This window comes from Peromyscus leucopus, chromosome 3, assembly GCF_004664715.2.
Source record: "Peromyscus leucopus breed LL Stock chromosome 3, UCI_PerLeu_2.1, whole genome shotgun sequence".
In the NCBI taxonomy this organism is placed as follows: Eukaryota; Metazoa; Chordata; class Mammalia; order Rodentia; family Cricetidae; genus Peromyscus; species Peromyscus leucopus.
Genome location: NC_051065.1, coordinates 69,846,586 through 69,990,764, shown reverse-complemented (window position 1 = coordinate 69,990,764; position 144,179 = coordinate 69,846,586). Strand labels below are relative to the sequence as shown.

At 45.5% G+C, this 144,179-nt stretch overlaps 1 protein-coding gene across 2 annotated transcripts; it reads right to left on the bottom strand.

Moving 5' to 3' along the window:
- Nucleotides 1–52,382: 52,382 nt before the first annotated feature.
- Snx10 (sorting nexin 10) lies at nucleotides 52,383–118,756 on the bottom strand. 2 transcript variants are annotated; one of them, XM_028864150.2, is made up of 7 exons: nucleotides 118,660–118,756; nucleotides 82,442–82,488; nucleotides 67,385–67,471; nucleotides 63,189–63,289; nucleotides 62,731–62,829; nucleotides 54,623–54,835; nucleotides 52,383–54,172 (listed from the first exon to the last, which is right to left on the bottom strand). In XM_028864150.2, the coding sequence occupies exons 2-7, from the start codon at nucleotides 82,463–82,465 to the stop codon at nucleotides 54,091–54,093; spliced, it is 606 nt and encodes a 201-aa protein (XP_028719983.1). In that variant the 5' UTR covers nucleotides 82,466–82,488; nucleotides 118,660–118,756; the 3' UTR covers nucleotides 52,383–54,090. The 2 variants fall into 2 exon arrangements, with proteins under 2 accessions (XP_028719983.1, XP_028719982.1); XM_028864149.2 differs by lacking the exon at nucleotides 118,660–118,756 and adding an exon at nucleotides 102,308–102,526.
- Between the last annotated feature and the right edge of the window lie 25,423 nt (nucleotides 118,757–144,179).

Sequence of the window (144,179 nt, the reverse complement as noted above, 5' to 3'; positions counted from 1 at the left end):
TTCTCCTTGTTTAATGAGTTGTGTGGGTGTCATTTTTCAGACGTAGGGTCTTGCTGTTGTTTTTTGGAGAGCAAACCATAGCCTGTGCCACAACCTGTGTTGTTTGGGGGTTCCCATGGGACCCCTTTGGCCAACAACTGGATTGGATATAACCCTTCCTGGCACTGAAGCTTCATTTGGTGGTAAGAGATGCCCAGTGGAGGCTCTGTCTCTCCTGTCGTTTGGCGATTTCATTTCGATTGCCTCCATAAATGTATATACTTTGGAAGCTTCTACTGTATTAGGTTTCCATACTACCCCTCAAAGGGCCCTTAATTTTAGCTGCCTCCCCCTGTATCCCCTCCCTCATCCCCCTCGGCCTCCCCCTCTCTGTTCGATTCTCCCATTCCAGTTGCCACACCCAGTCACCCATGACTATCTATTCCCTTCTACTCTACTCTATTCCCCTTTTGTCTCCCCACTCTGTGGCTGTACAGATTGCAGTTTTATCATCTTTGACTTAACAGCTAATATCCACATGTAAGTAAGAACATACCATATTCGTCTTTCTGGTTTTGAGTTAACTCACTCGGGATGATTTTTTCTGATTCCACCCATTTACCTTTGGATTTCATGATTTCATTGTTTTGCTGTCTTAACAGAGGAGCAGTCTTCCGTTGTGTTAATATACCACATTTTCTTTATACATCCACCCAGTGACACACGTCTAGGTTGTTTCCAATTCCTGGCTATTATGAATAGGGCAGCAATGAACGTTGCTGTGGGTAGGATGAAACATCCTTTGGGTATACACCCAGCAGCAGCAGAGCTGGATCTTGAGATAGATCGATTCTCATCTTCCTAAGGAACCACCACACTGATTTCCATTGTGAATGTTCAAGTTTGCACTCCCACCAGCAAAGGATGAGTGTTCCTTACTCCACATCCTCCCCAGCATGAGCTGTCATTTGTCTTATTGATCTTGGCCATTCTCACTGGTGTAAGATGAAATCTCCAAGTAGCTTTGATTTGCATTTCCCGATGGGTGAGGATGCTGAACATTTCTCTAAGTGCTTCTCCACCACTTGAGTTTCCCCTTTTGAGAATTCTCTATTTGGATCTGTACCCATTTTTAATTGGGTTTTTTTTTCTTGATATCCAATTTTTTGAGTTCTTTATGTATTTTGGATATTAGCCCTCTATCAATGGGCAGTTGATAAAAAAGAAAAAAAAAATAAACCACCTCCTTCTGTAGGCTGACTCTTTGTCCACATGATGGTGTCCTTTGCCATGCAGAAACTTCTCAGTTTCATGAGGTCCCATTTAATTAATTGTTCATCATAATGGCTGTGCTAATGGTGTTCTGTTCAGAAATTCTTTTCCTGCACCAGTGAGTTCAAGGCTGTTCTCCACTTTCTCTTCTGCCAGGTTCAGTGTATCTGGTTTTATGTTGAGGCCTTAGATCCATTTGGAATTGATTTTGTGCAGGGTGATAAATATGGATCTATTTGGATTCTTCTACATGAAGCCATCCAGTTTGACCAGCACCATTTGTTGAAGATGCTGTCTTTTCTTTCTTTCTTTCTTTCTTTCTTCCTTTCTTTCTTTCTTCTTTCCTTTCTTTCTTTTTTTCTTTTTTTTGTAAACAGTCTATATTTCTGGCTTTTTTATTTCTTTATCAAAACTCAGGTGTCTGTAGGCATGTGAATTTATGTTTGGGTCTTCAATTCACTTCTACTGACCAATGTGTCTGTTTTGGTATCAGTACCATGCTGGTTTCATTACTATACCTCTGTAGTACAGTTTGAGGCTAGGGATGGCGAGACCTCCAGCAGTGTTTCATTATTCATGATTGATTTAGATATCCTGGGTTTTCTATGCTTCCATCTGAAGCTAAAAATTGTCCTTTCAATATCTGTGGAGAATTGTGTTGGAATGTTGATGGGGACTACATTGAATCTGTAGGTTGTGTTTGGTACCATGGCCATTTTCACTATATTAATCCTACGGATCCATGAGCATGGGAGATCTTTTCATCTTCTGGTATCTTCTTTAGTTCTTAGAGTTTGTATCGCCTAACTGTTTTGCTTGCTTGGTTAGAGTTACTCCAACATATTTTACATTTCTTGAGACTATTGTGAAGGGTATTGTTTCCCTGATTTTTTTTCTCAGTCTGTTATAGGCCTATATAGGAATGCTACTGATTTTTGTGAGTTATTTTTGTACCCAGCTACTTTGCTGAATTTGTTTATCAGCTGTAGAAATATCCTGGTGAAAATGTTAGGGTCACTTGTGTATACTATCATATCATCTACAAATGAAGATACTTTGATTTCTTCCTTTCCAATTTGTATCCCCTTGGTCTCCTTCAGTTGTTTTATTGTTCTAACTAAGACATCAAGTACTGTATTGAATAGGTGTGGAGAGAATGAACAACCTTGTCTTGTTCCTGATTTTAGTGGAATTGCTTTGAATTTCTCTCCATTTAAGTTGATGTTGGCTATGGGCTTGCAGTAAACTATATTTATTATGTTGAGGTATGTCCCTTGTACCCCTAATCTCTCCAGGATTTTCATCATGAAAGGGTGTTAGATTTTGTCAAAGGCCTTTTCTGCATCTAATGAGATGATCATGTAGTTTTTGTCTTTTAATTTGTTTATATGGTGGATCACATTTATTGATTTATATATCTTGAATCATCCCTGCATCTCTTGGAAGAAGCCTGCTTGATCATGGTAGATCATCTTTTTGGTGTGTTCTTGGATTTGGTTTGCAAGTATTTTATTGAAAGTTTTTGCATCTATGCACATAAGGGAAACTGGTCTGTAATTCTTTTTTTGTTGGGTCTTTATATGGTTTAGATATCAGGGTAACTGTGGTCTCATAAAATGAATTGTGCAATGTTCCTTCTATTTCTATTTTGTGAAATAATTTAAGGAGTATTGGCATTAACTCTTCTTTGAAAATCTGATAGTAGTCTACACCCAAACTATCTGGCCCTGGGATTTTTGGGGAGAAGCAGGGGGTGCTGGGTAACTTTTAATGACTGCTTCTATTTTCTTGGGGGTTATAGGTCTTTTTAAATTAGTTATCTGATCTTGATTTAACTTTATTAAGTGGTATTTATTGAGAAAACCACTCATTTCTTTTAGGTTTTCCAATTTGGTTGAGTACAGGTTTTAAAGAATGCCCTTAGGGTTCTCTGGATTTCTTCAGTGTCTGGTATTATGCCTTCATCCCTAGGTTTGTTCATTTGGATCTTCTCTCTCTGCCTTCTAGTTAATTTGGAGAAGGGTTTGTCAATCTTACTGGTTTTCTCAAAAAAGCAATTCTTTGTTTCATTGGTTATTTGTATTATTTTTGTTTGTTTCTATTTTGTTGATTTCAGTCCTGAGTTTAATTATTTCTTGTGTTCTACTCCTTTGAGGTGTAGAATTATTTCTTCTTTTTGTTCTAGATCATTCATGAGTGCTGTTGTTAGTGCGGGATCTCTCCAGTTTCTTCATGTATAGGCACTTAGTGCTATCCGCTTGCCTCTTAGAATTGCCTTCATCATGTCCCATAAGTCTGGATATCCTGTTTTTATATTTATTCAATTCTAGGACATTTTTAATTTTTTCTTAACCTCTGTATTAGTCAATTTTTAAGTTTTTCCTTCAGTAGTGAATTGTTCAGTTTCCCTGAGTTTGCAAGCTTTCTGTTGTTTCTATTGTTGTTGATGTCTAGCTTTATTGTGTGGTGGTCAGATAGAAGGCAGGATGTTGCTTCAATTTTCTTGTGTTTGTTGAGACTTGCTTTGTGTCGGATCAGGTCATCAACTTGTAGAAACTCCCATGAGCAGCTAAGAAGGTACATTCTTTTGTGTTTCTGTGAAATGTTCTGTAAATATCTGTTAGGTCCCTTTGGTTTGAAATGTTAGTTAGCATCAGTATTTCTCTGCTTAGTTTTTGTCTGAATGACCTGTCTATTGGCAAGAGTGGGATATTGAAGTCTCCCACTATCAGTGTGTGAGGGCCAATATGTGGTTTAAGCTGTAGGAGTGCTTCTTTTGCAAACTTGGGTGCCCTTGTGTTTGGGGCATAGATGTTAAGAATTGAAAAATCTTCTTGGTGGATTTTTCCTTTGATAACTATGTAGTGTCCTTCTCTATCTCTTCTGATTAGTTTTGGTTTGAAGTCTTTTGTTAGATATTAAAATGGCTACACCACCTTGCTTCTTAGAACCATTTGCTTGGAATATCTTTTTCAACCCTTCACCCTGAGGTGATTGATGTCTATCCTTGATGTTGAGGTGTGTTTCTTGGATGCAGCAGAAGGATGGATCCTGTTTTCATGTCCACTCTGCTAATCTGTGCCTTTTTATTGGGGAACTGAGACCATTGATGTTGACAGACATCATTGAGCAGTATTTGCTGATTCCTGTTCTTTTGTTCTTGTGGTTTGTCCTGACTGCTCCCTTTTGATGCGCTGGTCTGGGATTATTTATTCCTTGTGTTTTCTTGGGTGTAATTAACCTCTTCTGATTGAGGTTTCCCTTCTCGTGCTTTCTATAGAGCTGGGTTTGTAGATACATACTACTTAAATTTGGTTTTGTATTGTAATGCCCTTCTTTCTCCATCTATTGTGATTGAAAGTTTTGTGGGTATTGTAGTCTGGACTGGGTCGGCATCTGTGGTCTCTCGGAGTTTGTAAAACATCTGTCCAGGCCATTCTGTCTTTTAGAGTCTCCACTGAGAAGTCGGGTGTAATTCTAGTAGATCTGCCTTTATATGTAACTCAGTCTTTTCCCCTTACAGCCTTTAATATTCTTTCTTTGTTCTGTACACTTAGTGTTTTGATTATTATATGCCAAGAAGACTTAACTTTCCCGGCCCAGTCTCTTTTGTGTTCTGTATGCTTCTTGTACCTGATAGGCACCTCTTTCTTTTGGGAAATTTACTTCTATTTTGTTGAAAGTATTTCTATACCTTTGGCTTGGTTTCTCCACCTTCCTCTATTCCTATTATTCTTAGATTTGGTCTTTTCGTAGTGTCCCAGATTTCCTGGATGCTTTGTGACTGAGGTCCCCATGTCTTCTACCTTGTTCTCAGTGTCTGAGAAGCTCTTTCCATCTCTTGTATTCTGTTGCTGAGGCTTGCCTCGGAGGTTCCTGATCCAGTTCAGTTCCTAATGTCCCTTAGTTTGGGTTTTCTTTATTGAACGGTCTCGAACTCTTCTGTTCGTTCCCTTCTACTGGCTGTGTTTTCACAGATTTCTTTAAGGAATTTGTTTGTTCCCCCTTTCAGGGCCTCTAGCATATTCATAAAGCTATGTTAAGGTCTTTGTCTTGCGCTTCAACTGTGCTGCCTTTCTCAAGGTTTACTGCAGTCGGGTTCCTGGACTCTAGTCAGAACACACTGTTCTGCTTGTTTTGATTGTGTTTTTATACTAGTGTCTAAGCATCTGGGGTTGGGATGATTGTAAGTGCTGATATCTGGTCTTGTCTTTATTGGGAGTGATGCTTGGGAATGGGAATGGGCTAGAAGAGGGTGGGCGAGCTGAGGGGAGGGAGGAGGGAGGAATTGTACCAGAATCTGCTTAGTCCACTGGGACTGGGGGCAGAGAGGGAGGGGAGGCCACAGCAGGTAGTCTGCTATAGAGCCAGGGTGGTGGTGGGGGGGGATTTGGAAGCAAGAAGGGAGAGGTGAAGCTCTGCAGTTAGGCTACCTGCCTCCCTGGCCTGTGTCGAGCAGAGCATTTTCAAATGCTTAGTACTGCAGCTGCCAGTGTGGTGAATCGGGCCTGAATAGTTGTGCTTAGGAACTGCTAACATAGCAAAGCTTTTGGAGAATGGAAAAGAGCATATTCTAAGGGTTTTTTTTTCATATTTTAAGAAAGAGACATGATTACAAAGATGAAAAATATTGCATGAAATTCTGCAGATTGGCTTATATGAAATAAATTCCAAAATATCAGTGCTTTGTGAAAAGGTTGTGCATATGGTTGCCGTGCCTCTGTTCCGATGTCCAGGGCAGCAGCCCAGCTCCACCTTTCCCTCTGATTCTAAGATGTCTTCATCAGGAGCCAGAGACAACGGCTGGCCCTGGGGGGTCCAAGCTAGATGGATGAAAAGCCGGCCTCACTATTAAGCTAGGAAGTGGAGAGCAGAAGTAGAGAGTGTGTGGAAACAGCTCTCAGCAGGAGGCAGCAGCTCACCCAAGGGCGGCAAGGGCTCCACCTCCTGCCGGGTGTGCTCCTTGCACACCCAGACTTCCAGCCCGCAAGGCCAGAGTGGGCTACAGAACAAGACCCTGCCTCGACAACCCAAGGATGTAGCTCAATGGTACACAGCTTGCCTGGCATACTGAATTCCATCTGCAGCATCACAATTAATTAATTGAAGTCTGTGCTTTTAAATGCCATACTTACAACAATATAGATACTAAGATCCTGAAAATTTTCAAAGTGGTATGACTCGTAAGATATTGACTTATTAAGTTTGGTATTGCCGTCAGTAGGGGAGAGGAATGTGTGTATTTCTTATTCTTACACCTAAGCCTTCTTTGGACAGGCAGGGTGCTGTACACTGGTTGCGGTGTGACATGACAATCCTTTTCAAGGGCCTGGAGTGACTTGTGATCACACTGATTTTCACCTCAGTATCCCACACATTTCTCTCCTCGGTTGTTTTTTTTTTTTTTTAATGCTTTCTTTAATCCCGGTGTATGTTCTTTCTTTTCAACTAACATACAGTCTTCTCACTCTACGTGAGGCGCTGAGTGAGGTCGTGGTGGATAAAATGGTGCATCCGAGCCTTCTGGCCAGCAGACTAGGTAAGATGTTCATCTTCCCAAATATTTCTAATACTATTATACTATACGATATACGTACTGGATACTATACTAGTATTCAGCTGAGGGGTGCTGAGGGCCAGGAAGCAGGCGAGGGGCCAATAAGCCTTCTTGGGAGGTTTCAGTCTCCAGGAGAAAACAGGCCTGGTTACCATGGGAAAGGAGGTGCGTGGCACAGCCAGTAGGGAAGGAACCAGAAGGCGGGGCATCTTTCCAAGCTATGGAGCCCGGGTTCAGGAGAAGAGAGGGACAGCTTCACAGAGGAGATGGGGGAAGCCCCAGACGTGTGTCAGGGACACCTGAAAAGCGGTGGGAGAAAAGGTAAATCAGACCTCAAAGGGAACCTCTTTTCTTTCACATATAATAAAGTCACTATCCCTTTGGAAATCCTCGCACACGCCTTTGTAACAAGCACCGAGAAACTGCTTTTCCTGACAAACACTGAGTCTTCACTTGGGACCACAAGGAAACCGGAAGCAGGACGAAAGCCAGGTGCCTCCGCCCCCTCTTTGTGTCTGTCTGCTTTACGCCAGGTCAGACACCTGCTTATCTCTGTGCAGGTTCAATAATCACCGGAGGAGAGTCTGTCTTCCTCGCCAGTCTCCTCTCCTTGCAGGGCTGAAGGCACAAAGATAAGTCACTGTCCTAAACTGCAGTCACTCTGCATCTAGAAACAAATCCGTACAGGACAGACCATCCCAAGATGGAAACAATTACCTCTGCTGAAGAGCCTTCCCCCTGGAGGACATCATCTTGTCAGAAGCAGATTGGTCCCCTCAGGTGATGACAGCAATTAACAGATTAATAATTTATCAGACCTCTTGCAGAACCAGAGCTGAGACAGTGATGGGCAGGACCATACCTTACTAGGACTCGTTAATTATGCATACTTTTTTTTTTTTTGCCTTGACACAGGGTCCCAGCATGTAGCCTGGCTGGCCTGGAATTCACCATGCAGACCAGGCTGGCCTTGAACTCACAAGAGCTCGACCTCCCTCTGCCTTAGTGCTGGGTTAAATGTGCGCACCACCCGCCTGACTAGGCAGAATGCTGGCCACCTGCCCCAGTTCAGCCTCGGTTGAAAACGAAAGCTCCTATTGATGCCTTTTAAGATGAACTCAGGGTCTCTAGTTTGCTCCTCTTCCCAGTGGCATTGATTAAAGTCCTTTTTCTGTTTTTCACCATTGTTCCTGTCTTTGATTGGCATATCGGGACAGGTGGCTAAACCTGTGCTTGTGCCCTGGAACTCTGATTACACTTTGGCAAGATTTCTTTTGCTCTGTTCTGATTTGGTTGTTTGTTTTGATTTGGTATTTTCTAAGGCAGGGCGAGAAGTCCAGACTGACCTCCAGTTCCCTAGGTGGCTGGGCATGACCTTGAACTCCTGATCCTCCTACATCTGCCTCCCAGATGCTGCAACGACAGACCTGTGTCGCCACACTTGGCTCTTGATTCTTTCTTTTGTTTCATTGTTACTGAAATGCTTTTTCGTTTTCTCTTTACTCTCAGGCATATGTTCTGATTCCCCACACTACTCCCCTCATAGAGTCACCAAAATCCTATGCAGTTTGCCCATGTGCCTTAAATACATGTCATTTTTACATGTGGAGGACCACGAGAAAGAGAGAGAAGCAGGTACCTAGGTGAACGTAGCCAATTAAGGAAGGCCCTGGTGCACAGGGCAGCCTGGGCTGGGAAAAGTATTCCTTTTTAATACTTGAACACAACATGGACTATGTTTCTTCATTGCAAATATCCACTTCTGACTTTACATGTGTGTTCATGTGTGCACATGCATGTGGGGGCAGGGGTCATTGGGGTGGAGGCTAGAGGCTGAGGCTGCTGTCTTTTCCAGTCACTGTCCCCCTTATTTTTTGAGACATGATCTCTCACTGTCTGGAGCTCACCAATTTGGCTGGACTAACTGTCCCACAAGCCCCAGGGACTCTCCTGTCTCCCTCTCCCCTCACTGGGATTACAGGCATGAGCCACCACGCAGGGCTTTTTACCTGTGTGCCAAGGATCTGAATTCGGGCCCTTGTGCCTGGGGCAACAGCACTGACTGTGTCTCTTGATTCTCCCCTAGCTTGTACTTCTTCACTAAAAAGGTTAGTTTACTCTGCAACTTATATTTTGAGGCATCATGGATTTCTTAAGTGTCTCCTATGTGCTTAAAATCATATTTCAAGCCCAAAATACCACCAAGTGTGGGACTACAAACCTGTAATCCCAGCATTTGGAAGGCAGAGGCAGTAAAATCCGAGACAGGATCTCCTAGGGTAGGGGCACTGTTTGTATCCCCTGATGGGGGGAGGCCGAGCTGAGGGATCATCTGGGCATCCAAATGAACAGGTGTATCAAGTTGAACTATCTTTTGTTTTTCGCTTTTTGTTGTTGTTGTTGTTTCTGTGGTGCTCAGGACTGAATCTAAGGCTTGCACAGCATGCTAGGCAAGTGCCCTGCCACTGAGCAATGGCCCAGCCTCCTTTCTGGTTTTGTTTTGAATTGGGATTCTCACCAAATTGCCCAAGCAGGCCTTGAACTCCTGCTCCCCTGTCTTGGCCTCCTGAAAAGTTAGAATTACAAGCCCGTGTGACCATGCCCAATTTGAAATGTTTTTCAATGTGATCAGACCACGTCATTATATCTGGAGAGAGGAAGCCTTGAAGCCAGGTGTGAGGAGATGAAGGGACGGTAACGCGGTGGTTTGAATAAGAACACACACACACACACACACACACACACACACACACCATAGCTCATAGATTTGAATGCTTACTCACCAGGGAGTGGGGCTATTTGAAAGGATTAGGAGGCGTGGCCTTGTTGGAGGAAGTGTGTGTGTGTGGGGGGGGGGGTGGTGTTGAGGATTTCAAAAGACCAAGCCAGGCTCTCCCTGCTGCTGCTTGCAGATCCAGCTGTGGATCTCGGCTACCTCTCCAGCACCGTGTCTGCCTGCGTGCCACCATCCTTTCTGACTTGATGATAACGGACCCAACCTCTGAAACTGTAAGCCAGCCCCAATTAAATGCTTTCCTTTACAAGAGTTGCTGTGGTCATGGTGTCTCTTCACAGCAATAGAAAACTCTCCGTGTAGATAAGGCCTGACAAGGCCAGCCAGTCTTTGGAAAGGCCCAAATACAAGTGGTAGCTTTGCAGATCTGCCTTCTCACTGGAGCCTCTGACCCAGAGAGCCTCAGACCCAGGCGGACTCCGAGGGAGGGCGTTGGATACGGCTTTAATAGTTCAGTGTTCCAAAGACTGTGCCGCAGAGTGGGTGAGCATCGTCTGTCTCACTGCTGGCTGCTGACTAAGCCCTTGCAGCATGGGAAGAATGGATTATATCCTAGCAGGCCAGTCCTTTATGTTTACAGAAGAAAGAGAGCCCAGGAGGCAGGCCAGCAAGAGACAACAAACTCCAGGTAAGCCAGTTGACCAGACATGGTAACTTTTTTCTTTTTTCTTTTTTTTTTTTTTTTTTTTTTTTTTGCACTTGTAATCCTAGCATTTGGGAGGCTGAGCCAAGAGGAATAGGAGTTCAAAGCTAGCCTGGGCTACATCAAAAGTCCCGAGGCCAGCCTAGATTATGTAAAACCCTGTCTCAATAAACAGCAAGGAGCTGGGGGATGGTGTGGTGGGTAAAAGCATTCATCCCACCAATCTGACCATCCAAGTTTGATCCCCAGAACCCACAAAAAAACTGGTACAATAACAGATACACCAGAAACCCGACTGCTGTGGGATGGTCTGTATGTCAAATTACTCTGATTGGTCAATAAATAAAACACTGATTGGCCAGTGGCTAGGCAGGAAGTATAGGCAGGACTAACAGAGAGGAGAAAAGAAAGAACAGGAAGGCGGAAGGAGTCACTGCCAGCCGCCGCCATGACAAGCTGCATGTGAAGATGCCAGTAAGCCATGAGCCATAAGGCAAGGTACAGATTTATGGAAATGGATTAATTTAAGCTATCAGAACAGTTAGCAAGAAGCCTGCCATGGCCATACAGTTTGTAAGCAATATAAGTCTCTGTGTTGACTTGGTTGGGTCTGAGCGGCTGTGGGACTGGCGGGTGATAAAGATTTGTCCTGACTGTGGGCAAGGCAGGAAAACTCTAGCTATACCCAACCTCAGCCAAGTGGGATGGCAGAACTAACTCCTGCCCTGGCCTCCACATAAGCATCACGGCACACATGCACATGCAAATGCACACACTAAATAAATAAATTACACATATACATAATCTATATAATGTGTGTGTGTGTGTGTGTGTGTGTGTGTGTGTGTGTGTGTGCATAGCGCTACAGCAGATTGGAAGAGGATCCTTCCCCACACTTGGACTTTGGGTTTGGCCACAAGAATAGTTTTCACTAACTGGAAATGGGACATAGCTAAGGCTTAAAATGTGCTTGTGTGTTAGGGCTTGCCCGCTCATATTTCTGTCTTGACCTTCAGTTATCCCTTGGTCCATCCAACACAGTGCAGACTCAGACCTGCAGAATGAGACAGAACCAAGTCAGCCAGCCTGTAGATCCATGACAACAAACAGCATAATATAACCCTTGCCTACAGAATCCAAGTCACTCGGAGCAGGAATCCAGTATCCCATAAACTGTGACTGTGCCTCAGTGAACAACTTACTACCCATCAAAGAAGTGTGGTCCCCGGAAAGGGGCTGAGAGGAAGGGGCACACACGAAGATGACTTTGTTCCCACTGGAAGCAGTGGTTGAACAACTAGCGTACAGTAATCCAAACACATTTAAAATACATATACTAGAACAAAGCAACTGTTCACTCTAGCTTTAGCAAAAGAGAGCAGAACAATAACTAAAAGTTCCAACTGGCCCAGATGTGAGCTGGGTCCCATCTCAGAGGCCTCTACAGTCGCTGCATCGTCTCAGTGTATCTTCCTTTTTTTTTTTTTTAACTTTTTTTTTAAATCATTTTGCACTTGCAGAAAAAAATAATTAAATAGACAGTTCCCATATTCTTCACTTAGCTTCCCCTAATACTATATAAGCCTACATAATCTTACCATCCAAACCAGGGCATACATTTGGAGAGACATGCTTGGGTGTGCTTTAGGCTTGGCTTGGTGCTTCACCATTTCTCATTCTGTGTCCCGCCTGATTTCTAGGATTTGACGCAGAAGTCTTATCTCTGCTCTTTTCTTCCCATCCCAGCAGTTCCTCAGTCTTCCTTGACATTTATGACTTGGGGCATTTTTAAAAACCACTGATCACTTCTTTTATAGAATTACTTTATCTGATGTGTTTTCATGATGTGTGTGTGTGTGTGTGTGTGTGTGTGTGTGTGTGTGTGTTAGTTTAAGAAACCGTAAGAATGTTGCAGTGTCCCTCTGGAGTGCTGGGACACACTGTCTTGTTGCGGTGACATCAGCCTTGACTATTTGGTGGAGGAGTCTCTGCAGGAACTCACCATCATTCAGTCAGCGGTTTCCTTTTGAAGTCAGTGACTGCCTTGGGGAAGAGACCACAAACAGCATGTTTCTCCTCGAGCCCTCCACGGCGGACTTTAACCTCTAGCAGCGGACATTAGCTGAGACACTACAACTGCTGCGCACAGCAGCTTGCACACCAAAAGCTAGAGGGAGCCACTAAGGAACCATCCCTTGGAATCCATCCCCAACCAAACCACTAAGAGACGCGAACTAAGTGTGCAAAGCGCTCAGAACGGTCCTTCCTCGGACTGGTTGACTCTCAGCCACCTCTCTGCACGGCTTTGCAGAGTCAAGCGAACAGCCTTTCCCGGGTCTTACAGGCGTCAATAAAGAGAACAGCTAGGAACATACCAGCGTCCATGTAACCAAAGCGAGTAAAGCCAAGGTGTAGAACAGAAAACCACAGGAGCCTGGTGAGCACAAACAGGCACTCAACTTAGCCTGCTGCCGGCTTCCTGCGAGAGTCGTTACATTAACAAAGAAACGGCCTCCTCTGAGCTATGGCCCAAGCAGAGCCCCAGACAACATCCTCATTTTCAATAACTCTTCCCCTTTATCTCACTCCGCCTGATGCCTAATAAGCTGATTGCTATTTACTTTGGGCCAACAGCTAATCTGTTAATGATTGATTTTAAATTTTTACAGTCATTTGTCTTTGGCAGGACCTGAGACTAAGGAAGGCAGTCCTTTCCTACCTGATGAATTGGCTTTTTCTTTAGGGGAGAGACCAACAAGAAAAAAAAAAGAAAGAAAGATTTAAGTCAAAAGTCGTCATGGTTACATTGTACTGAGGAGCAGTTGACACCCAATGAGAAATTTCAGTGCAGAAGCCGAAAAGGTAAACTCTTCCCCGAAAGTCAGCTGCCTCGGAATTGTCTGCAAACAACTCAAGTGGGCATCTTCCTAATGGTGCCCCCCGGGTAAAGACTGTCTTCAACGTGAGGTAAATTGTAATTGTTTCATAAATTTAAAGAGCCTGAAACTCTTAATTAACAAAATTGATACTCATTGCCTGGCTAGAATGGACTAGCTAAAACCAAAGCCATTACAGTCCTTTAAAACAATCTAAACTGCACACCACACGGTGTATGGGTTTTTGTAGAAAATATGCCGAAGAGTGGGTTTGGCTTTCCACTTAAAAATCAGATGACCGTCGACGAGACAGTTGTTGGTCTGACTGGTATCACCCAACGGCGCTCGGCAATTTAATCACTGCTTCTAAAAATGGAGCCGTGGACAACTACTGTGTTCTGAAAAGGGCAGGGAACACCATGAGTTAGTGCTGTGCGTCTTCAGGAGCACGGCTTCTTCCCAAAGTTAAGCTCTCCTCTGAGATGCCATCTCCAATTTTGTGAATAAGAATGACCCCCCAAGGCTAGCATCTCCATTAAATATTTATTAAAATGCACCCCAAGACCTCTAATCTCAAAATGAAATTGAATGCATCCAAGTGTCCCTGAAAGACGAGAGTGATTTTTCAGTGTGAACCAGCACACTGACGTGATGAAGAGGAGGGACATGGGGAAAAGTGGGGTTCGGGGGTGCGGAAGTGATGGCAGATCTTCCTGGAGAGCCAGTATCATACATTAACAGACAGGACACTTTACAGAGCCTCTAAAAGGAAAGGCTAAACGGTTTGAAGGATAAAAGCCTTATCTTATTAATATTTTAGATCCCACAAGACATTGAGGCTCCATCTGCCATCACCAATACCTGAGAAAGGATGGGGGCAGTGGTGGGAGCAGGAAGGGGGGCATTGCCTCCCCCTGGTCTGCTGACCTTCTAGAGAGGCAAGTACCCCGTGACAGCAAGTGCCTATCTCAGCAGACACACTGGGAATGGGAGAAAGTGTTAAATATAACCAGGTGGACAGTGATGAATTGACATACTGAAAAATCGAACGCTTCAGTAATCGGCCTAAGGATCTGATATCAACAACATTTTTCAGTTTTGTCCAAATTCATTGAAAGGCGTACTTTAGCAAGTTCACTTCCCATTGGTGAGACCTTTCATCTTTACACTGCTTTCCTGATTGGATTCGGTGTCGCTGTCGCTTTGGGCGGCAGGATACACCAGCCGCTGACAGTTCGCTCGTGAGCCGAGGCAAAAGAAGATGAGCACAAGTATAAATGGCTTTTACTCTACCATTAATTAAAAAACGATTAAATATCTATCAATGTGGTTATTTAAAAAGAATTATGAAAGCCCTGCTATATAAAAATGCATCAGGTACTGAGCCCGATGGCGCTGGGAACCCGAGATGCTGAAATATGGGCTTCTGTTTTGCAGGAAGGAGCTTCTATAACTATAATTCTAATTACAGAACTCTAATTAATGTCAACAAGGCTCCCGATAACTTCATTAAATCTTTGGAATATTTGTATTATCTTAAGACAATCTCTATCCATTAGAATGAAGAAATCCTTTAAAATAACTTTTTCTAAATGCTGCTGCTGCATTTTTTCTTCTTTGGGAACACAAGTCATAAAATTTACTCCATGGTTTCATTCATCTCCAGAGCGGTATTCCAAAAATTCTCAAACTCAAACACTCTTCTGTTTTTTTTCCCTGGAGCAGATGTAACATGGCTGTCAGCTACAATCACTCTCTCCCTTAGGCCTAAATAAAAACTGGCTCCAGCTTCCTTCCCACATCCTGTGCAAAGACCGGCATCTTCCCCCTAGATGTCTGAGAATGGCGGAGAGCTAACGTTCTCAGGGTCACTTGCCTCTCTCTCCAATGGCTCACTTGTCTCACATCTCCTGTGGCCGAGTTAGAGTCTAGACCTTGTACACAACCCTTTCCACTTTATTTCTGTCCACCAAAAGACTCAAAGTGTCTGTGGGAAGCCGACCTTCCCTTTTCAGAAGTTCCCATCCTTTGCTGTCCTGCTTGCTCCCACATTTCATCTCCTACCTCTTCTTCCATCTCCACATTCCTGTAAACTTCTTCCTCAGAGCAGTTTACTATCTCTTCAGCTAGCTCCAGCCTGTCCGGGCAATCTCCTCTGGGCCTTATCTTCATGGCCAAATGCCTCCATTAAGGTGGCAGACTGTCTCCTCCCTGAAAGGAATTCCTGGCCAGCTCTTAAAATAACAGCATTTTTCTCCCGGCTGCCCATATATTATGAGAACATCTGACTCATTCCTTCAACTGTTCAGGAAAAGGAACCACAAAGGACAGCTGATTTTATGATAAGCACCATAGGAAAGCATGGAAGGTATGCAACAGATAGGAACATAAGCTCAATATGGGGGTGGGGGAGTAACTTGTGGGTAGGGCCTCTAATTTCAAATTCATCCTGTGAAGGCTCATCAAAAGACTAGTCTGTAAAATAACCAGAGAGCTATGTTAAACTGATAACGAGCTTTCTAGGTCTCTAAGTTCCTAGCTTTTTCCAGAAGGTGCTGTGTGTGAGATTCTTATATAGTAGTGTGTGTGAGAGAGAGAGACTGACTGATTTCCCATTGCAGACTAAGCCAGAACCTAAGAGAAGACAATATCTTGATGCTTGGAAGGATGCAAAGAATTCGAGAAACAGGCAAGAGGTCAATTGCTTTCCTGTCCTCTCAGAATGTAGGAGACAGTGTCTCTCAGCTCCCACAGCTCAGACCACTAGTGACTATAAAGATAATAATTCAGGGTGCAACTTATATACCCATGAGAGGTCACAAGCCTTAGTAGAGTGAGTCCAGCCCCAGATCCATGGATGCAGAGTGTCTCTATTCATTCCCAAAGTCAGACACACCCTAACCTCCAGCAGGATAGTTCACGGAGAAGAAAGTTAAGATATCTAAAGGGGTCACTGAGCAATGCATTTTTTTTCTGTCTGTTGTGGCAAAGTACTAACAGTTTCTAAACAAATGATAGTTAAGTCAACTAAGTTCAAGCCCAAATAAAAAAGTTCATGTGAACACAATGCTGGAACCATATATTCAATCTACTATGCTTCACTCAGTGGGAAACAAAGGTAAAAAACTACCTACCAGAATACTCTAACCAAATCACTGCGAACTTCGTGAGAGGACTGAGCCATCTGTTGACAACAGACTTTATTAAAATATTGTGACTCATTAAGCATTTACCTCTGCTGTACCGTGGCTGCTTGGAGGCATGTGGGGCGAACTTGCCCGTGCACTAGGAAAGGGCCACATTTCAAGGGACATGGAAAGAATTTCTTCTATACTTAATATAACTGGTCAAAAATTCGTTCTTTGAATCAGACTACGTGTGATTCGATCAATTCAGGCTGAACTCATGTGTTCAAAATATGATATAAGTAGTAAACAGTTCAATAACACCACGAACCAGGTGCTGTTATTAAAAAAAAAAAACTTTCTATTTACTAATTTATATATCCTTTGCAACTCTAGAAGGCAGTGAGAAAGTGATCTACCAACGAGAAAAGATTCCATCTTACAGTAGATGAGGAAAAGAACATGAGGATGATGAATGTCTGTTAGAAAAGAGACATATCCTTGTGAAGACATATTGTTCGACCGAATAACACAGTAGAGGCGATGATACAAGCCCTCAAGAGAGATAGGGGTGGGACTCAACCAGGACGTTTCCAATCACATACTCAGGATCGTCACACTGCTCAATACCAGTGGATGGTCCGTTAAGAGTGACCACTATCATAATCGGCACACCTTATAGACATTAATATATATATGGCTCCAATACAGCAGGATAACCAAGACATGCATGCTCCCTTGAGGGCGCAAATGGGTGTTATGCCGAGACAGTTCGATTGCAGGAGCCCTCGAGGTCTTGATGCGGCCTCCAGAAAAACCTCACTCTCGTTGGCACAACTGTGCATGCTACGGTAATGTGCCTGGAGTCAGTGTGGTACACCTGATTAAAGGAAGTTTGATCTCCTTACGTACATTTATTTCAGGATGAGTGTCTTTCTTCATGTGCAAATCACATATAACCAGACTATCGGAATAATTAGCCTGCGTGGCGATGAATGGGTTACTCCATTATTAATACTCCACATCAGTCATAACAATGTGTAACACATTCAGGTGCACTCCTGAGATGTCATATGATCTCTCACAAAAGTAATTAAGTGAGCGAGTACATTTCCATTGTTTCATGTTTGCTTACTTTATTATTTTTCATCACTCTCACAAGGCAAGACGTTCTCTCACACATTGCTGTTCTCACAATTGCTATACTTCTCGCTAGCTTGAGAGTCAACTCTATTCTTTTGTGCGAATAATACCACTTTACCTCCAATTCTATAAGTCTGTTGCAGTCAACACTAGCTAGCTGACCCACATATTGAGCCCTAGTATGTGCTTCCAAATTTAAGGGAGGATGCATATCATGAGACTATACTGCTGGGTAACATCTCATACTGCTGGGGAGAAAATAATCACTGAGTAGTCCTCTACTTCTCTAGTTACATAGACCTCAGGAGATCATCGTTCTCTTGTAACAGTGCAGGGGTAACACATAACGCGAAACTTTACCTGAGTCGCTTTTTTCCTTCTGCCTGCACTGAGGCATCCTTCTACAATTTCGACAACGAGAGTTCGGATGGCTAGCACTCTGGCACTAGTTGAGTGATTGGGTAGGCTGGGTAGAAATTAGATTCTGGTCCAAATGGTATGCTTCCAAATGAATATTAACTCTCATTATCACCGGCCTAATATACACTGGGCAAATTAATGCACACAGATTGGACACATATATCCTGCGCTGGTCCATTCTCTCCCTCATAAAGTCTCTAACTCTAATAGAACAGAAGTCCCCAACCCCAGTTGCCACCGGGTTCACTTGAGAGCATCTCTTGCTCCGAGGAGAGAGAGAGAATATGGACAGCGTCTCATAAGTCAAATGTGCTCTCATCGCCTCAGTTTAAGCCCTGCCCGTTGGCACTTATCGTGTAACAGACAATGGTCGTGCTTTCGTGGGCATTAGATTAGCCCTCTTATGAAGCGCTTGTGTCAAATTTATGTATGCTCTCTACAAGGCTGCTAGTCCTATCTACCTTGCGGAAGGCCACCTCCTGTGAGAATGGTGTCCATGTTCAGTCGAGCTCTCCTTACCTGCGCTTTGGCCATACGAGTACCCTTGTGTGGGGAGAGGGCGGTCCACAGAGCGAGTCTCTACGTGCGTACGTTTGCTGCCGTACCCAATCGAATCGTCACGACCGTTTCACATCCTTTTGACTTACAAGGGATCTCCACTCAAGCATAGTTTGGGATGGCCTGATTTAGACACGGGCAGTGAGCAGGAAGTCAGCCTGCTCAGATCCTTTCGTTTCCTGAGTGCGTGTTTTGGTGCCACTCTGGGAAAGACTCGAGACAGGGAGGACGAGGGCTCTCTTGCTCAAACTGCTCTCACTGGCCTTTAAATGTGGCTCGCACCTTGGGTAGGATATAATGACAAGAGCGTCGATTCCATGGCATACTCGAGTGCTGACTAGTCGCTAAGTCCAGTTTCGAGAGGCAGAAGAATAGCCAGAGGTGAGTGGACGAGAAATTCGCGCCCCACTGGGACGGGAAGACCCTAATAGTGACGTATACAGATCAGAGTGCATCACACAAAACGATCACCTGTCCGATCACATTAATACTCTAGTTTACCTAGTTCCATTTGGTGCGACATAATATGTGTGTAGATAATACTCGTGAAGGTCTCTCTCATCTATGGGTAGGGGAGTGTGTCTGATGTCTCAGGATTCTTGCACAGTCTTTTGTGGGTTCAGGAGTCCTCAGCTGCACGCTCTCAATGGGACATATAGCCTCGAGCTTGTGAGTTGATGGTTTTATCTCTGCTCTCAGCATGAATTTCGCTTACATTAGAGTTATCTATAGTTGCTTTTGGCTATATTGTCATAATGGAGACCCTGCTGGACACCAGAACCATTATAACATAATTTTTAAGTAGGGCACCGGCCAATGCGGAGACTTTGTGAATTAGGTAGCCAAGTTCACACCTGTGTTCTGTTGATTAGTTTCTCTGTGTTTTCATCTTTTAGCATATATTCACGATGCGAGCCACCAATGGAGATAAGAAAGCTTAGCCCTAATTTAATGTCTGAGACAGGTGAGAGTGATATAACAGTCGCAATTTTACTGTGTGGGTGAGAACAAGTTAAGAGGAGTTTTCTCAAAAATGGGCCATGTTCCCAGGTTCTGTCACCACTCAGTCACGAGGGATGATCTATATAAAGAGTGTATCTTTGAAGGTTCTCCATTCAGTTACCCATAAGAACAGCTAGGAGACGCGGAGAGCTGGATTGGGCAAACCAACTAGTCAAGGACCAGACAACCCCAAGAGTCTGACTTGATTCGTTCTGTTCGGTCCTTCTGATGCGTGTCACCCAACGCTCAGCCAGCTATTGGGAAAGGCAGACTCAGGGTCTGAAGTGATAAGTCAGAAAGCTCTAACTCTCGTCGAGACACAAGACATACCTACAGCGGAAACGCCATAAGCATTATGTACGACATTGCTCTCTCGCTACAGACCACCCATCCCCGTTTATCCGTCAGTCTCGGGCCACTGTGTGCACATGATGATTGTAAACAGGACAAGACAGTAAAATTCAGGAAATCGAGAACCGGAGATGATATTGTCTCCTCTGGCTAAAGTTTGCTTCAGTGCATGAAATAAAACACCTCCGGATCATTGCTATTGTGTATTGCTGCTGGAGGCAGCAGAAGGAAAGAGCAGGGCTCTCAGTACTCTGCGATGTGAGAGGGTGTGTGATTTCCTGGACCTGTCAGGGCCATGGCACCTTGATGCTGTCTCCAAAGATGTGACTCAACTAGAAAAGTTATAATTGAAGGCGCCCTAGACTTACTTCGACTCACATTAGAGGACAGGACACAATTTAGTTTCCCCTAGGAACCACAGTCACGCAGAGGGCTGCCATGGAGAATTAGAAAAAAAACAAACACGTTCACTTCTGTGAAAAGCTGCGTTTGCCAGCTACAAAAAGACTCAAGTCCCTCACCGCCTCCCTCCCAGGCCCTCTCATCTCACAGGGTTGTACCTCACATACACAAGCCGCGAGGACTGTCGGCTCGTGCTCCTCACCTGTGAGCTTGCTAGCATCTAGTGTCACTGTCCGAATTCTTGTCAATTTGCTAGTAGCGGCCTCCGATATCACGGAGCAGATGTGTTGCGTCGCTTCAGGCGATGTTTATGGCTCTGCCACACGTTAGTGACAAGAGGTAGTGTTTAAAAAACTCTCAGCATAATGGGTCTCGTCAACGCACTGAGTCTCACGGACACTTTGCGAGAGAGTGTCGCGTATGTTATATTCAGCTTGTCTCCAATTCCTTCACTCTGCTTTTTACCATGCTCCCCCCTTCTTCCCACCACACCGCCGCAGACCAGCTGACAGGTGGGAATCTATAACCTCGTGGAGTTCCTTGGGATTCTTTTGCGCTCCCTTTTAGTGCTGTTGAGACATTTATCTCCTCTCTCTACTCCATGCCAGGGGGGTGTGCATTCTCAGGAGAACCTGGGTTTCTACAGGGAAAACAGGTAAGGAGCTCAGTGATACCTATATGTCATAATCATTTTGTGTTAGATTCCGGATTCTCGGTCAATGAACAAAATTCAATCAGAATCTCCCGCCAGCCCAATCTACCAACGTCTTACATAATGCCCTAACACGTTCTACTTAATAGTGTCACACAGACACAACCCACACATCGCTTGTTACTTAGTTCTTCTCGAACCGAGGTAACCAAAGGGTTCCAAGCGTCTCTCAGTTTCTGGTTTCTGTGGCCAATTGTGGGCAGCACACTGTGTAAGGAGGTAGCTATCAGGCAGTGAAAAGCTTCTATTGAAAACTAGAACCTGTACCTCTCCCAAGATGGCACAGAGTGGCATATAAGGAGGCGCTAAGATAAGACTAGCTAAGGCCCCTGGGGATCCCATGGATGTTGGCCTCGAGTGCACTGCTCCACTCGCTCATCATCGCATCACCGATCTCGAAGTTCTGCAAGGGTGGATTTTACATTCTCAAGTTCGTTCTTTCCAAGAGAGACAAGCTCCCAACACACTACAAGTGCGGCAAATCTAATAGCCTCTAGAGCCGAGACTGTAGGACGGTCTGACACCTGTCACAAAAGGGCAGTGGACTTGGGGTTACTAGAGTACCTGCAATACCGGTCAGGAGATATTTCAATTCCTATATAGCTCACTGCAGGAGAATAGAAAGTAAGGAGCAGGAAAATCTTGCTATCGTGAACTGGCTCTCGTGGAAGGGAGGAAGGACAGAAGGACGGAGGAAGGAGGAAGAGAGAAGAGCCATCAGAGGGTGTGTTGCTCTCTCACGTTCACCCACAACTTTACACTAGAGTATATTCATGACACAGAAAGACTTGTGAGAACGACTACGTGTGTTGGTGCCTATATACCAAGTCCCCAGGTGTTTTAGGTTCGACCTCTTTGCTGGAGTGTAGACCCCACTGATTTGGAGATTTCTAGGTGGTATAGAGCCTCACATCCTGGTTCTGCAGACAAGCGAGGTCATGAGCCTTTGCCGGCATATCTTGTTGATATTGCAAGGCAATCATACACTCTGTGTATCGGTAATCTGCCAACCCCCCTATCTTTTAATACCTAGATCCCTCTCCATGATGCCTAGCTTTCTGCTTACTAGTATTCTCTTTGGTTTGTTAATGACTCATGTCTCGGATCCACCAACCTCAGTTTCTTGTTGATGAAGATTGAAGTTAAGTGTTAAAATTGGCATTAGACATCTCAGGCACAGTCCATCCTTGCGGAAAAGTCCGGGCAGGAACTCAAGGCAGGAGCAGAGGCAGGAACTGAAGCGGAGGCCATGGAGGAGTGCTGCTTGCTGCTTGTCCTCCTTGACTAGGACTTCCACTTGAGTGCGTATTCAGTTTCAATGCCCTAAGGTAACACATACCTCCCTGTGCGTGACTCACCACTCTGCCACAATGGCTGGAGGTCCCTCCCCACATGAAGTTGCATTGAATCTCAAAGAAAAGAGTGGTTTCCCCACAGGCTTGTTTTCTGGGTTACAGGCTTTCAGAGTACAGTTCTCTGAATGGGAATGGCAGTGGCCAATTTTCTCAAATTAAATTTTCCTAGACATATTCCCCATAAATGATTGTACATGTTTAGCTGTTTTGGTCCAGTCAAAATGGTGATGAACAATTAACCAGCACACCTTTTATCCCCTTAATCCCAGTTTATCATAAATTTGCTTAAATACGCCATCATACCTTAATCGGATATTCATAAAGGTTCTGGCCTTCCACATACTGTGACATGGCGTGGGTAGGGGGTTCAGAGGGCTACCAGTTTCACCTGATGAATTTGGGAGGGGATATAATTCAGTCCAGAGAAGTGGTGATATCAAATATTTTATACAATTATTTATTAATTCTTTGAGAAATTTCATGCAGCATTACAATGTACTTTGATCATATTACACCCCACTCCCCCCCAGCTCCTCAAGATCCCAACCTTACTCAACTCCGCAGGCTGGTATGTCTAGCCCATTCTTTTTTAATGCTGTTTCCATTTATTAGAGCACCAAAGTCCATTTTATCTAGTCCAGCATACACCTACACTAGGTGTTTGGGACATCCACCAAGTGGAAGCGGTGTCAGACATCGACGAGCTTGAAGAGCAGTGGCTCAATTCTCTCACATTCGTGTACACACACAAGATTTCTAACCCTCCAATTCTCCCTCTCACATTCTCTCCCCTATCCCCCATTTAGTACCTCCGCACAGTAGTTCTACTCAGACCATGGTGTTGGAGCATTCTCCGTGGCGGGGGACACCCTCCCCCATTGGCAGCTGATTGAAGGACTGGCCTTGACTGCCTGTTTCAGGCGGTGTACAGCTGTCTCTCTGTGAAGACTCCATGTGTGAGTGCCGGTGGTCCTATCATGCCCATAAGACACTATATTCGTCCACAAGCGCATACTCGCCTGACTTCTAGTGCTGTCCTTGCCAAGCCCTCCTGTGCTCCTGCTGCGTTCTGCGACAGGAGTGATCCCTGAGTCCTTGGCACGAAGATGCTGCTGCAATATCTCAATTTCTCTCACTTCAAGTAATATAAAAGTTTTTGGGAAAAAACCACAAAAAATGTGTGGGCTGCAGCAGGCCACAGTGACATTTTTCTCTTCTCCTTAATACTTTGGCCCCCTGAGTTTGTGAGATTTTCTTAGAAATTAACCATGATATAATACTGCCACCTGAGATATAACTTTCTCTGTTATTGAGGTGCATGTCAATGAGGTATATCTTAAGTACTATCATCGCAAGATGGACATATTTGAGAGACTTGACTCTTCAGAATGCGCAGCTTCTGCTTATTCATGGTTAAGAATTTTTAAAGGGGAAAAAATACGCGCGTTATAATTGTTAATATAGAGATAAAGGCGAAAAGCATGATGTCCAATACAAAGCCTATCTTCTATCACTCTAAGCATAATATCATCTCACATGACTTCCATTAGTTGTTCCTCACCCACTTCGCACGTTATGTCCTGCTATACAGACTACGAAGCACCACTGTTCCTAAAACTACAAGAGTGCTAGATTGTTACTGGCGGAGTTGTGATCTCTGTAACCTCAATCTTTTCAAAAACATATACAATCATACTCTATATTATAAAGGGTTTTGAACTATTATTTGCATGGTCACCTTACCGTTTGTTAAACAATTCTACATTTCTCACTAAAGTACAAATGTGTTATGACTTTAACTCGTCTTCTCAACGTTCTCTTCATGTTGTGAGCAAAAGAAATAATATCCTCAACCTTCAATAGAGGAGACATGGAATCTCAAGATATCAAAAGCTCAGCAGTCAAAGACTTCAGTTGGTTGGGTCTGTAACTATAGTTTACTGTGTGGAAAGTCTCATGGCGATCACATGAGAGCGTATTGGATGTTAGCGTCCAGGACTCCAAGCACTTTTGGGGTCCCAGCTTTCCTCCTTTCCAAATGACAAAAGAGGTTAACTCTCGAGTCCTTGCCAAATCCACAATATGAGAACACAACACCAAATCCGTGAAAAACTAGCTCAAGTAAAATGGCTGGTCTCGTTTCGCCAAACTAGGAGGTTTACTTAGGAGGCTTTTAATTATTTTAAATGACTTTTAAAAATATCTACACTTAAAACAACCTTTCTCCTAATAGGGAATTGTAGACATTTAAAGAAAAAGCAGTATCTAGTTAAAGACAAGAGTGAAATAAGTTTATAATTATGTTTTCCAAGCCGCCAGAAGATAGCTCTAAAGATATGAGCAAATGAGTAACATTTTAGCGGTGATAGGTTCTTTAAGCGACACACATTGTGGGATTTAAATCGTTTGGCATTTCCCTATCCACTTTAGGAAACGCAGGTAAAATCTAAAAATTGAGATGCATTGGTTTACAGGAAAAAGTATTTTAGTTTGTGCAGTGGCAAATAAAAAACAGAATTTGTTGTATCGATTGTAACATGACACTTAACGTCCCAAGAACTTTCCACACTAGTAGGTGTTCTTAAATAAATTGAAGACGAGAGATGAAATTTAATCCAAAGTTGCAATATATAACTCGAGACCGAGACTTATGCATATTACTCTCTAAGGAAACTGGAAGAAGTCGATACTCAAATTACCAAGTATTTTGTAAATTCCAAAGCAATAACTTACTCTGATTATCATTTTCTTTTCCTGCCAAGCCTTTTAAAGCATCTCAGGCCTGAAGTACATGGTACGTTATCACTTTATAATGTATTTAGAGCTCAGCCGATTTCCCTTCCCCTCACCTCCCCATCAGATGATCTGCATAGGTCAAACTTGGTGTCAAGCAAATTAAAGTGTTATTTTATTATCTGAAGTAATTGTTTCTGTATTAAAAGGCCATTATTCTGAATGGATTATGTTGGTGATTATGCCATTAAGGATGCGGGGCTATCAGCAGAGCTGAATACCCGTGTTTGTGAAAGTCTTTGTGAAGCTCTCCTGTATGTGGCAAATCATTCTTAACTGGGTACTCCAAGTGGTCTATGTGCCTCGGATGCATTTTTCTAAGCCATTACCAGTTTGAAGCCCCACCCCCAAGGCCCCAGTGGATCATTAATTAACCAGAGAAGAAGGAGGCAGGCCTCCCATTGTGATATGGCTGCCACTAACTTTTCAGCAATGGAGCACAGAGCCAGCCCCTGGGTGGGCTCAGAGTCGCAGCAAGTGAGCTTTCACCGTGTAGGAGCTCCCTGTGAAGGCTTCTGGGGATCTCAGCATTGGGAGGATTTGGAAACAGATGCTTTAGCCTTCAAGCAGTTCCTGTGTCTGGTGACCCGCTCAGCCCCGAGCGGTGTCCCCAAGGCCCCTGTGTGTGGCTCTCACGCTGCCTTTGGTAGATCCCAAAGCCATTGCATTCCAGTTCCAAGCTTACACTTATGAGGGGGGGCGACTTGTCATGCACATGCCTAAGAACTCGTGGCCAGCCAACCAACTCCAAAAAGATTCCCAGAAATAAACTTCAGGAAACAAATCAAAGGATAATGAGTTGAGTGTGGCAGCACACACCTGTAGTCCAAGGGCTTACTTAGAGGTGGAGGCAGGAAGATCAGGGATTCAGGTCATTCTCAACTACATATCAAGTTTATGTTCAGACTGAGCTACATGAGACCTTGTCTCAATCCCATGCCCCAAAAGAATAGGTAAAATTCATTTCACAACACACACACACACACACACACACACACACACACACACACACACACACATTTGATTCTCATATAACACTCAGAACTATGAAAATTCTCCCCAAGTTAGTCCATAGATTTATTTAGCTATAAATGGCATAAATTATGCAGCTCTAATAAAAACCCCAACAGGATCTTTTTGGAAACTTTGAAAAATAATCCTTACATTCCTCTAAGGGAACAAACATTCAAGAATAGCCCAGAAATTTCTAAAAGTAAGAAACGAGATGCTGACATGTATGGTACTGCCTTAGAAACTGAGCAAATGACCATCGGGGACCCAGAAGGGCATGTGGACAAGGAGAATGGTGTATCAGTGGGCTAAGATAAATTATTCAAGGACGGTCTTGGGAAACCTAGCTAGCCATTTGGAAGAAATAAACTCATCCTAGAGTCCTTCCTCATGCCGTGTAAACTCCAGAGGGATCAAAAACTTAAATGTGAAGATTGGGATAGTAAAAGTATAGAGGAAAAACAGACAGAGACTTTCATTGCCCAGGAGAAATGGCCCTCTATCTGATTATGAGTCAAAGGCCGGAAACAGAAAGAGGGAAAACTCGATAAATTTTATTTCATAAATAATGTAAAACCCTGTAAGTTTAGTGAAAAGGCCAAATGATAACCATAAATAATGTAAAGCCCTGTAAGTTTGGTGAAAAGGGCAAAAGATTAACAATGACTATGGTGTTCAAAGAGTTAATGTCACAAATCTTCAACAGTAAATAAAGCATTCCCTGCTGTATTTCCCAATGCCATTTGTTTGTTCTTGGCTTTGGTTTTGAGACGGGGTCTCATAAAGCATAGGCTGGCCTTGAAGTAGACTACATGTAGGTAAGGGTGAACCTGGAGCTTCTGAGTCTCCTGCCTCCACCTCCCAAGTGCCAGGCAATTACAAGCATGCACTGTTGTGCCAAGTCCTGTTTGGCTTTAGTTGTTGTAAATAATGAACAAGGCTAGCAAAATAGTAAAGGTACTTGCCACCAAGCCTGATGGAAGCTCATTCTTCCGGCCCTACAGGTGGAAGGATAGAACCAACTCCACAGATTGTCCTTTAACTTCCCATGTGCTATGAGCATGTGCGCGCGCGCACACACACACACACACACACACACTAAACACATAAATGTAATTGGGGGGGGGCGCTCAAGACAGGGTTTCTCTGTGTTGTTTTGGTGCCTGTCCTGGATCTCAGTATGTAGACCAGGCTGGCCTTGAACTCACAGAGATCCGCCTGGCTCTGCCTCCCGAGTGCTGGGATCAAAGACGTGCGCCACCACCGCCCGGCTACTGGAAGCTTCTTTGACTTTGTTCTAACAGGTAAGAGTTCATCATGATGATGTAGCAAGGGCAATGGTGGCAGAAAGAGCTGAGAGCTCAAATCTTGACCTGTAAGTAGGACACACTGGCATGATATCAGTCTTTTGAAACCGCTAAGTCTGCCCTCAGTGACACACCTTCTCCAACAAGGCCACACCTTCTGATTCTCCCGAAAAAGTTCCACCAACGTGGACCAAGTATTCAAACATCTGAGTCTATGGGTGTCATTCTTATGCAAACCGCCACAGCTTCTGGGTCAGCGCGGCAGTAGGGTAGCAAGCAGCAGGCCTGAGGGCTGGAGATAGCAGGCTGAGAGCTCGCATTTCAAACCAGGAGCATGAAGCAGAAAGGGGGGCAACTGGAAATGGCTGGAGTCTCTAAGCTCTCAAGGCTCACCCCTAGTGACGCACTTCCTTCAGGGAGGCCACACCTCCTCAGCCTCCCCAAACTGCACCACCAGCTGGGGACCAAATGTTCAAATGCATGAGCCTACAGGGGACATCATTCAAACCACTATGAGACTCAAGATGTTTTCCATATATCTGAGTTTATCCAGACAGAAACAAAATAGACCTAAGTAGAACACCTATAAGACCAACTATGTGTCAAATTATCATCTCTTAGGATGCATGGCTTGCCTAATATGAAGGAGTTTGGTGGAATTCTGGAATAAGTGAAGAAGGCTCTATTGTTGGCCTCACCTGGCTTTTTGGAGACTTGAACTTTACAAAAGAAAACCAGAAGCCGGAGAGACTAGGTGAGAACCTGCAGAGCCTAGCCGTATGCCTCATACATTGATATTGGTGATTTCCAAATAGCTGCCAGTGAGATGGCCTCATACCTGGATCCACTATGAAGTCCTGTAGGGGTGACTCCTCATTGAACCAAGTCTGGTATTTCATTCATGTGGAACAAAGTCTGGCCATCGAGAATATCTTTTCATTTTCCCAGAAGTCAAGGGCAGCAGAACTCTGTTGAAAAGAGAACTCTCTTGCTGTTTATAACTTTTCAATAAATACTTGCTGAAAGACGAATTAGTGTGACCGTATTCTAGTTCTCCCACAGTGGGAAACTGTTGCCAAGATTCAGCTAATCTCACTGTGATTTGTGGCTCAATCTTTCTTTTTTATCTTGACTAACAGGACTTCCTACTCCGTAGTGTGACTTCTACACTGCACTGTATTTATCACAGTGCCCAGGGCTGGACTAGCACCAGAAAGCTGAGGAGAAAGTTTGGTGGGAGAATTCAGGGTCACACACATCAGAAGTGTGCTGTGTGACAAAACATGGCTTGGACCAGGAGCGGGAAGTAGACGCACAGCTGTTAGTTGGAATGCGAGATGATTAACTTGGCAGTATGCATCCACATTTAACGGTGCATTTCTTTACCTCAGAATTTCCACTGCTGAAAATTTTCCCTGTGAACATGCTTGTCCAAATTTGAAAATGCAAACAGGTATAAGAGTATTCATTGTTGTGAGGGTAGAAATGGTAGGCCTTTAAAAACTGTTTCATCATGCTGCCGAATTCTATGCCGTCATTGCAAAGGGTGAGGAGAGATGTTCAATATATTATTAATTAAAACTACAAGACTGCAAAGAGTAATGTTTCTTGTCAACTCGTTTGTGTAACCAAAGAACAGAGACATACAATTGTCTGTGCACAAAATTAATAGAAGGAATATACAAAACATTAACAGTGGCTGTGACATTTGAAAGTATAGTAGAAGAAGAGAGAAGATTTTATCTTGTGTCTTATACAACTGAATTGTTACTATTGAATATACTGCCTTCGTGATTTCTAGCTTCTTCCATCTTCTTACTCACCTTTTTTTATCCATTGTGAGTTATTCACTAGGTTTTCTCAGGACTGAGGTTATTTATTTTATATTAATTCCCTCTAACATAAATCTATTTCCCAAGTGTGTTCCACCAAACCATGTTTCCCCTTTAAATATGACCTTTCATAGCTCTTTAACCTGTGATTAGCCAGGCAAAACCTCAGTACAGGGACCCCACTGTAAGTACTGAGTTTCAAATTTTATATGTGGGGGAAAGTCACAACATCAACAGTCATTGATGATACCACAGTGTCTGGATGCAGGAGGTCAAAGACCCAGACACCCTGTACTGGGAGCCACAGGAGGGCTTAACTGGGGCATTTCTGGTTGTGCCTTAGGACCATGAGCACTCCAATCTCAAGATATGGTCATTATCTCCGGATCATTGCCACGAAAGACCCAAACAACTCCAGTCTATCGTGTCAATGTGTATTCCGGGAGTCTTTAGTGCACGGATCATTGGTGAGCCATACCATAAGAGCCCAGTAGGAGCCATGGCCGCATGTGGAATCAGCACACACTCGGGGACTCCCCCAGGCCGCATCATTTGCAGCGCAACGTGCCAATGCATACTCCGGGAGTCCCTACTCCGCTGCCTGTGCACGATGAGGAACAACACACACCAACAGTACTTATGAAATAGTCACAGCACATACACAGTATTCACTCTTGTAAATGGCACGTCAGTGAGTGGAGTGTGGGACAAATAACTCCTAAAAGGCACAAAGCACTCCTGGAAGCCAACTTCGTACACAATGGGATTGTGGCATGGCTGTGGGCACCCCTACAGAAAACAAAGGAAAGAACAGACACCTTTTAAGCCACAGACTCTGCTCTGTGTCTTCAGGAGGTTCCACGCAAAGACAATCGCTCTTGACTTCCTTTTCCCTGCTCAGTTTCGAACCATCTGCAGAGGAAAGTGAGTTGGTACAATCAGAGCTAGAAAGTTCCTTGGCTCTTCCACCTCCAGACTAACACTGTCCAACAGAAATAGAAAAGGAGCCACAGACATAATTGTAAATCTTGCTCACAGGCACACATCTTTAAAAAAATAGAAAGCAATATATGATCATAACACCATATTTTATTTCACACACTATATCCAGAATACGATGCTTTCAACATCCAGTCAGTACTTTACAACGACTACTGAGAGAGTTCACAATCTTTCCCTCACACTGTATCTCCTCTGCAGGAGGATTTGGCCTGACCACACTCCAGGTCCCAGGTGGCCAGGACACGCTGGTGAGCAGCCCAGCTGTCATGGCCTTGAGAGATGAATAACAGGTATGTAAGCGGTCATGTCTACCTTACGTGTCTAGACAAGTGTGCCTGTCTCGCCCCCTCCTTCCTCACCAAGGCTGCTAGTCTTTCCTTAGCAGCCTGGGTGTTCAGGTCCGATATGGGTTTTGTAATCATAAACATGCTCATAAATACGCATTCAGAAGGAGAAGAGGACAATCCTTTCAGCCCTATCGCTAACGCCAGGATTAGGTCATCTTTCTTGCAGCTGAAGCTGAAGGCGATCAGGGATGGCTGCGGAGGGAGGGAAGAGGGCAGAATGGGCTTTAGCGCTTAGGTGGTTAGATGTGCAGCCCAGGGTCGCAGGGTCACTAGACCTGGGGGCGTCGCTGATCTGGAACTCGGAGTCTCGTCAGAGACACAAAGGGGAGGGAGGAGCGCGACAACGGAGACAAAGCGGCTGGAGAGAGAGAGAGAGAGAGAGAGAGAGAGAGAGAGAGAGAGAGAGAGAGAGAGAGAGAGAGAGAGAGAGAGAGAGATGCGGGCGCGGGCGGCGCAGCCCCGGGACTCAAGGGACGGCCGGGGCGGGGGCGGGGTGGCAGGCGACACGGCAGGCGATTTGAATATCAGGCTCTGCCACACTCGGGGCGCCGCTGACAACTTCATTACCTCCGCATATAAAAATGACTGCCGGGGAATGCAAATGGCTCGCGCGTCTCGGCCGCCTGCCCCCGCTCCGCCGCCGGCTGCGGGCCCCGAGCAGCCACTGCGCCGGGGTAATGAGCGGCCCAAGGCGCCTCCTTCCCGGCCAGCGGGCAGAGCCGAGTCGGCGGCCAGGACATTGCCCAGGCTCGGCAGTGTCTCCCGAGCCTGGCTCTCGGCTCTCATCCGGGTACCGGTCCTAACCCTGAACCCTGATGGCGCGGGTCCTGCCCATGCCCAGGGTCACCACCCCCAGGGACGCCTGGCCTTAGCCTTAAGGAGGGTTCTCATCTACCCAGCAGGGAGGGAGGGACTACAGTTCCGGCTCCCTAGCCCTTCAGGTCCTACTGCCACCCGGAGGACACCGAGGCACCTGCAGGACCCGCGTCCCTAATCCTAGGCCTGTGTTCCTCCGGATGGAAACTAAGGCAAGCCATGTGCAAAGAGGAAAGCGGTATTTACTAGAGCCTTCCTTCTGTGGCACAGAAAAAGGGAGGACCTCCTCCTTAGCAAGAAGTCACACCTTGTGACAGCCATGGAGGGTAGAATTAGTCCATCCGCGTGAAGGTAGCGCTGCAATCACCGAGTGCACCTTTGAGGCTCTCTCTACATTAAGTGCAAGGCACTGCACCTGCTTTACGCGACGTGTGCCACACACCCTACGGCTCTCCTGGAAACTGCGGTTTAGGTAATAATGGAAAGAAGCTCAGGGGAACCCAGGTAGGAAAGGGACATACTCCCCACCACTCCGCGAAGTTTCTTTCCTGCGCCCTTCTTGCAGTACATGAAGGGGACCCGCACTTCACTCCGGCCATCCCCACCCCCCTTCTCCTACTATGACCTGAGATGGGGCAAGCTCTCTCCATCTTCCACGATCCGTCCCTTGCCGCGTCCAGGGATTAGTTTGGAAAGAGTGTGACCAGTCCTAAACACCATTTGAAGGGCCATCGGCCGGAAGACCCTGAGGAACAGAAACATCTTGTCCTAAGAAAGTGTCTCGTGGAAGTGATTCCCATTCCTCGGCTGGGTGGGGTGTGACTTTTACCTGGTAACCCCGGAAGAGCAAAGCGACAAAGCTGCCCTTTGCCGAGGGAGAGTTGAGTCCTTGGAAACTTGCCAAGTTTTATGTTTTAAAAGCTACATGAGAATAAGCTACATGAGAAGAGCAAGGCCGTGTCTGAAAAAGGGGGGGTGGGCAGGAAGAGGAAGGAAGAAAAAGAAAAAATAAAAGATTTTTATAGATTATTTTAAATCGTGTGCATTTTTTCATCAAAAAAGCAAAACTGTGCAAAAAAAAAAAAAAAGAAAAAAAAAAGAAAGGTACTGTGTTTTAGTTTTGGAGTCAGGTGGCAATGACCTCAAATGATTGTTTCCCTCTGCCAAGGAAAGAAACCCAAATTCCTGAGCAAGACCTTCAAGACCCTCCAGGTCTTCGCCTAACCTGACCTCATTTATCTACCACTATCACATTGCTGTGCCCCTTCCCGTGACATGCACTGCACTGTGTTAGATGTCCACAATCTCTAGTGTGCCCTTGAACTCCATCTCCAACCATTTAAATACTGCAGATTCTTTCAGGTCCGCCTTAAATCCACTTCATTCGACAAGCAGGTGTAAGCTCCCTCTGTAACTAAAGCTGGCAGATGCGGGGTTCACCACAGTCTTAAAGACCTCACCACCACGTTGCTTACATATACTCTCGTGGGCTACAGTGGCATCTCTGTGAACCAGAGACCATTAAATCCAGTGGAGAAACTGAGACCCTGGAGTTTAAGAAAAAACTTTCTGGAAATTATGCTAGTTAATGATGGTGCGAGCAAGCTTCCTTCTTTTCTTGTTGGTCTGTAAGGGCAATGATGCTTTTGATGATTAACTTGAAGGACAGAATTCCCTCCAACCAGGTCATCCCATTAGACCCTTAATTCGAGGTAGTAGTGCCCATTCCCACACAACTCAGAAGGGTGAGGACCTGGAGACAAAGGGCATCCTCTAGCCCCCAGCCCATCATAACAGGGATGCTACCTTCTACCCCCTCAGGTCTCATACACAGGTCCCTGATATCTCCTCTAGCCCCTAAAACCTACTCATTTCTGCGTCTCTTCAAATCTAGCACTCAAGAGCATCCTTAGCCAAGCTCTGGCTCCCAGTCTGATCTGCCCGAGAAGAATGAGGGAAACAGGATGGAAGTGAGCATTGCTGACCCTCCTTTCCCCATCACAGTGAAATTAGAGCCCGACGGTATGGTGAGAGTCTGATGGTCCAGGGGGTCAGCCCTAAGAACAGGGGTTTCATTTGTGGTGCTGGGGTGGAACCCAGGCGCTTGCACACGCTGGGTGAGCTATCTCTACCACTGAGCTCTCCCTCCACCCCACACAGTACATTTTTAAACCTCATCTTTTTGGTTGGATGCTCCCCCCGCAATCAGGGTTTGGATTTGGAGGCCCAGGAACCTGTATTGAAAAGGTACGGAATTCTTCCATTAGCCGCAGTCATTCAAACCCACCAGCCATTCTGATCAAGTCATACATCTCTAAATAGAAAGATCTAGGATGTGCTCCAGTTCACTCGGATTTTTAAACCATTAAAGCACAGCTAAGGAAATGACACCTAACCACCACTTCTCTTCTTCCTCTTCTCCTCTTCTCCTCTCCTTCTTTGACCAACAATTGCCGCGATCCACACTAATGAGGGAGAATATGTTAGGAACTTTCTTCACTTAACGTTGCTCATTATTAATAAATTTCGCACTGACAAGCCTAAAGCGAACACTTTGGATTTATGCACCTAACCTAATTACATATGCCGCGTGTACGCATTTCATTATTTACTTGACAGATTCATTCCTTGATATCATAAATAATTAAACAAGAATCAAATATTAACAATCAGAGACATGTTAATTCTCCTCAAATCTGAAGAAACAAACTATATTTTTATCTTCAGTTCAACAAGCATTGATTAAAATTTCTTCATTAGGAAAATTTCATAAGCAAAGTTCCCGGTCCACTTTTATTTCATCAAAAATTAAACCTGGAACAAATTATTCCAGGGCCATTTCGTGGGCACAAGTGAACACAGCAGCATTTCAGCAAACCACTGGATTCACAATTTCTCACTTGCAGATCTTATGTCTGAAGCATGCATCTGTGTGTTCGTTAATTTTCAGGTGCTATTTTTACTATGCACTGGAAACCGGTAGGATATTGGCAGCTAGTAGCATCTGGCCAGAGACAATGCCTTGTGGGACAATGGTTTTAACCAGTTATTTTACTATGCCGTTAAATCCAAGGCACTGTGGATGAGGGCAGAACTCAATGACTCTAGGCTCCCGAGTTTTCTCAGCTGTTGCTCTTTCTGCATCCATGAGTGGCTTTAAGGTCTTCTCATCATGTACATCAACATCTTCCTTGATCAAACTATTCTCACATTTTATCTGATTTGCTTTGGTAGAGCACACCATACAATTTCATCATTTAAGGAATATTAAAGATTCATAGATAGCCACATTACTCATAATACAAGATTAATGCTGGGCTGACAGGTTTTTGTAAAGATCTGCCTCTTTTTTTTTTCTCGGTGCAGGCACCATATCTGTGTGAGATGTGCCTTTGATGTTGCATATTGATTACTCCCTTCTCTTCTCTTTGAGTGCTAAAGAGAGAATATTATAGAATGATTGTCAGGGTCAGTGTGCCTCTGACCTACACATGTATGATTAATAATTTATGAATGGATTTGAAACACAGCACCAGGAAACCAATGGAGGACCAAAGCTGCTGCCTAAGGCGACACAGACTAGGGGCTGACAACATGTGCACCCACACTTTGAGGCTGTTAAAACCTCTAAAGAGATGCAGACACTCCAAGTGTCAGGGTTAGCAGAATGGAAGAAAGATGCACCTTTGTTAGAAATTTCAAGTGCATTTATCTCTTTCCATCGGGTCCTTTCTACAGAATGGAGATTTCCTTTGAAAATTATTTAATCGCATTGTTAACTCATCATGTCCATAAATAGTACAGAGCCTCAATTCAAATAGTATGGGAGATGAAACAAAAGCCAGCTAGCTTTTTCTCCCTGGGTGCCCCGGGTCTTCACACCCAGGTTTTCACACCCAGGTTGTGGTAGTGTCTCCAGACTGTTTTCTGTGTTCATGCAGGGACAGAGGAGGTGGGGAACGCATGTCCCCTCTGTGCTCAGAAGTGGTAAGGTACTGACATGCTGTGCTGCGACTTGGTCCTCCCACTCAACACAGTAACACGGATACCCCAGCTCATCAGCACATCTGTCTGCTGCTCATTTTTAAAATCAGTGCTCCATTTGATGGATGCCCTATGCCATGTTTACCTACACCCTTCCTGATGCATTCCTAAGTGAAAAACAAGGCCAGACTATAATCCTGATACTCAGAGGCAAGAGGGTTGGGATTTCAGGGCCAGCCTGAGCTATATAGCAAAACTGTCTGAAGAACAAAAACCAGTCACAAAATGCTATACATATTGAACATGCATTTATGAATTCGCTGACCTCCTACTTTCAGGTAGATTCCTATCAGAGCAATCACTAGGTCAATAACTGACCTTTGAAACTCCTTAGCCCATTAATTAGGCAATAATAAAAATATTCTTATTTGAGCTTTAGATAATATACTAGTTGATTAATAGAGGTGCCCATAATATTTAAGGACATTTTAAAGGAATGTATTTTTTAAAACCTTAATAATACAGAATAATGAAGAAAAAGTTTCAAGCTTCAATTTTCTTAGTTTTCTGTGTGAGGAACTCCATGCAAAAGCAAACTAAAGCCTCCGTGTTTAATGCTTTAGTAATATGTCATCACTCCGTGTCTGTATAGATTATATTTAGCATCAATATCCCAGCAGCCAGTCTTCATTTTAGCCATGCAATAGACAACTAACACCTTAAAGACGTGCTTATAGAGATTGACATCTGTTTAATGCTTCTCAAAACAGACTCAAGGAATTCTAGCTGCGGAAACTGCATCTGGGAAGTCAAATTAATAACCACGCTGTTGTGTTTATTTGAAACAATCACACGCAAGTGTGTTTGTAAAATTCTCCGCACTCAAATTGTCTGAAGCCTTCTCCGTGACTGCAACGGTACCTAGAGTGTCTGTCAAGTTCTATTATCTGAAGTAGAAGATGCTTTCAGAAAAGATGCCCTGCATCCGATGACAGGCCCTTCCTATCTGCTAGGACTCATAAAAATTGGAACATTGATCATTTCTTGTAGAGATTTGCTTTAGCAAGAAGATAAAGGGGAAAAAACCTTGTTATGCCAAATGACTGACTAGTCAAAAGTAGCCAGGACATTGAAACCTGAAAACTAGTTAATGGCTTGTAACAAGTCAGAAATAAAGATGTTCAACCAAGAAAGTGACGTTAAGTAGCACTGGCTATAAGAGGAAAGAGCAGCCTGTCAGAATCATGCTAGGGCTGCAGTGACAGCTAGGGAAAACCGGATGACAGGGCTTCCTCTCAGCAGGGGAGGCTGCCACCGCTGCCTCCTGGGAGTTCCCATGCACTTCCTCCTAGCAAGCCTTCCCTCTAAAGATGGCAGCAGAACCCTTGGAGGCCTTATTAAAATTCTCTTTCTGTGTTACAAAGTGTGTCACAGAAGGCTGTTGACAGTGCCCAACAGTTCATTCTTCAAGGCACAATGGTGGGGGGAGCGCGGGGGAAGGGGGGGGACGCCAGTCACACCCGTCAGGTAGCTCAGGGGCTGACAAGCCAGTAGCTCTGCACAGTAGGCTTTGAGAAAGAGGAAATGAGCCCCAGGGAAGGTGGGCCACAACCCCTATGGCGGCGGCAGACAGCATGAATCCAAACAGAAGCAGTAAGGCACGGAATTAATATTTCCTGCGTAGACCAGTGTGTGTGATATCCGCAAATGAAATTCGGATACTAGCTTAAGCCCTCACAGTGTGTGGTCCAACAGCATGACTGGGCTGGAGAACAGAGCACATAGAGCAGACAGGAAACAGAACCCAGTGGCCGCCCAAAGATCTTCATAGCACTTGTTTATACATTCCAAAATAACACTATTGTCGCTTTGCGCTGTTACGTAGCTGGGTTCTAGCGTCCTTACATCATTTCATATGTCTATTTAAAATGTTATAATGCTTCTAAACTAATTTCCAACAGAGTAATGGCTGGGAGAGCCATCTCTAAACCATTTCTCTCTTTTTTTCCTCTATCCTCAGCATATTTTAAGCTGGATGACAAAATAAACATTTCATAACATTTTTCAGCTAAAATTTTTTTCTACTAATGTCATCTCAGCCAGTGGGAGGTCTATGCTTCCACACAGCAGTGCTACATTTAAAATTATTTCTGCTATAGATTAGCTGTCCCTTAGTGAGCTTTGAAAGATAAAATCTTAGCCTCTTTAAGCCCATCTTGCTTGACAGCATGCAATATTTACGTGAAATAAAAAGCAAATATTTGTTCTTTTCATACGAGCTGTCAGTAGAAACTTGGGTTGTTTAGAAACCTGTTCAGACAAACAGAATTGGTTTTTACCACACGATCTATGCTAAAAGGTCAACGACAGGTAACATCGGAGCTTATTTGAAAGAAAAGGAGATATAACATGCATTTATGGAATCAAAGGTGTTGTGTTGGCCTTTAAATTACCGAGTGTATTGACAGCTAAAACTTTTTTGTTTGCTTTTTTTGTTTGTTTGTTTGTTTTGTTTTTTTTTTTTTTGGTTTTGTGAGACAGGGTTTCTCTATGTAGTTTTGGTGCTTGTTCTGGATCTCACTCTGCAGACCAGGCTGGCCTCGAACTCACAGAGATCCCCCGGCTCTGCCTCCTGAGTGCTGGGATTACAGGCGTGTGCCCGGCTTTTTGTTTGCTTCTTTAAGATGGCATGCATTGGGCTGGTGAGATGGTTCAGCATGTGAAGGCCCTTCGCCATGCAAGCGTGGTAACCTGTGTTGAATCCCCGGAATCCATTTAAGGATGGAAGGAAAGAGCCAACTACACAAAGTTATCCTTGGACCTCCACATATGTGCTATGCTATATATACATGGGCATACATACAAATATACCATGCACACAGACACATACATTAATACTTTTTATTTAATTTTTTTTTCATAAAAAGAAAGCGTGGTTTAAAGCTAGGTGTAGTGATACAGACCTATAATCCCAGCATTTGGGAGGCAGAGCAGTGGACAAATCCAAGGGCTACAAAGCAAGACGCTGTCTTAAACCCGCTCCCCACTAACCAGAATGCCTGGCTTCATTTTAATTTTATGCTTGCCAGAGTATTGGCTTCAGGTCTACTACAAGGATGTAGGCAGGAAAAAAAAAATGTTTGCTACCTTGAAAAAAATCAATTAAACTTGTTTCAGGTCTGCGGTCTCTGAGGAACCTTCTAGCGGCTCATAGAAACACGCTCTGAAATGAGGGGATCTGCCATAACTGTGGCCCAATCAGGGTCATGGAGCCAGCCCAGCTAGCTGCCCAAACAAACTGTGCTTCTGCTTGGGGACTTGGTCACTCGTAAACACACAGGAGCAGGTAGCTGTTCACCCTTCTCTCAGACAAACCCTCATGCTGGGGGCAACTTGGACACGCCCCAGACAGCATCCATTCTGAAGTCATGAGCACGGGACTCGGTTCTGCCTCCTGCCCACAGTGTCCCATCTGCTGGACCGACATTTAATCTGTAAACTCCATCTCCAGGAATAACACCTATTGCTATTAACCAGAAAATAGCATCTTTACAAGATTCCCTGAAAAGAGTCCCTGTCAGCGCCACTCAGGCTACCTCCAAAGACAAGTCGTTGTAATTACTTTCTCCTCTCCGCTGCCCTGTCTGGATAAAGCAACAAGAGCAGGAGAACCTATTCATTCTCCCCAGATGCCTTCCAAAATGCACATCTGCTTTGCAGGCTGGATCAGAAATTTCATTATCTGTATCTGTATTGGTAATTCACTGCACAAAGAAAACAGGGCCAGCGGAGGAGAGCGAGCATGAAGGCAAACATCAGACAATTGTATGTATGCAAATGCTTTCAGGTTTCTGCCAGCACGTCCCTATGTATCACCAAGCAACAGGGAAGGGCGCTCATTCCTCTGACTTTTTTGCTACCAAACGTGATTGTGATTTTGGAGGAAAATATCAGAAAACCTTGAACTTCCAGGCACAGGGACTACATCTAACTCAAAATCTACATCAAAGGCCAACAAAAAAATAAAATCATGGTTTGTGTGTTTTGTTTCTTAGGATGGGAGATAATGAAGCTTCTTTTGAAAACAAGATGCCCTGTGGGGGAGCGGGGAGGGGTGCTTTGTGAAGTTTTCCAGCCTGGTTGGCAGAGAAGTAAAACCCTGTCACTGAGGTCACACATGTGCATAAACAGCCTACGGAAAAAAGGCAGATAACAAACCAGAAACACATGCAATAAAGGAAATGTCCAAATTCAAACTCTTAAATACAAGCGCTCAATCTCAAATAAATATGCAGGAGTCAGCAAGACTCAGCATGTATTTGGTTTGTCTTGAAATCGATTATTTCAAATAATAATGGCTACAGGCCTTTGCAGAACTTCCTTTGGTTTTTTTTTTTTTTTTCTATCCATCGAAGATCAGTAATGGCAACGACTCACCCATATGTGGACAGTAATTCAGCTCATCCTCAAAATTACGCTTGAGGATATGGTCAGTTATAGTCTTCTTACACGGAAAGAACCGAGGCTCCAAAATGCAGAGATTTTCTCAAACTTGCACAAGCCATACATAGCAGGACAGTAATTCAAACTCTCACGTGGGACTTTGAAGGCCAAGTGCTGGCACTCGGCTGTGGCTTGAGTGCCTCCCCAAAACCACGTTGGAATTCCATTCCCCTTCGACAGCTCTAGGGAGTAGGACCCTAAAAGGTGATGAGGTTATGACAGCAGCAGCCCCATGAGTGGATTGAGGCTGTTATCACGAAAGGGAGTTAGTCATAACCCAAGGAAGTGAATTGTCAGAACATGGCTTCATAAACTGTGGGTCAGGTATGAGGTGGCAATACCTGAATTTGGGGGATGTAAAAAAAATGGCAATAGTGAGATTCCTGAGCGCACAGTCACCAGTGGTGATTCTATGACCAACATTGATTCAACATCACACGTATAAGGAATCCCAGATGTTTCTGGCAAAGCTCACATCTTCGTTGCCTTTCATGACTGCATGGCAGCCTTGGTTCTGAGAGCACAGTGTGAGCAAGACAAAGAACCCAACTCGTTCTGTCCTTTAGAACAGTCATGCCATATATGTTCCTGTGTCTACCCTCAGAGTGGAAACCCTCAGAATAAGGAGTGTATGTTTACCATTGCGTCCCCCAGGCCCAGACACGTGCTCAGACTTTTCATGTGAATTCATTCATTAAGCTACTCTAGACACATTCGTTCGATCATTTCAACTTCTAGGACATCTTGTCTTTTTATCACACAAAACTGCACAAAGTCTCAAACCAATATGCACCCTGTCACACCCGAGGGACAGGATCCCAACAAAAGCAGATACGCTGTTTTGTTCCTTGCACACCTAGCGACCTTCTCTCCTCTGACATCCTCATGGCCTTGGATTTTACACAGGTGAGAGGAGAGTGCAACTCGGCCCTCCTAAGCCACGAGATTTTGCTGTTGTTGCCACTCAGTAATTGTTGCATTTGCTAAAAATGCAAAGCACAGGATTCCCTGTGTCCTCTCCAGAGGCCTCCATGTGCAGTGTCATCATTTGGATTCTACTAGAGTAGAACTGACCTTGGCCTTTCCTTGAATAATTTAATTTCAATCTAAAGCCCTTTTTAAGCACCACCATCTTCAAATTTTGCAACCATAGGGCTGAGCTCGGGCCCATTCTGGGGCTGAGATACTGTACACGCAGGAAGACCCAAGTTAAGTCTCCAGGACTATGCAAAAAGGTGGCAGATGGCGGCACGTCTGGGATCCCGGCACTAGGGAGTGCATCCCTAGAGTTCACTGGTTGGACAGTCCAGCCTACTAGTGAGAGACCTGTGACAAACCCTGTCTCAAGATACAAGGAGCTGGAGAGACGGCTCCTCTTGCTCCACAATCAGAAGAAACTGAGTTCAGATTCCAGCACCTACCTAAGAAACCAACAGTCCAGTGCAATCCTGTCACTCCAGTTTCGAGGCAGCGAGAGACAGAGGCATCACTGGGGCTTGCTAGCTTCCAGGCAGCCAAGAAACTACACACATCAGGTTCAGGGAAAGATCCTGCCTCAAAGGAACCGGAGGGAGGTGTTGGAAGAGCACACCTGACAAGCACATATATCCATATAAACAACAATACATGCATCGATCTGCAAATAAATCCTCAGAAAAAGAAGATAAAAACAAGGTAGACATCTCCTTCAAGGTCTGACATCTGACCTTCATACATGCACCCTAAAAAAACCTGTGATCCTAAGAACAGCCCTCCTCCCTCCTCCCTCCTCCCTCCTCCCTCCTCCCTCCTCCCTCCTCCCTGGGGAAACACCTGCCCAGTCTTGCTTGTGGGTAGGTGTACCATGTGACAGAGTTCTCATTAAGTAATACAGTGATGGGTACAACTTCCAGATCATCTGTTTAGAGATGCCAAGGGCTCTGTTTTAAATAATTCAGAAAGGAGGTGGGGCATGGGGCATCCTTGAAAGATAGAAGTAGTGTCTGTTGGGCCCTCTGAAAGTAAGTGGTTGGCCTGCGTGGCGGTGGGGAGGTATGATATGACATCATGCAATGATGTTTTTAATTGCTTAAAAAAACAAAAAAAACTAGGAGGCCAGTGAGATGGCTCAGTGGGAAGGCCTGACTTTAATTCCCAGAACCCACATGGTGGGAAAAAAGAACCAACTCAGACAGTGGTTGTCCTCTGACCTTCACACATGAGCTGTGGCATACACACAAGGAAGGAAGGAGGGAGGGAGGGAGGAGGGAGGGAGGGAGGGAGGAGGGAGGGAGGGAGGGGGGAGGGAGGGAGGGAGGGAGGGAGGGAGGGAGGGAGGGAGGGAGAGCAAAGGAAGAGAGAAACAGAAATGAGAAGTCACAACTTACCCCAGTTGTGACTAACACACACTTTGCAGACCGCAGGCTCCCCCTGGTCCCTGGATGTCTTCCTGGAGCCAGGCTTGCCTTCCGGTCCTGAGAGAGCTGCCTGAAAGAGAAGCCGCTTTCTCAGCCACATGAGCCACTGCTCCCGATGTCTCCTACCAGTCTCGGGGCCTCCAGGTAAGTCAAGCTCCTCATCCGTTTCCACTCAGTGGACACCTTTCTCCTTTACTCTAACAATAACATAACCACATACTGTCTCCAGCTTTCACCAACCGTCCTTTTTTCTGGTCATTTTATAGGCCGGGGCATGTTAGAACACCATAATGCTGATGTCCTCTGTGGTCATGTATGGTCAGTCTCCTACTCTGGAGATGGAGCTGCACACATACCTAGATTCTCCTAAAACAACCTTCCTGTGTTTTTATGTGTATGTGTGTGTGTGCGTGCGTGCGTGCGTGCGTGCGTGCGTGTGTGTGTGTGTGTGTGTGTGTGTGTGTGTGTGTGTGCAGGCACACTTGTGACCCTGCACAAGTGTAGAGGTCAGAGGACAACTTTCAGGAGTCGGTTCTTGCCTCCCTCCTTGCTGAGGTGGGGCTGCGCTTATTCCTGCTGTCTGAGGTGTCCTGTGAGTTTGCTGGTCCTCAGGCTCCTGGACAATTCTCCCGCCTCTGGTTCCCATCTCAGCGTAGGGGTGCTTCGATGACAGATGTGCCCCACAAGTATGGAGACTCCTGGAACCGAGCTTGGGTTACAAGGCTTGGACAGTAGTGTTTTACCCAGTGACCAGCTCCCCAGCCCTTATTTTTTATTTGTGTGTGTTTGTTTGTCTTTTGAGATAGGATTTCACTTTATAGCCCAGGCTTGCCTAGAATTCACCATGTGGCTGCCATGGCAACCTTAATTAAATTGTTTCTAGCCGGGTGTTGTGATTCCCACCTGTATGCAACATCAGCACTATAGAGACCAAGTCAAGATCAACCACTATGGGTTCAAAGCCAGCCTAGGCTACAGTGAGTTCCAGGAAAGCCTGGGCTACACAGTGAGTTCCAGGAAAGCCTGAGCTGTAGAGTGTGACCCTGTCTTTAAGACAAAACAAACAAATAAATAAATAAACTGCCCCGACAGAACTCACTGCAAAGCCCTTTTCACAAACATCACATTGTGGAGCTTGGAACTTGATTCTTTAGCATAGCTGTAGGCAAACTTCTGATCCAGAAAAATATCATAAATCATTTTATCAAAACTAAGAATGAGGGCTGGGAATGTAAAACATTTACCAAGCATGCAAAAATACCAAAACAAAACACACAAACAGCAACAAGGAACAATTTAGGAGGAAATAGTAAAGTTGAGAACATTTCAACCAGAAAACAAAAGGGTTTACTGCGAGACTCACTGTGTCACACTGTAGCTTCCATGATGAGATTTTTTTTTCCTTTTTTTCTATCTTTTTCTCTTAAATTTTATTTTATTTTATTTTGGCAGAGGAAGGCTGCAAGGGCAGAGGATGGATACACAGGGAGGGGAAATGAATGAGATCAAGATGCATGATGTGAAAGACAAAGAAGAAATAAAAAGAAAATTACAAAACAAAACAAAAAATGGTGAAGAAAAATTAAAGCTGGCCATGGCCACATATGTCTAATCCTAGCATTTGGGAGGCAAAGACAGGCAGAGTTCTGTGAGATTAAAACCAATATGTATGTAGTCTACATGAGTCTAGGCCAGCTAGGGCTACGTAATGAGACCCTCTCTCAAAAAAAAAAAAAAAAAAGTCACTCATTTGAGAGATCTTTCAGCAGTTAAGAGAATGAACTGACCAGGCAGTAGTGGCACACGCCTTTAATCCCTGCACTCGGGAGGCAGAGGCAGGCATATTTCTGAGTTCAAGGCCAGCCTGGTCTACAGAGTGAGTTCTAGGACAGCCAGGGCTACACAAGAAACCCTGTCTTGAAAGAGAGATGGGGAGATCTCCAATGGAATGTCACTGGGGTTATCAACCACACTCCAGGGCAGGCCCCATTCCCAGGAGTAGCTGGCCAACACAAAACAAATTCTGTGGCTGTTTTTGTTTTTGTTTTTGTTTTTTGTTTTGTTTTTTGTTGGGACGTTTTATTTAATTTTGTTTAGTTTGAGCTTTTTTTTTTTTAACTTATTGGTGACTTGATAGTTTTGTGTTTTTTTTGCTGCTGTTGTTTGTCATTAGTGTGTGTGTGTGTGTGTGTGTGTGTGTGTGTGTGTGTGTGTGTGTGTGTGTTGTTGTTGTTGTTGTTGTTAAAGAGAGAGGAGGGCTGGAGAGATGGCTCAATGTTAAGAGCACCGACTGCTCTTCCAGAGGTCCTGAGTTCAATTCCCAGCTTACATGGTGGCTTACAACCACTTGTAATGAGATCTGGTGCCCTCTTCTGGCCTGCAGGGACACATGCAGGCAGAATACTATATACATAATAAATCTTTTAAAGAGAGAGGAAACACAAAGTTAGGGAGGTGAGGAGAGTTTGATAGGGGAGACATAATCAATATATATCGTATAAAAAAGTTGAATAATAATAATAATAATAATAATAATAATAATAAAGAGTATACTGCTCTTGCAGAGACCCTAATCCAGTTCCCAGCGCCTAACCTGGGCATCTCCCACCACCTGTGATCCCGCTCCAGGAGAGCCAGCGCCCTCTACTGGCCTATGCAGGTCTGAACTTAAATGAACATACCGAACCTGAACTCTCCCCCACACAAACACGAATAAAAATGAAAATTAAATCTGTCTTCTTTTTAATCTTTAAACACAGCTGTATTTAAGCCACCTTGTAGCTGGGCCTTCTCTCTCTCTCTCTCTCTCTCTCTCTCTCTCTCTCTCTCTCTCTCTCTCTCTCTCTCTCTCTCTGTCTAAATTGGGAAGAGCTCAACACCGCTTTCAGGACTTGGGCATTGCAGTGTGCTCAGAGGGCAGCCTGTCCATCCTGGTAGCCTCTGGTGCATGGACACCAGCACTGAGGGATCTGCCATAACCTGGGCTTCACCAGGAGGATGGGCCATGTGGGTGGGAGGTACCTTCTGAGAGGAGTGCCCATCCCTGTCACGGATTGCCAGAGACAGTTTTAGAGGCCAGTTTTCTAAAGTCAGGGAATAAATTTGACAGACAGATCTGCAAAGTGGAAAGCTGAAATCAAACACAAGTAGTGTTCATTAACCTAAACAAAATGAGGAATTTGGCTCTGGGCTGAACTGTGTTCACTGTGCTGGCCAATGCCAGCCTTTGCACACCACACACACACACACATTCCACCCTCCCTTCTCCTTCCCCTCAGACCAGTGCTAAGCTGTGATTGGTTGGGTTTGGAATTAGTGTGAGTGGAGTGAGGGGGTACATGTACCGAGCCCTACTGAGAGGGAACAGAACTGGGGGTGGCAGAGAAAAGAGCCGGTGGGACTGGGGTTGGCAGTGTGCAAGAAGGCTGAGAAGCAGCAGCAGAAGTATGGAGCATGAGTGTGTGTGTGTGTGTGTGTGTGTGTGTGTGTGTGTGTGTGTATGTGTGTGTGTGTATAGTGTGTGTGTGTATATATATATATAGTGTGTGTGTGTGTGTAGTGTGTGTGTATATAGTGTGAGTGTGTGTGTAGAAAGAGAGAGAAGCCAGGTTTTTAAGAAGCTTCAGAGGTTAAGTTAAGATTCCATTCTGATGGTATTAGGTCTTAGTCAGGCTTTAAGCTCCTTCAGTGAGTGTGTCAGGGTCACCCTGGCTCCTAGCTTACGTGGGCCTCTGTGGCAGAACCGCAGACACTTAGAGAAAATGCTCCCCGTCTGCATAGATGAATATTTCAACTTACCACATCTGTACTGAGTGGCCATGCTACCTCCTACACATTAGAGTAGACACAGCACCTAACCAGAAACAGGTAGACCTAAGTAGCCAAGCAAGATATTCCAGGGGATGACCAAAGAATTCTCCTTCGGTCAAAGAGAAGAGCAGTTACAGCCTCATGAAAGGAATGAGTTACCACTTCCCTCAGCCTCTCCAGAGGAGAATGGGGGCAAAGTCGCAGCTGGTTTTGTTTGCCCTCAGGATGGCTGGAGATTTCCAAGTCCTTGCAAAGAGGCTCTCACCCGGCTCTGAGGCCTGCTGGTGACAGATGTGCCACAGGAAAAGGGGCCTGTGGGCCTCTCACTTCCCCAGGAGTCATTCCACAGTGTGCTCTGCCTCCATCAGCTGTGCCTGGTGTCACAGGAGGGAGAAGGGATCCAAGGTGCAATGGGGTCCCCATCTTCCAGCGGCTTCGGCCTGAAGACAGGGATGGTCAGGTGACAAAGCATGATTAAAGAGTCCGAAAGACCCTGGAGATGGGGAAGGCGGGACTACGGAAACAGAGAGGCGGGGCACCAGACTTCAGTGGGTGTGGTCAGAGCATGGGAACATTTCCTCGGAGTCATAAATGACTAGTAGAAACTGGCCAAGTCCAGGGGCTTTGGGAAGGACCTGGGTGAGTTCTTTGCAAGCAGAGGAACCAGCACACCTTAGAGGGGATCCGCCTGCACCGAACACTGGCTCTCAAGCACAGTTTTATTCTCAAAGAAGCAACATCAGAATAAGGGTGAAGTGACTGGCCCAGTACTCACTTTCAACTTACCACCCTAGTGCCTGCCTCTCCAGCAGAACCTTGTCTTGAAGGGCGACTATTCCCTTATTCTGAGACAGAATGCCACACTGTCTAGGCTGGCCTTAAACCCACTATGTAGGCGAGGATGACCGACTTCTGCCTCCACTTGCTGAGTGCTGGGTTCACACGCATGCAGCGTGGTGACAGGTTTGGAAGGGGACTCTTTCACAGCTCCATTTGTCCCTGGCACCCTGGCCTCAAGAACACCAAGTGGGAATACAAGAGCCTCTGGATCGTTCTGAGGAAGAATCCAAAGCACCATAGTTTCAAAGATATTTAGATTCTCTTCTTTAAAACAGTGTAAGGACTGCCTACAATCCCCTCCTGTTCCTGACACACAGGTTCACAGGATATTGTGACATGCAAATGTTTTCATTTAGGGACTGAAAAATCCCGTACAGGTTTAATGCTAATCTTTAATGTTATTCCCGTGTGTCTGGAGCACGGTCAGCCATTAAAACCTCCATCCTTTTCCTTTTAGGAATGCTTACTTGGGTCTCTCAGACCCAGTACTCTAGGGAACATCTGGAGGATACTCTGTACCCAGATTTCTTGTGATATTGATGTGGAAATGGGGGTCCAGAGAGTTGAGAACTGCCCTTGAGTATAATCCAGCAGCCGAAACAGAATCTGGTTTAGCAGACGTCCAGATCAACATTGTCTCTAGTTAACTGGGCTTCAGTTTGTCTGCTCTATACTCCTGCTTTACATAAACAGAACACACAGAGCTGATAGCATCACAATTGTCGAGTTACACATACATCCCCCTTCATTGAGAGAGAGAGATATAGAGAGAGAGAGAGAGAGAGAGACAGGCAGTGGTGGCACACGCCTTTAATCCCAGCACTAGGAAGGCAGAGGCAAGTGAATCTCTGTGAGTTCAAGGCCAGCCTGGTCTACAGAATGAGATCCAAGAAAGGCACCAAAACTACACAGAGGAACCCTGTCTCAAAACAAACAAACAAACAAACAAAAACCAAAAAAAGAAAGAAAAGGAAATCCCTACATGAAATCTGAAATCATGTACATAAACTGCTACTGTGTTCACCTACACTATTAATAATCCGTCAGGTTTGTGTCAGTTGCCCAAGCATTGCTATCATCTGTTTATCTTCATTGCCATTCCACTGAAATAATAATACCAACCACCAGCTCTTCTTGTTCAGTATGAAGGATAATGTTAATATATGGAAGCAAATGTCGAGTATTTATCATCGCACATTTATTCCAATGGAACCAAAGCTGAAGAAGTCACTCCTTAACGAGGCCACCCCAAACAAATTCCTCACCAAGTACTTTGATAGATCAAATCCTCTCAGCCCTCACTAAAATTCTTTACTGCGGCACTCGGTCGGAATCAAGACCTCTAAAACAGCAAAAAACGCAGGGGGAAAGGAGTAGAAATCCTTTTCCACCAAGATTTATTAACCATATTTGTTCTATTAAAACACAAGTTGTTATAATGGCAGGAAGTTCTTAAGGCGACAACTGGAAATAAATTTCAAAAGCACCCAATACTCAACTTTGAAGAGCATTTATGAATAATAATGCATTAGGAAAGGTCAATTGGACTTCTGGTCTAAGTATTCTGGGCCTCTACTCCAGATTCCTTAGGAAGTCTTCCTTATCGGCACAAGGAGGCAAACGATCCCAGCGAACGTTTTAAATGTGCAACTTTGCTTATCTTCCCGTATTAATGATCCTTATGGCAGTTGCTGTATTAACCTTATCACACAGCGTAGCAATAAGGGAGGCCTAATGTGCAAGAAAGGGAAAAGCATCCCGTTTAATCTCAGGGACCTTTTTCTAACCTAGCAATTTTCTGACTGTCAGGCAGGGTGAAAAATGAAAGTTGGGCTTTTACTGGGTTTTTGTAAAATCACAAAGAAGCTAAATGTTTTCAAATGGGAGACTCACTCATCAGTGGGAAGGGAATCCAGATTAGATTATCCACTAATGCCCTGGCCTTGTGAGGTCTGCTAAGGAGCTCTGGCCAGGAGACAGGAAGGAAGTCTTGAGAGAGCCGGTCTCCTTCGGGGCTCTGAACTGTTCATCTGTGGGGTAGGCACTACCAGAACTCCCAACTGTCCCTGTCCACGTGGAGGAGACTCCAGGACCCCCTTCTTTTAATTCCCTCTTAACTTTGACAACAAAAGGAACCTTGACCCCCAAGACTCTTGCATCCTTTGTCTCAGGGTACCTGAGAAACCACCTAACTTCAAGATGGAAATTAGTCTTCTCTTTCAGGGGCAAATGCTTGCACTCACCACACACAGTGGCAGGGTGAACCCAGCCCCTTCCACTTGCCACGCCAGGTAATTTCTTTTTCATTATCCCTTTAATGCAAAGCAGGGCCACTGATTACAAAAAAAGCAGTTTGACTCCAGCAATAGGCCTTCTTTGGTAACCCTCACTGTCGTGGAAATTCCAGCTGCTCCAAGAATAAGAGGCTCAATCCATATTTGCCAGCTCTAATATGAAATCTGTCAGAGCCCAAATTAATGAGTTCCAAATTCCTTACATCACGATAACAGGTTAAGACTGGTCAATTAATTACATAAATCCTTCCCGATTCATTGTGCGTTTGCAGCCCAGATTGTGTCTTACATTACTCCATGACACAAGGCCTTTTGGCTCCTGTTGTTCCGAAGAAAGGCCCCATTTAAGTGGAGGCTGCCTGCCACGGCAAAATGTTAAATGTCACACGTTAAACGTGCACTTTTCTGTAATTGCTTTTGTTAAAAAAAAAAAAAAAAATTAAAGTGCGGGGCTCCGCTCCTAACACACCACGGTGCTGAGGGCTGGGACTGTACCGGGCACCAGCATGGTCAGTACCTGTGCTCTGTACTACAACTCAGACTTTCTTCTGTAACCATGCTTTGCACAAAGAAGCCGGAAGGCTGGGTTTATGGGAATAAACCCGGTCCCCCTAAGATCAGTAGTGGCAAAGATAGACAGTTAAAGGTGCTCTTTTTTTTTTTTAAATAAAAGGATTAAGATCTGACTTCAGCTTCTCTTGTCAGGCAGTAAAATTACAATTAAACGTGTAACCCATGGAGGACCTAGTTAACTTGAAAAGGAAGGCACTTTATACAAGTGTATACGGTCCATGTGTAGTTCTCGTCGCCAAAAAGGATGCTCCTGACGGCTTTGCTATTTGGATTTGTAACTGATGTGCACGTATAGAGGGTAGAATTGAGGACTCAGGGGGCCACAAAATCATCAAGGCAAAAAGTTTTGTTTTTTGTTTTTGTTTTTGTTTTGCTTGAAAAAATTAAAAACCGTCCAAATGAGTTTGGTGTCAGCTAGGTAGACCGTGATCTGAAACTGTGACTCTGGACTCCTAGCGCCGTCTCCCCTTCACGCCACGGTACTGCTTTGTGCCCGGATGCAGAGATACCATTTCCTGAACCATCTCACGGCAGCCTTGGGATCTGGCAAGCACCAGCGAGCAGATGATGCTTTGGGCAGAGCCCGCAGGGTACCAGCTGCGCCACGCTGCCCGACAGCGACCCCATCCGTCCACCCGTGGCCTCGCACGGCCGGTCATCCTCAAGTGGCCTGGCTCGGCAGCTTGGGGACCTCTATCTCCCCACGCGCCTTACACACCAGCCTCACCCAAGACCCAGAAGCACGTGCCCCTACCCCAGCGGCCCCGTTCTGCCACCGGGCACAAGTGTCCGCGCCGGGTCAGGGGAGAGATGGATGTTGGCGTACTGGGCTCCAGTCTGGAAGATTCCAGGCTCCTGGGGTACAAGCTCAGCAGCGTGGGGGTCATGGAGCCGATGGAGCCATGTGCACGCTCTCGGTGGCCGGGCGGCGTCTGAAGAACAAAGGCCCACGTGCCTCCCCCACCCGCGCCCGGCATGTGTGCGGAGGCTTTGTTTGGTCCGCGCTGTCCGGTGCGGGACGCTGGCGGTGGGTGCCCGAGGCAGGTGGGCCGTGGTAAATCGCTCTCCACCCGCCCACTCCAAATGGCTCCCCCGCCCCACCCGGTTCCGCAGAGCAGTTGCTATGGGTTACCAGGGCGGTTGCCATGGGTTACCGGACCGAGGAAGCGGGAGCGTGCGTGGGATGGCGGGAGCGTGCGGGCTGCTGAGCCGAGGCCCACGGGGGTGGGGGCTGAGCTATAAAGAAGGCCCAGGTAAGAGACGCGATTCCACGCGCGATGCCACGCAGAGCCTGCCGGCTTTGGCGGCGTCTACACTTCTCTTCCGCTTAAAGCAGAGTGCATTCTGCGGAAATTTTTGGAGCTTAGTTTTCTTCTCTCCCTCTTTTCTGCTTTATCTTTTGAAAAGAAGTCTTTGGATTTTGAAGGAAAAGGGTCATGAACTAGCAGAGTCTGTGCAGCTAAAATAAATTAGTGTCCAATGCACTGTGCTTAACAAGGACCTAGAAGTTTCCAGCAAGAGGGAAGGGCAATTGTGTTTGACTTAGAGGGACAATGGTGACGAGACTGTAAGATGCATATGGCCAAGAACAAAGCCCCAAATCCTTTGTAAATACATCAAAACCCAAAGTTATTGTTTCTTTACGTGCTAATTTTTTTTAGCTCCATTCTATTAAAATGTCTGCATTTCTTGTGCTGACTTGCAAAGAAAACTGTATCCATGCCTTTAATGAATGTCAAGTTGCCACAACAAAGTTCAGACATTTTATATCTGGAAATGTGTTCATAGCAAATTAAGAAACAGTTTTCTTCCAAAACAAAACTGTATTGAAATAAAATGTTTCCTCTGTGAAAAAAAAAAAAAAAAGATGCTGCATTGTATTCATAGGGTACCAGCTAAGTAATTTAAATATTAAGAGGAAGACGATTTAGAACAGAATAAGCCTTCCTAATTTTTGAACAGGAAAAAAAGAGGCCTTTCGTGCAAAAGGCTCAATACTTAAAATCTTATTGTACACATTTAACTCAATGATAAAGCACCAAAATAAAGAAACTGAGTTTAAAACAACATCCAGCTACCACTATCGGATATAATGTGACTAAACAAACATCTATAGTTTCCTGGTGGTTTTTGTTTTTTAACTGAAATTTTTAACTAGAATTAAAATTAGTTTTTAGCAAATGAGACTTTAAGTCTTAAGTAATAGGTTGTTGACTTTCACTGTTGACACCTTTAGCTACCTATAAAGTCAGCTTTAAAACAAATGCATAGGATTATGACCTTCCAGGTGCAAGGGCTATCCTTGCAGAATTATCCAGGAAAACAGAGTTTTGCTGAATGTAAATCAGAATTAGAATCCCTAAGCTTAACTCACATTAAAAGTAGTACTAAATGTCTGTGTATTTAGTTACAGGTGTAATTACTTCGCTCTCCCCCAGACAGAAAAGAAAAAGGCAAAGCAAGTGACCCATTGAAGTTCATCGAAATATCCAGGCCCCTCAAAGCCAGTTTGAAAAAGCAAGTGCTCAGGTGTGGCTACAGCAGAGCAAATACAAGCACAGCAAATATCAAAACCAAGGCTTATCAAAGTTCTTCATAAAAAACTACCAGTAATTTTAAAAATATTGAATTTAGGTCTGAGTCAGAAGAAATGTATTCTCTTATGTAAAATAAGTGATCTGATCCAACAATGTTGTTTTCTATGTTTAATGTGAAAACAATGACCTTGTGAAGTTTACAGAGCAAATATTAAGCATCACTTAATATTAACTTGTTTACTTGGATGGTTACATAATCTCATCAAGAAACAGTATGACAACTGGTGGCACAGTATATGCTCTTCTCACGTGCTGTAGAACATAAATGTTGTGAATTCATATAATTTACTGAGGGGTGGGGATGGCTCTAGAATTTAGCAGCTGCTAAATCTTCCTGCATTAAATTAATACTAGAGGACAAGATCTAAGACACTAAATCAAAATATTTATAGAAGTTTAATAATGTGTCAGAAACTTTTTTAAAAGGAGAAATTAAAGAAACCATTCTTATTCTAAATTTAATATTTGTTTCTTTCTTACCAGTTCTCTGAAACAAGCATTTCAAAGGACAATTCAATAACTTTTTATTAATACAATAACTTCTAAACACCCAAGTAAATGGCTCCTTTCTGCAGCAGCTTTTACACCCAGTGAGAGTGGGAGCCATTCACTGAAAGCAACAAGTTATCCCACCTAAGTGAAAATACCTTCTTTTAGCCACCAAAGATACTGTGCATCGTTGGTGGGGAGGACCTGGCTAATTATCCCAGGAAAATGCTGCCTCATCTGAAATGGGAGGTTCACAGCGGACCCAAGGCATCTTATATTTGGGCCACAAAGAGAGAGATAACTATCCAAATTAAGCCAATCTTCGGGTAGATACCTTTAAAAGAAAGGGCTTCTAAAACACAAATATGAGCTCTGACATTAGCAACCTGACTTCCACTCCAAAATTATTGAAATATTTATAGATAAAATTAATTTAACTCATAAATACCTTCTTCCAACTTAAAAGTAAGTAGTGAGGAGCCACTGCTGTGAAAGTTACCAGGTGATTTTTTTTTGTAATGCACATTTTTTTTAATGTCAGAAAATAAATCATAAGCTATGATTCTAACTACACAGTGGTAAAATGCCTTGTTTGCCAGAAGCCATGTTTAAGCTGATTTTGGACAGTGAGAATGTATTTCTAAATCTACGGATGGCAAATTTAAGCAAAATTACGAACATGTCTATTCTTTTCCCCCTAAGATGTAAACATTACTTTAGTACGTCTTTATTTGTAAGACATATTTTCCATTTACATGTGAAATAGTATACTGGAAAGCTTAAATACTCTTAAATATTTCAGTCAAACACAGCGTTTTCCAGAGTAGAGGACGTCTCCACAAAACAAGAGCCACGTGTCAAAGAGGCAGTGTGCGGCGACGCGGTGACTCTACCCTGGCTCCAGTCACACGCTATTTACCCTAACTTCCCCAGGGACCCTGCAAGGATGCTCTGTCTGGGCTTTAAATGCTACTGGTACACCTAGCTCCTTAAAATTCAGCTAAGACCAACTGTGCTTTATTCTTATATACACAGCATATGACTTACTTCACTGGAGAGCAGGATCATATTTACAAGTATTATATGGCAATAAAGGGTCGTATGGCATTCACAGACCGTACAGCTTTTGTACAGAAGCCTGGCTAAAATTAGACAACATAAAAATACTACCACTAATAACCCACCACTGTAAGTATTTGACTACCTAAGATAGTAACGGTGGCGTTAGGTAAGGATCTATCGTGAGCCAGCGTTCCCGCTGGCTGGGCACGGTTTCGTGCCTGAGGTGGCGGCCGGGGGATTCCTCCTCAGGACTCCTGCAGAGCTGGGCTTGCTTTGCATCCCTGGGTGCCGCTGTCATCGCTACTGTGTCCAAGCCCAGAGGATGAACTGGAAAAGAAGAGAGGGGGAAAATAATAAAAAGAGGAAATTGGTTTTCACAACACACTCAAAGCCCGAGTAACAGAGGGGAACTTTAATTATCTCCAGTCACAAAGAGAGACAGGAAATTTGGACTTTTAATTAGCCATTTGGAGTGCAGTTGGATATTTTTTTAGCTAGATAATTTAAACGCGAATAATTCAAGTCTGACTAAATGAAAGTCACATAATCAGAATGCAGATAATTGAATTTCTGCTGCATTCATTAATTCAGTGTGGAGGTGTGTGTGAAGACCACTATGATGAGCTGTCACAGCTCAATAAAATCTCAGTCAATTAATTTTTTCATTATCTTAGTATTACATCAACAAAAAGCAAAATGTGTATATATCTATGTGCATGCACATGGACACTGTGTGTTATATAAATATGTCTGTTAAATCAAAGTGCAAAGAAATACCTTTCTGAATCATAATCTACATCGTTGTCTTTTTTCCCTTCTTCGTCTTCTTCAGGGAACCGTCTATTCATCAAGGCAAACTTGTGAATTGCTTCTTCCACCGAGTACTTGGTCTGCCCGGAAACACATGCCTCGATGTCCTCGGAGTTCAGATGGCTCTGCAGAAAGAGGTGCAGGCTGCTGTCGGAGAGCAAAAGTGCATTCTGCAGAACTCTGCACGGGGGAAAAAAAAGAGGAAAGAAAATAATTGATGAGCAGGCATGGGCAGAGATCGGGGCGCAGACAGGAAACCCTTGCAACGGTACCACTGATCTCTCCGCTCCTCTGAGAACTTTGCCCCGACACTGGGCCCTGCCCACCAACGGGGTGAAAACATATGCTAACTTTTACTCAATTATTTGGAATCTTAGGTGAGTAAAAACACGAAGCTAATGGTTAAGGACATCTGTTAAAAGAATAACTTCAAGGACATTTCTTCCATTTAACCATCTGTTAAGACCATGTGGATTAATTATGGAAATGTTTTGCTTCTATGGTTATAGAAATGTATCCTACTTTTAAAAATTTACGACCGACGGCACGTCAGTGCCGCCGTCTTTACTGAGTGAGCTGTCACGAACCATCAAGACTTCCAACTACCACTAAAATTACAGGAAAAGTCCAATGCCCTCCGCAGCACATTCTGCACTTTACTAGTGTGCTGTGTACGTAAGTACACGTTTACAAGGCTCCTTTGAGGCGGCTTTTCCAATATCTAAAGTTAACTAAAAACTTCTGCAGCAGTGCATCTCTTGTCAAAATAAGCAACCAAGTAATTTTGCTCCTAAGCCTTGTCCCCAAGAAGGGTAATCTGGTGCTAAGTACACACTGGTGGTCCAACAGGACAGACTTGACACTTGTTACCAAGACAGCACAAATTTCAACTACAGCATCAGAACCAGATGGAAGTTAGAAACTGGCCCCGTAGCAAGCATCTAGCATGCTCACGTTCGTGTTCACAGCCGAGTATGTGCTTTTCTGGGTTGCCTTAGAGTAAGAAACCAAGGCAGTGTCCCCTCACACTTAAATAAAAACTGGCTTTTCATCCTTTTAGCAAATATTTTTGAAATATGATACTGAGTCTCTATTAATGGTGTTCAATGGTGACATTACAGGACACACGAGGACCAGGATGTAGGAATTAACGGGGAGATGCTACAACCCATGAATCATTTTGCACGACATGGGATTTTCTCATACAGAGACTATGAAAACCAGATCACACATTTCAGATGAAATGAAACTTGCTTTATACCTTGCATGTTTAAACAAGTAATTAGAAAAGTAATTCTCCTCTGGACATTAATACCAATTTTGTTAAACACCAAGGGCATCACAATACCACATCCTTTTCTTCCAGACAACACAGTTCTTTCTTGAAGAAGGCAAATGTCTACAAATGCACGAAGTCCAGCCATCCCTTCTGCCTCAACAGATTTATAAATGTAATCTGGGGGGGGGGGCCTCTCTACTAAAAGCAAAAGCAAGACTGTTGTGCTCTGCAAAGAGAAAATCTCAAGGAAACGTCTGAAGTGCTCAACGCTGTGCTCCTCTGCCCTGGTCCTCCCAGAAGATGGCCGTAGGGCACACTAAAGGTTCATTTGCCAAGCAGTAAAAGCCTTGGACTGCACTAAAATCTATCTTCCTTGTTTACAAATGCTTCCCATTCATGCCCTAAAGAATCCAAATTAGGAAAGAGTTTTATGGCCACAAGCCCCCCCCCCCATACGAACTTGGACCCGCTGTGCAGTCTGGGCCTCGTGCTTCCGGTGGCTGTCCTGTTGGCAGCTTCCCACCAGCCACAGGACAAGTGGCTGTTCATAGGATTGTACACACGGCTTTGTTTCTGTTGGAAATGTGTTTTATTTTCTCTATAAAATAATGGGTGATCTTTAAAATTGATTTTAGATGGTCTGAGGCATTACACAGCACAGAAGTAATGTGCACTAATGGCGACGATATTGGACACAAATTCATTTTAGCTTTATTTCACGTCTAAAGCAATTCTACTGAGCCTTGAACTGCTCACGTACTGTTATTAACTCGCTGGGTACCTAACACATGGGTACCGCAAACAAAAGTGATCAGGGTGCAGGCTGATGGAGACCTCAAGGCTACTGTCCCTTTTCTTCTGCCATAATTCAATTTCCAATTTGACTGTGCATTAGTCTCCTTAGCTCTCAGTTTTCTGCTGAATACTGCCACCTGGAGGACACAAGGGTGAAAAGCGAGAGTCCACGCCACCCAGTTCACTGGGAAGAGAGGTAAGCGTGGGGGACAGGAGACAGACATCCCCCTGAATACTCATACTCACAGGGCCCTGAGAGAGCTCGGAACCACTGTGCCTGCTGAGTTTAGTTTTATTTTTTAATTTTTGTGCCTTGATGGCTAAATTTAGGCCACCAGGACTGTACAGGTATGAATTTGAAACAAATAAAAAACTACTTTAATATATATATCAAATATATATTAAATTTATTTATATATATTTAATATATATATATATATTCGTGTTTTCATTTTGTGGTCAGGTAGTTTACATTGTAAAATTTAAAATGCAAATCTTAGAGTCCAGAGTGGTGGTACTCACCTGTAATCCCAGTGCTCAGGAGGCTGAGGCAGGAGAACCAAGAGTGAGACCATCTCAAATAATAATAACTTTAAAAATATTTTTTAATTTAAAAGATGTAAGCTTTGGGAGGATGAGAGGGCATGGTGCCTCTTCTGAGTGATAGTTGTTTTACCCTCCATCAGTGTTGTGTCTACCACCATCAGAACAGGAAAGCCTTTGTTTTCCTCAGGCATATCTCTGCCACATTTTCCACAAACAAATCTAATGATAGAAAATCAACTTCAAGGGCTGGAGAGAGGCTCAGTGGTTAAGAGCACTGGCTACTCTTCCAGAGGAGCTGGGTTCAATTCCCAGCACCTACACAGCAGCTCACAACTGTAACTCCCATTCCAGGGGATCTGACACCCTCACACAGACATACATGTAGACAAAATACCAATGCACATGAAATAAAAAAATAAATAGATAAAAAGAAAATGAACTTCAAGCTTACTACAACAAGGACTTTGTAAAGCAGTCAATAAACATAATTATTAGAAGCTGCCACCAAAATAAACGGTGATGGTGGCGGCACACTTTTAATCCCAGCACTCAGGAGGCCGAGGCAGGCAGAGCTCTGTGAGTTCAAGGCCAGCCTGGTCTACAGACCAAGTTCTAGGACAACCAGGCCTATATATTGAGACCACACACACAAAAATATAAAATAAAATAAATGTATATTATTCTCAAGCCTTCATAGTGGGAGTTTCACAAAGCAGCCTGTAGAATTTTAAAGGAATTTCTGGAAATATATTTACAATGCAAGTCCAAAGTTGCCTCTTCCCCACCCTCTACCCTGACAATGCTGGACAAAGCAAGGCCTGCTCTTCCCCTCACTGGACACAGTGAAGTCTGGTTTTCCTTAATGCGATTTTACTAAGCATATTATACAGTGGGTCAGTTGAAGAACAATATGATGCACAAAATCATTTAATTCTACAGATGCCCTGGATATTCTGAATTCAATATGATGCTCCCTATACACAGCTGTAGTGTACGGAAGGTTGATGCTGAAAACAAACAAACAAACAAAATTAACTTGGCCTCTTCTTACCATGAGAGAAATAATTTAAATCTATAAATATTCATTGAAAGATATTCATAATCTATGCTGTGGTGCCCTCTATTGAACATAGAGATTTATTAAAAAAAAAAAAAAAAAAAAAAATGTGTGTACCTGTGTGTGTTTGTGTTTGTGTGGGATGTGTGTCTCTCTCTGTGTGTCTGTGTGCACACCTCTGTGTACGTGTCTTTTGTTTAAAAACAAACAACTTTCTCACACAGCCATCCTCCATTACATAACCAGTTCAAGGTCAGCCTGGGCTGTCCTCAAACACCAACAAAACGTGAATAAAAATTACAGAAAAGCACATCTAATAACGTCTAAACTGGCGGTGTGTGCTCTCACTGGGATGCATTCCGTAAAGCAGAGTCAGCCCAGGCGGAGACTCCCACGGACTTCGCAACTCTAATCCATAACCTTCTGCCTCCGTTCCTATTGGAAGAGCCTACAACTTAGTACTAGGAGAGAGAAAACAAAAGGACAATTACAGTCACGGGGGAAAAGGAACGTCCGAAGTCTCACAACCACCGGCCGGTTCAGCTTGCCGTGGCCGCTCTGCTGACCACAAACTCAGCACTTCCTAGCACTCAGGACCAGCCTGTCTTCCTACAGGTGGCTCGTTTGTACAGGTGAGACGACACTCCCCACCACCCAAGACCAGTGAGCACTGAAACAGAGCACCTGGAGCGTCCAGCACGGTCAAGATCAACACATCGTCTTCTCCGACGACCAAACAGAGAAAGAATCTCCGATTCCTCCTTGAGAGTCAGCCAGAATCTGTATTGTGCTCATATTGAGTACATATTATTACACAAATAACCTTGAAATGAAAATTTCACTTTACGTTGCACACACATACATATGCAGAAATATTTTTTCATGGCGTTTTAACGACTTCAAAATTTACATAAATATCAAAATTTTTAAATACATGCTTAGAGTCTGTAACCAGCACATGTCACCTATTAATGCTATTGATTCTAGAGGCCTTCCACCAAACAAGGGATCGGCTACAGATGGATGACCCTACTGAATGGGGGACCATTGATCCCTCAGGTCCTGAAGGGTACAGCTCACCCAGCTGCCCTAGGCGACCTACGGCTGAATGTAGGAGGGGCACCAGGGGCGAAGACAGGGGTGGCTTCCACACATGCCCAAACTGAACCAAACAGGAGAACGGCGCAAAGGATAAAGGAGGGCTCAGCCATTGGGCCCAGTCCAAAGCCAACTGGGAACCGTTATTTATTTATTCCGTGCGCTTGTGGGGGATGCATGCATGCCACACCACGCAGCATGTGGTTCAGAGGACAACCTGTGGGAGTCTGCTCTCTCCTTCACCACAGGGGTTCTGGGGATCAAACTCAGGCTGTCTGGCTTGGCGGCAAGCACCTTTACCCACTTTTATTTTTTTTAACTTTTAAATTAGATTTATTCCGCTTACTTCCGCTTACATGTGCTTTGCCTACATGTATGTATGGGCACTGCATGTGTGCGTGGTACTCATGGAGGTCAGAAAAACGTAGCAGAGCCCCTGGAGCTACAGTCATGGATGGTTGTGAACCACCATGTGGTTGCTAGGAAACAAACGCTGGGTTCTCTGCAATAGTAACAAGTGCTCTTAACCACTGAGCTGCCTCTCTAGCCCCTCCCACGTCATTGTTTATGTGAAACTAATTCATTAGAAACAAATGTTCACATGGAGTGAACAGTGTCCCAAGACAGCCGTCTGCTCCGTGATTTGATCCTCGGATGACAATCCATATTTTATATGTACGTGTATTTGGCCTCTATGTACACTTGTACACCAGACAGGTGCACATGTGCATATCTGGTGCCCAAGGAGGCCAGACGTGGGCTTTGACTCCATTGAAACTAGAGCTTCAGAGGGTTGTGAGTTGCCATGTCGGTGCTGGGAACTGAACCCAGGTCCTCTGGAAGATCAGTACATGCTCTTAACTACTGAACCATCATCCCTCCAGCTCCCAGATCAAATGTGAATTACTTCAGAGCTCCCAGTGAGAGCGGAAGCTTCGTAGGCATTCCTGTGTCTGGTCCTGTAGCCCTGGCACACGGCTGGCAGATGAAGGGTCAGCAGGTGCATTTCAGGATCCTTGCCAAGCAGTTATCCGAACACAGCTACCAGCAAGGACAGCAACACACGGGCTACACTGCTCCACGCCACAACCAAAACAACTAAGGGACTCACAAGAATCCGGGTTCCATAGCCTGGAATAGCAAGAGCCAGGACTGCCGGGAGCCTTAGCCCCAAGTCCCTCGAGATCCTGAAGCAGGATGCTCGCCACCGTAACGTGCCTCAAACACAGCCAGTGGACGGCCAAACGATACCCAGTACCAAACCCCTCTGCCCTAGCACAGTCCGTGGGAGCAGATGATGGGGGAGCAGCTGTGACGGAATAGTGCTTGAAAACAGTGCAGGGAGCAAAAACCAGACGCTGGGCCTGGCGGCACACGCCTGTGATCCCAGCAGGCAATCGGGAGTTCAAGGCCAGAGTCAAGTACGTAGTGGGTTTGAGGCCAGTCTAAGCTCCAGGAGACCCCGTTTCCAAAGACCAGCGACAGGAATGATCAGTGCCCTGAGCTGACCTAGTGACATAAACACAAAGATGCTTTCTGTCCCTGGACCTGCACTAGCCCAACAGCTCCCCAGTGCCAGCCAGGGCTGCCAGCCAGGGCTGCTCGCCTGCTCCCTGCCCAGGCCTCCCAGGTGGTGGCCAGGCTGCAGGCTTCCCCGGGGGAGCATCTGGAATGAGGCTGCCCTGTGGACATGAGCTCCATCTTAAGGGAGAAGCCCTCGGCCCCCTGGGCACCTTGGCGACGACAGTTAACAAAAGGGAACAACTGGGAAGCCCCGACCAGCTCTCTGCTCGGTCACCACTGTGACGCCACGGAGGACACCGCTGTAATGTTTTCAGAGGACTCTTCGCACAGTGACCGCTCTGGTGCCTGTCCTTCCCCTGCCCTCTCTCAATTCATAAGCTTCCAGCTCTCCGCGTGTCCCAGTGACCTCTTGGAAGGAAAGGCACTGGGTCAATCTAATAGAAATAAGTATTAATATTCATGTGCATACTGAATCCCCAGGCCCTTTATAAGTGAGCCATATGGGGAAAGCAGCATATTGTTCCAGGACTAGCTCGGGGTCCTATTTAGTAAACTCAAAAGGAGATCATTTCAGATCCCAAAGCCACTGGAGAAGAATGGACCCTTGGAGACCCCTGCTTCTAACTGGTACTCACCTGACTCTGCCTACTTCCTTATCTAGAAAAAAAATATAGATAGGTAGATAGATAGATAGATAGATAGATAGATAGATAGATAGATAGATAGATAGATAGAAGCTCACAGCTCAGCCCTGAGTGTGCTATAATAATAATAATAATAACAACAACAACAACAATGGCGGTCAACACCCGTAAATTAGGTTGCCAGGCACCGCTGTCAATGTGTAGCCTACGTCACTGTCTCAGTCCTTATGGGAAGGGCGACCATTGTCCCCATTTTACAGGTGGGACCGACCACACAGGCAGAGAGAAGGAAGGGGCTTGCCTAACTCCCAGCCAGTAAAGTGGCAGGTCCAGGATTTGAATCCCAGGAGCCTAGCTTCAGAGTCTGTGTGCCACCCGGAGTGCAGCAAGCCTCCTGCGCTGGCATTCTAGAGAGCAAGGGACACAAGGGACGTCACGGTGGAGAGGACCCGGGGCGGCTCCCGCAGGAGTGTGCCCCAGCACAGAAATCCAGAGTCAACCTCCCGAGGACACGTGCGTTGACAAGGCATTCTCTGCGAGAAGAATAAAGCCATTCAGACAGAGGAGGGCCGTCAAGGCTCCGGGACAGACGATTTGGGCCCGTCAATTCTATCTGCTGTAAACAAAGCCAGTTTTAAGGAAGGGCTTCTTTTAAATAACAGGGCACACTTATTTCCTGGGAAATGTTACTTCTGTCAGCCGGACTCCCGAGGAACGTGCATCCACTTTACCTCAGCTGCTTTGGGTTTGTTGTTGTTGCTGTTGTTGTTTTAGGGTAGGAGAGTACTTGTTTGACAAGGAGTAGCCTAGAACTCACTGCAAAGCTTGGGCTGGCCTCAAATTCACAGAAATCCTCCTGCCTCAGCCTCATGAGTGCTTCCATTAGAAGTGTAAGCTGCCACGGTCTCTACTTGACTCTTAAGAGATCATGTGTTTATTCTCTGATTCAGTCATCCATTGTTTCTAGAAGGCTCCCTTCATATCAGTACCATTCAATGTGAGCCACAAGATGGCGCTCTAATACAGGATATGAACATATGTGGGCCACAGTTCAGCAGCATTTCAGAGATGGAATCTTCCACACAGGTTCTCTCTGCCTATACGCCCAACTCGGCTACAGACCCTTACTTACTTTCTGAGGAAATCTTCCAAGCCCTGACGACGCTGGTCAACGTGCTGGCGATTGTTCATGTTGAAAAATAGATTTTTAGATGGAAGTTCTGGTAATTGTCTGATGAGAAAAAAAAAAAAAATCAATCAGTAAATAAAGGTGACTCGGCTATAGAAATCACTCAAAGTGAAGGCATATTGTGCCTGGTAATAATTATCACACAGTTATCACATAATTATTGCTGTATAATATTAACTTAAAGGAAAATCTGTCTTCAAACGATCCTGGGGCTCTTTGTAATCAATATCCATAAAAACTGGTAAAGTCACGTGATGGATTTTAAATTCAGATGCAGGAGGCACAGAACTAACCAGAGGAAGGAAGCCTGTGGCCTATCCTTACCTGGTGCATCTTGACACTATCAGCTTTCAGTTCTGGACTACCAAGACAGATCACAATTTAACCCATAAGTCACTTACACCAGCAATGCATTGCTCTGGAGTCTTTGCCTCAGCCACACAAATTCTCTGTACCTTCTTCGTACACAAGATGTTTTCATGGTGAAACACATGCTGTTAGTCTGTACAGAAACAGAAAAACATGAGCCTCACCTCAGGGAAAAAGCACTTTCTTATTACATACATAACTCATTGCTTCCAAAGATGAGGCAATAAATTCTGGTGGGCATAGTAACCCACACTGTCATCTCAGACCCAGGAGGCTGAGGCAAGAGGGCCAGGAGTTCAAATCCACCTTTGGCTACAAAGTGAAACCCTATCTTGATAAACACATACACACACTCACACACCCTAAAATGTAAAATGCTCAGGGGCATCCATTGCATTTTTAACAGCATCCGGGAGCTTTTGTAGATAAGAATTGACCTCCCACAGCCCTTCACAAGGCATCACAGACATCTGCATCTCAACATGCATGTCACCAGTCACTGGGAATCCTGAAGTCACTGCTCAACTAGACAACATTTTCCCATCCTGCTTGGCAATGAGACGGATGGGGGATTTGAGTCAGGAAAACAATGGAACCCCAGTTCAGCATCGGTATCCATGATGGGCAGACATAAATGTCGGCCCTGGTTCTGCTCCAGGAAAATGACATCAGCTCTGGTTCCCTGAGTGGGAAAACAGGGTGGATACAAAGATGAGCAAAGAGCACCTGGCAAGCACAGTTAATACCATTAGTTACTAGCTGTCTGTTTCCCTGTGGCAGCCCCGAGACAGGCTCGGGAAATAACAGGTCCAGAGTCCCCAGCCTCCGCTGCGCCATACAATGTCACTCCTTTGGGTAAACACAGAAGAGTAAATAGTCTCCCTGGGCTAAAATGCAAAGGTGGCAAACATCTGTGGCTACTAGTTTCAAAACACAAGGTCATCTCTGCGAGTGTGAAGGCTCACACTTAGAATGCAAGGACTCCAGAGGGTGGGGCAGGAGGATTGCCACCTGACTGGAGTCAATTTGGGTTATAAATGAACTCCAAGCAGTCTGAGCTACGAAGTGAGATCCTGTATAAAATCTCAACCACTACCCCTTTAAAAAAATAAATAAATAAATAAAACCTCTACACACATGTATATTGTTTTGTTTTGTTTTTCAAGACAGGGTTTCTCTGTGCAGCCCTGGCTGTCCTGAAACTCCCTCTGTAGACCAAGCTACTCAGAGATCCACCTGCCTCTGCCTCCCAAGTCCTGGGACTAAAGGTGTGGGCTCTAGACCCAGCTTTATATTCATTTTAAATGAAGTTCATAACCATTGCATTGCTAAATGAGAAACTACCTTTTTGCTACTAAGATCTGTGTATTATTACAAAACTATCCTGCCAAGGAAGCTCAGCTGTATCCTCGGGAATACATCTAAATGACTGTATGCATTTGTCCGGAAGCTGGCCCCGTGACACACTGGGGAAAGTTCCTGGGTGCAGAGAGGTTCAGAGCCTCACCTGCAAAGGCTGTACAATACTACACCCAGCCACTTCTGCATTACAGAAATGAAACAGGCCTACAGCATGGTGACATTCTGCAGGACAACTTCAAACACAGCCTGACTCTAATGCACTCCTTGGAGACCAAGACTTTTGTGACACCAGAATCAGGGCCCTAACGAGGCCCAAGCAGACATCCCCTCTGCACTCTCCACACAGAGCTCCAGGCCCCTGCCGGGACTTCGGACATCGCCAGTACAAGCTGGACCCATTAAATCCCATTTCCCAGCTCACAGTCACCACGGGTGCCGGTAACAAAAACCCACAGGATCCTGATACCAGAGCAAGGCCCATCTGTGATTCCTTCAACCACGGGCAGGCAGCTCTGTCCTCCACTGCTCTGCAGTAACAAGTAAATATGGACATCCCAGAGTCATCTGGTATTTTTTCCCTTGAGGTTCATTGGAGTAAACGGATTCCCAGCTGATGTCCTCGGAGCTAACCAAGGCTAGCCAAAAGCCTCACTCATCTACCAGCTGTACACTGTACCACAGGAGCAGGTCTACACTGAGATCACCGACTAAGTCAGTTCCTCTAAATCCATACGCTTGCCTCTGACCTCCACCACCAAGCCAAGACGTACTCACTGTCAGCTGATGAGCACTTCAAGAAATACCAGAACACCACCAAAATAGCATGACTTGAGTCCAGGTAGAGTTCTCAATTCACATCGTGCAATTTATTAGCACAGAATTATCTATATTTCACTACCTCCTGAAAATAATCAAATTTCAGGATGCCCCCAAGTATGTGACAAGGGCTCACAAACATTTTTAGAGGCGTTAAAAGGCAACTAAATAATTTCATTTTGTTCCAAATGCTTATTATTTTTTTTGCACATTCTGTTCCAAATGTTTTTTTCTTTTTTGCACATTCTGTTGCAAATGCTTATTATTTTTTTGCACATTCCTTCTTTTTTGGGGGGGAGGGGGATGGTCAGGGATTGAGACAGGTTCTCAAGCAGACCAAGCTGGCCTTGAATACACCATACAGCTGAGGATCCCCTTGAACTGATCCTCCACCTCTACCCCCACTTGCTGGGATCACAGGTCTGGACCTCCACATCTGATTCAAATGCCTACTCCTTTTTAAAATCTTATTCATTTAATTTCATGTGTGCGATCTGAGTGTAAATCTATGCACCCTGTACATGCTGGAGCCTGGGGATGTCAGAAAAGGGGCTGGATCCCCTGAAACTGGAGTTACAGCTGCTGTGAGCTACCATGAGTGCTGGGACCCGAACCCCCAGATCCTCTGCAAAAGGAGTGAGTGCCGTAACTGCTGCGCCGTCTCGCCAAATGCCTACTCTTATACGTCCATCATTTCCCACATAGAATGGATCCTCGGTGTGAGCTTTTTAGTAAAAACAAAAGCAAAATAACAACTTATACAGTGCCAGGCAGTGGTGGCGCACACCTTTAATCGCAGCACTCAGGAGGGAGAGGCAGGCGGATCTCTGAATTCAAGGCCAGCCTGGTCTACAGAGCGAGTTCCAGGACACCCAGGGCTACACAGGGAAACCCTGTCTCAAAAACCAAACAAACAAAAAACTGAAAACAACAACAACAAAAGCAAACAACTCATACAGCAATGGCTTAGAGAAGAACTGAAAAAAGAGAAAAGCGGGAAGAAGCCACTGAGAGCTTTTGCCTAGCTTGGTTTTCTAAACTTGGGACTCTTGAAAGAAACCATTTTAGGTGGTGTTTGGTCTTCTAGTACGATTCCAGTATCATCCCAGATGACACTGAATGATGCTGTGTGTTACTTCACTTGCCCTGTGCGGTCCCAGATGCATCAGCTCCGGACCGGCTCAGACAAGTGAGTATCTTCAAGGCCAGTGTCTGGGGCCAGTCTGCCCACCTCCTGTCTTTCTCCAGCAGTTCCGAGGGACACGATCACGGGGGTTCGTTTGCATACTGTCTAGGCTGCCCCTGATGGACCGCAGCACAGCTGCAGCACAGCTGTGGCACAGCTGGCACAGGGCACTGTCCATGCGGCCGCATGGAGGACAGGTGTGCCGACCTTGCTCAAGGCGAGCACAGCGGCCTCTCACCACACAGGCATTTCAGGAGCTTATGGCTCCGTATTATTTCCACTCGGGGGATGTCACCTCTGGATGCTTACTCTGTGCTAGTGACTCAAAATCTAGACTAAGGCAAGCAAATGTACATAGTCACTTCCAAAATTTCTGATTCCATGTATAAAATATAAAGGCACTTATGAAGAAAAATGCTATAATGAAAACCAATACCTTGTATTAATTTAAAATGGTTAATACTACATCTCCCCTTGCCCCAAAATTCTGTCTCCTCAAAACTTGATTTATTAAACAATATATTATCTTGAGATACGATATCACAAAGAAATGCCATTGATGTGTTATATTCTTTAACCATTTTTTAAGTACTCACATCTCCATAAGGAAAGGTAATAAACATTAAAATATTGATAGTTTTTTAAAAAACAAGTACAATGTGAGCTTCCAATAAGTAATTCTTCAACTTCAAGAATCATCTTACTGTTTCGTTTGTTAATACAAGCTCAGCTGGAGCCATCCCGACCCGGTTCTTTGAATTGAGGCCTTTTTTGTTCTTGTTTGTTTGTTTAGTTCTTAGCATCATTATATCACATAAAACATTCACCACCTAGAATCCCGTTTCCTACTGACGGTGTACTTACATGAATACATATCTCGTAGTCGATATAAGAGTGCCAAAAGTCCTCCTTCTGAATCCTGGGGTCTCGGACCCAGACACTTACGAACTCCTGCAAGGGCATGGCGAACAAAAGACAGTGTCAGGCTTATGGAAAGGGCTGGAAGTTGCTGGGAGGACTGACCCGGAAGCATCAGCCAGTGCGCTTGCTGTCCCTCAGGAAACAAGAAGTAGAAACCATGAATCAGGCATCACCCGAGTCCACGAAACCCTTCACCACAAATGGAAATTTTAAATGCTGCAAAACTGAGCAGAATGCTTAGGGGCAGTGTTACTGGTGTGTGAAGACAGGCAAGAAGATATATTCCAAAACCGATCCTTAATACTCAGTCGTGAACACTAAGTTCCCATTTGTCTCAGCTTTTCAACGCCACAGCTACTGTCATCTCAAATACCTATAGGGCCAGTCTGGAAAACTGCTTTCTAGGTCACAAGGAAGACAGAGTAACAAAGGTCCCATGCAAAGCAAGAACCAGGGACGCAAACTGCCTTGCCTCAGGCTTGTGAGAATGAGCCACGGTGACTTAACAGGAAGACACACACCTTCATTCCCACTATGCTTTTCTATTTTTAAATATCTTCTCTATAGAGTAAATCATTTCACCTTCATTGTTGTGTTATGAGTTAAAAAAAAAAAAAAAGTTTTTAAAAACAGAGGCACAGCGGCACACACCTGTAATCCCAGCACTTGGGAAGTAGAGGTGGGAGGAAGGCCATAAATTCCAGGCCAGGCTCAGCTACAGGGTGAAAGTAAATTAGTAAGTAGATACACACACACACACACACACACACACACTGTGGATTTTTTTTTTTAAGATAGTAAGAGTGAAAGAAAGGAGCTGGAGAGATGGCTCTGTGGTTAAGAGCACTTGTTGTTCTTCCAGAGGACCAGGGTTCAATTCCCAGCAGCCACATGGTTAACTCCAGTTGCTAGGGGATCTGCAGCTGTCTTCTGGCCTTCCTGGGCACTGCATACATGTGGTACACAGACATATATAGGAAAAACACCTATATACATGGGGTGGTCTGAAAGAAAATGGCTCCCAAAAGGAATAGCACTATTAGGAGGTGTGGCTTTATTGGAGGAAGTGTGTCACTGTGGAGGTGGGCTTTGAGGTCTCATATATACGTGTGTGTGTGTGTGTGTGTGTGTGTGTGTGTGTGTGTGTGTGTGTACCCAAGCCACGCCCAGTGTCTCAGTTCACTTCCTGTTGCCTTCAAGATGTAGTACTCTCAGCTCCTCCTCCTGCACCATGTCTGCCTGCATGCTGCCATGTCCCATCATGATGATAATGGAGTAAACCTCTCAACTGTAAGCTGTCACCTCAATTAAATGTTTTCCTTTATAAGAGTTACCATGGGCCAAGTGTGGCTGGTGCATGCCTTTAATCCCAGCACTCAGGAGGCAGAGGAAGACTCTGTGAGTTTGAGGCCAGCCTGGACTACAGAGTGAGTTCCAGGACAGCCAGAGCTGTTACACAGAGAAACCCTGTCACAAAAAAGAAAAAAAACCAAAACAACAAAAAAGAGTTGCTGTGGTCACTGTGTCTCTTCACAGCAATAGAAACCCTAAGACAACACATAAAGGTTTTTAATTTTTTTAAATAATCTAAACAGAAGAGGAAGGCAGGCCAGGGTTTAAACAGACCTCCATGCTACTGTTCAGACAATAAACAAGAAGTTTTCTTCAGTCCATAAGATACTTTTCAAAGCAGAAAAGTAGACCATGTTTTCTGCCAGTAACACTGTGCCCAGCAAGTCTTGTCTCAGAAGGTAGCACACCCTCTGATCCTGCATCTGAGACTGTCTCATTAGGTAGCCCCAGGACAGGACCTAGGGACTGTGAGTGCATGTCCCCAACAGGCTTATTTTTTAAATGTTTTCACTGTACTTCTCCCCCTTCCTTCGATGTTTGGTTAGGTTTGGGACACAGTCTCCTGCTTCAGCCCAGGCTGGCATGGAACTATGTATCCCAAGCTAGCCTTGAATTCATAGGGATCTTCCTGCCTCAACCTCTCAAGAGCTGGGATTTTGGTCTGAGCTACCACATCCTGCCTCCTTTGGTCTTCCTGAGACAAGCCTTATCATGTGATCCAGACTGGTCTTGAACTCATGATTCTCCTGCCTCTGTCTCTCATTTTAAAAATCATTCAGAGACAGAATGAAAATCAGGTAACAAAGCTATACACATAATATGTTAATTTATTAATTCTGTGTTGTGTGTGTTAAATTCACTTTCCTGTGGTGCTTTTCACATAGACGCAGTTTGGGGTATTTTGGGTTTTTTATAGATTTGTTTTATTTTTAATTATGTGTTGGGAGTGGGTATGTAAAGGAGAGTACAGGTGCCCTCGGGAGGCCAGAAGGCATCAGACACCCCACCACCACCCCACCACCCCCACCACCACCCACCCACCCCCAACCCTCCGGGATAGGGTTACAGGTAGTTTTGAGCAACTTGGGAACTGAACTCAGGCTCTCTGGCAAGAATGGTATGTATCACCAGGCAGGGATTTGAGAGGCAGAGGTGGGCAGATCTCTAAGTTCAAGACCAGCCTGATCTACAGAGTGAGTTCTGAGACAGCCAGAACTACACAGAGAAACCCTGTCTTGAAAAACCACAAAGAAAAAAATATAGTAATAATGATATGCACTTTTAACCCCGAGCCATCTCTCCATCCCTGCACGGGGTTTTTGCAATCAAGCAATCCAATGACCAGAAAGTTAAATAGGTTATGGGCAAGTTTTCTGTGGAACCTCTCCTGCTCTCTGGAGTTCTTTCCTACTTTTCCTTAATAAATCTCTTTGCTTAGCCAGCAGGAAGGAAAGGAAGGAGAGAGGGAAGGAGGGAGGGAGGGAGGGAGGGAAGGATGGAGGGAAGGCAGGCGGGCAAACAGGTTAGGGTTCACAGCAATACCACCCTGAACACATTCAATCTCATCAGATAAATAGGTTGGGAAGAGAAGAAAAGACCACAGTCTGCAGAAGACCGAACCCCAGTCCAAGGCTCCCAACGCTGCATATACTCAAGGCTCCATTCTGGCTTTCATGGGCCTTTCTTATATACATACATACACACATACATTACATACATTATATGTTACATACACACATTATGTACATGCATATGTTGCACACATACATACTTATTTACATAGTCATATTTAACTACGCTGGTGTAAAGAGGACTATACTAATGTTTCAAAGCCTTTCTTTGACCTAAAAGTTCACTCTTCTAATTTTAAAAGAAATTAAAACAGTTTTACTGGCCCTAAAAAGTAGCATTGTCCTTGGCACTGTGTCTAATGAAGGACTGCAGGATGGCTCCGAGTCACCATGTCCCGTGGAAGCCACATTCCCACAGAGGGTGTTGGCAGAATCCGTTTTCCATGGAAGAGGAAGACATCCTCAGATGAGTCAAAGAGAGGCCAACTATTTCCAACCACTCGATGTCACACGTTCACAGCAGATGGAAAACATGGCAGCTATTGAAATGGTGGGTCTTCACACCACGTAAACAAAGGGGAAGCTGGTCAGGGTGGCTCATACCTACAAACCCAGCACTCGGGAGGCGGAGGCAGGATTGCCGTGAGTTCAAAGCCCACGGGCCATATACTGAGTTCCAAACCAATCAGGTCTACAAGGTGAGACTCAACCTCAAAACCAAAGCCACAGCCAAAGAACGGGAAGGGCCGGTGGTGGTGGTGGTGGTGGTGGTGGCGGCGGCGGCGGTAGGATTTGCTGAAGGGGGCGGAGGCAGGAGGATCATGAGTTCGAGGCCAGCCTGGGCTACACATTTAAAAAAAAAAAAAAAAGAACAGGAAGGAAGAGAAGACACGTGTGTCAACACAGCATGCATGTGTGATCTTGGCATGTCTGAACTGTAAGTCCCACTGTTACTACAAATGCCACATGTGGCCAACCACACAGCATACCAGTAATCCACTATGGTAGCCGATAAGTGGTTCTAAAATCGATACATCAATGTTTTCCTCACCCTACTTCTTTGCCGTTGACCACTTACCGGCATATCAACACTGAACAGAATTTCTAGTCACAAAACTGAATTCCGGCTCACCCGCCTCCTAAAATTATTAATTCACCAAGCCTCACTTTCTGCCTCTGGAAATGGGAAGAATGTCTGTCCAATCTATTCCAGCTGCTAGATAGATCAAATATCAAAACACCACTGAAACATCAGGGAATGCTCCATTAAAGCTAAACAAATACAAAGCAAATCACACATAGGGAGAGGAGGCTTATCAGCTCAGAGCATGGAGCCTTCCCACAGACACTGGCATTATGAAATAAGAAAATCTAATCCAGGCCTTGTGAGTGAGGAAGGAGAAACTATAAACAGGATATACTATATGGGAAAAGAAACAATTTTCAATAAAAGGGGGGGAAAGAAATAAAAAAAAAATCTAATCCAGGCCTGATGATACCCACCCATAATCCCAGCACTCAGGAGGAAGAGGCAGCAGGATCACCTCAAATGCAAGGCTAACCTGGTCTACATAGTGAGATTTGTCTCAAATCATCATCATCATCATCATCATCATCACCATCAATGGCCCCTCCTTCCTCGCAAGTCAGGATCTCATTATGTAACCCAGACTAGCTTTGAACTCTAAATCCTGACTCGAGCTCCGCCCAACACACTTTTTTTTTAAGTAAAAAATATTGATTTAGGAACTTAGTAACAAACACCATAATAGTGTAATTCTTTAGCAAAAAGTGGCCTAAAGGTTGGAGTGCACATGTCACACATGTCCTTCACAATGTGTGCAAAGGGAGACACAGTGACACGCTATGGGAAAGCCTCTCTTCCCAAGCAGGCTGGAAACTAACCTTTGCCTAGAGACCGGCATGTGAATATTCCAAACCGTACCAGAATACAGAAATGTATTTGTTGTTGTTGTTTTGTTTGTTTTTTGAGACAAGGTTTCTCTGTGTAACAGCCCTGGCTGTCCTGGAACTTGCTTTGTAGACCAGGCTGGCCTTGAACTCACAGAGCTCTGCCTGTGACTTCATTTTGAATGAGCACCTAGAATTCACTGACGCACTACGTCTCTACATTATTCTTTCAACACTGAAAGTCTTTAGCCTGGCTGATGCTCTTGCTGGCTAGTTTTTATCAACTTGATATAAACTAGGGCTAACGAGAGAGGAAATTTAATTACAGAATTACCTGCCCGAGACTGGCCTGTAGGCATGTCTGTGAGACATTTTCTTGATTGACTGATGTAAGAGGGCCCAGCCCACTGAGGGTGATGCCACCCCTGGGCAGAGGGACCTAGGATGATTAGAAAAGGCAACTGAGGAAGGACAGGGAAACAAGCCAGTGATCAGTTCCTCTATGACTTCCGCTTTAGCTCCTGCCTCAATTTCCTGCCGTGATGGACTGTGATCTGGGGGTTGTAGATGAAATAGACCCTTTTTTCCCTAACAGCTGGGGTGCTCGGCACCACTGTTCTTTTGTGGGTGGTAAGCTTGCATCCCCTCTCTGCTTCCCGCTGTGTTGCTGTGCCTCTGTGAGCCATACCAGGCTGCTGTTCCCCGACAGACCCATTTCTGGTGACCTTACGCACACGCACACGCACACGCACACGCACACGCACTGCGGGCTGGTAATCCCTAGCAGTTCATTCCAGTGCAAGTATCTTTGCATTGTACCGAACCTCCAGCCTGATCCATCAGACGTCCCAAGAGTACCAAGTGCCCATGGTCCCCACGTCATTCTGTCCCTCAACACAATAAACAGCACCCCACCCGCCCCAGCCAGTGTCGGTTCCCAGCCCCAGACTTCTGACTGCCCACTCTAGCACACACTGGTCCACCCCGTCAGACAAACTTCCCAAGGAACCTTCTTCTGTGTACCGACGCCCTCCCCACTGCAACACACACACACACACACACACACACACACACACACACACACCCCGCAAAGGACGGAGCCTCCTAGGACACAAGCCCAAAGAGATATACAAGACTCAGCTTTCCAGCTGTTACAGAAGTGGTGGCCATTGCTGAGGAGCGCAGACTCCGTGACATCTGCCTAAGGCTGGGCAGGGGGCTCCAGGGCGGCAGCTGTGTGTGCTTTCTTTCATGCCCTGGAAGGAACAAGCTGGTCTTCCTACCTACGTTACTAAAGCTAGGCCATTTTCTTTTCCTTTCTTCTGCTTCCTACCCCCACCTTTTTTTTTTTAAATTTCTCTCTTTTTGCTCCCTAATCCAATCATTTTTCAAATAACAACCCAGTCAGCACTCCTCAGATTTCCTGCCGTGACGTATTTGACTGTCCTCAAGGCACCACTGTGCTCCCTAGCTCTCAGTACGATACTGCACTAACCCCTGGGCCTCCTCTCCTGGATCCTACCATGAGCAACTTGGGCTGGCTTTCAAGACATGAACGTCTGCCACCCCCAGCGTACCCACTGACAGTCAACCGATCCTAAGCGCCTGCAGGAATGAGCAAATCGCCTTCGGAGGGAAACTAAATCAACTGAAATAAAAACGTCTTCCACCTGGCCTCTTGGACGCCACTCATCATTTGATAAGGGATTTCAGAGATGGCCTCAAGTTTATCTTAATTTACCAATCCCATCCTCCAAGGGTGTGCCAATTAACAGCAGAAGGTGACTAGAGTGATGCTTAAGATCTATGAGAACAAACTGTCTTCGAGCACCCTAAAGAACTTCAGAAACGCCTATTTACATAGAAATAATTGAAAATCATCCTGATGCCCTCAGTAACTTCGTCCCCTAAGACATGTGCCAGGCAACAATTTGCTAGCCTAGTTGGAATTAAAATATGTACTTGACTGTAATAAAAGCGCATTTATTTTAAAATATTCCGTAATTCAGATGGGCCTCTCCTCCCCCACCCCGCAATTAGTAGGAATTAGTGAAGTTTCAACACACTTCCAGCTACGAACAGCATGCCCAGACAGTCGAGGTTCACCTATAATCTCTTAATTAGACGCATCCCTCACGACCTGCCCACCATCCTTCACGGGGATGCTGACAGGCTGTCAGCCACAGAGGACAGCCCTCTGTCCCATACCTGGAATCACATGGATTTCCTATGGAAATGGCTTCCAAAGCTGCTGTTAGTCAATTTAATAACCTTATTAAACACTTTAACGACTTCTTGGGCCTAATGACTGTATCTGCTATGAAAGGAAACGCCAGGAGGAACAGAATTAAAAATTTAAAGTAACTGATCCTTCCCGCACTCCGTGAGAAAACAGGCCATGAGGTCTGTGAAAATCCAATCACTGGGTACTCTCTGATTTCCATGGCCCATTTCTCCCTGGCCCCTGCCCCAGGTTCAACCTTATCTGTCTGTCTTGTCTCCTCTTCCCTAACAGCTGGGTAATATTACCCCAACTCCACAGATAGGAGAAGCTTAAGCAACTGGCCCAAAAGTTAGATGACCAGCAAGGCCAGGCTGCGTTTATAACTCGGATGTGCCTCTTGTCCAAAGCCTGGACTCTGGTGGTTCCCTGAGCAGCAGTGTGCCGCCGCCGCCGCCGCCGCCGCCGCCGCCGCCGTCACTGTGTTCCCCTCCACTGTGTGGGATTATCTGCTGGTAGATCAATGCGGGCTCTCCTCGACTGTCGCTCCCACCCAGGATGCCATGCTTGGTCACTGTCTCCTTAGGCTCCTTTTGGCCTGTGGCACATGCATAGATGTCCCTTGTTTTTTTTGACTTTGATGGTTCTGAGAACTTGTTGGGTCTTTGGTAGACATTCCTCAGTCAGGGTTTATCAGTGCTTGTCTCGGGACCAGACTGGGGTTCTGGGTGTTTGGAAGGAAAACCATGGAGATACAGGTCCATCTTTCATCACAAACAAGGCACCTGCGGTCACTGGGATTCTTCACTGCTGTTTACGTTGATCACCTGGCTGAGACAGTGATTCACAGGTCTTTCCATCATAAATGTACTGTTTCTTATCTGTTAATACATGTGAAGATAAATTTGTGCTGATTGTTTTCTAATCACTCCTAAATCAGTTGGAGCTGGCAAAGTAGTTCTTAAAATGTATTAGAACGCCGGCCTGGAGGAGAGAGATGTTAAACTATAAATTCTATATGATCTCCGTTTCTAAAAATGCACACACACACAAGTGTGCAGGAAAGGGCGGGAAAGAGTCCAAGCTTCTATCTTCCCTTGGAGCTTATATTCTACATTGAACAAACCTTTTAAAATCTGGGAGATGGAAATAAAACCTTTCTTCGGGAGGAGGACGGAATGGAAGAGCCTCAAGTGACTGTCACACAAACGGGCCCAGAACACCAACACCATGGGAACCTGCAGTGTGGGCAAGGATTGAGATTCCAGGCTGCTTTTCTCTTCTTACTGAAACTGTACTGTCGTTTCTTTATTTTATTTATTTATGTTTGGTGGAATGTATGTCTGTGCCCCACATACACGCATGGTACAGACAGGAGACCAGCTCAGGGCATTAGATCCCCTATGATTGGGGTTAGACAGTTGTAAGCCGCCATGCGGATGCTGGGAATTGAACCCAGGTCCTCTGGAAGAGCAGTCGGTGCTCTTAACCGCTGAGCCGTCTCTCCAGCCATAGAAAGTACACTGTTCTTCAGTGGGAAGACTCAGTAACTGGGAAGAATGCCAGTGGCTGAGAATAAGAGGAGAGAGGGAGGGAATATGAAAGGAAGAGAGAAGAGAGCAGACCTTAAATTCAAGAGCGTACTGAAGGGCTCGGGATCACGGGACACAGGCACTAGTCTCTGTTTTTCAGTGATATCCGTTCATTCAAACCTTAGTTTCCAACCAGTCGCCCAGTATCAAAAGCTACAGCCCCGGGTTTTCAGGCTGCAGGGTGCGGCTCAGTGGTAGAATGCTACATGTTCTCCAGTCCTGGCACTACAAAAACACAAGCAAAAAGAGAATGCCAGGCTGGGAATCCTGCTGTGCACCTGCTAATTCTCAGCACTTGGGAGGCCCAGGTAGAGGATCAATCACCAGGCATTTAAGGCCTCCCTAGGCTAAACAGTGAGGGCAGGGCTAGCCTGGCCTACATGGTGAGACCTTGCCTCAAAATTTAAACAGAAACTTACCACCCTTTCCTAAAGCAAGTCCCAAATGTCTCCACTGGTAAGTGTGCTTGAACATATTAACACTATTCATCCATTCACGAAGGTTGTTCATCCAAAATGGCAGCAGGTCCTTCCCATCTCTGTAGCACCCTTCCCTCCCTCAGTGGACTGGCTGGTTTTGTGTGTCAACTTGACACAAGCTAGAGTCATCAGAGGAAGGGGCCTCAGCTGAGGAAAGGCCTCCATGAGATGCATTTCTCAATTAGTGGTCAATGAGGGAGGGCCTAGACCATGGTGGGTGGAGCCATCCCTGGGCTGCTGGTCCTGGGTTCTATAAAAAGGTGGGCTGAGCAAGCCATGGGGAACAAGCCATTAAGCAGTTCCTTTCCATGGCCTCTGCATCAGCTCCTGCCTCCAGGATCCTGCCCTGTTTTGCATCCCTGTCTTGACTGCCTTCAGTGGTGAACAGCAATGTGGAAGTAAGTGTAAGCCAAATAAATCCTTTCCTCCCCAATGTGTTTTTCAGTCATGGTGTTTCATAGCAGCAATAGGGACCCTAAGACACTAAGTGCTGGGGTCCTGGTGGTATATGGAATTCCCTTGGGACACTTAGACTTGCCCTATCCTGGGTATTCCCTGCCAAAACCACTCACTCAACCCAGGGGTGGTGGCGCACACCTTTAATCCCAGCACTCAGGAGGCAGAGGCAGGTAGATCTCTCTGAGTTCAAGGCTAACCTGGTCTAAATAGTGAGTTCCAGGATAGCCAGGACTATGTATAAGATCCCATCTCAAAAAAAAAGAAAGAAAGAAAGAAAGAAAGAAAGAAAGAAAGAAAGAAAGAAAGAAAGAAAGAAAGAAAGAAAGAAAGAAAGAAAGAAAGAAAGAAAGAAAGAAAATATAGAACTCACTCAGGTGTCAATATCGGGTGGTTGCCTGAAAGCCGTTGTTATTCCCCAACACGAAGTACAGACGCTTTGAAGAAGAAAAGTCCTTATCTTTAAGGTATAAGTCTCTAAAGCCGTGGGTCTCAGCATTCCAGATGCTGCAACCCTTTAATACAGTTCCTCATGATGTGGTGACCCCCAACCATAAAATTATTTCATTGCTACTTCATAACTGTAATTTTGCTACTGTTAGGAACCATCATGTAAATATCTGATATGCAGGATCTCTGACAGTCGACCCCAGTGGGGTCTCGACCCACAGGTTGAAAACCAATGCCCTAAAGGGAGACCGCCACTATCACGTTCCAGGAAGTAGGGGGACACACAGGTGTATACAGATACACAGGCACAAAGACAGGTCCCAGCCCCTAAGAGGGGTGTTCCAGTTACAGCAGCAGCTGAGGAAGAAGCCCAGCACCTTCGTGGAGGAGCAGCAGCCGGAGGGTCACGAACAAGATGTGAGTCTCCAGGACACAGTCTGTGTCCTACAAAGAGGGGCAGCTCCTTCACCGCTTCAGAAAACAAGCTTCCCGAGGCGGGGGGCAAAGGTCCTCAGTGCTGCAGAGAAATCAAACTGCTCCTCCTGGGCATCAGAATATAAAAAGAGCAAAAATGCCTGACTCCACAAAAGATGCTGTCTGAAATGTGTCCCCTGTCACACCCACCTGCCTTTCCATTTGAATTCTGGGTTCTGTCTCATTAAACACAAGGGTTGATTCAGTTGGGTCCGTCTAATTATTCTTATTAAAATATGTAACCATAATATTTTAATTGTAAATTAAAGTTGCATGCATGAATGAGTCTGAATTCATTTTAATTTTACAGTGGCCCAATGCCAAGGCCTTTTTATAGGGACAATCCATCAGCTGGGGTACTGCTCTCCTGGGAATTCAAACCAATGTGCAAATGGAACATATTTAACTAACAAGGGAGAGGCTCGCTCCCTTCTCTCCTCTTGCTAGATTTATTATGGTAATAAAGCTGCTTCGACAAGAGAGACTACAATTCCCAAATCTTAAAAAAATAAAATAAAAATGACCAAACCTCGAGGCTGGCACCACCAGCTCTGTGGAGCTGGCATGTCACCACTAGCCATCTGCACCCTGAACAAAGATGGCAAGTAGGTCTTAATCCACATGCCAATCTCATGATTAATTAGTAATGGCTACGATCTATGGGCACCAACTGGAACGCACTCATACAAACACTGGTCTAGCTTCTAGAACAATCAGTGATACTGCATCAGACCCTTCCGTGTGCAATCAGGGGGGTCCTGACTAAACAACAACCAGTCGCGACACCCTACAGACTCGGCGCCTCCAGCTGGCATTGAGTGTAAAGTATTCTTGAGGCAATCAAGGAGATGAAAACACCTTTTTAAAATGAGGCTGTCGGAAGTCTTTTTGATCCCCAACTGAGGCCTGAAGGAAGAGAAGGCATCAGCTCCTCCTTCAACAATGTATGAAAACCAATGGAGCAGGAGGGCAGTATTAGAACAGACTGCACAGAGCTATCGAGGCACCAAAATAAGCCCGAAACAGGGAGCAAGAAGTGCCCCGGGGTTGGGAGAAGTAGGAAGGAAGTCTGGAGAAAGACTTTGGGCCTGCAGGTACCTAGAAGCCATGTGCAGGAACTCTGGCTGTGCCCAGCACTCTGGGCCACATGGAGAATGAACAGACAGCTGATGAGCGGCCAGATGTTATACTACAGTTGTTATACTACAGTATACCCTGGCTCTCACTTCTCTGAAATTATTTCTTACCGACAAAACTAAGCTAAATTTTTGAACACTGTGTCCCCATCTATTTGCAGTATGTTTTTTCCATTGAAGGAATTGCCATTCTTTACATTGTTAATGATATAATCATTCCATAGTCATTTATCAGAGAGGACGTTCTCAAGATCATTGATACGTTATCTTTATCTAGTTGGTGTGATGGCTAATATTGATTATGACGGGACCTGGGCTCAAACCTCCAGGCAAACCTATGACGGATTGATTCTCTTGACTAGGTTACGTGAGACAGGAGTTCTCCCCTTAAACATGGGTGTCACCATTCGCTAAGCTCGGGTCCTGGACCGCAGAAAAGGGACAGAGTTGAACAGACTAGGGTTGGGGGAGATGCCTCAATTGGCAGGGTGTTGTGCAAGCATAAGGAAGGACATGTGTTTGCTCCCTAGATTAGGGCTTGGTGACGCAAGGATATGGTGACACAAACCTGTAATCCCAGCATTTCGGGGAGAGACAGAATCCCTGTGGTTCACCAGCCAAACAGTCTATCCTAATTGGCAAGTCCCAGGCCAAGTGAGAGACCTTGTCTCATAAAATTAGGTAGAAGGTACATGAGGAATAACACCTGAGGTTGACCCCTGACCCCCACATCATGCATCACTGCACACACACACTCTGAAACACACACACACACACACACACACACACGGGGGGGGGGGGGGGTGCTGGAGAGATAGCTCAGAGGTTAAGAGCATGGACTGCTCTTCCAGAGGTCCTGAGTTCTGTTCCCAGCAAACACATGATGGCTCATAACCAACTAAAACGAGATCTGGCGCCCTCTTCTGGTGTCCAAGCATACACGCAGACAGAACATTGTATACATAATAAATAAATAAATAAATAAATAAATAAATATTTTTTTTTTAAAGAAACACACACACACACACACAAGAATGAATGAATGAAGCCAGGAGTGGTGGGCCACACCTTCAGTTCCTGTGTTTAGAGGCAGGGGGATCTTTGTGAGTCTGAGGCCACCCTGGTTTACATAGCAAATTCTATGACAGCCAGGGCTACAGTGAGACCCTGTTTCAAACAAGCAAACAAACAAACAAACAAATAAATAAGAATGACCGAACCAACCAACAGCCACCAGCTCCTTACAACTAGGAGAGTCAGGAGAGTGCTTGCCAGCCATATATAAAATCCTTGTTGGGGGGGGGGGCTGGAGAGATGGCTCAGAGGTTAAGAGCACTGACTGCTCTTCCAGAGGTCCTGAGTTCAATTCCCAGCACCCACATGGTGGCTCACAACCATCTGTAATGAGATCTGGTACCCTCTCCTGTATACATAATAAATAAATAAATCTTTAAAAAAAAAAAAAAAAAAAAAAAAAAAAAAAAAAAAAAAAAAAACCCTGGTTTGATCCCTAGCAAGGCACAAACTACATTTGTAAACCCAACACTCGGGAGGTGGATGCATCAGCTCTATATCAAAGTCAAGATCAACCTGAACTACATAAAACTAAAAAAAAAAAAAAAAAAGGTTCTTGCTGCTTTCATAGGTGAACACACACACAGAAAGAACATTTTTAAATGTGACTTTGGAGCTGTGTTCATAGTGGGCACAGCTCAGCCAGTGACATAAGACTAAGGCAGGTGTAGTAAGGAATTGACCCCACCCAAAGAGAGGACAGGACCCTCTGAAGCTGCAGGTTGTCTCTAGACCTGTGATATCCTGCCTGAGTATGGTTTGGCTCCTGGACAACCTAACTACCTGACCATCATGGACTGTTGTACCACTTCTGGCTTTCAGAAGAAATGGAAACTACATAGAGTCTGACTTCCACACCATGGGTTCTGCATTCAAAGAGTCAACCAATGACACGTCAAACATAGTTGATAACAGAGCCTGGGAAGACAGCTCAGTCTATAAAGTGTTTGCCAGGCAAGCGTAGGACCCGGGTTCGATCCCCAGAATCCACATAAAAATCAGGTCACAGTGGCATACATTTGTAATCCCAGTGCTGAGGAGGTGGACAAGGGGGATTGCTGGGGCTCAGTGGCCAGCCAATCTAACCTAAATGACAGGCCCCAAATCCCAGTGAGCGGCTGAGTCTCAACATACAAGTTGGACAGCCATCTGAGGAACAACACCCAAGGTTGACCTCTGGCATGTACCCACACACATGTACCAGTGTGCACACACAATTGGAAAGAAGCTGAGTGTGAGGATGGCTCACACCCAGTTCTGGGCCATCTTGGGCTACAGAGTGCATCTGTCCTAGATATACACAACTTTTTCCCTTGTCATTCTCCCCTAAGTGATGTAACTATTACCACAGCATTTAACTGCACTTGGCATTGTAAGTCTTCTAGAGATGATTTAAAGTATGTGGGAGGCTGGACATGGTGACACACACCTGTAATCCTAGCCCTGGGGAGGTAGAAGCAGAAGGATGAGAGAATCAAGCCCAGTCTTGGCTGCATAGTGAGTTCAAAGCCAGCCTGGTACCTTGCCTTAAAAGATTAAATAAATAAATAAATAAATAAATAAATAAATAAATAAATAAACTACATAAACTACATAAACACTTGGAAAGATTGGGCAGGATATATGCAAATAATGCACCATTTTATACAAAGGGCTTGAGCATCCTGAGTCAATGGCATCCTCCGGGGTGGATACCTTCCTACATAGAACCAATCCCCCTGGGTAACAAAAGACAGCTGAGTTAGCTCTACCCCAGATGGAAGCCCAGGAAACTGGGCTTTGGAGGCCTGAAGTCCAGGATGAAGTCAAGAAGATAGTCTCGCTTGAGTTGTGCGGGGAAAACAACAAACAAACAAAAACAAAACAACAAACAAAGCTCTAAAGACAACAAACAGCCCTGACTGGAACTAAGGGCAGGCGACACTTTGCTGGGAATACCCAGGGAGGAGTTAGTAGAGCAGAAAACCAAGCAAGAGGAGGGAAGAGATGCTCGGGCGAAGGGTGGGGGGGTAGAACCGGGGAGCATTCTGGGTCTGGGAGGCAGTGTGTAGACAGGCGTGTGACTGGCAAAGTGTACTCCAGCTAAGTCCCAGAACTAGAAAGTGATGCCACGGATGTGTCTACAGTGGGGACAGGGGGTGTCCCTCTTCCTTCGGCCCCTTTCAAGACGTCACCAGTTTCTAGTCACTACCTGGACCGATCTGTGATCAGCCAAAATCCGTGGGATATTTCTTTTCATGTTTTCAACCCCGTCTCTGCATAAATGAACAGGGAGTGTCTCACCTCTTTCTGCTGTTCAGGAAACATCTTCAACTCAGGACACGATCAACCTGAAAAATAAGGTGCCATCAATACTAAGGACATCAAACTTCCACTCCAGAGTACCCCCATGTTCCCCAGACTCTTCGACCTCTGAAACTGAAACTTTGATTCACAACTCCCCATTCTCCCCGCTCCAGCCCTGTGAAAACAGATAACTAAAATGTGTGCTGCGCAGTCAAGAGGGACAGAATCCTCAGAGGGTAGAGTTGAACTGTGGCTACCAAAAAGTCAACCGTGAACATGGCTTTACTTGGAAATACAGTTAGGAATGCACAGATACAGTCATTCTAGCTTACTGAAGTGGATCCTAAATCTAATGACAGAACTCCTTTTTGAGTTGGGAGAAGGGTCTCATATGTCCCAGGTGGGCCTCAGATTCACTGTGTAGCTGGTCCTAGTCCTCCTGCCTCTACTATCCAAGTGCTGGATGTAAAAGTGTCACCGCCATATCTAGTGACAAGCATCCTCATAAGAGAAAGAAAGCAGAGGGCCAGATGTACTGGCTCATGCCTTAGTTCCAGTACTTAGGAAGCATTGTGACTGCCATGAGTTCTAGGCCAGCCTGAGCTACAGAGAGACCCAGAGGGAGGGAGCAAGGATCATTTACTAAGCTTCTAGAGGGAGCAGCATCTTGCTAAGACTTGGGCTTCGAACTTCCAGTCTCCAGAACTGTGTAAGGATACATTTCCGTGGTTTGAAGGACCAAGTGCGTGGTAATACGGGATGCTACTACAGCAGAGACCTGTGTGGAATGGACTAGAAAGACGACCTGGGGGTACATCTGGGAATGAGGGAACTCGTGCATTTGTCCAAGCTCTCGTTCAATGAGAACGGACCGAGTTCCTACTATGCCCTGCGCTGACCTAGACACAAGCAGAACAAAGAAGGCTCAGTCCGTGAGGTAACTACACAATTACATTATGGGGATGACTTGAAAAGGACAGGGCAGGGGACCCTGGGACAAAAATGGAGGGACACACCCCACAGACGAACCTGGAGGCCGTGATGTCAAGGGAAAGGGGACCGTCACAGAAACCCAGGCACGCAGGAAATGCCTACAGTTGTCACAGACAGAAGCAAAATGGCGGCTTCTGGAGGTGGTGGGGGGGGGGGGAGTGTTCACTGGCCGCTTCGGTTCACAAGTTGAAGAATACTGGAGATTGTTTGTACATTGTCTATGAGCGAAGGAATCCCAAACCACGTGTGTATCTACAAATGGTTATTACAGTCAATCTTATATGTGTCTTATGTATTTTATAATACATAACTTAGCTTCATATATACATGTGTGATGTCCCCTGGTCTACTGCATTTCTCCAACAGAGCAGAAGTGTGGGGGAGACCTGAGCACGCTCACTGCACGCAGCTGAGGACTTTGCCCAAGGTCTTCAAGTGAAGGAACATGCACAAGAATCGCTTCAATTCCGACCCCTCTGTTTCCCAACTCCAGTGCCTAAAGCTGGCTCTATGGTGATGTAATATAGACAAATGGGTCAGGGGTGAGGACATCCCCCAGCGAGAGCTTTCCTCACCCACGCACCAAGTATGGGTGGATTCATACCTGAGGGAGAAATTAATGGGTTTTATTGATAAGGAGGTGCGTTTTCTCTCTTTTGTTGGATGATTTAAGAGAAATAAGTGGGATAGCTCAGTCAGTACAGCACTTGTTATCCAAGTGGGAGGTCCTCAGTTTGATCCTAGCACCCAGATATAACGGCATGCCTTTGCAATCGCAGCTCTGAGAAGGCGGACATAGGTAAATCCCTTGGGGGGGGGGGCAGAGAAGATGGGGTAGGAGGAAGGAGGATAGGAAGGGAGAATATGAATGGGAATCCTCCAACAAACCCTTGACCTTGACTGTAAGCAATGCTACAACACACAGACCACAGGTCCTAGTACCAAAGTTAGTGGAGGACAGCCTACAAAACACAAAATCAATAGAAGATTGGACACCAGTCATTGATCTAAGCCCATGAGAATTTAAATCTGTGGTCTGTCTCAGGGGAAAAAAAGACAGGAGGAGCACTTCTGCTCTTGTAGAGGACCCAGGTTCAGTTCCCTGCACCCACGTCTAGTAGTTCACAAGCCCCTGTGACTACAATGCCAAGGATTAGCTACACTCTTGCAGCTTCTGCAGACACTGATGCACATACACACAAGTCAAAATACATTTGCAAAAGTTTAAAATAGACACGTCAAATAACAAAAATTATTTGTAACATACGTGACAAAAGACCAACAGATCAGTTCCTGAAATGCTCTTGCAAGTCTACCAAAGACTTTCTGTAAGGAGGCGAGCAAAGGTTTTCAGCCATCAACCTGTAAAACTAACACCCAAAAGGTATTTAAATAAAATAACAGAAAGCCTTTGATTTGGCCCAAGTCTCACACTAGGCTCAACAGACTGGTCACACCAGAATGCAGTCTCCTGTCAGGTGCCAAGTAATGGACGAACTTTGAAATTCGTGCCAATGAGTCACAAGGCTCTTTCCATAGCATGGCAGGATGAGCAGGGCCAATCTGTTTGAATCTGACCAGGAAGCAATCGGTCCACTTGTTCCTTGTTCCCATCTCTTGCAACATGTTTCTTTCCTCAGCCCTTCGCCCGAGTTTGCCAGCCTCTGCTACAAAGCCAGTCTGCTCTGCTCAGCCCCCAGGAGGTCAACAGCTGGTCATAGTTGTGTGTGAGAGATAAGGAATCAAACTCAGGATCCTACACATGCTAGGAAGGTGTTCCACTAACTGAGCTATGTCCCCATCCCTCATCTAGTCTTTAAATAATATACTCCCTGATTCTTCATCACCATCATCATCATCTCATCATCAAGTCAGGCAGTGGTGGTACACGCCTTTAATCCCAGCCCTCAGGAAGCAGAGGCAGGCGGATTTCTGTGAGTTTGAGGCCAGCCTGGTCTACAGATTGAGTTCCAGGACAGCAAAGGCTACACAGAGAAACCCTGTCTCAAAAAATTAAATAATAATAATAATAATAATAATAATAATAATAATAATTTTGAAAATAGAATTCCCACATAGAGTAATTCCACTTCTGAGTATATATTTTATTTTTTATTATTTTATTTCATGCATATGGGTGTTTTGTCTGCATGCATGTCTGTGTACCACATGCCTGCCTACTACCCTCAGAGGTCAAAAGGGGTGTCAGAACCTGTGGAGCTGCAGTTACAGATGGTTGTATCCATGATGTGGGTTCTGGGAATTGAACCTGGGTCCTCTAGAAGAGCAGTTTATATCTATAAACTGAAAGTAGGATCTCAAAGAGAGATTCATACACATGTCCACAGCAGAATTATTCACAAGGCTAAGATGGAGAAGCAATTCAAGTGTCCATAGATGGATGAAACAATAAACAAAATGTGGCATGTGCATACAACAGTGTTCAGCCTTAAAAGGAAGTAATTAATACATGCTACCACGTAGATCAGTGGCTCTCAACCTGTGAATCACGACCCCTTTGGGGGGTGAACAACCCTTTCACAGGGGTGCCTAAGACCATCAGAAAAAACAGATATTTACATTCCAATTCATAGCAGTAGCAAAATTACAGTTATGAAGTAGCAATGAAAATCATTTTAGGGTTGGGGGTCACCACACCATGAGGAACTGTATTAAAGGGTCGCAGCCTTAGGAAGGTTGAGAACCACTGATATAGATGGACTTTACAGATATTAGGCTAAATGAAAAACTTGGTCACAAAAGACAAATCCTTCATGATTCCACTTATATGAGGTTGTGTGTGTAATAAATGTATTGTCAAGTGTCTTTCTCAATTCCTCTATCATATTTTTAGGGACAGAGCCCCTCCCTGAACCCAGTGCTCACCAATTAGTGAGACTGACGAGACTGTAAGCTCCAAGGATGCTCTTGTGTCTGCACCCACCCTGCAGTGAGTTACAAACACACGTCACCACATCAGGCTTATTACAGGGGTGGGGGGACCCAAACTCAGGTCCCCAGGTTTGCATGGCAAGGACTTCTCCAGCTGAGGTACTGCCACCTACACCCTCCTGTGAGGCTTTCAAGCCAGTCAGATCATACAGGAAGTAGGCAGGGGCTAGGGAGCAAGGAGGAAATGGCACCTTCTTCTTGTTCAGTAGACAGTTTCAGCTCTGCCAGACACTAAAAGAGCTAGAAAGTGTGGCACGTGACATGCACGTACTACACATGACTGAGCTGTGTATTAAATGGGTCAAATGGTGAGTTTCATGTTACACGTTTCCTCTCACAATCAAGACTTAGAAGTTTTTAAAGCTCTAAAGTACATTTAAATACTTAATCTCCTCTATTAACAGAAGCTCAAAGACACCAGATACCACAGCTGTCCCTTTAAAACTCGAGATTCGGGGCTGGAAAGTCAGCTCAGGGGGTAAGAGCACTGGCTGCTCTTCCAGCCAACCCAGGTCTGATTCCCAGCTCACACCTGGTGGCTCACAACCACCTGTAACACCAGTCCCGTGAGATCTGACACCCTCTTCCGGTTTCTTCAGGTACCAGACACACACGTGGTACACAGACATACATGCAGGCAAAAATTCACACACGGAAAACAATTTTAAGAGAATAAAAGTAAAGACTGGATGATAATATCCACTACTGACAGGGATCATTAGAAATGGAGATTAAACAACATCAGTAGGAATATGAGCTATGTCAACACCATGAAAAATAGTGAGACCCAAGCTGGGCATGGTGATGTATGTTAACCCAACACTTAGAAGTCTGAGACAGGAGGATCATGAGTTCAGGAACCGTCTGAACTACAGAATGAGACCATGTCTTAAAAAAAATTCTAAAAAGGCAATTCAACCTTATATTTCAAACGTATTTGTAAATTGTTTATATTCCTTAACTCAGAAAATTCAACCCAAACAGCTCAATGCAGTTTGTGCAGAGTATTTATTTGCACACTGGCAGACATCCCCAATGTGCTTTGCCTTCAAGGGCTCATCCCAGCTTTGGGGAAACCATGGCAGGAAGAGTGAGGCAAGCTCAAGCCAGCCTGTGTTATAGTGTGAGACTGTATCTCAGAAAAATAAACAGCCAGGCCTGGTGGCTCACGCCTTTATGCCAGCACTGAGAAGGCAGAGGCAGCCAGATCTCTGAGCTGAGGCCAGCCTGGTCCACATAGCAAGTTCTAGGCCAACAAAGGATACACGGTAAGCCCTTGCCTCAAAAACAAATTGGGGCTGAAAAAATGGCTCAGTGATGGCTCCATTCCCAGCACCCACATGGTGGCTCACAGTCATCTATAACTCTGTTCCAGTGAATCCAATGCCCTCTTTTGGCCTGTGTGCTCAAGACATGCACACGGTGCACACACATGCACACAGGCAAAACATTCATACACATAAAATAAAATAAATAAATCTTTTAAAATTAAAAGTAAATACAGGGGTGAGAAAGATGTCTTAACAGATTAAAGGTGCTCACTGCCAAGTATGACAACCTAAACTCAATCCCCCTGAATTGACATGGTAAGAGAACCAACTAACTCCCTCAAGTAACCCCATGATCAACACACACACACACACACACACACACACACACACACACACACACACATTGAAGATGTAGCCCAGTGGCATAGCATCTGCCTAACATGAACGAAAGGCTGTAGGTTCAACCACTATTACCACACACAAAAAAAAAGGTAGGAAGAAAATATGAGAATATAAAACATAGAATGTTTGGACTAACCAGGCCATGCTATTAATGACTTCTGCAGGGTATATGTTTGTTTCTTTACTTATTTACTTAAAAATGGATTATGTGACCAAATAAGGGATGGTCACTTCTGGGTAGTGGAATTACGACTATTCTAAATTTCTTTCTTTTCTGCATTTTTTTCCCAGAAGATGAAGATGAATTTGTTACTTTTGTTGAGACATGCCTGGCTTCTTGTTTTGCTTAAGACAAGGTCTCGCCCATCACCTAGGCTAGCCATGAACTCACAGCATACCGCCTCAGCCTCCTGGGTTCCCAGGCTGCAAGTATCCTGGAGATGGAGCTTGGGGGCTTTGTGTGGACTAGGCCAGCACTCTACCAACTGAGGCACATCCCCAGCCATGTATTTGTTACTTTTAAAATGGTAAATTCAGGCTGGGCAGTGGTAGCCAGGCAGGTCTCCGAGTTCTACAGAGTGAGTTCCAGGACAGCCAGGGCTACACAGAGAAACCCTGTCTCCAAAACAAAACAAAACAAAACAAAAAAGGTACCCAGGAATCAGAGGTAAGTGGATCTCTCAAGGCCAGCCTGGTTTACACAGAGAGTTCTAGGCCAGCCCGGGCTACAGAATGAACCACCACCACCAAAATAAATAAATAAAAAATATTTAATAAGGCTGGCCAATTGTATACACACACACACACACACACACACACACACACACACACACACACACACACACGAACGAACGAAGTCAGCTTCACTTTTCTGTGCTCTGCTTCCCCATAAAATGCTCAGCTGCTTTTCTAATTTAGTTTTAAAATTCCGTGGTCCTCTTAGGTTCATGCTCGAGGACACTAGATATTACATAGTTTTCTGAGGCGTTTTCTCACCTGCTGGCTCTGCCCTGGGCACTGTGGCAGGGCAGGCACTCCCCCACGCCTGTCCGGAGCTACATGCACTACCCTAACACCACTTCTGTGACCGTCCCTAAGCATGGGTTGCAACATCAAGGATGAGTGCTGGACTCCCAGAGGGGCCAACCCACAGGCTGGGCTGCCTCGGGTACCACCCCGTATTTAGGTAACGACTGACCGCTCCCTCCCTGCATCTGAACCAGGAAACCCTGGAGCGCCACTCAGGAGCTCTTAGTGAACTGAACTGCGCTGGAAAGTGGTTAAAGATAACTGGAGAGATAAGGATGTCCCGGCTAAAGGGCTCAGAGGTAAACTGTAAGAAGATGTAGAGAAAAGGTTTTCGAGCTGAACAAAGCCTGTCACCACACCAGTGCTGAGTCATCCCTTGGCTTGTGTGCCTGCCTGTTGGGGGGGGGGGCGCTGGGGCTGAGGCAGGCACACAGACTTGCACGCGTTAAGCTAGCACCCCACAATTCTGTCGGAGTCACTGTTCTGTTGCTGTGGACAGACACCATGACCGAGGCAATTCATAAAGAAAGCACAGGCTGGGCGGTGTGGTGGCGCACACCTTTGATCCCTGTGCTCAGGATAGAGGCGGGTGGATCTCTGTGAGTTCAAGGCCAGCCTGGTCAACAGAGCTACACAGGGAAACCTGTCTCAAAACAAAACAGGAGAGAGAGAGAGAGAGAGAGAGAGAGAGAGAGAGAGAGAGAGAGAGAGAGAGAGAGAGAGAGAGAGAGAGAGAAGAAAGAAGGGGCTGGAGACTTGCTTACAGTTCCAGACAGCTCGTCTTGGGTCATCAAGGTGGAGGGCAAGGTGACAGACGGCTGGAGCATGACGGGACCTGGTGTGGGTTCTTGAAACCTCAAAGCCCACCCCCAATGACACTCCTCCTCCCACAAAGCCACACTTCCGCATCGTCCCTAAACAGCCCACTGACTTGGAACCAAACAATCAAATATATGAGCCGATGGGGGCCATTTTTATTTAAACCACCACAAACTTTTACAGGTTGTGTGAATGAAAATCAACAAAACCACTCATGTTCAAATCTCTACCATATGTGCTAGAAGTTAAATTTATGGTGCCAACCATGACCAAAACTGGGGTTTAAAATTAAGGAACAACAACAAAAAAATTAACTTCACAATTATTCTGACGACATTCTGGAACTGTGTGCACTGCATGCTGAGTGTTGGGCCTGACCCCCTTTCGTCCTCACACTAGGAAACACACCACTGGGGGCTGGAGACATGGCTCAGCGGGTTTCCAGAGGACTCCAGTTCGATTCCCAGCACCCCTGTGGCAGCTCACAACTGTCTGTGACTTCAAGATCTGACATCTTCACACAGACATGCATGCAGGCAAAACATCAAGGCACATAAAATAAAAGTAAATTAATTAAAAAAAAAAAAAGACAAGACACCATTCAGAACAGTGGGGGAACTAACAAATATGGGGGAAGGGTGAAAGGAAGAGAACAGGAAGAGCAGAGGAAAGGCCAGGTGGCCGCCACCAGAGCAGGTGTGCAGAGGCGAGGATGCTCTAACGGGAGCCGTGGTATCCCTGCTCAGAAACGGCCCTCACCCCTCAGATCAAAAAGTACTACTTCAGCCGGGCAGTGGTGGCGCACGCCTTTAATCCCAGCACTCGGGAGGCAGAGGCAGGCAGATCTCTGTGAGTTCGAGGCCAGCCTGGTCTCCAAAGCGAATTCCAGGAAAGGCGCAAAGCTACACAGAGAAACCCTGTCTCGAAAAAAATAAATAAAAAATAAAAATAAAAGTACTACTTCCTGCAGGGCGGTGGTGGCCCACACCTTGAATCCCAGCACTCGGGAGGCAGAGCCAGACAGATCTCTGTGAGTTCGAGCCCAGTCTAGTCTACAGAGTGAGATCCAAGACAGGCTCCAAAACTACACAGAGGAACCCTGTCTCAAAAAACCAAAAAAAAGAAAAAAAGAAAAAGAAAAAAAAAAAGTACTGCTTCTACCTTCCCTGGGTCTTCTTTGATGCTAACAAGGCTCCCTTCGTTAATGATCTACTTGAGCTACATATGTTTATTTCTGTTTTAGAACAGCTGGTAAATGCAGATGTGGTAGTGCATGCCTCTAACAGTGATTCAGGAGGCTGAGGCAGATGGATGACGCACAGTCCAAGCTAGCCTGGACTAGTAAGCCAAAATAAACTCAAAAATAGGCAAGTAAATAAAAAGAGGGGTAACTGACAGTGGGGCGTCTGGGGTTCTCTAGAGGACAAGACCCTGACAAAGGATCGTTTTGTTTTGTTTTCAGATAGGCTCTCACAATCTCAGTGCTTGGGACGTAGAGGCAGTGATTAATAACAAGTCCTGGACAAGCATGGATTTCATGAGACACCCCCCCCCCAAAAAAAAAAAAACCCACATAATATCAGAACTGTTAAATTTCAAAGCCAGTACTAAAGGTGCCTATCTAACATATCACAGCAGACCTGGCCTCCAGGTTCTCCCAGCATCCCTCAGTCCCTACTTGTTACAGAGAATGGCTGACATACCCTCCCTCTACCTGAACTCTTCAGCCCAGGGGCTGGGCTGCCCTTCCCCCAGGGGCTCTTCCCTAAATAATCCAGATGGTTTGGTTACATACCCCTTTTGTACCTTTGGCCTTCTGGCTGCTGCACTTGGTCCCCCTCCCTCCTCTCCCTCCCCCTCCTCCTCTCCCCACAGAGCCTTCTTGTGGAATAAAATATTTAACTATGTAAAGATACATTGCATTTGTTTGTTTAACTGCAGAATAATTGTTTAACTATGTAAAGATGTGTGTGTTTGTTTGTGTTACAGAATAATTGTTTAACTGTGTAAAGATGTGTTGCTGTCTCACCTTGCCTGCCTAAGGCACCTGATTGGTCTAATAGAAAGCTGAACGACCAATAGCGAGGCAGAGGAAGGATAGGCAGGGCTGGTGGGCAGAGAGAAAAGGGGAGCCAGCCAGCCTGGGGCCAGACAGACAGAGAAAGCAGGAAAGCAGGATAGACAGTATGTAGACTAGGTAAACGAGCCTAGGGCAGCATATAGATTAGCAGAAATAGTTTAAGTTAAAAAGCTAGCTAGAAACAAGCCTAAGCTAAGGCTGTGCATTCATAATTAATAATAAGTCTCCATGTCATGGTTTGAGGGCTGGCAGTTCAAGAAAGCCTGCTACATAGCCCAGCTCAGTGTGGTCATGTCTACTCTGGACTCACCCAGATGTCCCTATGCCTGCCTCAACCTATGCTCTCCCATGTAACTATGATAAACTTTCTCCTCCACCATACCTAGGAGCAGTCATGTCCTTTCCTTTTTATTTATTTCTTTCATCCAAGAACTAACAGACAAAACCCTGTAAAAAATAAAGGAATCTCAACATTTGGAAGATGATGTAGGAGGACCCAGAGTTCAAAGTCAGCCTCAGCTACATGAGACGCTGTTGCGACAGCCTTTCCTTGCCCCCACAAAAAAGAAAACTAAAGGCAATCTAAATAAATTGAAAATGTCCTGTGTCTGTGGATGAGAAAACATCAAGATAAACAGCTGCCCATCTGCAGATGGATGCACTCACTAATCCCAGATCTTTCTTTGACTTTCTGAGCTGAGTGTGGTGGCACACCTATAATCCTAGCATTTAAGAGTCTCAGAAGGACAGGGTGAAGTGGTACACACCTTTAATCCCAACACTGGGGAGGCAGAGGCACATGAATCTGTGAGTTCATGGTTAGCCTGGTCCACAAAGTAAGTTCCAGGACAGCCAGGACTACAGAGGGAGACCCTGTCTCGAAAAACAAAACAAAACAACAAAGAAAAATCTACTCAAAAAGTCCAGGGATGTCGTTCAGTGGTAGGGTGTTTGCCTAGCAAGCATAAGACCCTGGGTTTAATGCCCAGTGTATTAAAATTTTAAGCCGGGCGGTGGTGGCACACGCCTTTAATCCCAACACTTGGGAGGCAGAGGCAGGCAGATCTCTGTAAGTTTGAGGACAGCCTGGACTACAAAGTGAGTTCCAGGAAAGACGCAAAGCTACACAAAGAAACCCTGTCTTGAAAAAAGAAAAAGAAAAAAAAAAGAAAGAAAGAAAGAAAATTTTAAATTCCTATTTAAAAAAAAAAAAAGGAGTAAATTCCCATAGCCTTAGATTTAGCAAATGATTTTCAGATAAGGTAGCAACAACATAAACAACAAAAACCAACTAAACCAGATTTCATGAAGAGTGTTTTGAAATGTAAACTTGGCTGGGTAGCAAAAGTCTGTGATCCCAGCAAGTGAAGAGGCTGAGGCAGGAGGAGGCCAAGCCCAAGACCAGTCAGGGAATCCATCAAGGATGAGCTCCTATCTCAAAACCAAAAAGATGGAACCATCACAGTCACCACCCGACCACGGTGCTGTGGGAGCCCACAAAAGCTTCCCAGTGAGATCTGAGCTTGCTTTACACAGCAGGGCTGCATTAGGGGATGGCTTGACCATGTACATGGTCACCAGGTGTCTGGGATGGTCTGTACTTGGCTGTGCTGGGGGGAGGTCTTTTGCTCCACCCCTTGGCATTCCTTTTAAAAGCCCTTTAGCAGAGACAGAAGGGGCTGCTGGGTTTTGACCCAGGCCCTCCCGAGGCTGTCCTATGTTTCTAACTGTCTCTCTCCTCTATATTTCTATCTACAAATTCCTCATTTCTCCCTCTTCAAGAATACCCTGGGGAAAAAAGTGTGGGCAGGCCCCTCACACTTTCCGAATAACTCTTACAATCTTACACATACCTACCTGGTGTGCAATGTCCCCTGAACTAACTGGTGGGAAGGGTTGGGATCACACTAAGGGCTGTTTTCCTAACTTGTGAAACACCACTAATAGAATCCACACCGAAAGTAAATACAGAGATTTCTTACAAGACCTAAAAACCCAACTCTGTAAAGGGTTACACAGTGATCCAAGCAAGATTCCTAGAAACTCTGAAATTCCTTCCTTCCTCAATCCTGTGGGTCCTCCAACTCCAGACATCCCTGGGTGCCTGCCACAGCCATACCTGCCCTCTGTGCCACCAGCCACTTGTCCCCTGCATATAGATCTGACTGAATCTTACCATTAACTGAGTCCACAACCTCCTCCACAGACTGTGGGATGGACATCTGCTCCTCACCCCTTGGCACGTACTTTAATTAGTTTCAGTTTTAAAAGACTAATCATATTTCTAACAATGCAATTACTTTCTAATATACTTTATACTTAGTGTGTGTGCACACACAGGCACAAGCACCACAGTGTGCATGTGGAAGTCAGAGGACAAGCTCCAGAAGCTGGCTCTTTCCTTCCATCACACAGTACCTAGAGATCTAATACAGATAGTCCCACTTGACAGTAAGCACCTTAACCCACTAAGCCATCTTAGGAGCCCCTAATCTTATTTACACACACACACACACACACACTCACACACACACACACTCACACACACACACTCTCACACACACACACTCTCACACACACACACTCACACACACACACACACACACACACACACACACACACATACACACAGACTTTGTTTCACGTGTAATCTAAACGTGTCCTCTAAATGCCTCACTGCTGGCCAGCTAGGGACAAGTCAGATATAAACCTGCGTTTGACAAAGTTTTGTAAGGAATATAAGTCAAAAGAGAGAACCAGAAGTTAGCCTTTAACCGTACTTTGGGAAAAGAGGACCATCAAACGCGTGTCCCCCCACCCCTCCCTCTCCCCTACCACACACCAGCTGGATTAAACTCATCTTCTGGGGCCAGTGTCTTCACTGCTTTTCAAGGTACCAAAAAACCAAAGGCAGGCAGAAACAGCCTGTCTTTTTTGAGACAGGATTTCTACAGCTTAAGCTGGCCTGAAACTCCTACGAAGCCCAGGAGAGTCAGCCCTTCTGACTCAGCCTCTCAATGCTGGGATTACAGGCTTGGGCCACTAAAGGGACTCTGGCCAGCTCAAGCATGGTGAGCATGGCTCCGGCAGGCCTTGCCCTTCTCCCCCACACCCTCTACCTTGCTAAAAAACTATTAGATTACATTCCAGAAGCTAGCCGCCAAGGCCTATTCCCTTACTTGGCCACTTCCTCCTCATGACTACTCCCACCAAGGTCCAGCTATCAAAGTATGAAATCCAGCAATCAAAAGCCCCCTTTGGCTCACCTAATTAACGTGCCCAATTAAAATTCAACACCTCATCCTAACACAGGGTTTCTCCTTTACTTTTATAAACCGCCACTTTCCTATGGGCTTCGTCTGTCTCCTCTCTGTGCAGAGGCAGTCCTTGGTTCCTCGGGGACAAACACCCCTGCCCCCTTCCCCTTCCCCCTCATCCTCTGTCTCTTCCACCGCCACATCCTCGCCCATCCTAACACAGACCCCCCTCTTCCTATTACGAATGACACCTGCAAGGTCATTGGCTGCTGTTTCTCCTCCTGAGTCAGAAAGCAGCCACTTTAACTTTCCTTCCCCGCTTAGTAAAGGATCTCTGTGCAAACAGGTGTTTGGGTGTGGTTTGTGCCTAATCCGGGGTCTGGGAGGGAGCCCCCCACTGTGGGGTCGGGAAGGGAGCTCCCCCTCCATTCAGGAGTCCCCTTCAGCCACCGCACCTGATTCAGAACAAGCTCTCCTAGATGGCACTCAGGACCATAACTCAGGGGTTCTTTTTAAATTAAATTTTGTTTACTTGTGTATGTGAGCATGTGTGGGGGTGACATGTGTTGATGGGCATGTGTGGGGTGACATGTGTGGGGTGATATGTGTGGACGGGCATGTGTGGATGGGCATGTGTGTGGTGACATGTGTGGATGGGCATGTGTGTGGTGACATGTGTGGATGGGCATGTGTGTGGTGACATGTGTGGATGGGCATGTGTGTGGTGACATGTGTGGACGGACATGTGTGGGGGTGACATGTGTGGGGTGACATGTGTGGACGGGCATGTGTGGGGGTGACATGTGTGGACGGGCATGTGTGGATGGGCATGTGTGTGGTGACACGTGTGGATGGGCATTGTGGGGGTGACATGGGTGGACGGGCATGTGTGTGGTGACATGTGTGGACGGGCATGTGTGGGGTGACATGTGTGGACGGGCATGTGTGGGGTGACATGTGTGGACGGGCATGTGTGTGGTGACGTGTGTGGACGGGCATGTGTGTGGTGACATGTGTGTGGTGACGTGTGTGTGGTGACATGTGTGTGGTGACGTGTGTGGACAGCACAGGACACGACACCAGTGGGAGAAGCGTGGTGAAGCCCAGCACTCAGGAGCAGAGTGGCTCTCTGAGCTCAAGGCCAGCCTGGTCTACAGAAAGAGTTCTAGGACAGCCTGGGCTACACAGAGCAGCCCTGTCTCGAAGACAGGCAGGCAGACAGGCAGGGATGGGGGGGCGGGGCAATCCAGCCTGGGAATCTTTTTCACAGGAAGCTGATCTGGCGATCTCATGAGCAATCCCAAGTGCAGTGACTATCAAAATGCCTGGGCAAACAAATAGCGGCGGGAAACCGAGGCTTTCTTCTAGGAACAGCCTAGTGAGCCAGCGGAGGTTCTAGGACCACTGCAGCTGAGGCAGGGGTCTGGGTTAGCAAGCGGTGTCACTGAATCAGTCAGATTCCCTAGAGGCACAGACCTGCTAGGAGATACACAGATATGTAGCTATAGATATAATTATTTAATATACATGTATATTAAATTAGCTGTGGTGCAGCCGGTTCATCAATGGCTGTCCCAATGGAAAGTTCAGGAATCCAAGTTGTTCAGTCTGGTGTCTCAGCTGGTCTTCAGCCTAAGACAGAATCCCAAAGAAGTAGGCTCTAAAGTTAGTGAAGGAATGGACTTGCCAGTGAGAGAGCAAGCCGGCAGAGACAGAGACAGAGACAGAGACAGAGAGAGCTTCATTAATAGAGCTTGCCAACAGATTAAAGGTGGATCTTCCCACTTCCAAAGATCCAGATTAAAAATATATCTTCCCACTTCAAATGGAGGATTTAAAAAATTCTCTCACAGGTGTACCCAGCCTCTTGGGTTTTAGTTAACTCCAGATGTAGTTAAGTTGACGACCAAGAATAGTCAGCACAGTCACCTTCACAAATTTGTGGAGGTAGAGCATGCGGGAGTCATCATCCCGAAGGAATGCCTCTGCCCGGACACAGGGTCAGAGCTCTGTGCCAAAGCAGACGGTACCTCACACGGGCCACTCACAGAAGGCAGGGTCACCGACCGCAGTCTGGAGCTCAACAACCCGGATCAAAATCACATGTCCAGGAGAGAGTCCTTCAGAAGCCAGCCCGGGACACAAAGCTGCTCCCAGGGGATGCTCACTGCAGCCCTGTTTTTTGTTTGAGTTTTGGTTTGGTTTTGGTTTTTGGGTTAGTTGGTTGGTTGGTCGGTTTGGTTTCGTTTGATTTTTGTTCTGGTTTTTGGGTTAGTTGGTTGGTTGGTTTGGTTTCGTTTGGTTTTTGTTCTGGTTTTGTTTGTTTGTTTGTTTGAGGCGGTGAGTTTTAAGCCAGCGCCTTGTACATGCTAGGCAAGTGCTCTACCACTGGGCTCCATCCCCGTCCATTCACGTTTATAACCCACAAAGCTGAGATAACTGAAATGCCCACTAGCAAGGAAACGACAGTGTAGAGTCCAACACATTTGTGCTAAACCGAGTTATTCAGAAAGAGGCAACTGTGTACAGGCTGAGCCAGGGAGACATCCGTGGTGCAGGGAGCAGAAAGCGCAGCCCACCCACCGACGTGAAGTGTAATTCCCTGACCTAAGAACACATGTGCAGTCATTCTGCACACTGCCCAGCTGCACCCGCTGAATTTCTATCCTGCTTAAGTCTTATTTATCTTCGAGGACAGGCTGCCTGTGGCCAGAAGTCCTCTTCACATAGGCTGGCCAATGTTTGTCAGATCTAAGATGGCTGCCGGAGTGACCACCTCTCACCTCATCATAACCCTGTGCATGCTAAATGACACACGGTGCTGTGGTAGCTGACAGGCGCCATGGTAACAACGGCAAAGATCCAGGAAAGGCACAAAAGGAGGATGAGGGGCCCAATCCTCATCCTCATCCTCATCCCCATCCCCAGGAAAGAAATGCTACCCCTCCCCTTCGTTAGCCAGTTCCTCCCATCATTGCCCAAGGATGGAGAGGCTGCCCTATGAGCTTTTAGCCCATTTCTGCCATTCTTAGCCAAGAATAAATGTCTCCTTCACGGCTCAGATGGTGTTACAGGTTACACAATCCAGAGACAGGAAGGGAAGAAGACTCAGTTGTGGGAAGAGACTCATAACATGATATATACTTAGATCCTTATATATGCAAAGATGAAAATGTATACATACAGAAGGATGTATGCCAATGTAAACAGAACCGGGGAATTATACACTCCTAGAGTAACCAAACTTTAAAAAACCAACATTTCTTTTGTAAGTTAAAAATGTATTTATGTAGGGGTTGGAGAGATGGCTCAGTGCTTAAAAACACTTGACGCTGTTCCAGAAGACCCAGGTTTGATCCCAGCACTGGAATGGCGGGTCACAGTTATCTCTTAAGTCCAGTTCCAGGGGATCGAATGCCCTCTTCTGGCATCTGTGGGTACTGCAAGCACATAGTGCATAGACATACATGCAGGCAAAATACTCAAACACATAAAATTAAAATAAGTAAAATCTCAAAAGAAAAAAAGAAGGTTCTATGGCTGGAGAGATGGCTCAGAGGTTAAGAGCACTGACTGCTCTTCCAGAGGTCCTGAGTTCAATTCCCAGCACCCACATGGTGGCTCACAACCATCTGTAATGAGATCTGGCACCTTCTCCTATATACATAATAAATAAATAAATCTTAAAAAAAAGAAAAAGAAGAAGGTTCTAGTAAAACTAACGTAAAATACCCACAAGAATAAAAGCAGCTGCCATTTACAGCCATTGGTCACACTGTGTGCACACTGTACACACTGTACTGTGTACATTACACACACTGTCTCCCTCACGTCTCACAACCTGCCTGTTCTACAGACAGACTAAAGCTCAGAGGTGAGTGACCTGTTCAAGGTCATCAGTCTGTTCCAGAAGTCAACCCCTCTGTCACAGGTTACCACGATGCATTCTTAAGGTGCTGGCTAGGCTCACTAACCCCGGGGAGCTTTAGCCTAACTTCCTCGTACCAGGTATGGGCCTACAAGATGACTCCAAAGGTAAGGGGACTTGTCACCGACCCTGCTGACCTGGGTTCAATCTCCAGAAGAGAACCAGCTCCCACCAGCTGTGTTCTGACCTCCACACGAAGAAATAAAATGCAATTTTGTTGTTGTTGTTGTTGTTATTGTTGTTGTTCAAGGCAGGGTCTTTCTGTGTAGCCCTGGCTGTCCTGGAACTCACTTTGTAGACCAGGCTGGCCTCAGACTCACAGAGATCCACCTGCCTCTGCCTCCCAATTGCTGAGATTAGAGACACCCTGCCTATAAAATGTAATTTTTTTTTAATTCTGTGATACATTTCCTTTGTGTTACCTTTCTTGGAAGATCCGATCACAATATTTTTAGCCTTATCTGGCAAACACTGAATTACAATCTGCCTCCCGGGAAACTGTGAAGTCCAAATAGCGCAGCTCCCCTCCGTCCTTGCTTTTTTGGGATCTCTGGTCTCTACCTTAATAGCACAGACCGGATCCCCTGTCACATTACACTGACAAAATGGTAGTGACAAAACAATGCCCAGAAGTCACCCAGAGCTTAGGGCACCACACTAACAAAGCATAGGGTGCCCGGTGTCCGCCCATGGGTTGGTACTGCAAAGCCAGATCTCTGAGCATACACCTCACAGCACTCCTGACTGTGAATCAAAAAAGTCTGAGGTCTTGGCCAGGCAGTGGTGGCGCACGCCTTTAATCCCAGCACTTGGGAGGCAGAGCCAGGAGGATCTTTGTGAGTTTGAGGCCAGCCTGAGCTACAGAGTGAGTTCCAGGAAAGGTGCAAAGCTACACAGAGAAACCCTATTTCGAAACACCCCCCCCCAAAAAAATGTCTAAGGTCTGCTGGTGGTGGTGGTACATGCCTTTAATCCCAGCACTCAGGAGGCAGAGGCAGGCGGATCTCTGTGAGTTCAAGGCCAGCCTGGTCTACAGAGCTAGTTCCAGGACAGCCAGGGCTACACAGAGAAACCCTGTCTGAATACACACACACACACTCCAAAAGTCTGAGGTCTACTCATCTGCCTAGACTCCTGCTAAGTGGCCTTGGACCACCTGCTTCACCTCGGCTTGCCTGGTAGCCTTACATATAAAACAAGAGCTGACAGCAGAACCTGTTTCTATAGTTACTGAGCAATAAACAAATTAATGCAAGGAGAACACCTCGGACTAAAGTCTCCCTATTAAGACACACATACAATTACCGCTAATGTCTGTTATTAGGTTTTGAAAAACATGGAACCACAGGCTGAAAGGGCTGAGGGGTCAGTGTTTGCTTCTCGTCTGGTCACTTAATACATACTAATACGTTTAAAAGATGATGTAATTGCACCAATGAATCATGCTTCCCAGCAGTAATTCTGGGACGCTGGACAATCCTGGGTTACTTTGAGTTCTGAAGACATGTGACTCTAGTTCAATTTACTTAAGCTAGCCGGGAGTCCCCATGTATCGCCTGCTCAAGGAAACAGGTTGAATTTGTTTACCAAGGCACAATGCTAAATATACTGATATAAATATCAAAATCTCAAATTTGACAGCTTCAGTTCCACACATGCAAGAGAAAATAGCCATGTTATAGTTGATTTCCTAACCAAAACAAAAACTCATTTGACTTGTTATCCCTATTGTGTTAGCTATCGTGGAATTAAGATACTGTCAAGTATTTTGAACCTTTAAAAAGTTATAAAAAGGGGTTGGAGAGGTTAAGAGCACGGCCCCGTTTATTCACAGCACCCACACTGGCTGGCTCACAACAATGGCCTGTAACTCCAGCTCCTAGAGTCTGGCCCCTGACCCCCTCCTCAGGAACTCACAAATGCAGACCTACACAATCATTCTATGTAGACCTAGCCAGCCTGGAAATGGATATGTAGCCCAGGCTGGCCTCGAACTTGTACTGATCCTCCTGCCTCTGCCTCCCAAGTGCTGGGATTACAGGTGTGAGCCACCAGGCTAGGTTCTAGGTTAGACTCCTGAGTACAGATATTCCCACACGTACACCATGACTGACTCTTCATCAACCCAATGAACGCTTTTCTTTGAAGTGCTCTTTTAATTTCTTCTGGTTAACTCTTCTCATCATATATGGAGTCTTAATATTTGCCTGTTTTCCCTGCTACTTCAATCTGATACCACCCACCATCCCTACCACCCACCCCCACCCACCCCCACCCACCCCCACCCCGGTCTCTTTCTTCTTAAAATGCTTTCAGCAGAGGCCAATGCAGCGCATGGGCTTTGCCTGACAGCAGCCTGTGAAAGTGAAAGCAGCCGGAACTATCGGAAACTTCAGAGCAAAAAAAAAAAAACCCTCAGTTTTCCCTTTCCAGGATCTGAAGTGATTTCCCGATACCCAGGTAAGTGGTTTACTACTACCTGTGACTACAGCTTCAAGGGAGAGAGAGATGCTGTCTGCTGGCCTCCACAGGCACTGCCACAGCCACACAGAGACACACAGATACATATAAACAAATTAAACACAAATCTTTAGCCCGGCAGCAGTGACGTGCACTTTTAATCCCAGCACTCAGGAGGCAGAGGCAGACGGATCTCAGTGAGTTTAAGGCCAACCTGGTCTACAGAGTGAGTTCCAGAACAGCCAGGACTACACAGAGAAACCCTGTCTCAAAAAAAAAAAAAAAAAAAAAAAAAAAAAAAAAACACTTTAAGAAAGAAATGTATACTATTGGGCAAGAGAGATGGCTCAATGGTTAAGAGCATTTGATGCTCTTCTAGAAGACCTGAATTTGGTTCCTAGTACCCACACCAGTAGCTCACAACTGCCTGTAACTCCAGTTCCAAAGGATGGTCTGAGGGTGCCTGCAAATACCCACACAAACACACAAATAATTCAAAGTAAAATACATCCTTTTCTTTTCATCATTATTAAATCTCAGCACTTGCTCACAACAGGTGAACAAACAAGAAAGCTGCCCAATGTTTTCAGACCAGTGCATGAAAACAAGCCTCACAGAATCACCAGTCACTCAATCGCAAACCAAACACACTCAACAAGCCAAGGCACCAACCTGTTAAACGACGATGGACTTTGAAAATGCATCCTCGGAAAAAGCCACCTCTGTCTAATAAAGCAAATAGGAGTAGCGTTCCAAGAAGAAAGCTGTATTTCTGCCTCTGCGGAGTTCTTAGGGGCTCTGGGTTTGTTTGCTCATCAGTCTGATGACAGACTGGACATCCCAGGGTATTTTGTTCTTACCCAGCGAACCCGCCAGAGCCTTAAGAGGAAGAAGGCGGAGACAAGCAGGGGTAGGGCCTGTTAGGCTAATGATTAGGCAAAAACATGTCCGGCCCACTGGTTTCATTTGCCTGAGTAATGGTTTAACTCTTTGTTGGCAAGTGTCCTATTCCTCTGAATGTTCTTCTCACACCGCTGCAGCTCCTCAGGCTCTCTCTCCTCCACTGGCTAAACATGCAAAGTGAGAGGAATCAAGTTCCCGACACAGAAACTGTTACAGGCCAAGGGGAGCAATGGCCTTGGGGGAAAGACGTTCTTATGACATCAAATACGGCTTCATAGTCCACAATATCATACCTAAGGCTAAAAAAAATCTTAAGATAATCTCTTCCACATTTTAAAAAAAAAATGGCTGGGAGGTGGTGGCACAAGCTTATAATCCTAGCACTTGGGAGGGAGAGGCAGGCAGATCTCTGTGAGTTCAAGGCCAGCCTGGTCTACAGAGTGAGTTCCAGGACAGGCACCAAAGCTACACAGAGAGATCCTGTCTTGAAAAACCAAAAGAAAGTCAGGGCTGAGCAGGTGGCACAGATCGTTAATCCCAGCAAAGGCAAGCAGATCTCTGTGAACTCAAGGCCAGCTTCATTTACATAATCAAAAATTCATAGTCAAGATTTGGGCAGGGAGGTGCATGCTTGCCATCCCAGAACGTGGGATGTGGAGGCAAGAAGCGCTGGAGTTCAAGGATCTCCTTAGCTATAAAGTTCAAGGTCAGCCTGGGCCACATGAAGTCCTGTGTCAAAGCACAAACAAGGGGCTAGAGAGACGAACAGTGGTTAAGAGCACTGGCTATTCTTCCAGAGGACCTGGGTTCAATTCTCAGCTCACCACCATCGGTAACTCCAGTTCAAAGGATCTGACATCCTCCTCTGGCCTCTGAGAGCACCAGGCACACATGTGGTGCTCAGACATACATGCAGGCAAAACACACACACAAAAAAAAATAAAAGTCGGTGTCTTAAAAAAAAAAAAAAAAAAGACACCATATGCTGAGCAGTGTTCTAATTGGCCTTCAAAGGAAGATTAAGAATGAGAAATACAAGTACCCCCAAAATGCTGCAAACCAATCTCACCCAATTTAGTGACTTCCAACAGCAGAGATTCCTCATTACACTTCTGTAAGTTAGTGTTAAGACATGGGTCTCTCCAGGCTAAAATCAAGATGTCCATAGGGCACCACAAGGCCTGAGGTTACTTCTCAGCCCACAGTCAGGAAAGCCTGTCAGCTTTGAAGGAGTCATCCAGAATAAGACCATGAAGATGGCTCACTTGCTACAAAATCCTGCCAACCTGAGTTTGATCCCCAGGGCCTACCTTAGGAGAAAAACGACTTTGGAAAGTTAGCCTCAGCCCGCTGCAGCACTTGCAGGCACACACACACACACACACACACACACACACACACACACACACACGCATGTATGCAGCAGGCACATAGTGTAACTTGCTCCCTGAGCTCCTGCTGCTGTGACCCACACGATGGGCAGAGACCTAGAATTGGAGATCAGGCTAGGACTGGCTGAAGAACCAGCTACTGTCCCTAAGAGCTCAGTATCACTGAAGTGCGGCCTTCTATGCTTCACTGGGACAGCAAAGAAGCACTTCCTGAGGTCAACACACAGAAGCTGATACCAACTGTGGTCCAAAAGAGACGACATCTAGAGCTGAACTCAGCAATGTAAGAGTCTTCCGTGGATTACTGGTTTCGAAGGCAGGAGGGGTTCAGAGAGAGCAGCTCAGGCCTGGCACCTTGTGCCAGGGTCAGTGTCCTGCAGGGAGGGCCTGAGGGGCTATCGGTGAAGGCCAATCTCCAGTTGCTATGGAGATCCCAGGGTATCGGGAGATGCTACGACCTAGGAGAACTGTAGAAACCGAATGGCGATGGCCTAAGAGAGAGCCTTTGGGGGCTGTGGATGGCAGAGCTGGAGAGGCAGGGCTGCCCAAGCCCTTTGGAGCCCAAAGGATTACAAGCCTCAGATGCCAGGCACTGAGCTCCACAATTTGGATCCACAATGCTGGATTTTGGTTTTGCTTTGCTGTTTCTGTTCCTATGTCCTGGTTCTCCCCCATCCTGGCATGTCCATAGAGCATGCTCACAATCACACAATAATAATTTGTTGTTGTTGTTTTTTTAAATCAAGATCTCTGGCCAGGCATGGTGGTGCACACCTTTAATCTCAGCACTTGGAAAGTGGAAGCAGGTGGATCTCTATGAGTTCTAGGCCAGCCTGGGTCTAAAGAGCAAGTTCCAGGCCAGAGCTACACAGTGAGACCCTGTCTCAAAAGAGAGAGAGAGAGAGAGAGAGAGAGAGAGAGAGAGAAATTAAGTTCCTTAACATAGCCACAGCCTATAAAGTCCTTTTTTCCAAGTAAGTATACCAATTTACAGATTTCAGGAATGAAAACTTTACCTGTGATCTTTTTTTTCCTAACCTTTGAAGGCTGAACTTGGTCCCTCTCAGCAGAGAAAGCTGCGGCACAGGAGACGCACGCGCTGGACACTGGGCGACAGTGCAATGCGGGTAAAGCACCAGTCTGTCCGTCCACTACTCTTCAGTTTCGCTCTGACAGCCTCTTATTCTAACACACTTAGGGGATAGTGAGATGGCCCAGCAGTCAGACACACATGCTGCAGCTCTTGCAGAGGACCCGAGTTCAGTTCCCAGCACCCATGTAGAGCAACCCACGGATGCCTTTCACTCCAGATTCAAAGGGGACCTGGTGCTTCTCTTTGTAGGCACGCGCGCGCGCGCGCGCACACACACACACACACACACACACACACACACACACACGCACGCACATGCACTTTTCAAAACAGATTCTGCAAAGATTTATCTATTTAAATGCTGTGAGATGTCTTTCTGTACGCTGTGAATATGTGTTGCTCTGATTGGCTGGTAAATAAAGTTGCTTGGCCAATGATGAGGCAGAATAAGGTGAGGCGGGACATTCCAACTGGAGAGAGAGGAGAAGAAAGGAGAGTGGGGAGACGCCAGCCGGGAGCAAGGAGATGCCAGCAGAATGGTAATGCCACGGCCACATGGCAACATATAGACTAATAGAAATGGGTTGAGTTATAAGAGCTGGCTAACAAGAAGCTGACCCATAAGCCATACAGTTTGTAAATAATACAAACCTCTGTGTGTTTACTTGGGACTAAGCGGCTGTGGGATGTGGGTAGGAGAGATTCGTCCCGACCACAGGGCCGAGTGGGCGACATTTAATGTATGAGTGATTTGCCTACATGTATGTCTGTGCAGCACATGCATGTCTCATACCTGCAGAGGTCAGAAGGCATCAGATCCTGGAACTGGAGTTACGGACAGCTATGCATCAGCATGTGTTTGGAACTGAAACTATCCTCTGCAAGAACAGCAAGTGACCCATTTCTCCAGCTCCCACACACACACTTTTTAAAGTAATAAAAATATTTTTAATTTAACACATTTGGAAATGTGAAGAATATGAGTACAAAATGAAAACTCCCCCACCCCAGCCCTCCAGTCCTTTGAGCATTCTTCTTGAGACACTTTGTGTAGATGCGAGTATATAGATGTTTATTCCATATCCCTCTTTTCCTGCGAATGGTAACAACTCACATGTCTTCCTATGCCTCATTCTTTATACTTAACCATGTGGCCTGCACCCAGTTATCCACAGAACGCTCTCCTTTTTTGCAGCTGCATACTACTCCACCATGAAGACGTACTGTTGCTCATTTTCACCAGCCACACATTCACACACTCTTGTGCTGGTACCAACAGTGCTCAGTGAAAACCTTCATGAGTACAGCTGAGAAATAAATGTCTACAAGCAGACATTTCTCAGTTCATAAGGTCAGGTGAACTATTAACTATGGCAGATATGTACCCCTGCAGAGAATTCACAGTCGAGTGAATTGTTTTTCCAAATCTTTCCTAATATGATAAGTCCCCACATTTTCCCAGGTCTGCATAAGTGACTTGATTTAATTACATTTATTTGTACGTGTGCTCGCACATGAAGGTCAGAGGACAGCTTATGCGAGTCAGCTCTCTCTCCTTCCATCCTGTGGCTCCCAGAGACTGAACTCAGGTCATCAGGCTTGGTGGGAAGTACCTTTACCTGCTGAGCCAGCCTGCCAGCTCTAGCTAAGTGAGATTTAACTGGGGTGGGGTTTTTTTTTTGGAGGGGGGGGTTCTTCCAAATATGTGCAAAGCCAAGGTCCTTCCATGTGCTTATGAACTACTAATTTCTTTTGCATGAATTGTTTATATCCTCTAACCATTTTTGTTTGAAGTATTTTTGAGACAGGACAGGACAGTGACTCTCCTGCCTCAGCCTCTCCAGTGCAGAGCATTTGTTCTTTCCTTGGCTGACTTATAGGTTTTTGTATTTTTTTTTTTTTAGGAAAACTGATTCTTAATGACATGAATTACAAATACATTTTTCTGGTTTGTTGGGTTTTGTGGGCTCTGGGGGTTGCTTCACATTTTTTTTTTTTTTTTAGGTAATGAGTTTTATTTATCAATCTGTTCCTATGGTGCCCACCACACAGAGAAAGGCCATTTCTGTCCTAAATTTACAAGGACTGTTTCCCTTTGAGTTTCCTAGAGAGAACCCAGCCATGAACAATGAAGCTCCGCCATGGTCACAAACTGTAGCCTCACCCTAATGTGCTCCCAGACATACTGTATGGAGACGAATCAATACTGCTCATAGAGCACGTACGTGGTTATTCAAGCAGGCTGTACAAAGCTTGTGTGTCCCGTGGCAAAAGAAGTGTGGTGCACACTAACAAGCCTTGAATGCCAATTCTTCTCTCCGGCTGTATATGACCTCTCTTACCAAACACACGGCACCCCCAAGCACTAGACTCTAGGGAGCAGTCGAAGGTAAGAGGCATCCAAATCACAAATAGCCCAGCCCCACACTGCAGCAGCCCCAACCACGCACCTCATGCCTCTCAAGAGTATCTGTGGTGGGAAAACTGTGCCAACCCCAGTCCAGAAGATAGGTCTTACCTGTGTGGGCCCTGGAAGCCACACCCCTCAGAGTTGCCCAGCTACGTCTCCCTCTGAACTCTTCTGCACACACAGCCGGCCTTTTCCACTGCCCAACTCATTCCTCAACCAAAAGCCTTTTGTGCTTCCTATTCCCTTCATATCCGCCCCGCCCCTCCGGCTCCCTCACCTCACTCACCACAATGGCTCCTTCCTACCCTTCAGGTAGGCCTCTCCACCTCTGCAGAGAGGCAATGCTCCATTTTTTTTTTAAAGCTTATCTTAATTGCAGTTGGTATTGTTTTAACCATTCATTTATTTCTGTGTTTATTATCTGTCATCTCAAAAGTCCCCCGAGGTCAGGGCCTTGTCCAAATCATTTAGGCTTGGAAACCCAGCAGCATTCATTTAGCAGGGTGCCTGGCAGAGAGTCAGCACTCAATAAATATTGGGTACATTAAACTTGTCTGAATGAGTTCCAGAAAATTTTCTCCGTTTCTGCATCATCAAGTTTCTGAAAAGTTCAACCATGGGGGGCCCAAAACAGCTTGACCACCCAGCTGCCATGACAGGCTTAGAGGCCCAGACACAGCTTCTGGCAGGCAACACCTGGACCCAGAAAAAGCCAGAGCTGACCCCACCCAGGGGGGGCCTGCATCTAAAGGGAAATACCTGACATTCCAAATATTCCCTACACCCCTAGACAAATGTCAGCCAATCAGGGTTCTGAACCCTGGAAATCCCCTCACCCCAACCTGTGCTATGATTTAAAAAAAAAAAAAAAAAAAAAAAAAAAAAACAACCCCTACCTGGGCTCAGGGCGCTCTGCTCTCGCTGCTGCATTGGACAGACAGAGAAACTAAGCTCAGAGCTTGAAAAATAAAGGCTCTTTGCTTTTACATATGGGATTTGGTCTCCGTAGTGGTCTTTGGGGGGAGGGGACCCTACGACCTGGGCATAACACCAACTGCCTGTGATGGAAAGGTGGACATAAGAACAGTAACCTCTTATTCCAGTCCACCTCTCTCCATCATGGTTAACCCTTCATCACATGATGAAAAAAAAAACACTTCCCCAGCTCTGACCACAGCTAATATTATATAATAATAATAATAATAATAATAATAATAATAATAATAATAATAACAACAACAACAATACGAGGCTTTCACTGTCTCCTAGTTCTTGATTCCACTGGACTGTGGAAGATGAGCTGGTTAATAAGAATAATGTTAATGGCCAGGCGTAGAGGCGCACGCCTTTATTATTTAGAGCCAGGCAGATCTCTGTGAGTTCAAGGCCAGCCTGGTCTACAGAGCAAGATCCAGGACAGGCACCAAAACTACACAGAGAAACCCTGTCTTGAAAAAAACAAAACAAAACAAAAAAGAATAATGTTAACATTTTGCCCTAAAAATTCAAAAGGGAAGTGCTTACAAGGCCCTACCTCTCCCTGAGGATTTAGAGGCAGTTAATGATTGATGGGCGGTGTGGTTTGGATAAGAATGGTCCCCACAGGCTCACATATTTGCATGCTTTGTCCCTAGACAAAGAACTGTTGGGAAGGACTAAGAGGTGTGGTCTTGGAGTAGGTATGACCTTGTTGGGGGAGGTGTGTCACTGGGGGTGGGCTCTGAGGTTTCAAAAGCCCAAACCTAGTCTCTCTCTGTGTCCTTCTGTCTGTCTCTCTGTCTCTGTCTCTTTCTCGCCGCCCCCCCCCATTACCTGCAGATCAGGATAAAGTACTTCTCCAGCACTGTGCCTGCCCGTGTACCACCATGTGCCCTGCCATGATGACAATGGATTGACCCCCTGAAACAGTAAGCCAGCCCCCAATGAAATGCTTTCTTTCCTAAGAGTTTCCTTGGGCATGGTGTCTCTTCCCAGTGACGGAACACTAGCCAAGGCAATGGGGGAAAGAGAGACATTTTTCTCAACACTCTAGTCCACTGGTAAAGTGTTCATATTCCTGTAAACAGCCCCGCCCCCGTGGTCCTCTAATGTGACCCATCAAGTAGAAGAGGGACTGGCTTAGAAAGAGAGAGGAAATCACCAGGAGGGGACAAGAGACATTTGTGGGGGAGAATATGATCAAAATATAACACACAACGAACCCTTTCATCATGCATAGTTCACATAAGCTAACAAGACATCTTTTAAAAAGAAAAAAAGTGGGTGGCTAAAGATGCATCTCAGTTGGCAAGTGGATCTCTGTGGGTTCAAGGCCAGCCTGGTCTACACCTCCAGTTCAAGGACAGCCACACAAGACTACACAATAGAAAGACCCTGTTCCAAAAAAAAAAAAAAAAAAAAAAAAAAAGAGGGAGAGAAGAAAAGGCATGAGCCACCTAACTAGGCCTTGATACTGGCAGAGGACAAGCAGGACAAACAGGGACCAGCATGGGACTTTTAAGGCACGAGGCAGCTGGCAAGATGGCTTGAGAGTAAAGGCACTTGACAAGCAAGCCTAGAGACCTGGGTTCAAACCGGAACCCACATAAGGGTGGAAGGAGAAAACAGGCTCCATGGAGTTGTTCCAGACTATGGCACCGGAGACTGGAGTTTTATCCTGTTACAAGGCAGGGCCCCAGGTCTGACACCCCATACCCAAATTCAATGCTTACCTAACTGCAGACCTGCGCACGCATACCCCTATAACTGGCTCCCAACTGGTTTTCTGGGGTTTTTTTTGAGTTTGGGCCCCAGCTAGTTGTGGTGGAATAATCTTTTTGTTCACTGTGAAGATGTGTCTTTGCCAAGGTACCTTCTGATTGGTTTAATAAAGAGCTGAACAGTCAATAGCTAGGCAGGAAGAGGTTAGGTGGGACTTCCGGGCAGAAAGAGAGGAAGAGGAGATGAATCTAGGCACGAGAGATACCAGAGGCCATGGAGAGGAAACGGGAGGTGCAAGATAGAAGAGAGGTAAAAAGCCACAGAGCAAAATGGAGATTAATATAAATGGGTTAATTTACGCTATAAGAGCTAGTGGGAAAAGCCTAAACTATAGGCCGAGCTTCCAAAATTAATAAGTCTCTGTGTCATGATTTGGGGGCGGGCAGTCCAAAAAAAAAACCAAAAGCCTGCTCTAGCTGGCTGCAAACTCACCACACAGGCAAGGATGTCCTTGAACTCCTGCTCAAGTGCCAGGATCGCCGGTGTGCGATGCTGAGTCCAGTTCTGTTGCTCATACCCTAGCTTCAGCTCACACAGACCTGCTGTAATACTTCACGGCAAGTTCAAGTGCTGCCTCCCCTACGTCTTCTGCTCGGTTTTGCTGAGAGCCTAAAACCACCCTAAGAAATAAAGACCACTCGGGGCGGGGAGGTGGGGGTGCGCCTGGGAGGAGGTTAAGGGGAGGAGTTGGGGGTGAATGGGGTCCAAATACATAGAATGAATTCGCAAGGAATTAATCAAAATAATAAAAACGTTTACAGAAGGAAACAAAGGCCACTACGCAACAGGAGGAACTTGGACAGAGGGCACAATGGAGAAGGGGACAGATGACTCACAGACCAGTGACTGGACGAAGGCTGGTGTCACAGGCAGGGTGAGAACCAGGCAGAGGTCAGAAAGAAGACTGAGCTCAGGAACAAGCTGGCACAATGTAGGGCATCCACCATTCCTGTTTGGGGCTAAGATTAGGAAGGGCACAGGTATGAGGGTTAGAGAAAGAGCCACCCAAAGCTCTGCCTCACACTGAGACCCTCTCCTCGAAAAGGGAGAGGTGGGGCTGGATGTGGCGGCTCACACCAGGGATACCGGCCCTTGGAAAGCTAAGGAAGGAGTCCTCAAATTCAAGGGCAGCCCGAATTCCAGGACATCCTGGGCTACTGACGGAGACACTGCCTCAAAAGCACGAAGAGGAAACAAAAAGCACACGTATTGCAACACACGGGCAATCGCTACCTTCCACACAGACACGGAGAACTGGTGCTGGGCGGGGTTTTCAATAATCAGGAAGTACACGTGACCTACTTAATCAAATTCTAACTACCCAACAGAATACTGCTCCAGATGTGGCGAACGGACAGGTTAAGGAGGAAGGGTTGCCTGGTGAGCAAGGGGATCACCTTGTGACCAAGGCAAGTAACTCTACACTCAGCCAAGGGCACAGCAAACGGCGGGGGGGGGTGGGGGTGGGGGGGTGGGGGGGTGGGGGGGGTGGTAAAGGCGGTCACTGCCAAACCGGCTGTGCATTCACATTCTGCCCTTGGCCAAGAGAAATCCTTTAATGCCTCTGTGCCTCAGTTTCCTTACCTATAAAACGGGCCAACTGTGTACTTCATAGATCTACTGTAATGAGTCAACAAGAAGACATGGAGGCTGGTGTCTGGCACTCATATGCCAGCTCCCGTCATAGCTCACTTGGTCCTTTAAAAACAATTTTCCTTCAAATATCCGCCATGCCATATAACAATGTTTAGGGGACAGAACGTTTCCAACATATATGTTCTGCAGTTCACCTGCAAGCGTGAAGCACACGTCGTGGCCATCGCCTTCAAGGGTCAGATCACTCACTTTTAGACATCCAAGGCCTGGATCGAGAAGTCAAAGGTAAGATACACAGAAAGTCCTTCTAGAAGGAGGTGAAATGTCAGAGTTATTATTCCTAACTCCATTTTTGGCAGAAACACTGAAGTAATCTGAGGTCATCTGATATGTGTCTGTCTACAGACTCAGCTCTGCCAAGTTCTCAAAACAGGGAGGTCACAGTTTTTCAGTTTTCCACCATTGCTCAACCATCAGAGAGATGAGCTGAACATAAAGTGAGTGATGGCCAGGACCCTGATTCCCATCCTAACACTGATTTCCCAGCATATGGAACGTGGCCGTGGGCTGGAGAAGGGTCTGATCACGGCTAGGAAACAGATGAAAAGGCTACACGTTAGTTATTCCCTGAGACCCACATTCCAGTCTGCCAACCCAAGTAGACCCCCAGCCTTCACACGCAGCAGGATCAGCGTACCTCCCCCACCTCCTCCAATGTTCTGCGCTCTGCCAGGAAGAGATCATTACTGAATCCTAGCACCATACAGAGCTCCCAGTGTGTCTGTGACTTCAAGGAGTACGGGTTCCCCACATACACAGTCATGTTCTGCCCTGTCCACTAACCATATAAGCTTGCACTCACAGAAGAGGAACTGGGGGGTTGGCAAGATGACTCAGCGGATAAAGGAACTTGGTAAACTTGATAAGGAACTTGATAAACACCATTCCTGATGACCCGAATTCAATCTGTGAAGTGCACATGGGGAAGGAGAGAACTCCCACAAGTTGTCCTCTGACCCTAACGCTTGCCTGCGATGGCACACATGCATGCACAAAGAAGCGCACACATAGCGTGGCACACATGCCATGTCTTAGCTACTTGTCTATTGACCGAGGCAATTCATAAAGAAGTGTTTAGGGGCTGGAGAGATGGCTCAGTGGTTAAGAGCACTTGTTGTGCACCCTGGGGACCCGGGTTCAACTACCAGCACCCACATGGTGGCTCATAACTGTCTGTAACTCCAGTTTCAGGGGGATCCAATCCCTTCTTCTGGCTTCCAAAGACACCAGGCACACATGTGGTAGACAGATATACACGCAGACAAGACACCTATACACGTAGAAAACAAAAATAAATAAATTGTAAAAAAAAAAAAAAAAACAGATGAGCACTTAATCTGGCTTACAGTTTTCAGAGGATGACAGTCCATGATGACAGAGCAAAGGAATACTGGAGAGCTCACATCTTGATCCACAACCACCAGGCAGAGAGAAAGAGCACTGGGAATCATAGGAGTCTTTAGAAACCTCCAAGCCCACCTCCTCCTCCAAGGCCACACTTCCTAATCCTTCCCAAACAGTTCCACCAACTGGAGACCAAGTGTTCAAACATATGAGCCTAGAGGGGCCACTCTCATTCAAACCACCACATGCCTTTACACACACATAATAAAGAAAGAAATGAAGCTAAAAACTGAGAGAGCAAGTGGGTGGTGTCTACAGTAACAGAACAATGGTTCTAGCGCACAGGGGAAAGTAGGAAGGGAGGGGCCTGGAGCTACACCGGTGGCTTCTCCTTTAACCTCGTGGAGTCAACTGATGGACAAACCCTAGAGTAGAGTGAGGCTTCTCCATCAGTGATGAAGTGGCTGAGTTTGTGAAACAAGAGAGCTCAGAACTGAGAACTGGGGATGCAGCTCAGTGCTAACTACAGCCCAGCAGGCTCTAAGAGGCCCTGAGTTCCATCCCCAGCACAGAAGGGAAGCCTCTGGCTTACCAATGACTTCTGAAGCCATGGGCACAAGCCCGACTTGTACAGTCTGTACCAGCCTTGGAGATGGGGAAACAGACTCCCAGGTCTCACCGTGGGCCCTGAGGCCCAGAAATGTCCTTCTTCCCACATGATTCCTTTGGATAAAATGTCCAGGGGGGGGGGGCAGATAGCATAGTAGAGAGCATCACTTGCCACCAAGCCCAAAGACCTGAATTCAATCTCTGGAACCCACAGAGTGAAAGAGAACCAACCTCAACAAGCTGTCCTTGGACCTCCACACCTGCAATGCCGTGACACACAAGCACACCCAGCTAACATGAAACACACACACAAACAAATGTTCTTTTTTTTTTTAATGTTTGAAAACCACAGATCCAGGGAGACAGTGTTGACAAGAAAAAGATGCATTGGAAGGGTCTCAGGGAAGTTGAGGATCGGGCCAGATGAAGCAGAAGTGGCCAGAGAAGCAGAGGATGGCTGGGGGGCCTGGAATCAAAATGCAAAACGAGAAAGATGACCGCAGGAGAGCTTGGCAAGCGCTAAGTGAAAAGTCAAGTGTGGTGAGTGCCGGGCCAGCCATGTGAGGAGCATGAACATAGAGAAATTCCAAGGAGAGGCGCAGGGGACCCAGGAGCCTCATAGCCCGTGGAGGACAGGGACCGTGTGCTTGAATGTCAGGCTCTAAGAGGCTGTTTCTCAGCAGCCTGGGGCATCCTTACCTATGCTCCCATTGCTGGGACCGACTTGAGGGGCCTGCCTCTGTCCTTTGGTGCCCCCTTTGACTCCTCTCACTCCTTTTCTGTCTTTCCATCCCCTAATCAAAAAGGGTTCCAGACTGCTTTTCTTTCCACGGTAAACTGGTCCCCTTTCATTTGTAACTTCACACCTAGGACTGAGTACCTTCACGATGTAAAGAGACGCCTTTAGCACACGACCCTGAGGGTGCATGGTGCAAGCAGCAGCAGCAGCAGCTGTGCTCTGAAGGCCTCAAAGTGCAGGGAGCATGCACAACATAAAGACATCACATGGCAGCCAGGCCAGCCAAGAGCAACCCGGAGGTCAGCCTCCGGCTTCTATCACAACTTTCTCACAGGAGATTTAATCCAGGGTCCTGGGAGGACTGTCTTTGATCCCTTTTAAGGGCAAAGCCCCCAATCACCCAAGGGCTCCCACTGGGCCCCACCTCCTATAAGTTTTACAACCTGTCATGGGTTCACACTGGGGACAAGCCCTTGATCCCTTGGGGGACACGCAACGGCCTTAATACAGCCAACTGATTCAATACTAATGTTGACAGCAATCACATCTAGCACGGATATCCCACTAGACTCCGAAAGCAGCACCTAAGAAGAGCCTGCCCCTTGAAGAACCGTAGTGGGACAGAACTGTCTAAGAAACTGAATTCTTTGTACATGCGGGTGTTTGGGTTATTGATGAATCGTTAACTCGGTATTCAGCACTGTTACCAAAATAGAACCTCATGTAATTATTAACAAAACAAAGCAAAAAAAAATTACCTTTCATATCTTCCTAAAGGATTCAGGAATCGGACAAGGAGGTGCACAACTATAATCCCAGCACTTGGGAGCTGAAAATAGGAGGATTAGGAGTTCAAAGCCAGTCTCAGCTTTGTATCAAATTTAAAAAAAAAAAAAAGTGGGGGTTGGGGTGGTGGTGGTGGTGGTGGTGGTGGTGGTGGTGGTGGTGGTGGTGGTGTCGCACGCCTTTAATCCCAGCACTGGGGAGGCAGAGGCCAGCGCATCTCTGTGAGTCTGAGGCCAGCCTGGGCTACAGGGGGAGTTCCAAGGAAGGCACCAAAGCTACACAGAGGAACCCTGTCTTGAAAAAAGAAAAAAAAAGGATTTAGGGAGGCCAGTGAAATGGCTCGTGGTAAAGGTCTCTGCTGCCAAGCCTGAGTTCATTCCCCAGGATCTCATGATGGAAAGAGAGAAGTGACTGGTCCCCTGATTTCCATTTATGTGCAAGGGCACGTGTAAACGCACATATGAATGTACACACAAATAAATAAAGGTGTAATAAGAAAAATACAAAATACAAAATAAAAAGACCCAGGAGGCCGGGCACCCACCTGTGATCCAGCACTTGGAAAGTAAGTGCAGAGCATCAGGCCTTCAAAGCCTCAGCTACATATTGTGTTTAAAGCTAGCCCTGAGCCACAGGAGATTCTTTCTCCAAACTAATTAATTAAATAGTGCCAGGTGTGGTGGCTCACACCTCTAACCCCAGCACCTGAGAGTTCAAGGCCATCCTCAAGTACATACAAGAGGAGCTCATGCTTGTAATCACGGCACTAGGAGAATCGGGAGCCACACTGCCAGTCAGAGACCAGTCTGGGCCACATGAGACACTGTCCAAAAAATTTTAAAAAATTCAAAAATAGGACCAACCATGCTGACATCTTCAATCTCAGCACTTGGGAGGCTGAGGCAGGCAGATCTCTGAGTTCAAGGTCAGCCTGATCTACCATACAGAGTTCCAGGACAGCTGTTTTGTTACGTTTGAGACAAGCACTCCTAAGGTTAAGGATGGCCTCTGGCTCCTGATCCTCTTGCTTCCACCTCCCAAGTGCTGGGATTACAGATGTGCATCACCAAGACTGACTGCCAACGAGAGCTAGCCAGCAAGAGTTCCAAGATTTCAACTCAGAAGGATCTGAAACCAGAAGCTGTGGCCAACGCACCGTCCCATACAGCCTCTAGTAGGGACAGTCTGGAGAGCCTGTGTTAACTCACACCTATTTCATAACTGGGAAAAAGACCTCTGGTGATAACAGCCCTAAAATCGGGGGACCTTCCAAGTGCTGACCATCATCTTAGCCAACCCTCCTCTGCTGTTCTCCAAAACGAAACCCACTGCAGGCTGGACCCTGTTCTCAGGCAGTTAGTTCCCCGCCTTTCACAAGTGGTTGTTACACTGCAGCCCTGAACTAAAAGAGGAAAGAGAAACCAGTTCCCCCAATGGCTTAACTCAAAACGAAAGGAGTGCCATGCCAGGCTGAAAAGGGAGATCAGGAGCGGGCAAAGTAGAGGGAAGGGGCTGTCGTGGGACATACGGGCAACTCTAACATGCAGAAAGGAACGGCGGTGCTTATTTGTACTTTGTTTGTTTGTTTGTCTGTTTTGTTTTTCGAGACAGGGTTTCCCTGTGTAGCTTTGCACCTTTCCTGGATCTCGCTCTGTAGACCAGGTTGGCCTCAAACTCACAGAGATCCACCTGCCTCTGCCTCCCAAGTACTGCAATTAAAGGCGGGCGCCACCACCGCCCAGCTTTATCTGTACTTTCAAGACACCGATCTCTGAAGGTCTTCCCATAACTGAATTCAAAGGAGTCGGGTAACACAGTCCAGGGCAGAGGAGAGTGAACTATGATGGCCAAAAGACAGCAACCCCACCCCACCACCACCACAGGCACACCTCCTTGGGGGCAGTGCCAGCCAGGCCCGTTTCAGTAACTAAGAATGAGCAGACAAATTGGGCGGTGGTGGTCCACACCTTTAATCCCAGCACTCGGAAGGCAGAGGCAGGCGGATTTCTGTGAGTTCGAGACCAGCCTGGGCTACAGAGCGAGTTTCAGGAAAGGCACCAAAGCTACACAGAGAAACCTTGGGGGGGGCGGGAATGTGTGTAGACTGTAGACTTTGGGAGGCTGGAGAGATGGCTCAGCGGTTAAGAGCACTGGCTGCTCTTCTAAAGGTCCTGAGTTCAATTCCCAGCACCCACATGGTGAATCACAACCATCTTAATAGGACCTGATACCCCTTCTGGTATGCAGTTATACATGCGGAGCACTTATGTATATAATATAAGTAAATAAAAATTTAAAAAAAGAAGTGTGATAGCCCTTTCATTAAAAAAAAAAAAGAATGCTCTGACAGAAGAAACCCAGATGGATGGTCAGTTAACTAGAAGCAGTTGCTAACGAGGTCTTTTACAGCTTCACACAGTCACTTCTAAATATATCTACATTAATATCAATGTCAATCTCAACTCTACTACCCCTTTAAAAAAAAAATGGGGGGGAGGGGGCTGGGGTGCACCTCAGCGGTAAGGTGCTTGCTAATATGCTCAAGACCATGGGCTCCATCCCCAGGACCAGAAGGGAGGAAGACACCTAGAGGCTGGGTGAAATCGGAATGACTGTCCTGGCTGTATCCTTGCTTTAGGGACAGGAATCACGCGAAGTCATGCAGACTCAACCTCACTTGAGATACTGTTGCCAGGACACTTAACCTCCACCTCCTGAAAAGCCCCTCAAAGATGGGCCAGTGGTTGGAGGAGTCTCCTAATGCCCCCAACCCCCTCAGGCCACTCCCACAAGCCATTCCCAGGAGAGGAGGGATTTTCATACACCCCTCCACCGGGTGCTTTCTGCCCCCCCCCCCCCCCCCCCCCCCCCCCCCGTCTCGGACCTTGGTTTCACCTGTCGCAAACTGAAAGGGTTGATGGAGATCACGCCAAACCCCCCTCTGCTCTCAATTTCTAATCCATCGCTCTCCACGCGCCTGTGCCTTGCGGAAACAGACATCCCGTGACCATCCCCTTAACAATCCTTGTAATTTTAGCAAAGTGTGATGTGTCCAGAACCGATAAACAGGCTGTTGCTTCCCTGTGTCATCAAACCCGATCGTCAACGTGGGTTCCTCCGCGGCCTTTTCCATCAATCCCACAATCCCATGAAGAAGGGGGGCAAAAAACCTTCTTTACCCCTTCCAGCCTCTCTAAACTCAAAGATGCCCGGCCTTGCATTCAGGGGAAGAAAAAATAAAGAACCCGCCCGCGCCAGCATCCTCCGCGTCCCCCGGCCAGGCTGAGCAGGTGCCCGCCACCCGGCTCCCTCCCCGAGGCTCGGCTTACTCACGCGCGGTCTGGGCGGCGGCGGCGGCGGCGGCCCGGGAGCACCTCGGAGTTTGCTGACTCAAGGCGCGGCGGCGGCGGCGGCGGCGAGCGCCCAGGAGCGCACCCGAGGAGGAGCGCAGCCCCGCGTCCAGCGCACGCAGCGCCCGCCCCGCCCTGCGCGCCCGCTGCCCCCGCCCCGCGCCACTGCCAGCCTCCTACAGGAACGTGGGAACAGCCACCTAGTTCGTGGGTCTTTCTCTCCACCCGGCAGTGAGAGATGAGGGGAGGTTGGGAACAGACAAGCATGACTGTTAACAGCGGGATCTCGGTGGAGGGCTTGTGACTGATTGCTATAAAAATATTTTTAACTTCTCTGTAATTTCTTTTTTTAAAAAAAAAAAAAATCTCTTTTTCCATAAGCTATGAGGAGAAAGCTCTGAGATCTGCCAAGGATATGCACATTTCCTAAATACCATCTTGGGCTGGATCTCACCCACCTGTGTGCATGGAACACCTGAATCTCACCCACCTGTGTGCATGGAACACCTCAGTGGTCCAGGATGGGAAGATGGCTAAGCTTTAAGAGCACTTTTTGCCCTTTCAGAGAACCTGGTTCCTAGCACCGCGCACATACACACACACACACACACACACACACACACACACACACACACACACACACACGAACCTGGTTCCTAGCACACACACACACCACACACACCGCAGCTCACAACTGCCTATAACTCCACCTTCTGTACAGGCACCCACGGGGTGCACATACACATACAAGCTGGCAAAATACTCATAAAATAAAATGAATTAATCTAAATACAGAAAAACTCAGTGATGGACTTGTTAGTGAATTCTTTGAATCTGGGACCACCCAGGATCTTCCTGGAAATGCTGTCTGTGTCTGTATTCCACAGTTACACTGCATTCTAAACAAAACTTTCCAAAATGCAATATCTTATCTTGGACTTGTATCTCTGAGTCCTGAATCATAGGCATTTAATGATCTAAATTGCACTCAAGCTATGATGTATTTGAAAGAAAATGTCCCCCAAAAGGAGTGGCACTATTAGGAGGTATGGCTTTGTTGGAGTAGGTGTGGTCTTGTTGGAGGAAGTGTGTCACTGTGGGGGGCAGACTTTGAGGTCTCATATATGCTCAAGATACTGCCCAGTGTCTCAGACCACTTCCTGTTGCCCTCAGGTCAAGATGTAAGAACCCTCAGCTCCTTCTCCAGCACCATGTCTGCCTGAATGCTGTCTTGCTTCCTGACATGATAACGGACTGAACCTCTGAGTTGTAAGCTAGCCACCCCAACTAAATGTTTCCCTTTGTAAGAGTTGCCATGGTCATGGTGTCTCTTCAGAGCAATAGAAACCCTAAGAAAATATGCAACCATCGTTTTTTGTTTGTTAGTTTGTTTAACCTTCAAATCCTTTTCTGCGTAACATTCATTGCCTGAAAAATAAAATACGGCATGTCTAAGATCCTGAATGCCCGTTAATTCCAGACTAATCAAGAACCTGCCTTCTGACTTCTGCATTTGCTGGAGCTCACTATATAGACAAGGCTGACCCAGAACACACTGCCATCAATCATCCAGCCTTGTCTCCCAAGTACTGGGATTACAAGTACAGATGTTCTCCACAACACAACATCTAAGAGCCTGACTTCTCAACTCTGGGCAGAGCCACAAGCAACCTTTCCAGTGTCTACTGTTAGAGTTAGGGCCCAGAGAAAGGAAGAATATGAAAATAATTCAAAATAGAAAGAAGCTACAATCAGCCAGGCATAGCGGTACTTGCCTGTAATTCTAAATGCTGAGATTTCAAGCACACAACACTACATTGAAGTTTTATTTGTTGCTTTATTTTTTTTTCTCCTTGAGATAGGGTGTCACGGTGTAGCCCAGCCTGGCCTTGAACTCATCACCCATCTGCCTCCCACGTGCTGAGTAGTAGAATTACAAACATATATCACCACACTTAACTAACAAGAGTACTTACTATTCTGGCAGAGGACCCTGGTTCAGTTCCAGCACACATGGTGGCTCACAACCATCTGTAGGCATCAGTGCAGTACATATACATACATGCGTGTAAAATACTCATACACGTGAAATAAAATAACAAATCTTCAAATTAATAAAAATTTGTTTTGGTCTAACTTGGCAGTATGGTAACTACATCATTCTTCTGGGTTAAGAATCATAATTTATGCCAGGAAGTGGTGGCACACACCTTTAATCCCAGCACTCAGGAGGTAGAGCCAGGCAGATCTCTGTGAGTTCGAGTCCAGCCTGGTCTACAGAGCAAGATCCAGGACAGGCACCAAAACTACACAGAGAAACCCTGTCTCAAAAAAACAAACAACAAAAAAAGAATCATAATTTACAATCTGTATTTAAGGAACTGTTACAGCCACCTTTTAAAGGCTGTGACGTTTTTGTTATAGCATCATTGAAAACCAGTAAAATCTCTACTCTGTTCTAGTTAAGAAACATTGAGCTGGGTGGTGGTGGTGGTGCACATGTTTAATCCCAGCACTCAGGAGGCAGTGGCAGATAAATCTGTATGAATTCAAGACCAGCCTGGTCTATATAGTGGATTCTAGGATAGCCAAGGCTAAATAGAGAGACCTTGCCTCAAAAAACATAAAAGAAACAAAGACAGAAAGAAAGACATCCTGTGTAAGGCTGGAAAGATGGCACAGTGGTTAAGAGCATGTGATATTCTTCCAGAGGATACACGTTCCTTTTGAAGCACCTACATGGGTAACGCCGGCTCCGGGAGATCTGATGCCTCCCTCTGACCTTCTTGAACACACACATATAAAAATACATGGTCTAAGCCAGGCAGTGGAGATGGATGCACACCTATAATCCCAGTACTCTGGAAGCAGTGGTAGATGGATCTCTGTGAGTACAAGGCCAGCCTGGTCTACAAAGTTCCAGAACAGGCTCCAAAGCTACACAGAGAAACCCTGTCTCAAAGAAAAAAAAAAGTTTATTGAGGCTTACAATTTCAGACTATCAGAGTGGGGAGAAGGCCAGCAGACAGACAGGCGTGGTGCTGGAGCAGTAGCCGAGAGCTCATCTTGATCTACAACCATGAGGCAGAGAGAACTAGCTAGGAAAGTTGTCAGCTTTTGAAACCTCAAAGCCCAGCCCCAGCAATACACCTCCTCCCAAAAGGCTACACCTTCTAATCCTTCCCAAACAGTTCTACCCACTGGGAACCAAGCATTCAAATATATGAGCCTATGGACGCCGTTCCCATTTGCACCACATATATCACAGTGAAAATGTGTGCAGTGGTGACCGTGTGCCCAGCACAGTAACGAGAGCTGTACCTGGGTTCTCTCCTTTAACCCCACAACCATGCCATGGAGCTGGCCCTGCAGCCATCACCACCTCCCTTCAAAAGGAGAAACGAGCCTGGGAGGATTAACTTGCCACGATCCTAAACTAAGTAGTGGGAAGACAGGATTTGAATTGTTTCAACACACACACACACACACACACACACACACACACACACACACACGTAAAATAAATTGATATCTAAAGAATCATGCTCTTAAACTTGTGACTTAAAAAATAGAACTTATGGGACTGGAAAGATGGCTCAGGGGTTAAGAGGACCAGTTGTCCAGAGAACCCAAGTTTGGTTCCCAGCACACACTGTAGGAAGACCACAATTGCCTATAACTCCAGGTCATGGGGAATCCAGTGCCCTGGATTCTGGTCTCTTCAGACACGCACACAAGTAAATATATATGTATATGTATATATATATATACAGTCATATAAATAAAAGATAAAAAATTAACTTAAAACCTGTAGCTTCAATACACCTAATATAAAACAGCATCAAAATAGTATTTGTGTGCATAAAAACTACTCTGGTATCAAGAAATGCACCTCAACAGTCATTACCACGTTTCCTCTGTGTGCAGCTTCCGTAAGCTGGAGACTCAGGGTATCTTTACACCTGGGTTGATGAGTTACTCTTTCAACTGTGCCCTTTTCTGTCCTATGCCTGTGTAGCCACAGCACTGGGAAGCCTTCACTCTACCCAAATTCCACCCGGAAGGTGACCTTCGGGGGTTCAAATCTTCCCACTACTTAGTTTAGGATCGTGGCAAATTAAGCCTCCCAGGCTCGTTTCTCCTTTTGAAGGGAGGTGGTGGTGATGGCTGCAGGGCCAGCTCCATCCATGGTTGTGGGGTTAAAGGAGAGAACCCAGGTGCAGCACTCGTTACTGTGCTGGGCACATGGTCACCACTGCACACATTTTCACTGCTGGGTTTTTTATTCTCTAGATGTTTTTTGTAACTGTGCATGTGTGGGGTGGGGGTGCAAGTGTGTGCACATGCCTGTGGATACCAGAGGACAATCTCAGATGGTGTATTAGTCAGGCTTCCCTAAAGGAACGGAACTGATAGAATTTACATATGAATTATTAGGTGAGTTCCAGGATGTAGTCCAGTGGTTCAACAATGGCTGCCTCACAACAGAAAGGCTAGGGATCCAGTAGTTGTTCATGTCCCAGGGCTACATGTTTTGGCAGATCCAGTCAGGTGTTGGAGTCCTAGAGGATTCCCAGAGAGCTGCTGTCTTGAATTGCTGCAATAAAACACCATGACCAAAACAATTTATAAAAGAAAGCATTTAATTGGGGACTTGCCAACAGTTGCATAGGGTTATTTCACGACCATCACAGCAGAGACCCTGGAGGTGGCAGCAGGTTGTCATGGCACTGGTGCATGGCTGAGAGCTCACATCTGATCTTCAGGCAGAGAGACCCGGCCTGGAGTGGGCTTTTGAAGTCTCAAAACTCTTCCCCGAGTGACACACCTCCTCCAGCAAGTCCACACTATTGGCAGACATTTTCCCCCCACCAGCCAGTTCCCAAATAACCACACAGAAACATCAATTATAAATGCTCAGCCAACAGTCTGGGAGGAAGGGACTGGACCTGCCTGGACTGAGTCTACCAGGTTGATCGTAGTCCTCGGGGGAGGGTTTGCCCTGGAGGAGTGGGAATGGGGGGTGGGCTGGGGGTAAGGGGAGGTCATGGGAGGGGGGAGAATAGGGGAACCAGTGGCTGATATGTAGAACTGAATGGTATTGTAAAATAAAATTGAAAAAAAAAATAAATAAATGCTCAGTCAAAAGCTCAGGCTTGTTACTAGCTAACTCTTACATTTTAAATTAACCCATATTTTTTATCTACACTCAGTCACATGGCTTGGTACTTTTTCTCATTACAACAAGTTCATCTTCTCTGCATGTCTGCTCATGGTTCTCTGTCTCCTCCTCCTCCTCTTCTTCTTTTGGACTCTCCTTTTGTCTTCAAGTCCCGCCTAACCTCTACCTGTCCAGCTATTAGCCAGTCAGCTTTTTTTATTAAACCAATCACAGTGACATATATTCACACAGTGTAAAGGAATAGTCCACACCACACCTCCTAATCCTTCCTAAACAGTCCACCTGCTGGGAACCAAATATTCAAACACATGAGTCTATGGGGGCCATTACCATTCAAACCACCATAACTGCTGGGTCTTCAGTATATGTTGGAATCTCAAAGAAGCTAGTTTAACACGGGTAACAAAATGGCTCAGCAGTGAGATAGATGAACTTGCCAGCAAGAGTGAGGACAATGCTGGGCGGTGGTGGCGCACGCCTTTAATCCCAGCACTTGGGAGGCAGAGCCAGGCGGATCTCTGTGAGTTCAAGGCCAGCCTGAGCTACAGAGTGAGTCCCAGGAAAGGCACAAAGCTACACAGAGAAACCCTGTCTCGAAAACAAACAAACAAAAAAGTGTGAGGACAAGCAGGCAAAACAAAAGCTTCCTTCTGTGTCCTTTTATGTGGGCCCAGATTTAGGGTGGGTCATACCAACTCTAATACTCAGTCAAGAAAATCCCTCACAGGTGTGTCCAGCTGATTGGGTTTTAGGTGATTCCAGATGTAGTCAGGTTGACAGCCAAAACAGCTGTCACAGACAGATGTCATTCCTCAAGAGCCATCCCCCTTTTTTTTCCTTTTTTGAAGCAAGGTCCCTCAGTTGCTGTAGAAGTTGGCAAGTCGGCTAGGCAGTCTGGTCAGTGGGCCCCAGGGACCTACCTATCTCCCCCGACCGGGATTCCAAGTGTATGCCGTAGTGCACACATTTCATCTATGCGGGCTCTGGGAGCCAGCTCAGTCCTCAAGCCTGCAAGGCATACCCTTTAACCAACCTAGCTATTTCCCCCGCCACAGTGTTCTGATTGTTGAGACAGGGCTTCAACATGTAGCCCAGGCTGACCTTGAACTCACTAAGTATTCCAGGCCTTCAACGTAAAGGGGTGCACTCTGAAACTAATGCTGGGTTCTGTCGTGACCGTGACCTAACCACACGGTGACCTTTCCACACCGCAACCAGCACCATTTATCATTCATTTCACTATGGCTAGATGTGCTGGCACAGGCCTTTAATGCCAGCACTCAGGAGGCAAAAGCTGGTGGGTCTCTAAGAGTTCAAGGTCAACCTGGCCCACATAACAAGTTCCATGACAGGCAGGAATTCACAGTGAGACCTTGTCTCAAAATATAAAGAAAGAAGAAACAAAGGGGCAAACAAAAAGAATTCTGTGTCTTCACAGGGAAATTTCATGTGAGAGTTTTGAAAAACTTTACTATCAGAGTGATCTTGTACTTGCTATTTTTTTAAGGTCTTTTAATTCATAGTAGTCAGTGGGCCAGAGTAGTGTATTTTGGAATGGCATATTAACTCCTTCAGTCTAAAACAGGTGACTTACAAAAGAGGAAGCAATAATAGTTAATAAATATTAAAAACCTGGTATGATGGTACATGCCTGCTGTCCTTGTTAATGTGGTTTCAGAGTCATCCAAGAGGAAAGCCTCAATTGAGGAACTGCCCTGATCAGAGGCCCTGTGGGCATATCTGTGGGGAAGTGTCTTGATTATTAATTGATGCAGGAGAGCCCAGCCCACTGTGGGTGGCACCTAGGCAGGTGGTTCTGAGTTGTATAAAAAGGACAGGAAGTAGTGAAAGACCCTAACCCTTCAGGCTTACACCAACAAGCCCCAGGAAATGAGAAACTAAAAATCTAGTTCCAAGGGCAAGCTGACTCAATCATTATTCAACCACCCCTGCCACAATGTAACAATGTAAAGAGATTTCTGTTAAGAGATGTGCTGGACTGTGACTGGGATAGTTGCAGGTGTTCCAGGAAGGACCACTGTGACCTTTGTGTAAACTCCACTCCTGCCCTGATATCCCTTGAGGTTTCGGGAAGAATGTGCATGCGGACGTGACTGTACCCACTCTGTGATCAGACCATGATCTTGTGGAACAAAATTGTATGGGAATTGTAATCTTATGGCTTTTGTGCGTTTTTTCTTTTCTTTCTTTTTTTGGTTTTTCCGAGACAGGGTTTCTCTGTGTAGCTTTGCGCCTTTCCTGGAAGCCTTTCCTGGAACTCACTTGGTAGCCCAGACTGGCCTCGAACTCACAGAGATCCGCCTGGCTCTGCCTCCCAAGTGCTGGGATTAAAGGCGTGCGCCACCACCGCCCAATGCGTTTTTTCTTTAAAAGCCCCCATGTGGCTGCAGTAAGGTGTGACTCTTGCTCTCAGGACAAGAGTAGCCCGTCTGTACAGTCACTTCAATAAAAAACCTCCTGCTGTTGCATCAACTGGACTGGAGCCTGGGTTCTTGGGGCGCCCACTTGAGACCCTAGATTTTGGGGTCTAACAGTAGAGCTGGAGTTATTGGTTTTAAGCAGCGGCGCAATGGTATTCATTAAGAGGCACTGTTACTGTGTGAGACAAGCCACTGGGTACAACAAAACCCACTCTAAGAGTTTTATTAGAAGGGAGGGACAGAAGAGGATGTGATCAAGCCTATGGAAGACACGTGGGGTGGGGGAGAAGAAGGGGGAGGAGTCTGTGACCCGCTTTCTATGCATTCCCCTGCACATACGCATATGGGCTTATGGAGCTATGCCACGAATGCAGCATAGATTGTGTGATCACGCTGTGTGCAAATTATGAGACCACGAAGCGCACAGATAATGTAAAGCCCTGGGATGACTAAACATCTGAACAGCGCATGTGTGGTCATGTAGCTGGGAGAGTGGCCAGGAATTCCAACAGGAGTGATACCTCCGTGGTAAGAACACTGACTGTTCCTCCAGAGGACTCAGGTTTGGTTCCCAGTGCGTGTGCGTGTGCGTGTGCGTGTGCGTGTGCGTGTGCGTGTGCGTGTGTGTGTGTGTGTGTGATGACACACATAAGTACCTCTGGAGGCCAGAAGTGTTGGATTTCCTAGAACTGGAGTTTACAGACAGATGTGAGCCTTCTGATATGTGCACTAGGAACGGAACTCCAGCACTATATACTCTCAACCAAATACACACATATTATCTTATTATTATTACACATATAAACACACGTATATTATCTTATTACTGTAGTAGTTTGCTTTTGTCGCTGTGATAAAACACTGACTAAAACCAATGAAGACAGGAAAGGGCTTGTTTGGCTTACACTTCCCAATCACAGTCCATCAAGAAGGAAAATCAGGGCAGGAACTCAAGGCAGGAACCCGGACACGGCCTGAAACAAAGGCCACAGAGAGAATGCTCCTTCCTGGTTGCTCCTGGTGCCCATAATCTAAAACCTTGTTATCACATAGGTCCAAGGGATGGAACCCAGGTGGTCAGGCTTAGTGGCAAGTGCCTGGATCTGGGGAGTCATCCCAAGAACCCCAGCCCCTTGGCTCCTACTGGTCTTGTATTTACCATTTTCCTTCTAAATACTATCTAAAGTTGCCTGCTAAAAATGGAAACCTTCCCATACTTCTGTTCTATTTAAAACTTCCCATTGAAGGCTGGAGAGACAGCTCAACAGTTAAGAGCACTTGTTCTTACAGAGGACTTCAGTTCCAGGACCTATGGCAGATAACAACCAGCTGCAATTCCAGGTCCAGAAGATCTGATGCCCTCTTTTGACCCCCATGGGCACTAGATGCACATAGTACACAGACATACATGCAGGCAAAACACCCATATGCATAAAAAATAAAATAAAGTAAATCTTTTTTTTTTTTTTTTTGGAGCTGAGGATCGAACCCAGGGCCTTGTGCTTGCTAGGCAAGTGCTTTACCACTGAGCTAAATCCCCAACCCAAATAAAGTAAATCTTTAAAAAAAATAAAATAAGCTGGGCGGTGGTGACACACACCTTTAATCCCAGCACTCAGGAGGCAGAGGCAGGTGGACATCTGTGAATTCGAGGCCAGTCTGGTCTGCAGAGCAAGTTCCAGGACAGCTAGAGCTACACAGAGAAACCCTGTCTCAAAAAACCAAAAGTAAATCAATAAACAAATAATAAAATTTACCATTGGTTCATAATACATGTGCATGACAGACACCACACACATATAACATATATACCACACGCAGCACATATACACATATATCATATGTACACTATACATATACCACACCATAGAGTATATACACATGCGAAGAATTGTTTTTTTCCTTTCTGAGCTTTGATTTTTTTTTCCATCTTTTTGTTTGTTTGTTTGTTTGTTTTAGTATTCATTCCCAGAGTTGGTGATGGAGCCCAGGGCTTTGGGTTTGCTAGGTAAGCATTCTGCCACTGAACCACACCACAGCCACAGCTTGAATTTTATAAGTAGCCCATGTTATTGTCTACAGCCTGCCTTTCTAAACTTCCAGCTGCTCTGGTCCCCCACTTCACCATCCATCCACCCTGGCTCCCCACTTCCCCTTCCATCATTCAGCCTCTCTGGCCCTCCATTTCACTTGACTTTAGGAGAAAAATCCAGCCTGTTATCCTTGGGCTGCTCCTGCTGTGACTGGACAAAGCCTCTGAGAGCTTGCTCAGGAATTCTTGGGTCTTATTCCTTATCTCTAAGTCACTGATTGTTTCTCCCTGCAAGATTCCTCAGGCCAGGCCTTTGCCACTTCCTGCCTCGCTAAAAGCAAACAAACACCAAAACCAGCCACCAAAACCCCCAGAATGTCTGTTAAAGCCCAAGTCTCATTCCAAGCCCGGGACCCTAGGGGGGCAGAAAATGAGGTGTCCCAACCCAGTCCTTCCAGACAGGGCTAAGAGAGCAGCCAGGCGATGCTTGGCCTGGGCAAATTACCTAATGTGGAGGGCCTCAAAACAGCGTGACCACACCGCAGCCATGACAGGCTTAGGGTGCTAGACACAGCTTCTGTGACAGGCTTAATGGCAGGCAACACCCAGACCCAGGAAAAGCCTTAAGCTAATACCACCCAGGGATCCACCCAGGGATTAGGAAGTACCTGACATTCCAAACATTCCAATCATTAGATAGGTGGCCAGATGTCCCTGAGTCTAGCACACACCTATTTTTGTTTTACAGATACCCCTAGACAATTGTCAGCCAATCAGGGTCCTGGACCCTGGAAATCCCCTCACCTCAACCTCTGCTATGATAAAAACTCTGCCCCACCTGAGCTCAGGGCTCTCTGCTCTCACTGTTGTGTCAGACAGACAGAGGGACCAAGCTCGGAGCTTGAAATAAAGGCTCTTTGCTTTTACATGCAGGATTCAGTCTCTGTGGTGGTCTTTTTGGGGTCCCCGTGATCTGGACATAACCCTCACAGGAACCCCACCATACACTCAGATAGAGGTTCTCAACCTGGCGTGTCCATGCGTCCTGTTGCAAGATGGCTCAGTGCATAAAGGTAGTTGTCACCAAGCCTGATGACCTGTGGTTCCAATCCCTTGAATTGATTCCCCGGATGCATGCGCGCGCGTGCACAAGCATGCACGCACATACACAATAATAATAATAACAATGATAATAATAATGTTTAAAAATGAGCATCTGGGCTGGGCAGTGGTGGCACACGCCTTTAATCCCAGCACTTGGGAGGCAGAGGCAGGCGGATCTCTGTGAGTTCAAGGCCAGCCTGGGCTACAGAGTGAGTTCCAGGACAGGCTCCAAAGCTACACAGAGGAAACCCTCTCGGAAAAACACAAATAAATAAATGAATGAATGAATGAATGAATGAATGAATGAATGAATGATCAATTGACTGATCAATCAATCAATCAATATGAGCATCTGGCACACCCTTGCTAGAGGAGGTCTTTTTTTTTTTTTTCCTTTCCTATCAAGCACAGCAAATCCCTAGGGACTGTACACTTTCCTTTTTGTTTTGTTTTTTGGGGACAGGGCCTTTGTAGATCAGGCTGTCCTGAACTCACAGATATCCATTTGCCTCTTCCTCAGGATAGCCATTCGGAGTACAAGTTTCTCTCTGGAATAGCTTGGGTCCTCATACCACGACTGCTCACAGAGTAGTTTCAGCCCGTGTGGAACAGCGCCCCCTTCTGGAAGGACGTCCTGAGAAATCCCCTTCAGCTCAGCTACAGAGAGTGAAAAGTTCAAATTGAGGAATAGAGTTCTGGAATTTGAAGAAAAAAAAAAAAACCGTCCTAGGCCACATCTTATCTGGGACAGAGCCATGGGAACATAGCAGCGGACACTTACAGCTCAGTGTCTTAGGGTCACTGTTGCTGTGATGAAACATCATCACCAAAGGAGCTTGGGGAGGAAAGGGCTTATTGGGTTTAAACTTCCATACCGTTGTTCATCATCAAAGGAAGTCAGGGCAGGAACCTGGAGGCCGGAGCTGATGCAGAGACCATGGAGGGCTGCTGCTTACTGGCTTGCTCAGCTTGCTTTCTTATAGAACCTAGGAACCAGCCCAGGGATGGCACCACCCACAGTGGACTTGCCCCTCCCTCATCGATCACTAATTAAGAAAATGTCCTACAGGCTTGCCTGACCTTATAGAGGCTTTTCTGAATTGAGGCTCCCTCCTCTCAGGTGACTTTAGCTTGTGTCAAGTTGACAGACTAGCAGCACACTAAGGTTCTTTCCTCCCAGGCCATCAGGAAGCAGCTTCAAAGGCCAGCTAACCTGGCCAGGTACTCTTTCCCACTTTCTAATCTTTTTATCCTTGCAGTCTAAGGGCAGCGATAAAGAATTAAGTTCTGCCGGGCTGTGGTGGCACACACCTTTAATCCCAGCACTCAGAAGGCAGAGCCAGGTGGATCTTCGTGAGTTCAAGGTCAGCCTAGTCTACAGAGTGAGTTCTAAAACAGGCTCCAAAGCTACACAGTGTAGCTAAAGTTTTTCTGGTTCTGCCTGGCCCATGGTCAAGACAAATCTCTCTCACCCGCCAGTCCCACAGCCGCTCAGACCCAACCAAGTAAACACACAGAGACTTATATTGCTTACAAACTGTATGGCCACAGCAGGCTTCTTGTTATCTAGTTCTTATATCTTATATTAACCCATTTCTATTAGTCTATAAGTTGTCACGTGGCTTGTGGCTTACCGGTACCTTACATCTCACTTGTCATGGCGGCGGCTGTGTCTTTCTGTCCCAGCCTTCCACCTCCCCGACTTCTTCTCCTCCCTGTTCCACCTACCCTATCCTTCCTGCCTGGCTACTGGCCAATCAGAATTTTATTTATTCACAACATACAGGACATCCCACAGCAACACAGAGAAACCCTGTCTGGGGGGGGGGGGAGATTAAATTACATCCAGAAATCCCCATGCAGGAATCAAGAAGAGTTGCAAGCTCTGGAGCAAGCCAGAGTTGGCATTGTTCCCCGGGGGAAAGGCCTATGGCTGCTGGTCATTCACCTCATAGCCCTGCCTGCACACTGCTGGTGCCCTTTCATCTTTAGAAATCACAACGGTGCTCCAGGCAATGTAGAAGGGAGCCAAGGGTGCTTTTCTCCCCAGTTTTCACCAAAAACCTAAATAAAAAACACCATTCTTCACCAAATCCCATCTCCAGTTTTTCAGTAAAGCAGCAAAGACTCAAATCTGGCTAGATCCAGGAAAATGATATCCCAAATCAGTGCCCAGACTTCTTCAGGCTCCTCAGCTATTCCATGCCTGCAGAACACAGCTCCCGCCAAAGGGAAGGAGAGTTTATACCGGAACCAAATATGAGCGATGGTGGCCTGAGAAGTCAGGTGACCACAAGTGTCACGTTCCAACATGGTGGCAATTTCACAGTTTTTCACAGGTTCAGAACAAAATGAAGTCATAAATTCACGTGCTTAAAATTAGTGGGAACATCCGACAAGCAGGTTATACTAAAGGGGGATCTCTACCATAGCTCTGGGTATAATAAAGGGGGGTCTCTACTATTGCTTTGAGTATAATAGAGGGGGGATCTCTACTGTTGTTTTGAGTATAGTAAAAGGGGGATCTTTACTATTGCTTTGAGTAAAGTGAAGAGGGGACCCTCTACTATTGCTTTGAGATGCTCTCTGTTGCTGTTCTTGGCTGTGGGGTTGGTAGGTCTAAGCTAACACATCCCCAAAGATTTCAAGTGATCTTAGGTCACACACAGAAGTGGGCAATAAATAGCTATGAAAGGGGTCAAGGATTGCTCAAAATAATTTGTCTCTGAATCTGCAACATTTTAGCTCTCCACAATCATTAAGTTCGAATTGGTCAGCTCTGTGGAATCATTAACAGAGGTGTAGCTTTTCTTTTTTCCTTTCTGAGAAATTCAGCTTATTCTTACCTGGGAGGCAGAGAGAAAGGGAAGCTATATGTAATTTAAGTGCTGGGACTGGCCTGCACAGTCAGTGCTAGCCACAGTGACTCACTGAAGCAGGATAACGGTTAAGGATATTCACCTGGGAATGTAGTTCAGTTGGTAGAGTGTTTGACTGACATGCTACATAAACTGGGTGTGGTGGCACATGCCTTTAATCCCAGCAAAGGCAGAGGCAGGCTGATTTCTATGAGTTTGAGGTTACCCTGGTGTAAATAGTGATCCTAAGCCTGCCAGTGCTGCATAGTGAGACTTTTATTTTATTTTATTTATTTATTTTATTTTATTTTATTTATTTAATACCAAATGCTGTTTATTGAAGGAGGGAAGAGGTCTAAAATAGAGGCTTACAGCACAATGGGAGAATCCTGGAGGGCAGAAGTTTGCTACCAATGTTTTACAACCTTGCATCTAAGCTGTTAACGCCCATTATGCAGGATACACAAACAAGGAACTTCCCTTAAGCATTCAGGAGGGTGGAACCCAGGAGGGAATTAGCATAGGGAGGATATCAAGGTCAAGGTCAGCAAGCAAGGCAACAGTTACCCAAAACAGGGGCCAGGACCCTACAGGTCCCCCTTTTACTAAAAAATGACCTTCTGACTTAGGTTGCATGGAACGTCAGCAGGTCACCTTACCCGTCATGGACACACCTGCCCAGGCCACACAGGTGCTCTGTCTTAGGTTGGTGAGCGCCCCCCCCTCCAGGAATTACCCATCTCTGAATACTCATTATCATACAGGCTCAATCGTGTGTGAGCTGCAGAGTTAACTGCTGCCAAAGATCTTAAAGTGGCACTGGGCTTGCAATCTGTGTGTTCGACACAGAAAAGACCAACAGAGGTCCTATCCCACCCATAGCCTGTAGGCTAAAGGCCATTTTACAAGGCCATTCCCTTCCTTAACGAGCCTTACTGCAAATTGGAGTCCTTGTAAAATGGTATCCCAAAAGCAAATGAATGGAACTTGAGTTTATAAATTTATGATTTTCAAACCCAACCGAAATGTATATAACTACTGAATTAAATTTATCATGCCCAATAGAATGAAAGATTAACTGTGGTAGCTACTTTTGCTGCCAGGGTCTCCACTGTGCTAGCTATAGTAAGTAATTATGAAATGGTAATCCCAGAAACAGTAGCAGCGGTGGCCACCATTGCTATAACAGCAACAACGGCAGCAGCAATGTCAAATTCTCTTCTGGAGAGTGTGGACATGACTGGCATGGATACAACTCCAGGAACATGAACCACCAAGGCCCATTTTTCTTGATCCCAGCATGACTTAAGCTGGCAGCTCTGAAAAAAAAAAAAAAAAACTAAGAACCATAAAAAAAAAACAGGCAGCTCATAAGGAGCATAACTAATGGTCTTATAATGGCTACATTCAGGCTCATAAATTTTAAGGTATCTTCAAAGGGGGGCTAAATGAATTTCAGGCGGCCAATAAATGTTGCACAGAGCCACTCCTGAAAAGCAGGTACTACACCAGCTTGAAGGAGATTGTGAAAATGAAAAGGCTTAGCTGGCATGCAACTGTTAACAAATGGAGGTCAGTGACCTTCAGGGTTATCCTTAATCTCCAAGGTGTCTGGGTGACACGTTCTCAAACATACTTGAAAAAGCAGTTGCCATACATTACCTTCTGGAGAATTCAACCGCATGGCTACAGTTCCTAGGCTTACATTAATGCTTGCCAAAGCTGGGCATATTGGGCTCTCAATCCCCATTGGCATCAGAAGGGTAGAGTTTTTCATGAATACCCAATAGGTCTCTGTTATGTTGGGCTTCAGCAGCAGCCACAGGGTGCATTCAGTGCTCAGGAATCCAAAGAGGAACCTCATTGTCCTGAGGAAAGACATAAACAGAACCCCGGGCCCACACCAACACCAGATCGGGTCTCCTCCAAGTGCCAGTAGAAAGATCCTTCCATTGCTCCAGAGGGTGATTTGCAACAGGAGCCCTCCAGTGCTTATCTGCAGTGGATACTCCAGCAGAATCCGATAAAAAAATTTAAATATGTAAAACAAGGGAAAGAATAGAATGTGGAGAGGAATGATGAGTCCCTAGTTCCCCCCTTTTTTACTTTAGTAAAATATGTTTGTTTGGTTATTTTTTTTAAAAAGATTTACTTATTTATTTATTCATTTATTTATTTATTTATTTTTGGTTTTTCGAGACAGGGTTTCTCTGTGTAGCTTTGCGCCTTTCCTGGAACTCACTTGGTAGCCCAGGCTGGCTTCGAACTCACAGAGATCCGCTTGCCTCTGCCTCCCGAGTGCTGGGATTAAAGGCGTGCACCATCACCGCCCAGCTTACTTATTTATTTATTATGTATACAGTGTTCTGCCTGCATGCCAGAAGAGGGAGCCAGATCTCATTACAGATGGTTGTGAGCCACCCTGTGGTTGCTCGGAATTGAACTCAGGACCTCTGGAAGAACAGCCAGTGCTCTTAATCGCTGAGCCATCTCTCCAGCCCGGTCTTCTTTTTTTTTTTAATAGTTCAAATTTTTCTTTTCTTTTTATTTTTTATTTTTTAAAATTAATTAATTAATTTATTTTTCTATTATCAGATTGATACAGTATGTATTCTTATCTTAATAGTGAAATGTTTCATTGAGGCTTGCTCAGTAATTGAGTAAAACCAAAATTTATTACAAGCCACAGACATCCTAGGGTCTGCCATGCTATATATATATATATATATATATATATATATATAGCCTCCATGGTTCTGTGAGTTGTAGTCTGATTGTTCTTTATTTTATATCTAGAATGCACTTATGAGTGAGTACATACCATGTTTGTCCTTCTGGGTTTGGGTTACCTCACTCAGAATGATTTTTTCTAGTTCCATCCATTTGCCTGCGAATTTCATGCTTTCATTGTTTTTCTCTGCTGAGTAGTACTCCATTGTGTATATGTACCACATTTTTTTCATCCATTCTTCCGTTGACGGGCATCTAGGTTGTTTCCAGGTTCTGGCTATTACAAATAGTGCTGCTATGAACATAGTTGAGCATGTATCTTTGTGGTATGATTGAGCATTCCTTGGGTATATGCCCAAGAGTGGTATGGCTGGGTCTTGAGGTAGTTCGATTCCTAATTTTCTGAGAAACCGCCATACTGATTTCCACAGTGGTTGTACAAGCTTGCATTCCCACCAACAGTGGAGGAGTGTTCCCTTTGCTCCATATCCTCTCCAACATTGACTGTCATTGGTGTTTTTGATCGTAGCCATTCTGACAGGTATAAAGTGGTATCTCAGAGTCGTTTTGATTTGCATTTCTCTGATGATTAAGGATGTTGGGCATTTCTTTTAGTGTCTTTCAGCCATTTGTGATTCTTGTTTTGTGAATTCTCTGTTTAGCTCTTTAGCCCATTTTTTAATTGGATTGTTCAGTATTTTGATGTCTAGTTTCTTGAGTTCTTTATATACTGTGGAGATCAATCCTCTGTCAGATGTGGAGTTGGTGAAGATCTTTTCCCATTCTGTTGGCTGTCTTTTTGTCTTATTGACCGTGTCTTTCGCCCTGCAAAAGCTTCTCAGTTTCAAGAGGTCCCATTTATTAATTATTGTGCTCAGGGTCTGTGCTGTTGATGTTATATTTAGGAAGTGGTCTCCGGTGCCAATGCATTCAAGAGTGCTTCCTACTTTCTTTTCTATTAAGTTTAGTGTAACTGGATTTATGTTGAGGTCTTTGATCCACTTGGGCTTGAGTTTTGTGCATGGTGACAGATATGGATCTATTTGTAATCTTTTACATATTGACATCCAGTTATGCCAGCACCATTTGTTGAAGATGCTTTCTTTTTTCCATTGTATACTTTTGGCTTCTTTGTCAAAAAATCAGGTGTTCATATGTGCATGTTAATGTCAGGGTCTTGAATTCAATTCCATTGGTCCGTATGTCAGTTTTTATACCAGTACCAAGCTGTTTTTATTACTATAGCTCTATAGTAGAGCTTGAGGTCAGGGATGGTGATGCCTCCAGAGGTTGCTTTATCATATAGGATTCTTTTAGCTATCCTGGGTCTTCTGTTTTTCCATATGAAGTTGAGTTTTTTTCTTTCCAAGTCTGTGAAGAATTGTGTTGGGGTTTTGATGGGGATTGCATTGAATCTGTAGATTGCTTTTGGTAAGATTGCCATTTTTACTATGTTAATCCTACCTATCCAATGAGCATGGGAGATCCTTCCATTTTCTGATATCTTCTTCAATTTCTTTCTTTAGAGATTTAAAGTTCTTATCAAAAAGGTCCTTCACTTATTTAGTTAGTGTTATCCCAAGGTATTTTATAATATTTGTGGCTATTGTAAAGAGTGACGTTTCTCTGACTTCTTTCTCAGCCCTTTTATCATTTGTGTATAGGAGGGCTACTGATTTTTTTGAGTTGATCTTGTATCCTGCCACTTTACTGAAGGAGTTTATCATCTGTAGGAGTTCCCTGGTAGAATTTTTGGGGTCACTTATGTTTACTATCATATCATCTGCAAATGATCATCTGAAAGTTTGACTTCTTCCTTTCCAATTTGTATCCCTTTGATCTCCTTTTGTTGTCTTATTGCTCTAGCTAGAACTTCTAGTACTATATTGAATAAATATGGGGAGAGTAGACAGCCTTGTCTTGTTCCTGAATTTAGTGGTATCGCTTTGAGTTTCTCTCCGTTTAATTTGATGTTGGCTGTTGGCTTGCTATAATTGCCTTTATTATGTTTAGGAATGTTCCTTGTATTCCTGATCTCTCTAAGACCTTTATCATGAAGGGGTGTTGGATTTTGTCAAAGGCTTTTTCAGCATCTAATGAGATGATCATGTGTTTTTTTCTTTCAGTTTGTTTATATAGTGTATTACATTGACAGATTTTCATATGTTGAACCATCCTTGCATCCCTGGGATGAATCCTACTTGGTCGTGATGGATAATGTTTTTGATATATTCTTGGATTCTGTTTGCCAATATTTTGTTGAGTATTTTTGCATCAATGTTCATGAGGGAGATTGGTCTGTAATTCTCTTCTTTATTGCATCTTTGTGTGGTTTGGGTATCAGGGTAATTGTAGCCTCATAAAAAGAGTTTGGTAGTGTTCCTTCTGTTTCTATTGTGTGGAACAATTTGAAGAGTATTGGTATTAGTTCTTCTTTGAAAGTCTGGTAGAATTCTGCACTGAAACCATCTGGTCCTGGGCTTTTTTGGTTGGGAGACATTTGATGACTGTTTCTATTTCTTTGGGGGTTATTGGTCTATTTAAATGGTTTATCTGGTCTTTTTAATTTTGGTATGTGGTATTTATCCAGAAAATTGTCCATTTCTTCCTGGTTTTCCATTTTTGTGGAGTACAGGTTTTTGAAGTATGATCTGATGATTCTCTGGATTTCCTCGTTGTCTGTTGTTATGTCTCCCTTTTCATTTCTGATTTTATTAATTTGGGTGCTCTCTCTTTGCCTTTTGGCTAATTTGGCTAGGGGTTTGTCTATCTTGTTGATTTTTTCAAAGAACCAACTCTTTGTTTCATTGATTTTTTTGTATTGTTCTCTTGTTTTCTATTTTGTTGATTTCAGCCCTCAATTTGATTATTTTCTGGTGTCTATTTCTCCTGGGTGAGTTTGTTTCTTTTTGTTCTAGAGATTTCAGTTGTGCTGTTATTTCATTGGTATGGGATTGCTCCATCTTCTTTATGTGTGCATTTAGAGCTATGAATTTTCCTCTTAGCACTGCTTTCATAGTGTCCCATAAGTTTGGGTATGTTGTACTTTCATTTTCATTGAATTCTAGGAAATCTTTAATTTCTTTCTTTATTTCTTCCTTGACCCATTGATGTTTCAGGTGGGCATTATTCAGTTTCCATGATATTGTAGGCTTTCTATAATTTTTGTTGTTGTTGAAGTCTAACTTTAAGGCATGGTGGATAAGATACAGGAGGTTATTCCAACTTTTTTGTATCTGTTGAAATTTGTTTTGTGACCAAGCATGTGGTCAATTTTTGAGAAGGTTCCATGGGGTGCTGAGAAGAAGGTATAATCTTTTGTGTTAGGATGGAATGTTCTATAGATATCTATTAAGTCCATTTGAGTCATAACATTTGTTAGGTCGAATAAAGAAGAAGATATTGTTTCACTGCATCACCTAAAGAGGTCTACAAGTCTCCATTTCTCTGGATCACTGCATGGAGTAGGATCTAGACTGCTGTATATTCCTTCTGGGTAATTGCCGTAGACAGACAGCATGAGAACCATCAATTTAGCTGGCTGTGGGGCTCATGTCTATAATCCTGAGGCAGGATAAAAAGATGGGGGAAATTAGGGGAACTCAGGAGGGGGAGGAAGGAGTCTGGTTAAGGCTCTCAGCAACCAAGAACCAAGAACACAGGACAGTTGGCTGCACTGGCTGCCGAGTCTGCCCACGATAGATGGAGTACTTCTTTCAGTATGGAAACATTTCCAAATATCAAGGCTAGATTAGCCTTGCTCAGGGCCAGAGACTGTGTGACCTTGAAGAAGACCATACTGCCTTCCAAGGCATTTTCTGGGAATCTCAAAAACAAGACAAAGCCCTCATTTACAATTAAAAAAAAAAATCTGAATTTAGCCCTGCAGCCCTTGTAACCTAGAGTTTTACCTTGTCAGCTGTAAACCCATCCCCGCAAATCATACAATGGCAACTGCTTCCTACTGGATTCTGCAGAAATACTCTGTAGAAGTCCAGAATCCCAGCTTCACCCGAGCAGAGTGGTCTCAGGAAGAGGGGTGCACAGAGGGGCTCTTCAGGCTGCTTCAGGAGGCAATGTGGAGCCATAGTTCAGGCCTGCACCCCCCCAGCCACTAATAATCCTAACGCTGAGGAACCTGAGGCAGGATGTAGCTCGTGGGAGGTGGAGGCGAGAGAACAATCTCAACCTTAAGGCTAGCCTGGGCTACAAGAGTGAGCTCCTGTCTCAAAATAAATAAGCAAACAAATAAATAGGTCTGTGCTTTCCATGTAAGTTTCATCTCTAGCACCCATGTAGCAAAACAAAATAAAACAGACAGGATGCTCTGTACCTGGAGGCCCAGATTTAGAGAGATGGAGACCGTGGATCCTTGGGGCTCCCTAGCCAGCAGCCTAGTATACTTGGCAAGTTCCAGTCTAATGAGAGATCCAGTCTCAAAAACAAAACAGTGGGCTAGAGAGATGCCTCAGTGGCTAAATGAAAGGGTATATGGCACTGTGGCTGGCGCTGGTTACCACGGCGCTGGTTTGGTCACAGTCACGACAGAACCCAGTGGTACCTTTTAGAGCTTTATTAGAAGGAGAGAGAGAGAGACAGAGACAGATCGTGGAGAGAGACCAAGAGAGCATGTGGGGTGCACGTCTGGCTTTTAGGCTGGGATGCAGTCACCTGCTGATGACATAATAAGGCGCCAGACAAGACCCGAGCTGTGCATATCTGAATCCTTACACTAAGAGCACTGGCTGTTCTTCCAGAGGACACAGGTTGGACTCCTAGCCCCCACATGGCAGCTCACAATCATCTATAACTCCAGTCCCAGAGGATCCAATGCTCTCCCCTGGCCTCCAAAGGCACTGCATGGATATAGTACACAGATACACATCTTATGTCCAGATCACGGGGACCCCCAAAGGACCACCACAGAGACTGAATCCTGCATGTAAAAGCAAAGAGCCTTTATTCTCTTCAAGTTCCAAGCTTGGTCCCTCTGTCTGTCCGACACAACAGTGAGAGCAGAGAGCCCTGAGCTCAGGTGGGGCAGAGTTGTTTTTTTGTTTTGTTTTGTTTTTTATCATAGCAGAGATTGGGGTGAGGGGATTTCCAGGGTCCAGGACCCTGATTGACTGACAATTGTCTAGGGGTATCTGTAAAACAAAAATAGGTGTGTGCTAGACTCAGGGACATCTGGCCACCTATCTAATGGTTGGAATGTTTGGGATGTTAGGTCCTTCCTCATCCCTGGGTGGATCCCTGGGTGGTATTAGCTTAAGGCTTTTCCTGGGTATGGGTGTTACCTGCCATTAAGCCTGTAAGAGAAGCTGTGTCGAGGCCCCTAAGCCTGTCATGGCTGCTGTGTGGTCAAGCTGTTTTGGGGCTCTTCACAATCTCTCGGCGGACAATGCACCTAGCAACCTCAGAACCCCCTTGAACCCTTACCTTTATGAGGCTATTCATACTCCAGATCTCTGAACATTAGTGTACGGTTCCCCAACCCTGATTACAATCAGATTTAGGCAGTTTCTATTCAAATATAATTCCCAGTGTATCCCGGTAAAAAGAACAGAAGGGCTGATCTAGCCAGAACTGGTTTGGAGTACATGCCCAGTAAGGCAACATTGTGCCCTTCAAGTAAGTAATCTTTCTGGGAGAACCTCTTATCTATCCACCATCTTAGGGTAAGCCCAGAAACATCTAAACTGGGCCCAATGGTTGGTAACAGGACCCTTGAGAGATGGGCTACATAGAAGTTTTAAGGTCACTGGAGGTATGCTCTTAAAAGGACAGTCAGGGCTGGGCGGTGGTGGCACACGCCTTTAATCCCAGCACTCGGGAGGCAGAGCCAGGCGGATCTCTGTGAGTTCGAGGCCAGCCTGGGCTACCAAGTGAGTTCCAGGAAAGTCGCAAAGCTACACAGAGAAACCCTGTCTCAAAAAAAAAAAAAAAAAAAAAAAAAAAAGACAGTCAGTCTCCCAACCCCTTTCTTTTTTGCATTAAATAGGTAATTATTATTATTTTGTGATTATTATTATTATTATTATTATTATTATAGAGGGTCTCACTATGTATGTAGCCTTGGCTGGCCTAGAGCTTGATGTGTAGATCAAGCTGGGCTCCAAATCAGAGATCCACTTGCCTCTGCCTCCCAAGTACTGGGATTAAAGGCATAAGCCACCATGCCAAGCCAAGATTTTATTGTCATTTATGTGTATGAATCTTCATGCCTGCAAATATGTCTATATTGTAGCACCATGTGTGCCTGGTGCCCATGGAAGCCAGAAGAGGGCCTCAGACCACCTGGAACCAGACTTACAGATGGTTGTGAATTACCATGTGGGTTCTATGAATCAAACCCGGGTCACTTGTGTAGATTTCTGAGGCAGTATAAAGAGACAGAAAACAGAAAGAGACAGAAGTTTGATCTTAGTGCACACAGACAGGAGCAGCCTTTCTCCTGCCAGGAAGTTGAGGGATCTGACCGGGGAGTGAGGGATGGGAGTGGAGTGGAGGGGGTGTGGTGGGGGGTGAAGGAAAAAGATGGCTTTGGCCGCCTTTTATAGGGCTGGTGCTTAGGAATGGTGACATTGCAGCTTTTCTTATCTGAAATTGTTTATCTAAGGCAAGATGAGACCCACTGTCCCAACAGACAATCCTCTCGAGGATGCCTGAGCAAAGTCAACTGCAATCTTGTGGGACTCTTGCTTTTCTGCCTGACCCACAGAGGCGCTCAAGAGCACTCAGTCGGTGCTTTTAACCACTGAGCCATCCCTCCATCCCTCCAGCCTCTTCCTTGTGCTCTTTCAGGTCCTGGCTCTGAAGTGAGAGTCATTGCCCAAGTCTGTCATCATGTGCCCCCCAATGGGCCCAAAGCAAGGACCCAAGCCCCCAAAACTGTGAGCTAAAATAAGCCTTTCTCTTTTCCATAGCTTGAGCTATGTCAAATGTTTGTAACAGTGACAGAAAAGTTGACTAATATATTCTGCGACTCACAGCTTCCAATCAACAAATGACTGTACAGGGCAAGCCACTTCCCCTGGTGGCAGGCACTGTTCTGCAGTCACCTGGTATGCACTAGCCCATGTAATATTCACAGCAGCTCTAGGAAGTAACTATTTTGGTTGTTGTTTTTGTTTTTTAAAGGTTTATTTACTTATGTATGAGTGCTCAGTTGCATGTGTGCCTGCGTTACAGAAGAGAGCATCAGATCCCACTGTAGGTGGTTGTGAGTCACTATGATGTTGCTGGGAATTGAACTCAGGACCTCTTGAAGAGCAGCCAGAGCTCTTAACAGCTGAGCCATCTCTCCAGCCCCTGTTGCTGTGGTTTTCAAGACAGGGTCTCACTAGGTAGCTCTGGCTGTCCTGGAACTCACTCTGTAGACCAGGCTGGCCTCTGCCTGCCTCTGCTTCCCAAGTGCTGGGATTAAAGATGTGCGCCACTACAACTGCCTAAGAACTGCTATTTTAATATCTGTCTTACAGATAAGGAAACTGAAATCAGTAATTTTCCAGTGGTCACACAACTGCTAAATGGCAGAGCCGAAGACAATCTGACTTAAGAGTTGGTTCATTCATTCATTATTCACTTATTTTTGTGACCACATTCTTCTATAGTCCAGGCTGGCTTCAAATTCACTATGTAGAAACAGAAACCAATTTGGATTTCTTTTAATTTTTCTTTTTTCTTTTTTAATTTATGTGTTGAGGCTGGAGAGATGTCTCAGTAGTTAAGAGCACTTGATGCTCTTGTAGAGGACTTAAATTCAATTTCCAGCACACACAGTAACTCACAAATGTTGTGAGGTATTCACCAGAGAAGACTGCTCAGACATAGATTTAAGCTGATCAAAAGTCTTTATTAGCCTGCCGGAGACTCTAATGGGTGTTTGGGATCCCAGGGTAGCCCCGAGCCTTTCTCGGTGAGCTTTTAAGCACAAAAACACTGTCCTGGGTTGACATACTTCAGTTAACAAGGACAGTTAGCCAGAAGCAGAACTCTCAGAAGCCAAAAAGCAAGGTTAGTACATTTAGAGACTTTCCTAGAACTATAGACTTTGATGGGTTAGGTCTTTGTTTTAGTTTTGGTTGGTGGTGCTGTCTATGTGCTGAGTTTTATGGTCTGAATGGTACTTCCATCATGGAGTCAGTTGTGCTAAGGTCTGGGGCCCTGTTTACAACAACCACCCATTTTGTTTATTTATGTGTATTTGTGTTTTGTCTACATGCATGTCTCTGCACCCTGTGCTGTGTGTGCCTGGTACCCAGGGAGGATATCAGAGTTATAGATGATTGTGAGTCACCATATGGGATCTAGAAATTGAACCTGGGTTCTCTAGGAAGAAGACCCAGTGCTATTAACTGCTGAGTCATGTCTCCATAAAAATTGAACCTGGGGCTGGAGAGATGGCTCCGGGGTTAGGAGCACTGGCTGCTCTTCTAGAGGCCCCAGGTTCAATTCCCAGCACCCACATGACAGCTCACAACTGTCTGCAACTCCAGTTCCAGGAGATCTGACACCTTTACACCAATGCAAATAAAATAGAATTAAATAAATTATTAAAAAAGAAAAGAAATTGAACCTGGGTTCTCTAGGAAGAAGACCCAGTGCATTAACTGCTGAATCATCTCTCCAGCCCCGTCCTTAGATTTCTAGCCCCCCACCTTCCCAAGTGCTGGGATTGCAGCGCTACACCACCATGCTCTACTTATGCGGTATTGGAGACTGAACGGAAGACTCCATGGGTGCTGGACAAACACCCTACCCGTCACCTTAGCTATATCTCCAGACACAGAGTTTACACTCTTTTTTTTTTTTTTTGGTTTTTCGAGACAGGGTTTCTCTGTGTAGCTTTGCGCCTTTTCCTGGAACTCACTTGGTAGCCCAGGCTGGCCTTGAACTCACAGAGATCCGCCTGGCTCAGCCTCCCGAGTGCTGGGATTAAAGGCGTGCGCCACCACCGCCCGGCTCTTTTTTTTTTTTTTTTTAATTTTATTTATTTATTATGCATACAGTGTTCTGCCTGCATCCCTGCAGGCCGGAAGAGGGCACCAGATTTCATTATAGATGGTTGTAAACCATCATATGGCTGCTGGGAATTGAACTCAGGACCTCTGGAAGAACAGTCAGTGCTCTTAACCTCTGAGCCATCTCTCCAGC

Bases quoted from the DNA above. Each gene is read 5' to 3' on its own strand.
- Snx10 (XM_028864150.2), bottom strand. From the start codon at position 82,465: ATGTTTCCTGAACAGCAGAAAGAG. The intron at 67,472-82,441 runs GTGAGACACTCC...ATGCCCTTGCAG, and splicing joins TTCCTGAACAGCAGAAAGAG to GAGTTCGTAAGTGTCTGGGT. The intron at 54,173-54,622 runs GTATTTCTTTGC...CTTCTTTTCCAG, and splicing joins GTAGATTATGATTCAGAAAG to TTCATCCTCTGGGCTTGGAC.